Source organism: Gobius niger, assembly GCF_951799975.1.
Source record: "Gobius niger genome assembly, chromosome: 15".
Lineage (NCBI taxonomy): Eukaryota > Metazoa > Chordata > Actinopteri > Gobiiformes > Gobiidae > Gobius > Gobius niger.
This window is the reverse complement of record NC_136866.1, coordinates 29,128,012-29,269,935: the sequence shown is the minus strand read 5'-3', so window position 1 is coordinate 29,269,935 and position 141,924 is coordinate 29,128,012. Positions and strand designations below refer to the sequence as shown.

Genomic DNA, 141,924 nt, shown 5'->3' with positions numbered 1-141,924 from the left:
ATGTGTTTCTTTAACTTTGGGTGGAATCGGCCATTTGATATATTTAGAGAAGGACAAAATCCTGAACTACTGATGTGTTTTTGTCATAATTTTTCTCAAAATCATCTTGAGGGCCAGAATTTCTGTGCTGGAGGGCCGGATTTGGCCCCCGGGCCTGACGTTGCCTACCCCTGGCCTCGCCCCATGAGTTACTTAGTTCTGCTTTATGTACAAAAATAGGAATGTAGGAATTGTTACTTTTCTCAAAATTGTAACATTTTGCTACAAACCTGTATTTAGGTATAGATAACGCAATTAAAAGGTCTCTTTTTAATTTATGCTAGATATATTTTCAAAATGATCTGGCATGGCAGCTGTGTATTAGCGTCACAGGTTAGCTTAATTCTAGATAGGCATCCAGTGACATTACCTAAAATACTAGTAAAACTATAGAAACCAATACTTAAATCCTATATCAAACAATGAGTTAGAAAATGCAAATGCACCCTTGTCAGAATCTTCAGCTGTAGATCAAAGCTGCTGCTGCTGCTGCTGCTTTCAATGAAGAGTTTTCCAAGTTCCACATCCACATGTCTGGTCCAGTACCGCCCCCTGCTGGCATGGTGGCAGACAGACTTTGGGCAGGGGTGTACAAACATGTTCTCATCAAGTGAAGCATTCATATTGTGGAAGGCCACAGCTCAGTCGTAAATGAAGTAAAAAATGTAACTGGGTGACTTTTTCCGTTTCCTGTTCCCCAAAGTTAGGCTTGGAACAATAATGGCAGCTCTTTCTGACATTCTTTCAGGTCATTATCATGTAAAATGGTAAAACTCTTTATAGTATTGTGGTATGGGCGAATGCATGATGCTGTGTGTAATAATCGTGTCACTTTCGGGCTGTGTTCCAACTGCGATTTTAATGCCATATATGGATTTGTTTGGCTCTTTTTTTTTATTTTTTATCTTTGATTGTTGCTTCAAATGGCTCAAATCAATTCCATATCTAAATACTGTAATAACCTCTTGAGGGTTTGCACATTTGAAATCTCCCAAGAACAATATTAAAAAAAATAACATACCATTGTCTCTGTTTCTTTGTGTTTTAAATAAAGTATTTCAAACTTCAGCGCGCATTCTGCTGTCATGACGTCACTCCAGAAGCTGCTAGCCGGATTTGATTAGTAAAGTCATGCATACAAGCGCTCCAGTGCAAAGTGGGCAGGCGAGAATAAATACCAAATTATTTCGCTTTTAGCGCACAAACGTTTAACATTATTAGGAATTTATTTTTTATTCTGGCTTGCTTTCTTTACGGTGAAGCGTTTGTATCGTTGGCATGACAACACCATGGCACGCTAGCTAACCGTTAGCATTAGCCCGATGCTAACATGTAGCATCAAGTTAGCTTCAGGCTATAATCATGTAAAATGGCAAAACTCTTTATAGTATTGTGGTATGGGCGAATGCATGATGCTGTGTGTAATAATCGTGTCACTTTCGGGCTGTGTTCCAACTGCGATTTTAATGCCAATTTTTTTTTTTTTCTTTTTTTTTTTAATCTTTGATTGTTGCTTCAAATGGTTCAAATCAATTCCAGATCTAAATACTGTAATAACCTCTTGAGGGTTTGCACATTTGAAATCTCCCAAGAACAATATTTAAAGGGCTACTAACCCCTCCTTCCAGAGCCTCAGTATCAGAGCCTCAGATTTGAAAATCTCAACAGAAAGGGGGCGTTGCCTGGAGGACTAAGGGGCACGCGGGAGGGGTGAGGGGTGGGAGGGGCTTGAGGCTTCTGACTTCGACGCTGCACCTGCAGCGCTCCTCGTAAACAAAGTCCGAGCATGGGAGCATGGAGTTCCAGCGAGCTAACTTATTTAGCAACTTGTTCCACTGGGACAGCTCGACAGCTCTCTCTACACAGGGGGGGCATCGTGGCAGACAGCGACCTTGTACCTGAGGCGCTGGGTCATTTATTCCTCTGTCATTTACAAAGCTAGCAGCTTAGCATTGAGCTCGATCGACGTTAGCATCGCAGCTAAGGGACGTAACTGTCCTGGCTGCTTCAGAATTTACCGATCTATTTTAGATGTAGACTTTTGCTGTGGTCTACGTGAACATGGGAGATGTATCTCAGTGTCCTCAGCAGAGTGTGTGATATAGAGACGTGGCTATTTGTGTTACAAAGATTTTTATTATTTTTCTTACAGCAAAGTGCACAAAACATATCAAATAAATAAATGTAGGCCTGTATTATTGAGCAGGAACGCTGTCTTTTTGAAATTGATTTTTGGTTTGCCATTGAAGATGTGAGACAGAATCATTCAGGTCATGTTTCTCTAAAGGCTTGACTGTAACATTGTGAACCCAAAGAGCCAGTTAGCCCTAAGTAAATAGCCTGAAGTAATTTCTATTACTAAATTTAGTGAACTAAAAGGTTTAACCAACGTTAACACATACACTAAACTACCACTGAATGATGACACTGTAGAGTAAAGGCTATAATGAAGTATTTAGATGTATGCTGTTTTAGTTGAATATTGAAATATTAATGAAAATTATAGATCTTGTTTTGTACCAGTACTTGATTCTGCACTTCTGGCTCTTACAACAGTGCAATTTCCAAATTATAGCACAATTTCTTTGGTAAAACTTACTACAAACTTACAGCTCACATTTCACTTGAGGTTGAGCTGCATGTGCCACTCACTTGGCCTACATAGTGTGCAATAAACAAATTGAACAGACAAAGTTGACTGGTTATGTTATACAATACCAACTGTAATAAATATACATGCAGTAAGTTTTCAGCTTCTAGAAACATAAAGTGGTGCTGCATATACCTTCCTGTGACATATCTGACAGAACATATACAGGCTTCATTTTTTTTTTACTGCCCACAATTAAATCTTGCATGAAACATTGATTTTAATCTATTACGTTGTCCAATGGGCACAGAATGGTTCAGGCACAGGTCCTTTGTGTGCTCCTGATATGGGAGAGGATCCTCGACCACACTTTCAAACAGCAGGGCCATTAGTTGGTCAAAGTAGACTGTAAACAAAGCACAAAACATTTGTCCTTGTAAAAGCATTGGTTGTGTTGTTTTTAATGTGACATACCTGAGGTAGCTCTGGTCTTCATGGCTCTCACTGTGTAGTCTCCACGCTTGAATTTTGGATACACTATGACGATTTGCCTTTTTTAATCATAATTCAAGGCACCAACCTGCACCCTAAAATTTCACAAATAAACATTAATATGCAGTATCTATTTTCTAAACATTTCAAAGTGATAAAATAACTAGTGAATATTTGTTGAACCTTTAGGAATCATTACCTGGCCAGCATTCCTTTGAATAAGAGGCCCAGACTATTGTGAGAATCAGACTATGGATTCCTCAATATTTGAAGTGTGGTATTGTGGGCTTATTTTAGCTTAATCTTTCAAAAAACGTGGTGTTAACAAAAGAGTAAGAGTCTCTCGCATGCTGCTGTGCCTACAAAGAATTATAAAGAATTACAAAGAATAATAAATTGATATGTGAAGTGTAAATACATCAATATAAATTAGATATTGGGAGGAGTCATTGTAATTACACATAGTTGATTTTGGCCACTCTCTTGCATCATCCCCAACCAAAGGCCTGTGAAGACAGCGAGGGAACAGGGGGTTTTCCGTGGACATTCTGAATGTAGTTGCCCAGATGTCCACTCAGCCACAGCCTTTGATGGTGACCAGTAGAGATGATTCATATAGATGGTTCACAATGCTTTTCTTCCACCTCGTCATTTCCTCCGTTCACCTTTTCTGGCCCAGCGCATCATTTTTTTCCAATCTCTGGGACACAAAACACAAACCCCTCCTTCTCCATGCGCACGCTGTTTCCAACCTCATTGCTCTAATAAGACAAAAAAATAAGAATATGAGTTCTATCATAATGCACAGTTATCCAAAGTTACATATTTATGTTTGTATTGTAATGTTTTACCTGGACTAGCTGGATGTCAATGACTTTGTTACTCGTTAGATTCATCATGGTGTAACTGCCATACTTGGCTGAATGTCCTACATGAATGCAAGTTATACATTAGCTGACTTTTAATACTTCAAATAAATGTTTATTAAATGTATTTACCAGGTGAATCTGCCCGCATGTCCCCGCCCAGTGTAACAGAGCCGCTTTCAAGAGCCTCCCTGATGAGGTCCTCCTGCTCCAGCTTCCACTGCCAGTTGACCGTAGGGATGAGGAGCTTTGCCTGATGCCTATAGAAGCACTGCTCTGACAGTCCCTGAATATTGAAGGCCCCCAAGAACTATAAAATTAAAACATCTGTTATCATCGGATAATATATGGAAAAATAAAATGTTTTTGTAGTACCTTTGAAATCTGGCTAAAGGATGAGCCGGTGAACAGCACAGCAGCACAGAGCTGTAGGTTTCCAGCTGGGATGTTGTTCACCATGGGCTGACTGGACCACTGACTGGAGAACTCACAGCGAGGACACTGTTGAGTGACCCAGACAGGACATCGCCTAAACAGCTCCAGCAGTTGGTCCTCAAGAACAATATGTTCTTTGTCCTTGTGTGGAGGGACTTCAGCAGGAATGCTATATAAAATAAAGGATATTTCATCCCTCAAAAAACCAGGACGCTGTATATATTTTTTCAATTAAAACTCTAGATTTCCTTTGTACCTTGAACAGTTCACAGTGCTGGCACTGTCGTCGATGTGGAAGCTGAGGTCAGACGCTGACACCTCACACCTTCTCCTTTTTAAAGATGTAGAGGCTGCTCTGGGACTGTCAGGGAGAGGGATTTCCATCAGGTCCTCAGTCCCACAACCGACGCTTGTGTAAGCGGTCCGGGCTTGAGTAGCTGTACAAAACACAAACAAAAAAAACACGTTTAAAATGGCAGTAATTACACAACTTGTGTCTAACTACAGTATATAAAAAAACAAAAGTGTAGACTGTTTTATACATAAAATGACAGTGCTGTATAAAGGATAAATAGATTTCACCTTTGCGTCGCCTGCTCGGCTTCACATTGGCCTGGACACTTGCATGCCTTGTAATGACTGGATCAGTCTGGACATTTCTCTCTGCTCACTTTTGGCTGAAAACATAACAATAAATAATATTTATAAAGTGCACACACAAGTGACATGCAAACACATTGTTTGTATTGATGATTTATAGGAATACAACCTAGGATATACTTCAGAATATGCCACCCTATAGCAGATCAACCAAATATTTGTATCAGGTTAATTCTGGCTACAGTCGGCTACTAAAAACTTCCAAATGGTTTGGCATTTTGAAAAGCTGCGTCCAAATAGGTGTAAACTTTGGTTCACTTCAGAAAACTTGTCAACATGAACATAATTATCAGAATTTATCCTACTTTGTGAACCTGTTCAACAACAATGGCAATAACAACTATACTGATTCTGAAACCACGTAAGAACAGCTCACATCTGTGAGCGCCCAATGACCACACGGTCCACCTGGAGTGGTCAGCCCTCTCCTCACTGACCACACGGTCCACCTGGAGTGGTCAGCCCTCTCCTCACTGACCACACGGTCCACCTGGAGTGGTCAGCCCTCTCCTCACTGACCGCATTCGAGCATCAAACGGGAGCAGAGCGCGCACGGAGCCGGTCAGTTTAGCCTCAGACACACAGTACGTTCTAGCTATACGTTAGCTTTACAGGCTAGCTATACGTTAGCTTTACAGGCTAGCTTGTAGCTACTGTCAAAAGCTACAGTCATGTCAAACTTCGATTAGTTTGGTGCTCAGACTCGTGCACATTTGCGCACAGTGTTGGCGTAACTTTGCAGACGGATGCATTAGCAGGCTGCCCCGGGCAGCGAGTAGACGCGCTTATAACCGGTGGCTGCTGTTCCTCAGCCACAGTGAGCGAGTGCGGGACACGTCGCCTGGAGCTGAGGCTGCAGTGTCTATTTACACGCCATATTTTTTCAACAGATCTACACGACTCATGTGATTGGTGTTATCAGAGGCCAAAACGGCGAATTTGTTTGAGACACTACAATAACGATCTATTCTGACGTGCACATAAAAATTCTATATACTGTACATGACTCAATCTGTGAGCAAAGTAGCTACTACTGACAGAAATGACCGGGACAGAGTGAACCAAGTGCCTCTTTTTACAGCAGCTACAATCAATGCAATTACTACCAAATCCAAAATGGGTAAATCATTATTTTTCTCACTCACCTCACATTGTTGGCGGGGCAGGAGTGTCTGTGGGGACGGCCTCGCTCTTCAAACGGAGAAGACTAGCATAGCCCAGTTCAACCTCGGTGAAGTTGGCGAAGGAATCAGCACGTAAAATGGTCTTTGCAAACTCCAGCCCCACTACGCTACACTTCCTCCCCATCCTAACACAGTACAATTCACAACTAACAATTAAATTATACACGATAGACCACTAAAAGCAATACTAACAAACGCCCTAAGCTAAACTGAGCTAACTAATCTAACAATAAAAGCAACTAGTGACTAAAACTACAATATTCAACAACTAACACAACTAAAACTATACACTTATTTATAATAAAAAAGCTATCCTAATAAAATCTACCTAAATGCTATGACAACTAATCGCAAACCTGACAATCGATGAAAATATTCTCTCGTTATTCCAACTCCAACTCGCTACGGGGGCGTGAGCGAGACTGAGCCCTTTTATACCCCAGAGCGGCAGGGCCCGTGACATCATCTCTCGCCTCCTGACATCATCTCTCTCCCCTCCGCTAATTGGGTGCCGAATTCAAAAAATCAAATGCAGTACCGACAGTTCGCTGCAGATGGCGCCACACGGACGGTTTGGGACACAAAGACAGGATTTCAACAAATTTGCACTAAATTGTTAAAATAGTGACATATACACGTAGACAACACTATAAGATACCCATTTATACAACTTAGCTAGAAAAAAAAGTTGATTTGGGGGTTAGTTGTTCTTTAAAAAAATAACATACCATTGTCTCTGTTTCTTTGTGTTTTAAATAAAGTATTTCAAACTTCAGCGCGCATTCTGCTGTCATGACGTCACTCCAGAAGCTGCTAGCCGGATTTGATTAGTAAAGTCATGCATACAAGCGCTCCAGTGCAAAGTGGGCAGGCGAGAATAAATACCAAATTATTTCGCTTTTAGCGCACAAACGTTTAACATTATTAGGAATTTATTTTTTATTCTGGCTTGCTTTCTTTACGGTGAAGCGTTTGTATCGTTGGCATGACAACACCATGGCACGCTAGCTAACCGTTAGCATTAGCCCGATGCTAACATGTAGCATCAAGTTAGCTTCAGGCTATAATCATGTAAAATGGCAAAACTCTTTATAGTATTGTGGTATGGGCGAATGCATGATGCTGTGTGTAATAATCGTGTCACTTTCGGGCTGTGTTCCAACTGCGATTTTAATGCCAATTTTTTTTTTTTTTTTTTTTTTTAATCTTTGATTGTTGCTTCAAATGGTTCAAATCAATTCCAGATCTAAATACTGTAATAACCTCTTGAGGGTTTGCACATTTGAAATCTCCCAAGAACAATATTAAAAAAAATAACATACCATTGTCTCTGTTTCTTTGTGTTTTAAATAAAGTATTTCAAACTTCAGCGCGCATTCTGCTGTCATGACGTCACTCCAGAAGCTGCTAGCCGGATTTGATTAGTAAAGTCATGCATACAAGCGCTCCAGTGCAAAGTGGGCAGGCGAGAATAAATACCAAATTATTTCGCTGATAGCGCACAAACGTTTAACATTATTAGGAATTTATTTTTTATTCTCGCTTGCTTTCTTTACGGTGAAGCGTTTGTATCGTTGGCATGACAACACCATGGCACGCTAGCTAACCGTTAGCATTAGCCCGATGCTAACATGTAGCATCAAGTTAGCTTCAGGCTATAATCATGTAAAATGGCAAAACTCTTTATAGTGTGGTATGGGCGAATGCATGATGCTGTGTGTAATAATCGTGTCACTTTCGGGCTGTGTTCCAACTGCGATTTTAATGCCAATTTTTTTATTTTTTTATTTTTTTTTAATCTTTGATTGTTGCTTCAAATGGTTCAAATCAATTCCAGATCTAAATACTGTAATAACCTCTTGAGGGTTTGCACATTTGAAATCTCCCAAGAACAATATTAAAAAAAAGTAACATACCATTGTCTCTGTTTCTTTGTGTTTTAAATAAAGTATTTCAAACTTCAGCGCGCATTCTGCTGTCATGACGTCACTCCAGAAGCTGCTAGCCGGATTTGATTAGTAAAGTCATGCATACAAGCGCTCCAGTGCAAAGTGGGCAGGCGAGAATAAATACCAAATTATTTCGCTTTTAGCGCACAAACGTTTAACATTATTAGGAATTTATTTTTTATTCTCGCTTGCTTTCTTTACGGTGAAGCGTTTGTATCGTTGGCATGACAACACCATGGCACGCTAGCTAACCGTTAGCATTAGCCCGATGCTAACATGTAGCATCAAGTTAGCTTCAGGCTATAATCATGTAAAATGGCAAAACTCTTTATAGTATTGTGGTATGGGCGAATGCATGATGCTGTGTGTAATAATCGTGTCACTTTCGGGCTGTGTTCCAACTGCGATTTTAATGCCAATTTTTTTTTTTTTTTTTTTTTTTTTTTAATCTTTGATTGTTGCTTCAAATGGTTCAAATCAATTCCAGATCTAAATACTGTAATAACCTCTTGAGGGTTTGCACATTTGAAATCTCCCAAGAACAATATTAAAAAAAATAACATACCATTGTCTCTGTTTCTTTGTGTTTTAAATAAAGTATTTCAAACTTCAGCGCACATTCTGCTGTCATAACGTCACTCCAGAAGCTGCTAGCCGGATTTGATTAATAAAGTTGTTGGCACCTCTGCAGCGGGTCGCCTACCAGGAGCTGAACCCTGTTCTCCGGATTCAGTATCGGACATCCTTTCGGAAGATCCACCTCAGTCGCCAGGCAATCATGACACGGGAGACATGTTTCATATTTGGTAGTAGCCACACTGCCCCTGTGCTCGTTCTGAACTGAACCGCATGGGGAGGCTCCGCCTTTATTATTATGACGCTGCGCGTAACCCTGCGCTGCTGAACAAAGTAGTGCTCACAAAACAGTGGCAAAACATCGCACTCTAACACCCCCACTCGATGGTGCCACTCACATTGTTATAGCACTAGTTACCAAAAATATAACATTTAAACTTTTCTATTTTGGCTCTAGTGGCAGATTTTGTAAACACATCTGCGACCATGTTATCAGTTGGACAGTACACCAAAACAATTTTGCCCTGTAACACATTGGACCTGATGAAATGATACTTAATGTCCACATGTTTGCTCCTTTGACGGTTCACAGGGTTCTTTGCAAGGCATATTGTCCCCTGGTTATCCTCAAAAACTTTTGTTGGTTGCTCAAAACTGTGGTCCATGTCCTTTAATAGTTGAGTAAGATAGAGCGCTTCTTGAATAGTAGCTGCCAGCGCTACATATTCCGCTTCACATGTCGACAGTGCCACTGTTTGTTGTTTCTTTGTTTTCCATGAAACAATAGCACCATCCTGACTTAGGCTAAAGCAGTAGCCTGTAGTGCTCTTTCTGTCCTCGACGTCATTTGCCCAGTCCGCATCCGAGTATCCACTCAGCTCTAGTTTAGTGGTACCCTGGCTATAACACAGTTCATAGTGCTTAGTCCCTTGTAAGTACCTGTACACATGCTTTAAAGCTGTCATGTGTTTTTCTCTGGGATCTGACATGTACTGTGACAGTCTACTCACAATCCAACTGATATCAGGCCTAGTACAGGTCATGATGTAGATGAGGCTGCCCAACATTTCTCTGTACTTTCTTTGATCAGTTTTATCCCCTTCTGGTGACAAGTCACATTTGGTTTCACTGGGTGTGGCTCTGGCTTTACACTCGGCCATACCAAACCTTTCCAGTATTTTCTTAATGTACCTGGATTGGTTCATTTTGACAGTGCCCTCTTTTTGTGTGAAATCAATCCCAATGAAGTGTGTGAGATGTCCGAGGTCTTTCATTTTAAACTTGCTCTTTAGTTTCTCTTTGACCTCTCTTAAACACATCTCATTACTTGCAGCCACAACTATATCATCGACCCACACTAATAAAATCACTTTTTCTTTGTCCGACAGTTTAGTGTAGATACAGTGGTCAGCTTGGCTCTGCACAAATTCATTCTCAATCAAAAATTCATGGAGCATCATGTTCCAATTCCTGCCAGACTGTTTAAGTCCGTAGATAGATTTGTTTAACTTGCACACAAGTTGTACACCATTCTTTGATTTAACCTGGAAACCTTCGGGTTGTTCCATGTATATTTCGCAGTCAATAGGCGCATGCAAGTATGCGGCCTTAACGTCCATCTGGTTTAGTGTAAGGTCGTGCTGTGCAGCCAGCTGCATCAGTACACGTAGTGACGTTAGGTTTGCAGTCGGAGAGAATGTCTCATAGTAGTCAAGTCCTTCTACCTGACTGTATCCCTTTGCTACATACCTAGCTTTGTATGTTTCATTCCCTTTTTCATCTTCTTTGAGAGCATATACCCACCTTCCCCCCACTGTCTGTCTACCTTCTGGTAACGGCACAAGTGAGAAGGTGTTGTTCTCTTTAAGTGCAGACATTTCATCTCTCATCGCGTTTTTCCACTTTTCAAATGTTGATGATGCCATAGCTTCCTTAAAAGTCTGTGGCAGCCCGACAGTAGCCCGATAACAGTAGTCAATAGTTAACTCACTGCTCTGCACTGTACATTCATAGTCCTCCAAGTACCTAGGTTTATTTCTGACTCTACCAGTGGTACGTGGAGTCTGTGTGTCAATGTCAGTGGTCAGATTTGTGTCTCTGTCTGGGTCCGGCTCAGTGTCTAAGTCTGTCTGCTCTGTTTGGTCAGTCTGTGGCTGACTAGTTTGACTTGGTATAGTTACCCACTCTACTAAGTGGTCCTCCATTTGGTCCGTGTCAGTCTGCGTCTGACTCTCAGTCACGTTCTTGGTAATGAAATGGACCAGTCTGTGTTTCTGAACCTTGTTGGTCTCTGGAAAATAAACCAAATATGCAGGTGAATGACGATCAAAACCAACAAAAATTCCCTTTTTGCCTTTTGGATCTAGCTTTTTCCTGTTTTGCTCATACACCATACACTCTGAACCAAACTTTTTCATTTTAGATAAATCTGGTCTTTTTCCAGTGAAAAGGAAATAGGGCGTCTCCCCTGTTCTCTTACAGAAACACCTGTTCCTTATGACTGCAGCTGTCCTGGCTGCATAAGGCCACAACTCTTTGGGTAAACCTGACTCGATCAGCATGCATCGGACCATTTCGAACAATGTGCGCCAGTTCCTCTCCGCCGTCCCATTTTGATGGGGGGAGTAGGGCGCTGACCTCTCATGTTTTATAGCATTGTCTCTCAGCAATGACTGGTATTCTTCTGAAACAAATTCTGTTCCATTGTCTGATCTCAGACGCTTTACTTTACCATAAGGTGCTGTGTCTGCTAAAAACTGCTTAGTTGCCTCAACCGCCTTGTTTTTGCTTCTAAGGAAGTACACATAGAGAGCACCAGAAAAATCATCAGTGAACGTAATAGCATATTTGTATCCTTCAAATGACTCTGGGGTAATTGGCCCGCCCAGGTCTGTATGTACCAGCTCCAATGGCTCTTTGGCCCTCACATCACTTTGTCTATTTCTGCTTTGGGAAAATTTACCCTCTAGACAAATTTCACATTGGCTCGGTCTGCATGCTTTATCTTTGATTTTCATACCATTTACAACTGTTTCAAGTTTCAATATATCACCATAGTTGCAATGACCCATTATCTCATGCCAAGTTTTCAGATCACAAGATACATTACAGGAATCCTCACTGTTTACATCTTTCTCTGTGACAATGTCCAGATAGTACAGTCTGTCTTTTACCTTCATTCTACATGTTGTGCCATCAGGAAGAATCATTTTGTTGTTATTCTTCTCAAAGTTGAACCTTGCTCCTTTCGAAGCTGCAGCATCCACAGATAGGATGTTCTGTGGGTATCCTGGGATCAGGAGGGCGTCAGTGAGCTTGACACTCACCACTCTCCCGTTGCAGTCGGTCAGCTCGATCTGCGCATCTCCCTTCCTCTGTACGCTGCCGGTGATCCGGGTCCCATCTGCCAGCTGCATGATGTGGTTCTTGGGCCGGAATGTCTCGTCGAATCTGATGAAGGCTCCCTCTTCGGTCATGATGTGGGCAGAGGCTCCGCTGTCCACGAGTAGACCCTGCTGCTCCAGGCCGTGGGGTTTCCACTCACTCACCCGCAACACAAACGTCTCTTCGTCCACCGTGGACTTATGTCGGTCTTTAACGCGGGGAGTGACTTGTCCAGTGTCTGTAACAGTGACCACCTTGTTGCTGTTATGTGCACTGGTCACTTTCCGCTGGGGTTTCTTGTCTTTGTTTCTACAGTCTCTGGCTCTATGTCCCATCTTCTCGCAAATGAAGCACTGTCCATTGAAATATTTCTTCTCCTCTTTAAACTTCGGTTTGGACGCCCTGTAGTTTGCGGTCATTACTTCATCTGTTCGGGGCCTGCTACGGTAGCGGAGTGTGCACTCAAAACTTCTTAGCCTCGCCTTGAACTCGTTGAAGGTTAGCGCTTCCCTCGTCTGTGTAACATGCACAGAAAATGGGTTGTAGTCATCTGTGAGTCCTTTTAACACCATCGCCACCAAAAGTGCATCACTGAGGGTCTCCTTAGCTCTGTTTAATGCGGCCACTATCTTCTCCACACGTGCGAGATAGTCCGCTAGCTCTTCCCCGTTAGCCATTAGCACATTGGTTAGCTCTGTGTACAGCCCGACGATCCGCGGCTTTTCTTCTGACTCGAAATGGCGTCTCAATATTTCTAAGCTTTTCTTGCCATCATCCGGTGCCTCATAGAGGATTAGCGTTAGCGTTTTATCATCCAAACAACCACACAGTTCTGCATATGCCAGTTCATTTTTCCTACCAAGCTCCGCAGCTTCTTGTGCGCTAGCCCCCGCTGCTACATCACTTCCCAAGATAGCTTCCTTGAGGCCGATGGTTTTCAAGTACGCTAAAAACCTTGCCTCCCAGATGTGGTAGCGGGCTTCGTCTCCGTCGAAGCGCGGTGGCAGTCCCCTTCCGTGCATCGCTGTACCTGGGATTTGCCTGGGCCCATAACCTGTTGGCACCTCTGCAGCGGGTCGCCTACCAGGAGCTGAACCCTGTTCTCCGGATTCAGTATCGGACATCCTTTCGGAAGATCCACCTCAGTCGCCAGGCAATCATGACACGGGAGACATGTTTCATATTTGGTAGTAGCCACACTGCCCCTGTGCTCGTTCTGAACTGAACCGCATGGGGAGGCTCCGCCTTTATTATTATGACGCTGCGCGTAACCCTGCGCTGCTGAACAAAGTAGTGCTCACAAAACAGTGGCAAAACATCGCACTCTAACAAAAGTCATGCATACAAGCGCTCCAGTGCAAAGTGGGCAGGCGAGAATAAATACCAAATTATTTCGCTTATAGCGCACAAACGTTTAACATTATTAGGAATTTATTTTTTATTCTCGCTTGCTTTCTTTACGGTGAAGCGTTTGTATCGTTGGCATGACAACACCATGGCACGCTAGCTAACCGTTAGCTACATTAAATATTGATTTTCGGTTAGAATAAGTTTCTAAATCATCTAAAAAACCCTCAATGTTCGTAGGTCGTACCCTTCAAGTGGGAAGAATCCCAGTCTCCAGTCCCCCGAAGTGCAGCGTCAAGCGAAGGGGAGGAACGGCGCATGCGCACTGGCCAAACCGGAAGTGTCCCGCAGAAGCTAAAGCTAACAACAACAGTCGGGTGTCAACATGATGTCTTTGGGCCAAACGCGGCTCAGAGCGGGTGAGTCTCAGCTTTTACTGACGGGGTTGAAGGAACCGCAGTCTCTGAGTCACGGTTTATTCTGTTATTCAGGGTTTAGTTTATTCTGAGGTGTTTATAGTTCCGTCAGACAAACTCTTCTCTCCTCATGATGCTGCTTAGAAAGACGTCCAGTGACCAGGGGTTCACGCCACAGCTCATGTTGTCTTTTGTTCATTTTGTGAATTTAATAAATGACTAGTTTAAAAAAAAAACTTTATTTAAAACTGTTACGTCATTATTTATTGCTTAATAAACCAAATCCAAGCCCATTTCCAACCCTTAACCTCTTAACTCCCGCCTGAACCGAGAGGATCCTCTTCCTCACGTCATCAGATTTTTTTTCCATCATTTTTTTGTTGGGTATTCAACTCATTTTTGTAACTTTTTAGTCATTTTTTCGTCATTTTTTAATCACATTTTTGTCACATTTTGTAATTTTTTTTTGGTCACATTTTGGTCATTTTTTCGTCAATTTTTTTATACATTTTTGGTAATTTTTTCGTCCATTCTTTGTAATTTTTTCGTCAAATATTTATCACATTTTTGTAATTTTTTTAGTCATTTTTTGTCACATTTTTGTCATTTTTTTGCTACATTTTTGTCATTTTTTTGGTCAATTTTTTGTCATTTTTCGACAATTTCTTATGACATTTTTGCCACTTTTTTGTCACTGTTTTCTCACTTTTTTGTCACATTTCCATCTTTGTTTTCGTCTCAGTTTTGTTGCTTTTTTCACAGCTTTTTTCCAGAAGCTTTTGGACTGGGGTAAAGCCAAACTGGTTCAGGTGGGAGTTAAGGGGTTAACCTTAATCAACAAAAAGGTGACAAAAAAACGTCACAACAACGCAAGGAAATAGATCAGTTTTGTAGGTCTTAGCTTTCAAATGAGGCCTTACACTGGCCTAAAGGCTGTCAGCGCCGCTCTGGAAGCTTTTAAATTTGGGTTAAGCCGATCTGGAGATAATGTGCTCGGTTAAGGAAAGCTAACAACAACCATTGCTGGCAGTTATCAGCAAAATGGTTTGGCGAAGAGGCAATTTGAGCTCTGAAATGCGTCTGTTTCGCGCCCACGGTTCGAGCTCGCTGTGGGCTGTGTTTATAACGTCCTCTGATCCGCGCCGTATCCTGTGCCCCGATGAAGGGAGGGAACACCCGCCTCGAGAACGACAAATAAAGAGCTCACTTTGTCCCCCGCTGTCTCCTGCAGGTGTCCAGACGCCCTCGCTGAGTCCTGGTCCTGGACTGAAGCTGAAAGTCCCAAAGACTCCACAGATCAAAGAGGAGGAAGAGGAGCAGAGCGTCAAACAGGAGGAGGAGCAGCTGCCAGTGTGAGGCTCCAACACTTTCACATTTCACTGACACAAACTCACTGTACACTTTCAAATCTGCGTTTTTAATGCTGTTTCAGGTCCGTCCCAGAGTCGGGGTCTGTCTGTGAGAAGAGAAAAGAGTCCTCACTGCTTCAGCAAACCGACTCTCCACCTGAGACCCCCGTCATCGAGGAGGACGTGTCAGGAGCCGAAGGAGCCGAGAGGAAGAAACAGGAGTGTCCTTTTTGTCAGAAGAGATTCCCACATAAAGGGAATTTAGACATACACATCAGAGTCCACACAGGAGAAAGACCTTACAGCTGTTTGACCTGTGTGAAAACGTTCACCCAGAAGAGTAACCTCCAAAGACACATGAGAACCCACACAGGAGCGGAGGGGAAGCACCAGTGCTCCGTGTGTGAAAAGAAGTTTGACAGTAAATATAATTTGAAGATACACGAAAGAGTTCACACGGGAGAGAGGCCTTACAGCTGTTCGCTCTGCGCTAAAACATTTGCCCTGAAAGCTCATCTAGATTCACATCTGAAAACTCACCCGGGAGAAACAACCTTCAGCTGTTCCGTCTGTGAGAAGGAGTTTCCGGACGACTCTTCGCTGAAAGAACATTCCTCCAGCTCCTCGTGCTCCTCGTGCTCCTCGCAGTCTGAAAGAACGACGGCGGAGTCTGAGGAGGAAGTGAGTGGCTCCAGAGACGAGGACCAGAGGGAACCACGGCTCCTGGTCTCAGCCCTGAGCCCCACGGTCCGGCTGCACAGTGTGGGTGAGTGTCCGTCCCAGTGATGGCTCTGGAATGTTCCTCGAGGAAGAGTGAGGATCATATCGTCGAAACATATCAGAACTTTCCTCAACTTACTTTCTGCTTAGTGTTCTTCCTACTGAGCGGTGGGACATCAACGTTTAATATAATGATTTTGTTTTGTTCCACTGTGATTGTGTCGGATCATGTGAACATTACTGTACGAGGAGTGGGCGGGGCCTGTGTCTGACACAGAGCTGCTGCTGCGTTAACCCCTTAACTTCCACCTGAACCGAGCACATTTTCTCCAGTTTGGCTTTACCCCAGTCCAAAAGCTTCTGGAAAAAAGCTGTGAAAATAGCAACAAAACTGAGACGAAAACAATGACGGAAATGTGACAAAAAAGTGACGAAAAATTTATGAAAAAGTGGCAAAAATGTCACAAGAAATTGACGGAAAAATGACGAAAAAATGACAAAAATGTGACAAAAAAATGACAAAAATGTGTTAAAAAATTGACAAAAAATGACGAAAAAATGACAAAAATGTGATAAAAAATTGACAAAAAAATTAAAAAATAATTGACCAAAAAAAATGACGAAAAAATGACAAAAAAGTGAAAAAAAATGAGTTTAATACCCAACAAAAAAATTTTGGAAAAAAAAATCTGATGACGTGAGGAAAAAGATCCTCTCGGTTCAGGCGGGAGTTAAGAGGTTAAACAGAACAGACCTAAATTAAAGACTTTCAAAACATCACATTGTAACACACGGAAACAAACATGGGATGACAAACTAAAACTAAAGCTGGGCGGTTTTTCCTCCCAACAAAACTTTGATTTTCTTACTATTCTTTACATTTAAAACAAAATCACTGCCTGCTGTAAATGTATTGAAATATATGTATTCATTGTTTTTTTGTTAACCTCTTACCACCCGCCTAAACCAAATGCTTTCTGTCCTCTTTGGCTATTATATAGGCCTATGTAACACCTCATTTGAAAGCTAAGACCCACAAAACTGATCTTTTTCCTCGCGTTGTTGCTGTGTTGTGTCACCCTTTGTATGTTTGTTTTTTTCATTTTTGTTTTTGTTGAGTTTTTGTCACATTTTTGTTGAATTTTTGTTGAATTTTTGTCACATTTTTGTTGCGTTTACATCCTTGTTTTCTTCTCATTTTTTGTGGCTATTTTGGTGCTTTTTTCCCAAGAAGCTTTTTGATTAGGGTAAAGCCAAACTGGAGAAAATGGGATCCGTTCAGGTGGGAGTTAAGAGGTTAAAGTGCATCAACAAACCCAAAACCAGCAAAAGCAACCACTGAAAAAAAAAGCGATTGAAAGTCACTGTGCAGTCTTTAAACAAAGATTTTTAAAGGGACTATACGGAGTTTAAAAATGTTAAGATTCAGTATTTTCCTCAGACCTTCAGGTGTGTTCATTCCCATATAAATTCCTAAGGTTTTCAAGTAATCCAGGAATCCAAATGATCTCCCAGTTTCGTGTCTCCTGCAGGTGTCCAGACGCCCTCGCTGAGTCCTGGCCTCGATCTGAAGCAGGAAATCCCAGAGACTCCACAGATTAAAGAGGAGGAAGAGGAGGAAGAGGAGCAGTGCGTCAAACAGGAGGAAGAGCAGCTGCCAGTGTAGGATCCACTGCTTTAAACACGTCACACTCACTTCACACCAGGGGTAGGCAACGTCAGGCCCGGGGGCCAAATCCGGCCCTCCAGCATAGAACCTTTGGCCCAATATTATTATACAAATCAGAAGTACTTTAATCGTTTTAGATTTTAAACTTAACCACCCGCCTGAACCAAATGCATTCTGTCCTCTTTCGCTATTATATAGGCCTGTGTAACACTTCATTTGAAAGCTAAGACCCACAAAACTGATCTTTTTCCTCGCGTTGTTGTTGTTGTGTTTTCTTTTTCTTTCTTTTTTCTTTTTTGTCACTTTTTGTTGAGTTTTTGTCAATTTTTTGTCACTTTTTTGTTGAATTTTTGTCAATTTTTTGTCACTTTTTTGTTGAATTTTTGTCACTTTTTGTTGAATTTTTTTCAATTTTTTGTGGAATTTTTGTCACATTTTTGTCACTTTTTTGTTGAATTTTTGTCACTTTTTGTTGAATTTTTGTCAATTTTTTTGTGGAATTTTTGTCACATTTTTGTCACTTTTTTGTTGAATTTTTGTCACTTTTTGTTGAATTTTTGTCAATTTTTTGTGGAATTTTTGTCACATTTTTGTCACTTTTTTGTTGAATTTTTGTCACATTTTTGTTGCCTTTACATCCTTGTTTTCTTCTCATTTTTGTGGCTGTTTTGGTGCTATTTTCCCCAAGAAGCTTTTTGATTAGGGTAAAGCCAAACTGGAGAAAATGGGATCCGCTCAGGTGGGAGTTAAGAGGTTAAATGAGGCGTTACACCTATAGTGAGTAAGCTCCAGTTGAGAAGCTTTTAGATTTAGGTAAAGCTGAACTGGAGAAGATGTGCTTGTTTAAGGCAGGGGGTTAAGTACTGTAAAAATGTGAGAAACTCGGTCAATTACTTAAACTTCCCAAACAGGAAACACCAAATTAGGTCATAAATGATGCACAGCACTGGCAACTGGTGCTTTACTTTTGGCTAAAATTGTCAGGTTCGGCCCTTGGTCCTTTAAAAACTCAACAAAAATGTGACAAAAATGTGACAAAAATTCAACAAAAATTCAGCAAAAAATGTGACAAAAATTCAACAAAAATGTGACAAAAATTCAACAAAAATGTGACAAAAAATCATCAAAAATGTGACAAAAATTCAACAAAAATGTGACAAAAATTCAACAAAAATTCAACCAAAAAGTGTCACAAATTAAAAAATGTGACAAATGTGACAAAAATTCAACATAAATTCAACAAAAAAGTGTCACAAATTAAAAAAATCAACAAAAATTCAACAAAAGCTCAACAAAAATGTGACAAAAATTCAACAAAAATGTGACAAAAATTCAACAAAAATGTGACAAAAATTCAACAAAAATGTGACAAAAATTCAACAAAAATGTGACAAAAAATCAACAAAAATTTGACAAAAATTTGACAAAAAATAAAAAATGTGACAAAAATTCAACAAAAATGTGACAAAAATTCGACAAAAATGTGACAAAAATTTGACAAAAATGTGACAAAAATTTGACAAAAATTTGACAAAAATTTGACAAAAAATTTGACAAAAATGTGACAAAAATTCAACAAAAAAGTGACAAAAATGTGACAAAAATTCAACAAAAATGTGACAAAAATTCAACAAAAATGTGACAAAAATTTGACAAAAAAGTGACAAAATTCAACAAAAATGTGACAAAAATTCAAAAATGTGACAAAAATTCAACAAAAATGTGACAAAAATTCAACAAAAATCCAACAAAAAAGTGACAAAAAAGTGACAAAAATTCAACAAAAAAGTGACGAACACTCAACCAAAACCTGCCTACCCCGGCTTTACACTTTTAAATCTATGTTTGAATCGTTCCTCAGGTCTGTCCCGGAGTACATCACTGTTTGTGTGAAGAGCGAAGAGGGAGAGGACAGTTCGGAGACTGAGGGTCGCTCTGAGAACTCGTCTGACGCTGAAAATGACGACGACTGGGAGCCGTCCGAGTCCGCACCAGAGCCCAGCGCCTCTGTCGACGACGAGGACCTGTCAGGAGCCGAAGGAGCCGAGGATGAGGAGGAGAAGAAGCACCGCTGCTCCATTTGCCTGAGGAGATTCGTGACAAACCAGGTCCTGCAAAATCACATCCGAGTCCACACCGGAGAGAGGCTTTACAGCTGCCCGACCTGCAAGAAAACGTTCGTCCAGAAGGGAAACCTCCAGACACACATGAGGACCCACACGGGGGAGAAACCGTTCGGCTGCCCCACGTGTAAGAAGACGTTCAGCCAGAAGAGCAACCTCACGGCGCACATGACCAAACACACGGGGGACAGGTCTTACAGCTGCTCCATCTGCCAGAAGACCTTCTCCTGGAAGCGGAGCCTCAAAGAGCACATGAGGACGCACACGGGCGAGCGGCCCTTCAGCTGCTCCATCTGCCAGAGGACGTTCGCCCAGAAGTGCAACCTGAACACGCACATGTCGACGCACCGCGGGGGGGGCGAGGCCGACGGGGAGGCGCCGGGGGCGGACGACGACGGGGCCGAGGCCACGAGGCAGCAGCGGTGCTCGGTTTGTCAGAAGGTGTTCGGGAGCCGGCATTATTTGCAGATCCACCTCAGGCTCCACACGGGGGAGAAGCCGTACAGCTGCGGGGTCTGCGGGAAAACGTTCGCCCAGAAGAGCAACCTCAAAGCTCACATGACGACGCACTCGAGCGACAAGTCCTTCAGCTGCGGAGTCTGCGAGAAAACCTTCGCCTGGAAGAGGAGCCTCAAAGCGCACATGACCACGCACGGAAACGCGGCGTAGAGAAACCTTACAGCCGTTCAGCCTGTCGGGAACATTTAACCCAAAGACTCAGCGGACAGAGACGGTAAAGACGGAATCAGGACCTGGCAACGATTAAGCTTCTTCTTAACACATTGAGTGCCAACAATCCAGACCATTTTTCCTGATGTTTGTAGAATCACAGTGTATTCTGTGTTTCAGTTATGGACTCAGGCTGTGGCTCGTTTGAAGGTGAGACTCTAAGCTCTGTGGGTGAAAACAGTTTAATTCTAGTTTTGGCTAGTTTTGATCAAGTTTTATGAAACACTCTCCTTTCTGATTAGCTCCTCTCCTCTGTGGACAGACACTCACGTTATGTGAAGAGGCAAATGCCAAAATACATTAGTTTCAAGTCAATTTTCAACGACAACAATATCTTTTTATCACGTGTATTTTTAACCCTAGAACATCATCGCCGGGTGTTTTTCATCCGAGCAAATCCGTTTATGTGATTTTCATGATGCTGTGTTTATCCCGGGTCTCTGAGCTTCAGCTTTGTCTCTGACATCTCTGATGGCCTGGGTGTTTCTCCTACAGGCTCATGTTGCAGGAGTGATGAAGGTCTGGGAGGGTTAAGGCCGATTCATCCTCCACAAGACGCGAGAACTTTGTTCTCGCACCCAGAGCTGCGAGAACAAAATGACGTCATTTTGTTCTCGCAGCTCCTGTTCGGCAGCTCGTGCTGACGCATCAGCTCAGCAGAACTATTTCGGCTGCGAGAACTCTGGCTGTGATTGGCTGGATTTTTAGTGGGCGGGGTCACCGGTGCGGAAAACGGAGACAACATGGATAGTTTTGCGGCACCGCTCGCTGCAGTAAAATACTTTTTTACTTTTACAGTAAAAAATGTGGCTAAACATGAAGTCAATCTTCAAAATGTTTGCAATATCGTGACTGATACATTTTATAATAGTTTAAACTCAAATAACTCGTTTTATTGCGGAAAAAGGGGGCGTGGCCGTTCGGCAGAAACGCGTCTTGTGGAGAATGAAATGTCAGAGCTCAGACCAACTTTGTTCTCGTTCTTTTTGCCAAAGTTCTCGCGTCTTGTGGAGGATGAAGAGGCCTTAAGTGTGTTTAATCAGGCTCTTCCTCCTTTCAAGGTCGACATTCAGGACTGACACATTTATTTCTTTGCTCCTGTCTCAGAGTTCGTGTCTCTGGCCTCACAGTGAGTGAGGAACACACAGTTATTTATATTTAGTCTCTCTACTGAAGGACACGGAGCTTCACCAGAGACGTCTCACAGATCCAGGAACGGCTGGACCAAAAAACTACTTTACATCTTCTTTATGACATTTTTAAGGAATTTTTTTGTTCCCAAATTCCAAATTTTCCAGTAATTTTGGAGCATTTGTATCTGGTCCTCTCATGAAGCTTTTCTTTCTTTTTGTTAGACATGACACAGTTTCATATAAAAGAGATGTGTCGTGTATCGTCATGTTTTGTAAGTACTTTTTATCGGGTGTTTTATCTCGGGTAAAAATCACGGCGTTAGTGACGGGGTTTTGAATTTGAGCCATAGTGTTTCTAGGGTTAAACAGCTGGTTCTAGATTGAAGACTTTAACAGGATGTTTCTCAGTCGTCCTTGGACCGATTTTGACCATTTAAAAACTCAGAGAAATGTTAAAATCTCAACTGTTTCGATCTTTCCATGTGAAGCCGCTGCTTTGTCAAACGAAAGAGAAGTGTCGGCTTTACAGCTGTTTACACCACGCCCCCTCGGACTAAAAAACAAGAAGAAAAGAAACACAAATATATATAAAATGCCCAGATCGTGACTTTTCACAGAGCTCCCGAAATCACACATAAGGTGTATCAGAGAGTCTAGTTTCACAATAAAAAAAAATATTTAAAAAAGTTTTGTTTTTCAGGGTTTCAGCTTCTGTCGACTCGTGCGGCTCCGAGGATGGAAAGAAATCGCCGAGTGTTGAAGGATGTTTGTTTTTCTTCTGTTTGGAAGTTTATTAACGCGGACGTTTCCTGTACACGGGACTTCAAAGCATTATACTTTATCAAGTATCGCAATGCTTTGTTTTATTTTGTGTTACTGCACTTTTCAATCTTAACACTTCAATAAATGTCAAATGGTTTATAAACTTTGGACACATGACTGTTTTCTTTCTACACATTATAGTTTCTCACTGTGTCGGTATTTACTACATGGGCTCGAGTTTTTACAGATTGTTACAGATTATTAGTGTTGGGGAGAAATTGTATTTAGTTACTAAATACTGAATACTTGTCTTAACCTCTTAACTCCCGCCTGAACCGAGAGGATCTTTTTCCTCACGTCATCAGATTTTTTTTCCATAATTTTTTTGTTGGGTATCAACTCATTTTTGTTACTTGTTTGTAATTTTTTCGTCAAATTTTTGTAAAAAAAATAAAATAACATTTTTATCACATTTTTGTAATTTTTTTTTATCACATTTTTGTCTTTTTTTTTTTTTTTTTTAATTCTTCACATTTTTGTCTCTTTTTGTCCAATTTTAGTAAAAAAAAATTCAAATTTTTATCACATTTTTGTCATTTTTTTGGTCAATTTTATATCAATTTTTTGTCATTTTTTGTCACATTTTTGTAATTTTTTTGTCAAACTTTTGTCCATTTTTTATCAATTTTTTGTCATTTTTTGTCACATTTTTGTCATTTTTTTGTCAAACTTTTGTCCATTTTTTATCAATTTTTTGTAATTTTTTGTCCAATTTTTATAACATTTGTATCACATTTTTGTCATTTTTTGGTCAAATTTTAGTTAAAAAAAATTCAAATTTCTTTCACATTTTTGTCATTTTTTCGTCACTTTTTTGTCACATTTCCATCATTGTTTTCGTCTCAGTTTTGTTGCTTTTTCACAGCTTTTTTCCAGAAGCTTTTGGATTGGGGTAAAGCCAAACTGGAGAAAATGTGCTCGGTTCAGGTGGGAATTTGTCTAATCAGAGTACTGTATTCTGAATACTCTGAATACTTTTAAATACTTTCACATCATTATATTATAAACAAATATGGCGTATAATTACAAAAATGAAGACTACGATTGTTGGAACACCTGCTATAAAACTCTTTAACTCTTGGCCAATGGAGCAGCAGATACAGCGTCATGTGACATAAGGCTTTTCAAACTTTATCTTATTTTAGGAAGAAAAACAACATTAAAAGTTCTTTATTCATAATGTTGTTAAAGAAGTTAACCTCTTACCACCCGCCTAAACCAAATGCCTTCTGTCCTCTTTGGCTGTTATATAGGCCTGTGTAACACCTCATTTGAAAGCTAAGACCCACAAAACTGATCTTTTTCCTCGCGTTGTTGCTGTGTTGTGTCACCTTTTGCATGTTTTTTTTTTTCTTTTTTTTTTCTTTTTTGTTGAATTTTTGTCACATTTTTGTTGATTTTTTATCATTATTTTTGTTGAATTTTTGTTGAATTTTTGTTGATTTTTTATCATTTTTTTTGTTGAATTTTTGTCACATTTTTGTTGATTTTTTATCATTTTTTTGTTGAATTTTTGTCACATTTTTATTGAATTTTTGTAATTTTTCGGTTGAATTTTTGTCACTTTTTTGTTAAATTTTTGTCACTTTTTTGTTGAATTTTTGTCACTTTTTGGTTGAATTTTTGTCACTTTTTTGTTGAATTTTTGTCACTTTTTTGTTGAGTTTTTGTCATTTTTTTGTTGAATTTTTGTCACTTTTTGGTTGAGTTTTTGTCACTTTTTGGTTGAGTTTTTGTCACTTTTTGGTTGAGTTTTTGTCACTTTTTGGTTGAGTTTTTGTCATTTTTTGGTTGAATTTTTGTCACTTTTTGGTTAAGTTTTTGTCATTTTTTTGGTTGAGTTTTTGTCACTTTTTGTCACATTTTTGTCACTCTTTGGTTGCGTTTACATCCTTGTTTTCTTCTCATTTTTTGTGTCTGTTTTGGTGCTTTTTTCCCAAGAAGCTTTGTGATTAGGGTAAAGCCAAACTGGAGAAAATTGGATCCGTTCAGGTGGGAGTTAAGAGGTTAAGATGTAATAATGATACCGGGATGTGGCCCCTTGATATTTGGAAAACGTAACTTTACCAGAATACAATTAGTCAAAATGAGTAGCCTATTTGAAATACTTATTAGTTACTCCCCAAGATTACGTTGTACTAAATGTATTTCAGTACGATGTATTAACATAAAGTTTTACACTCAGTTACTCAGTTCTCACAGTACTCGAGTAGTTTTACTTGAGTATTTATTTGGGTCACTACTTTTTAACGTTACCCTTACCTGAGTAAATATTTTGCCTGCTCTGCCCACCTCTGATATTTATGTTTTTGTGTTTTGATTTTTACATCGCGTTACGCCGAGTAGACACGGCGCATGCGCAGACGCTAAACCGGAAGAGCGCTGTAGAAGCTTAGCTCGGAGCTAAAGCTAACAACAACAACAACAACAAGAGTTTGTCAGAATGTCTTTGGGCCGGACGCTGCTCAGAGCGGGTGAGTCTGAGCTTTTATCGTCTGTGTTAAAGTGAAAACCTTTAGGCAGAAAACGAGCCTCTGTTTCGCGGTTTATTCTCGATCAGAACATGCTAATAACACACAAGTCCGCAACATCACACACCCAACTCCCCACTTTCTGTCCGAACTCAGGTGAAATCGGTCACTCTTAGTCACGGATCACGTTTAAGTCACGTTTTTATCTTTTATTGCCATTTTGCGGTTGAAGGGCCGTGACCAGAGTCTTTATAAAGTGATGCTAACCTCTTAACCCCCGCCTGAACCGAGAGGATCTTTTTCCTCACGTCATCACATTTTTTTTTCCCATCATTTTTTTGTTGGGTATTCGACTCATTTTTGTAACTTTTTGGTCATTTTTTTGTCAATTTTTTGTCCATTTCTTGTGACATTTTTGCCACTTTTGCATCAATGTTTTCTCCCTTTTTTGTCACATTTCCATCATTGTTTTCGTCTCAGTTTTGTTGCTATTTTCACAGCTTTTTTCCAGAAGCTTTTGGATTAGGGTAAAGCCAAACTGGAGAAAATGTGCTCGGTTCAGGTGGGAGTTAAATACACATTAACCCGTCACAGATGCTCAAAAGGAGTTGCTGAAGCGAGAAGCTGATGAGCGCCTGCCCCACATTCAACATAATAAACATTTACCATTTACAGAAAGACGTGAGGACTGTCTCCACAACCAAGAAGAAGTTTGCACATGAAAAGGAAATGAGATTACATGAGTGGAACGCATGGACTCCATTGCTTACATGTCCTATTGGAAACTAAACAAGTAACAAGAAAATAAGAAAATTCATGTATTCGATTTTCCAAACCCAGGCACAAACAACTGTGTTTAAGATTTACATTTATGCATCTGCACACATCGAAATGAGAATTATGATCATACAAACAGATGCATTTGTTATTATTATTAATATTATGAATCTTATTACTAGGGCTGCAACTAACGATTATTTTTACGATTAATCGATTAATCGCTTGGCTGTGAATGGTGTAGGAAAAAAATATTTTTTCAATTTTTTAATCACATTTATCACATTATAAGTGGCGCTTAAGTGGTGTTGATGGAGTAAACTAAAGGGAAATGTTTTTTGGAGGCTCTATTCATGAAATTTACAATGAACAAAACACTACAGACCCTAAATATAAAATCAAAGTAGGCTTTCATCAAAAATATTACATTTTTTATGTCATTTTTGCTCCATTTTAGTCTGTGTGAACCAGAAAACTATTAATCGATCACTAAAATAGTTGTCGACTATTTCAATAATCGATTAGTCGTCGATTAATCGATTAGTCGTTTCAGCCCTAGTTATTACCGTCATTACTATTATTTGTTTTTTATTTTTGTTGACATCCTAGATATTGCGAATGTAATATTATAATATTATAATATTATATTATTATACTATTATACAGGCATATTTAATATTCAGAGATTAATGGAATCTTGTTTTCTAGACACAGAGATCCTGATAAAACATTTGTTGTCATTACTACGATATTTTTATGTAAAGTATCTGTATTTTTTCTCATTTAATAAAATCAAGTATTTTAACCACCAGCACTGACGGTGTTCGTGTTAAACAAAAGAGTCAGTAATTGTAATGATTTTATTTTGTCTCAGGTCGTGGATTTTGAGCATTTTCTTAATTTTCACTTAAATTTTGTGTTAAGTCCTCAGTTTTCAGCAGAATGAAACTGACTGACAAAAGTTTACAACTTCATGGACAAACACAGACGTTCATCACATTAAAAGAACAGACAAATCATTACAAATGGTTCATTTCACGAGAGAAATGTCCGACGTCAGGACCCAAACTCCAGTGTTACATGAGCTGCGTTTACTGAAGATTTGTAGGTTTAAGGACAAATAAAGAGCTTCACATTGTTTCCCACTGTGTCCTGCAGGTGTCCAGACGCCCTCGCTGAGTCCTGGTCCTGGTCAGAAGCAGAAAGTCCCAGAGACTCCACAGATTAAAGAGGAACCAGAGGAACCAGAGGAGCAGAGCGTCAAACAGGAGGAGGAGCAGCTGCCAGTGTGAGGCTCCAACACTTTAAACACGTCCCACATTTCACTGACAAATCCTCACTTTACACTTTTAAATCTATGTTGTTAATCATTTCCAGGTCTGTCCCAGAGTCCAGAGTCTGTGTGAAGAGAGAAGAGTCTTCACTGCTTCAGCAAAAACAAACTGAGCTCCGAGAGGAAACGCAGGGAGAGGACAGTTCAGAAAGTGAGGGAAACACTGAACACTCGTCTGACACTGACGACGAGTGGGAACCGTCCAGCCCTCCAGCTGCACAGGACTTATCTCTGTCCCACAAACACAAGCCTGCACCAGAGACCAGCGCCTCGGTCAACAATGAGGTCACGTTAGGAGCTGAAGGAGCCGACAAGAAGAAAGAGGAGTGCCCTTTCTGTAAGAAGAGATTCATGAATAAAGGGAATTTAGAAATACACACGAGAGTTCACACAGGAGAAAGACCTTACAGCTGCTCACTCTGTGAGAAAACATTTCCATTAAAGGGGAATCTCCAAAGACACATGAGAGTCCACTCTGGAGCAGAGAAGAAGAAAGAGGAGTGTCCTTTTTGTCAAAAGGGATTTCGGACAAAACAGATGCTTCAAAGACACATCAGAGTTCACACAGGAGAGAAACCTTACAGCTGTGCAGTTTGTGAGAAAACCTTCACCCAAAAGAGTACCCTCCAAACACATGTGAAGTCGCACACATGTGAGGGATCCACCGTCAACAACGGAGACGTGTCGGAAACTGAGCAAGAGGCTGAGGAGAAGAAGCACCAGTGCTCAATCTGTAGAAAGAGATTCATTAGTAAACAAACTTTACAAATTCATGTTCGAATTCACACTGGAGAGAGACCATACTGCTGTTTAATCTGTAATAAAACATTTACCCAAAAGGCTCACCACGAAATGCACAAGAGAACACACACCGGAGACAAACCTTTCAGCTGCTCGCTCTGTAACAGCACATTCGCCCAAAAGAGTAACCTTAAAACACACATGAGGAAAAAACACTCCGCGGAGACTCCTTTCAGCTGTTCGCTCTGCGCTCAGACGTTTGGCCTGAAAACTCATCTCGATTCACATTTGAAAACTCACACGGGAGAAATAACTTTCAACTGCTCGATCTGTCAGGTGGATTTCAAAGACTCGACTTCACTCCAAGAACATTTTAAAACACACACGACAGACAATCCTTCGATCTTTTCGTGCGCTTCACAGTTTGACCGGACGACAGAGGAGTCTGAGGAGGACGAGCTGACCCAGGAACTCACCGAGACTCCACAGATCAAAGAGGAGCCAGAGGAACAGAGCCTCAAACTGCCAGGATAAGCTCCGCCTCTTTGAACACTCACGCTCCACTACATATTACTCACTCACTGTTCAGTATTTATGCATCTACCTTCATTGTAGAGACATTGTAGAGGAACTCTGGCCTCCCCGACCTCCACAAACGTGCTGCTCAGAACCAACTCCTGATCGACGCAATGTTATTGTACAATGACAAATAAAGCACTTACTTACTTAAGTATTTTTCAGATTCTGTGTTGCCAGTGATGGAAAACATGCATTTAGTTTAGATCGAAATTACAGGTGAAACTAAAAAAGTTCATTTATTTCTGTAATTCAACTTAAAATATGAAACTAATATATGATATAGACTCAATACATGTTGTTATAACCTTGATGATTTTGGCTTATTCCATTTTCAAAATATTCTAATTTCCCGACAATTAATCTGGGTTTTTTATAAGATGTGAGCCATAATAATCAAAATTATAACAAATAAAGGCTATATATATATATATATATATATAGTCACTTTGCATGTAGTGAGTCTATCATATATTAGTTTCACAGTTTAAGTTGTATAACAGAAATGAATGCAGTTTTTAACGATATTCTACTTCACAGAGTTTCACCGGTATGTTTCTGTTTAAACGGGCTGGGCTGACATATAGACCGACCTCGAGGATCCGGCCAAAATATTTACAAAGTGATCGACTAAACTCTGATTCATTAACCTCTTAACTCCCGCCTGAACCGAGAGGATCTTTTTCCTCACATCAGATTTTTTTCCATCATTTTTTTGTTGGGTGTTCAACTCATTTTTGTAACTTTTTTTTTTTTTTTTCATTTTTTTGTCAAATTTCTGTAGTTTTTTTTGTCAAATTTTATCACATTTTTGTCATTTTTTTGTCACATTTTTGTCATTTTTTGTCATTTTTAGGTCATGTTTTTGTCACATTTTTGTATTTTTTTGTCACATTTTTGTCATTTTTTTGTCACATTTTTGTCATTTTTTCGTCCATTTTTTGTCACTTTTTTGTCATATTTCCATCATTGTTTTCGTCTCAGTTTTGTTGCTTTTTCACACCTTTTTTCCAGAAGCTTTTGGACTGGGGTAAAGCCAAACTGGAGTAAATGTGCTCGGTTCAGGTGGGAGTTAAGGGGTTAATGATTCGTAGAGTGATGTGTTCCAAATAAAGCGAAATTCCAGCTCACATAGTCGCAAATTCAAACCTTTTACCGAAAAGCATCTTTTAAAAAAAACATTGAAAAACTTCTCAATTTAACTTTTTTGTAAATGTGAAATGATTCCAAGTGCTCACAGTACCCCCTGGGGTCGCCGTTCCCCTGGTTGGGAAACACTGGTATAGACGGGTTTGGGGACCCCTGGTGGCCCTCAGAGACACTACAGGGGAGCGTCCAATGTCCGCACATCACTTACTCAGAAATTAACTGTATGTGAATCGTATTGGGTATTTACCAGATATTCACTATCGTTGTTAGCCTGGCTAACACCAGACTAAAATCACAAGTGATATTTAGTCTGGGGACACCAATTCATTTTCTCGTAGGAGAGGTGTGGTTTACGATCGTCCATACTCGTTTATTGGGCGATACGAAAAAGAAAAAAAAAGTCTCATGCGTCTGCACGTAGCCACAGCCAATCGTATCATCGTATGAGATGACGTATGACGTACCCGCTGTAAACTTTTGAGCTAAATTATTTAGAACAAGGTCTAAAGCTTGATCAAAAAATACCATCGTGTCTGCTGCTGTCATGTTGGATCCGTAAATAAACTTTTTTTTTATTATCCGTAAATAAACTACAAGCTTCCATATATCGAATAGCGCGTCATCGTCTTGCCGTCCCTCCTCGCTCTGTGATTGGTTCCCAAATCCACCGGAGATTTGGCCATGGTCCCCAGGCTGTTGTGCAGTTCGAAATAATTCGAGCGCACACAGCAGCCTGTTAGCCAGGTTATATCGTTGTAATAATTGTTTGTAAAATTATGAGAAATTGGTTGAGAACATTACATATTCATAGAAAAGAGTAAATTCATACTGATTTTTAGATCGATACGGGAAGGCCACAGTGTATGGAAGACCGTGGCTGCCAAAACAATAAATATATACAGAAATAAATAAATTTTAAAAAGATAACATTTGCAAAGAAATGCATGCAATTATGAGAATGAGTGCATTTATTTATGTATTTATTTATTTATTTATGTATTTTTTTAATTATATATTTATTTATTTTTGTATTTTTCATATATATTTATTTATTTATTTATATATTTATTTCTGCATTTATTTATTTATTTCTGTATTTATTGATTTATCTATTTATTTTTGTATTCATTTATTTATTTATCTATTTTTATTTATTTATTTTTCTATTTATTTATTGTTTTGGCAGCCACGGTCCTCCATAACAATGTGCTGGACTGGGGAAAAACTACTATATCATACAGTGCAGATTTTTACCCCTTATTTATTGTCTGCTGTAAGTCTTGGAAATTGACTGATAATGACTTATTATTTTATCTTCAACCACAGCTAGTTACAAATATAGTTGTAAGATGCTTTATACGTAAATGAAGCCCGTTTTTTTTTTGACGAATCTGTATTTTATTTTGTTTTATTGCAGAAATGTGTCATACATTTATCTCAGCTTAATCACAATTTCAACTTAATTTTTTTTGACGCGTTTTGTGCTGATGACGTCGTAGAAACTGTGAAACTGGCTTGCAAAGACAGTAAACAAAGAAATAAAAGTCAACGCGGGGAATGACATTGTGCACCGGTGAAATCCTGCGGTATATTCCGTGATTTATCTACGAATATCTCCCGTACATTGTCAGAGTATGAGCTGTTTCAAAGCCCTTTGTTTTCACGCTTTCGTAACGCTTTTGTGTGGATGTTTGGTAACACTTTTCTCAGCGGTTTGAGATTCGTATTTCCCGCGATATAAACCCGGAAGTGACGTCACTGCTCCGCGAGTTAAAACCCCAACAAACCACAATATTCTCTTTAAAACTCATTATTTTGGTCTAACATTTTGACTTAACGTGTTCGAAACCCTATATGTATGGAATAAGTCGATTTATTAATGATTTGATCAACTTTGAGGCGTTTTTCTGTCGCTTCCCTTTGACGAAAGCTCCTCCTCGCGCTCCGCTCTCATTGGTCGCGGTTCCAGCGCCAAGATTTCAATAAAAGCCGGTCGACAGACTTTCCTTCAGTCTTTCTCCTCTGCTCTGCCTGCTCCTCTTAGCCTAGGTTTAGCACTTTTAGTTCCCGCTTTTTTACACTTTAATTTATTATATTTATTCTGTATTTTCTTGCTTTGTCTTCTCACTAAACTGCAAAGATGCTGTCGGCTCGCTCTCCTCTGTCCGTGAAGAATGAAAACAAAATGAGCAGCAAAATGAGCGGGTTGAGCCTGGACAAAGAAAACACGGTAAGACCTGAGCCCAGATCGTTTAAAACAGCAGAAAGTCGTAATTTAGCTGCGTGTTTTATTCATTAGTTTATAATATTTATGATTTTTAACTTTGCTTCCGTGTCGAATGTGCAGCCTCCCAGCCTGAACGACACCAGGATCCTGGCTTCAAAAACGGCCCGAAAAATCTTCTCTGACGCCACGGTAAGAGCTCAAAAACCCACTTAAACCAGGACAGAAACACTTAAATCTGAGCATCGACACTGGTTTAGAGTTTTATTAGTTTAATTCAAGCCTAAAGGCGGAGTTTGTGAAGATGTGGCGCCCAAAGTGGAGCTTTTCTGGCGCCAACAGCTGATCACCAGAGGAAAAGTACTGACAGTTCCTGCAGAATAACCTCTCATTGACCTGCAGTGACGGATCAATACGAGTCATATATTCTCAATAAACCACGTTTTAACAGTATTTCTTAAAAGTTTCCATTCACTAGTTTTTATTGTTTAGCTGTGAACAATGTGACGACTTAAGTAAGACAGGCAGTTGCTAACTTTGACAAATGTTCACTGAGAAGGGAAGGGAATAATCATAGACAATATTGTTACTTTTTAGGGATTTCACTCTTTCAGACGGAGGAAGGAGCCAGTTCTCTGTCCATTATCTTTTTGTTTTCATACATTAGTAAAGGATAAAAGCACATATGTTTCCCTTATCATTTAAAGTCCATTATCTCTGTCTCTGTAAAATACTACAGGCCGATGTGACCTCAGTTCCTAATGTGTTTATTCTGTGTTTTCAGCCAAAGTCTGCGCAGAAGTCGGCGGCGTCTCAGGAGGAGCCTCTGCTGAAGGAGAACCCGCGGCGCTTCGTGATCTTCCCCATTCAATACCACGACATCTGGACCATGTACAAGAAGGCGGAGGCGTCTTTCTGGACGGCAGAGGAGGTACGAGGAACCGATGTTAGACCGACCAGTGCAGACGATAACTGAGGCCGAGAACTCCTTTTTTACTTAAACATGACCCAGTTTAAACAAAGACTCGAGGCTCTGACCCAGTGACCCACTTTAGAGTCAGTGCCTTTAACCAGAGCTGTCAAGTACTCGGCTACATTTACTCAAGTACAAGTATGTGAATAACCTTTTGATGGAACTACTATTGTAATAAAGTCATTTGTAATAAATCAGACTTTTTCAGATCAGTTACTCAGTACTCGAGTAACATTTTCTCCAAGCAGTGTTAATTTTGACAACACATTTTATTTTAGTTTTAGTTTTTTGACTAAAATGTAATTTAATTTTAGTCTAGATTTAGTAAAAAAAAAATGCAATTTTAGTCTATTTTTAGTCGACTAAAATTAAGACTAATTTAGTCGACTTTGCATTGATAATATTCATTATAATCATATTTAATGTTGTTCCTCTGCTTCATGGAGCTGCTCCTCATGAACAAAGCTCAGCTGATCCTTTGGCAGTGAATTTACATGATCTGAGGCTCTTTCAGACGCTCAATAGAAGTTTGGATGATTTTAGTCTCTCCTTTTCATTTTTATTTAGTCTTATTTTATTTATTTTATTTATTTATTTATTTGATAGGGACATGTGTGAACAATAAACATGTACCACACTACAACATTTATAGCCAAGGCTAATTTGCAATGTCCGTCCCTAGAAGGGCTTTTCAAATTCACACAGAAAGTACAAAAAATACATTTACAGTAACATTAATTAAATACTTCTGACATTACACAAAGGAAGTGCATTGAGTGCAGACTAAAAATGATTGCAGACTTGATCTCTTTTTAAAATATGTTTTAGTTCATTTTTAAAAGCCCCCAGGTCTAAGTCCTGTTTCAGCTCAGAAGGCAAAGAGTTCCAAAGTTTAGCACCCTGGACGGTAAAAGCTTTTAGTCGACTCAAATATCTGGACATTTTAGTCATAGTTTTAGTCTCATGAGAAAGTTTTAATTTAGTTTTAGTCGAATTTTAGTCGGAAAAAATATCACTTTGACTAAAATTAAGACTAAATATTTTAGTCGACGAAATTAATACGGTCTCAAGTACTTTTTTGATTCTTACTGCTGTGTTCCTGCCCTCTCGGTCTCCGCTCTGTGTGGGTCAGTGAGTGATGCCGTGTGTGTTTCAGGTGGACCTGTCCAAAGACCTGCTGCACTGGGAGTCTCTGAAGGACGATGAGAGATTCTTCATTTCTCACGTTTTGGCGTTCTTCGCCGCCAGCGACGGCATCGTCAACGAGAACCTGGTGAGTGTTTCCCGCCGTACCATCGATCTTCCGCTCCCGTTTCGCGCTCTGACCCTTCACCCCCCCCCCTCCTCCCGACGCCGCAGGTGGAGCGCTTCACTCAGGAGGTGCAGGTGACGGAGGCGCGCTGCTTCTACGGTTTCCAGATCGCCATGGAGAACATCCACTCAGAGATGTACAGCCTGCTCATCAACACCTACATCAAGGACCCGCAGGAGAGGTCAGTGACGGCCCCCGACACCGCCGCAAAGTCAGATACAAACACTGCTGACCTCTGACCCCCAACACAACCACTCACTCTGAAGCTACTGACCCACAGAGCTGTAAATAACACTCTGCTGACCTCTGACCCCCAACACAACCACTCACTCTGAAGCTACTGACCCACAGAGCTGTAAATAACACTCTGCTGACCTCTGACCCCCAACACAACCACTCACTCTGAAGCTACTGACCCACAGAGCTGTAAATAACACTATTTTTTTAGTTTTATGTCTCTTTTTAGAATTATAATTAACCTTATATCCAGAACAGCAAGAAATTAAAGTCATTTGCATTTTGTTTTTCAATAACACAAGATGCAGAGTTTGCGTAGATCATTTTTTACTTAGATTTTCTCCTCGTCGTCAGTCAAGTGGCAGAAGAACTCGAAACCAGAGCCACAGGTGAAAGGGGAAAATAGTTTGATCAATATTTAGTCACTTCAGACATATTACACAGTCTAAACAACCGTCCCTTTTGAAGTTCCAACACTTAATATTATAGAAATCTGTCCTGACAGAGATTCCTCGACCAGTAAATACAACAACAAAACATGAATGACTCAAATCCAGCCTTGTTTTTCATCAATGAAAGCCGTGTTCCTGACTGACCCGTCTGTGCAGAGAATACCTGTTCAACGCCGTGGAGACTCTGCCCTGCGTCAAGAAGAAGGCCGACTGGGCCATCAACTGGATCGGCAACAAGAGCGCCGCCTATGGTAGGTCTGAGCGCTGCGTCTCAGCTATTGCCCATTTTCTTCCTTTTCTTTGTCTTTCTTACTCGGAACAATCATGGTGACCCTCTGTGTGACGTCTGTTGTGCAGGGGAGCGTGTGGTGGCGTTCGCGGCTGTGGAGGGGATCTTCTTCTCCGGATCCTTCGCCGCCATTTTCTGGCTGAAGAAACGGGGCCTGATGCCGGGACTGACCTTCTCCAACGAGCTCATCAGCCGCGACGAGGTACGGCCGCTGAGCCGGCGCGTGTTCTGTCTTTAGGGGAACGTGCTCAGATCCAGGTTTGAAATGTTCCTCTTCCTCCTGTGGTGTCCAGGGGCTGCACTGTGACTTCGCCTGCCTCATGTTCAAACACCTGGTGAACAAACCCAGCGCTGAGACCGTGAGGAGCATCATCATGGACGCCGTGGCCATAGAGCAGGTTATTATTCATTCTGTCGCTTTAACCTGAACACAAACAGAAGCTTCATGTTCACAGTGTGAGCTCCACATCCACATGTCTGTTTGTTTCTGCTGTAAAGTCCACGCTCACCTCTCTCTGTCCCCGACGCAGGAGTTCCTGACGGACGCGCTGCCCGTGAAGCTGATCGGGATGAACTGTGACCTCATGAAGCAGTACATCGAGTTCGTGGCCGACCGTCTGCTGCTGGAGCTGGGCTTCGACAAGGTACCGACCCCAGACATGCAGACACGACGCCGGCTCTGAGCCCCAAACACAAACACGTGCTTCAGTATCGAATTAAAGGAGAAGTCAGGCCCTATAGTAAAGTATGAGGAGGTGTGACATGTCTGTTTCATGGCGTTTCATCATCACGAACATTATACAGGGTTTATGCAGGTCATTAAAACCCATTCAATTAAGTGAGGCCTTAAACCTCATTAAATTGGATTCACACTGGCATTAAATCAGATGTACAAGTTGGATAAATTGGCTGGAAATGTCCACAATATTTTTCTCAAGTTTCCTGTTGGATCCGATTTCCTTTTGAATATTAAAATGTGTCTCTTCTGTTTTAATCTTCAATAAAAGATACACAGATTTCTACCTTTGTGGAATTAAAACTGCACTAAATGTGTTGTTTCCCGTAGAAACTCTGTAATAAGGAACAGTGACACTTTAATATTTAAAATGATCTTAGAAGTAAAGTCCCAGAAGATCTGTCCATTCATTAATGATTTCTAACGAGTTAACATCTGAAAACATCTGGATCATTAATGTGTGACGTTTGAGGCTAAAGGCAAGTGGTTTTATGAAAATCCATTGAACAGGGTTAGAGATGGTGGTGCAGTGATGAGCTGCTGTAGTATATGTAGTATTTGTGGTTGTAGTATATGTAGTATTTGTGGTTGTAGTATTGGTAGTAAAGCGGTGCAGTGATGAGCTGCGCAGGGGTACGGACCTCAGCTGATGATGGGAGCTGAGTCTGTTCTGTTTCAGAGACTCAGGTCACTGGCGGAAACAGACGAGTTGACGCACGACTGAGCACCTGCTTTACCGACAACCACAGACGGACTGATGACGTTCACTCACGTGACAAAGGGAAACGTCTGAAGCTTAGGAGATGTTCAAACTTATGTGACTTAACGCTGTCACGAGCCAAAGGTCTAGGATCTATAAGCCCTAAAAATACCTTTTCAAAAGCCGCAGATCGAGACAGTTTTATACGTGATTTACTCCAGTTTGATCTTGGTTCAGATTGTAAATGTGTTTCTGACGACGTCCAAACGTTTCTCCCTCTCGCTGCAGATCTACCGCTCAGAGAACCCCTTCGACTTCATGGAGAACATCTCTCTGGAGGGAAAGACCAACTTCTTCGAGAAGAGAGTGGGAGAGTACCAGAGGATGGGCGTCATGTCGGGCCCCAGCGACAACACCTTCAGGCTGGACGCCGACTTCTGAGGAGGCTCTGAGGAAAAAAAAACTTTATATGTTTACGGACAAAACGCACACTTCCCAAAACCACCAATCAGCAATAAACTAATCAGAAACGAGCTCTAAGGTTTCACCAAACTGCACTGAAGCCGTGGACATGACCGGGCTGATTGAGGCGAGGCGGCGGCTCCGGGGCGGCTCCGGGGCGGTCACTGGGGCGGTCACCGGGGCGGTCACCGGGGCGGTCTCCAGGAGCCCGCTGGTCCTGGTCTCTGCTGTGACTTTGGGCGACACTTCCTCCTCTTTGTCCCGTGTTTGTGTGTGAGTGAATGAGTGAACGAGTGTCTGGACCTGCCTCTAGTTTTATTTTTGTAGATGTTTTATAAAATGGTTTTATGTTTCTTTGAAGCTGTACAGATTTTAGTTTGTAATAAAATTTAAAATGCACTTATCTCCGTCTACGCCTGTTTGTTTTATCATGTTGACGTCGACAGCAGTAAAATCAATTCTATTGTCGATAATATTCAGTTCACCTTTTATTTTCAGACTAAATGAGGTGATGTTGATTCAGAAAATAAATCCGCCTTATAGATGATCATCACACCCAAGAACATTTTCTTTGCATCATATCTTATACTTGTAGAACGCCTAGTTTTCCTAGTGGGTGTATTTGAGTTTGAATCTAAATAATTGTATGTAATGTTATAAATGAATGATACATAAACACATTTTAACTTGAAAACATCTGTCAGACATTTAAAAAAACTTTTCAGGCACAAACTACACAGTAGCAATGGAAGGTTTAAAAATGGTAAAAAAAAATAATGTATGTGAAGAGTCTGACCATTGTAATAAAAGCCAAAAGTAAGAAAACAAAAGTGAACATTGAGGGAGGGTTAACCTCTTAACTCCCGCCTGAACCGAGAGCATATTCTCCAGTTCAGCTTTACCCAAATCCTGTAAGCCAGTGTAACGCCTCATTTGAAAGCTAAGATCTACAAAACTCATCTAAATGGATCTTTTTCCTCAAGTCACTTTAGTAGTAGTAACTTTTTAAATCATTTTTTTGTCATTTTTTGGTCACATTTTTGTCACATTTATTGTCATTTTTTTAAATCATTTTTTTGTTATTTTTTGTCACATTTTTTGTCATTTTTTTAGTCAATTTTTTGTCATTTTTGTCACATTTATTGTCGTTTGTTGTCATTTTTTTAAATCATTTTTTGTCATTTAAAATAATTTTTTTGTCCTTTTTTGTCAATTTTTTGTCACATTTTTGTCATTTTTGAAATATTTTTTTTGTCATTTTTTTTGTCAATTTTTTGTCACTTTTTTGTCATTTTTTCGTCACTTTTTTGTCAATGTTTTCTCACTTTTTGTCACATCTTCATTGTTTTTGTCTCAGTTTTGTTGCTATTTTCACAGCTTTTTTCCAGAAGCTTTTGGATTGGGGTAAAGCCAAACTGGAGAAAATGTGCTCGGTTCAGGTGGGAGTTAAGGGGTTAAAGTGATGACAAACAGGACTGGAGCAAAGTGCAGTTCTTTTCGTCTAAGATATAATAAAGTATAAATATAAATCCAGAGGGTGTGTTTTTCAGGAGCTTCTTTCATAAATAAAGTTCATAAAGTTTGACCCAAACATTTTTTGCAAGTGGTTAAAAGTTTTACTCACATGTTCAGCCACCACTCGGTTAAAGGCCTTATATCTCATTTTTCTTTTTTATTGCAAACACTGAAAAGGAAGCCATTAAATGAAAATGTTATGTGTGATCCAACTCATTCCTAACTTTCCAAACATATTTGTAGCGTCTAAATTTAGCTTTATTATTATTTATTATTTCGTTTATCGGCATTTCACAACCTGCAAGGTCACTTTTCAGGGTCAGGTTCATAAAAATGCTAGAAAAACAGCCTGAAAGTTCATGAAATTGATGCAATTGTTTTATATTTAGTTATTACAAATGTAATAACTAAATAAACTACTGGAGGACAAAACACATTATGTTTCATTTCTAGAAATAAAATCAGGTATAGTGCCTTTAGTGATTATTGTATTATTATTATTATTATTATTATTATTAGTAGTAGTAGTAGCTTTATTATCAATAATACCAATATTGTTATTATTTATTGTATTATTTATATTATTTATATTATTTATGGTGCATATATAGTTAACATGAGTCCTCGAAGTCCACATGTAAATATGTTAGAGTTGCCACAATGTTTAATTTCCCTCTGTCGCCCCGGGGCAGGTTACTGTTTAGGAAAGGCCACAGTACAACAACCAGGAGCCAGAGTTTGATCTAGTGAAGATTCTCAGTGATGATGTTCCAGATGTTCCAGATGTGAACCGCCCTCACTGAAAAGAGGACCAGCACAGTCGCCTCTGCTTTGGGCTCGTGCGCCGACACTGTCTTTTAGCTGGATAAATGCCTGCAGAGAGGGTTAATAATATTGATATCATTTTTTTTTTTTTGCTTTACCGCAGTTTATTTCAGTTTGTTTATTTATTATTATTTGTAGATATATTATATATGATTTTTTGTTCTAATATTATGACATCATAATATTAATATATAAATATATATTTTTTACCCTTTATTTTTTTGTTTATTTACTTTAAATGTAAATTAATATCATAATATTAGAAAAATATCCTGTGACATCCATCATTCTCATTGGCTGGTGTCGCACGCATGCGCAGTCCAGCCCCACCTCCCGGAAGTAAACAGCTGAAGCGGTGCAGAGACGAGTTTTTTGTGTGTTTTTTTGTTTAAGCTTCAAAAATGTCCTTTTCAAACCCGAGACAGACCTTTGTGTCCCCGGTAAGACTTCTCTCCTTTGTTGGGGCTTCGGTCGCCTTTATCTGACCTGTTTTTAAACGACTTAAATGAGTTTGTTTGTGTTGCGTAATCATTTATAATCAACTCCGCGTTACTTCAATTCACGTTCATTCCAGACTCTGTAGAAACAATGCGCAGAAAGACCTATTTTTCTTATTTTTTTGTAATAGGATCCTATATTTGGATGCTTACTGTGTCTATTCATTCGTTTTCTCCACTTTATATTCACTGTTAAAAGTTTAAAAAAAAAGGAGAAAAAAAGAGTAAACAAACGTGATGAGCTACGTCACCGTTTTGATTAGAGTCGGTAAACAGGAGCTGCATCAGGAGGTTCATTTGATCAGACTCTGTTTTAGGCCCAGGTTAGTCTTTGGGCAGGTCCTGGCTGTGACCTGGTTAGACCTCGTTTGTGCTGGTGTTTTCCTGCTGGTCTTGGGTCTTGTCTTTATAGAAGTCATATGATTTTAGTCTGAGTCACTGTGTCTCTCTCCAGTTTTTGATTACTGTGTGTGCACTTTGTATTACGAGTATTTTTATTTGAATCCTAAAACTGGACTGATTTAATCTTCTCCTACCTCCTGAGTGTAAAGGAGAGTGAATGATTAGAGTGACCCTGAGCTTTAACCTCTTAACTCCCACCTGAACTGAGCACATTTTCTCCAGTTTGGCTTTACCCCAGTTCAAAAGCTTCTGGACAAAAGCTGTGAAAAGAGACGAAAACAATGATGGAAATGTGACAAAAAAGTGAGAAAACATTGACAAAAAAGTGATGAAAAATGGATGAAAAAGTAGCAAAAATGTCACAAGAAATTGACAAAAAATGGAAGAAAAAATGACAAAAATGTGACAAACAAATTACAAAAAAATTACAAAAATGTGACAAACAAATTACAAAAAAATGTTAAAAAAATGTGACAAAAATGTGATTAAAAAATTGACGATAAAATGATAAAAATGTGACAAAAAAATTTACAAAAATGTGATTAAAAAAATTACAAAAAATTGATAAAAATTTGAAAAAAACAAACAAAAAATGGCCGAAAAAATGACAAAAACATGACAAAAAAGTTACAAAAATGAGTTGAATACCCAACAAAAAAATGATGGAAAAAAAAATCTGATGACGTGAGGAAAAAGATCCTCTCAGTTCAATTGGGAGTTAAGAGGTTAAACTAGTTCTGTACATCCAGGTTAAGGACATTTACTCAGGTTGGGTGGTTTATAGTATGACTGGTATAACCTGGGGTTGCTGCAGTCGGTCAGGAAGTGTGTGAGACCGACGTGTTATTGTGAATCTTTGTGTTTCGATCCAGATGCTTCCGTTCTCGGGGACCCTCTTGGGGGGCCTGGCTGTGGGAGAAATGCTGCTGATCCAGGGAACTGTGCCCTCAAACGCCGACAGGTCCGTCCTCGCGGTTTAGCCTCGGCTCAGTCCAGGCCCGGTCTTAGTTTGACCCTTTCCCTGCAGGTTCCAGGTGGACCTGACGTGCGGCAGCAGCGTGAAGCCCCGCGCGGACGTGGCGTTTCACTTTAACCCTCGGGTGAAGAAGGGCTCTGTGGTGTGTAACTCTCTGCTGAAGGAGTCCTGGGGCCGAGAGGAGATCCACAAAGTCATGCCCTTCCGCCCCGGAGCCGCCTTCGAACTCGTCATCCTGGTCCAGAGCGACGTCTACAAGGTGACTGGGTCCAGCAGCTGGCAGTCAGAACATGTCCTCCCCTCTGGCTCAGACTAATACTTAACCCCTTAACTCCCGCCTGAACCGAGAGCATTTTCTCCAGTTCAGCTTTACCCAAATCCAGTAGGCCAGTGTAACGCCTCATTTGAAAGCTAAGATCTACAAAACTCATCTAAATGGATCTTTTTCCTCACGTCATCAGATTCTTTTCCATCTTTTTTGGGGGGGTATTCAACTAATTTTTGCAACTTTTTTGTCTTTTTTGTGTGTTTTTTTTGTCTTTTTTGTCACATTTTTTGTCATTTTTTTGTCTTTTTTTGTCATTTTTGTGTCATTTTTGTGTCATTTTTTTTGTGTCATTTTTTTGGTCATTTTTTGTCACATTTTTTGTCACATTTTTTTGTCACATTTTTTGTCATTTTTTATTATTTTTTGTAATTTCTTGTCAAATTTTTTGTCACTTTTTTGTCAAAGTTTTCTCACTTTTTTGCCACATCATCATTGTTTTCGTCTCAGTTCTGTCTCTATTTTCACACCTTTTTTCCAGAAGCTTTTGGATTGGGGTAAAGCCAAACTGGAGAAAATGTGCTCGGTTCAGGTGGGAGTTAAGGGGTTAAAGGGACTATATTTTCCTCCCCCGTAATGTTCCAGCCGGTGTCCTCATGTATAGAATGAGCTCCGAAGTGAATATTATCATGGAGCTGTTTTAAATTCTTATTCTTACAGTAGTTAAACATTTCATACAGATGGAGATATAGATATTTTGACCCGGTGGTGTTTTTGTCAGGTCGCGGTGAACGGGGCTCATCTGGTGGAATACAAGCACCGCGTGGAACTGCGGAGAGTCGACACGCTGCTGATGCAGGGGAAAGTCCAGATCCAAGCCATCGCTGTCATACCAGCAGCTGCGGAGTGTCCCACACAACAACAGGTCTGTCCCACACACGTCAGGTCTGTCCCACACAACAACAGGTCTGTCCCACACACGTCAGGTCTGTCCCACACAACAACAGGTCTGTCCCACACATCATCAGGTCTGTCCCACACAACAACAGGTCTGTCCCACACAACAACAGGTCTGTCCCACACAACAGGTATGTCCCACACACCATCAGGTCTGTCCCACACACCATCAGGTCTGTCCCACACAACATCAGGTCTGTCCCACACACGTCAGGTCTGTCCCACACAACAACAGGTCTGTCCCACACAACAGGTATGTCCCACACAACATCAGGTCTGTCCCACACAACATCAGGTCTGTCCCACACACGTCAGGTCTGTCCCACACACGTCAGGTCTGTCCCACACACGTCAGGTCTGTCCCACACAACAACAGGTCTGTCCCACACAACAGGTATGTCCCACACAACATCAGGTCTGTCCCACACAACATCAGGTCTGTCCCACACACGTCAGGTCTGTCCCACACACGTCAGGTCTGTCCCACACAACATCAGGTATGTCCCACACAACAACAGGTCTGTCCCACACAACAACAGGTCTGTCCCACACAACAACAGGTCTGTCCCACACAACATCAGGTCTGTCCCACACACGTCAGGTCTGTCCCACACACGTCAGGTCTGTCCCACACATCATCAGGTCTGTCCCACACAGCAACAGGTCTGTCCCACACAACAACAGGTCTGTCCCACACAACAACAGGTCCGTCCCACACAACATCAGGTCCGTCCCACACAACAACAGGTCTGTCCCACACAACAACAGGTCTGTCCCACACAACAACAGGTCTGTCCCACACAACAACAGGTCTGTCCCACACAACAACAGGTCTGTCCCACACAACAGGTCTGTCCCACACAACATCAGGTCCGTCCCACACAACAACAGGTCCGTCCCACACAACAACAGGTCTGTCCCACACAACATCAGGTCTGTCCCACACACGTCAGGTCTGTCCCACACACGTCAGGTCTGTCCCACACAACAGGTCTGTCCCACACATCATCAGGTCTGTCCCACACAACAACAGGTCTGTCCCACACATCATCAGGTCTGTCCCACACAACAACAGGTCTGTCCCACACAACAACAGGTCTGTCCCACACAACAACAGGTCTGTCCCACACAACAACAGGTCTGTCCCACACAACATCAGGTCTGTCCCACACACGTCAGGTCTGTCCCACACACGTCAGGTCTGTCCCACACATCATCAGGTCTGTCCCACACAGCAACAGGTCTGTCCCACACAACAACAGGTCTGTCCCACACAACAACAGGTCCGTCCCACACAACATCAGGTCCGTCCCACACAACAACAGGTCTGTCCCACACAACAACAGGTCTGTCCCACACACGTCAGGTCTGTCCCACACACGTCAGGTCTGTCCCACACATCATCAGGTCTGTCCCACACAGCAACAGGTCTGTCCCACACAACAACAGGTCTGTCCCACACAACAACAGGTCCGTCCCACACAACATCAGGTCCGTCCCACACAACAACAGGTCTGTCCCACACAACAACAGGTCTGTCCCACACAACAACAGGTCTGTCCCACACAACATCAGGTCTGTCCCACACACGTCAGGTCTGTCCCACACACGTCAGGTCTGTCCCACACAACAGGTCTGTCCCACACATCATCAGGTCTGTCCCACACAACAACAGGTCTGTCCCACACACGTCAGGTCTGTCCCACACAACAGGTCTGTCCCACACATCATCAGGTCTGTCCCACACACGTCAGGTCTGTCCCACACATCATCACGTCTGTCCCACACATCATCAGGTCTGTCCCACACATCATCAGGTCTGTCCCACACAACAACAGGTCTGTCCCACACACGTCAGGTCTGTCCCACACATCATCACGTCTGTCCCACACAACATCAGGTCTGTCCCACACATCATCAGGTCTGTCCCACACAACATCAGGTCTGTCCCACACAACAACAGGTCTGTCCCACACAACAACAGGTCTGTCCCACACAACATCAGGTCTGTCCCACACATCATCAGGTCTGTCCCACACATCATCAGGTCTGTCCCACACACGTCAGGTCTGTCCCACACAACAACAGGTCTGTCCCACACACGTCAGGTCTGTCCCACACAACAACAGGTCTGTCCCACACAACAACAGGTCTGTCCCACACAACAGGTCTGTCCCACACACGTCAGGTCTGTCCCACACAACAACAGGTCTGTCCCACACACGTCAGGTCTGTCCCACACAACAACAGGTCTGTCCCACACAACAACAGGTCTGTCCCACACATCATCAGGTCTGTCCCACACACGTCGGGTCTGTCCCACACACGTCAGGTCTGTCCCACACAACAACAGGTCTGTCCCACACACGTCAGGTCTGTCCCACACAACATCAGGTCTGTCCCACACATCATCAGGTCTGTCCCACACAACATCAGGTCAGTCCCACACACGTCAGGTCTGTCCCACACACGTCAGGTCTGTCCCACACAACAACAGGTCTGTCCCACACACGTCAGGTCTGTCCCACACAACAACAGGTCTGTCCCACACAACAACAGGTCTGTCCCACACAACATCAGGTCAGTCCCACACACGTCAGGTCTGTCCCACACACGTTAGGTCTGTCCCACACACGTCAGGTCTGTCCCACACACGTTAGGTCTGTCCCACACACGTCAGGTCTGTCCCACACACGTTAGGTCTGTCCCACACACGTCAGGTCTGTCTCACACATCATCAGGTCTGTCCCACACAACAACAGGTCTGTCCCACACACGTCAGGTCTGTCCCACACACTCCAGCTCCGTGTCTTCACCAGGGTTCCATCTGTTCAGAGCCTGGTTCTGTTTTTGACCTGGTTTCAACTTATAAAATGGTGTTTTGTTCTTTTACAGAGCGCAGTTTCTTTGTCTGAGTCTAAAGTGAAGAACTCGTCTGGATCTGAAGTAAGAGCTGCTCCTCCCGACTTCAGCACAGTAATGATTAAATATGTGTTGACCTAATAAATCACTCAAACATGACACATTATCAAAGATCAACATCAACCTCTTTTATAACACAATCTACAATCTATTACTACAATCTTAAAAATTAAAGAGTGAACCAAAAAAAATTAATTAAAATTAAAGAGTGAACCAAAAAAAATATGAATGAAACAAGAGTGAAAACATGTGATTTTAAAAACATGTTTACGTTTGTTTACAGTCATCTCTGTCGTCGAACGGAGACCTGGTCAGTCACTTTCTCATTTTATCCTGTCTTTATTATATTTCCACTGTTACTTTGAATGTTTTTGTTTGAATGAGTAAAAGTTGATGTTGTTCCAGAGCGTTCCATTCAAAGCTGAGATCCTCAAAGGCCTGAGTCCGGGACGAAGCATCACCGTCAAAGGAAGAACCATCCCACACGCCCACAGGTACTCGGTCCCCCTTTAACCCTCTTCAGTCCCTCTTCAGTCCCCGTTCAGTCCCCCTTCAGTCCCCCTACAGTCCCTCTTCAGTCCCTCTTCAGTTCCTCTTCAGTCCCCCTTCAGTCCCTCTTCAGTTCCTCTTCAGTCCCCCTTCAGTCCCTCTTCAGTCTCCGTTTAATCCTCTTCAGTCCCCCTTCAGTCCCCCTTCAGTTCCTCTTCAGTCCCCCTTCAGTTCCTCTTCAGTCCCCCTTCAGTCCCCCTTCAGTCCCCCTTCAGTCCCTCTTCAGTCCCCCTTCAGTCCCTCTTCAGTCCCTCTTCAGTCCCCCTTCAGTCCCCCTTCAGTCCCCCTTCAGTTCCTCTTCAGTCCCCCTTCAGTCCCCCTTCAGTCCCTCTTCAGTCCCCCTTCAGTCCCCCTTCAGTCCCCCTTCAGTCCCCCTTCAGTCCCTCTTCAGTCCCCCTTCAGTCCCCCTTCAGTCCCCCTTCAGTTCCCCTTCAGTCCCTCTTCAGTCCCCCTTCAGTCCCTCTTCAGTCTCCGTTTAATCCTCTTCAGTCCCCCTTCAGTTCCTCTTCAGTCCCCCTTCAGTCCCCCTTCAGTCCCTCTTCAGTCCCCCTTCAGTCCCTCTTCAGTCCCCCTTCAGTCCCCCTTCAGTCCCTCTTCAGTTCCTCTTCAGTCCGTCTTCAGTTCCTCTTCAGTCCCCCTTCAGTCCCTCTTCAGTCCCCCTTCAGTCCCCCTTCAGTCCCCCTTCAGTCGCTCTTGAGTCCCTCTTCAGTCCCTCTTCTGTCCCTCTTTAGTCCCTCTTCAGTTCCTCTTCAGTCCCCCTTCAGTCCCCCTTCAGCTCCTCTTCAGTTCCTCTTCAGTCCCCCTTCAGTCCCTCTTCAGTTCCTCTTCAGTCCCCCTTCAGCTCCTCTTCAGTTCCTCTTCAGTCCCCCTTTAGTTCCTCTTCAGTCCCCCTTCAGTCGCTCTTCAGTCCCTCTTCTGTCCCTCTTCTGTCCCTCTTTAGTCCCTCTTCAGTCCCCCTTCAGTCCCTCTTCAGTCCCCCTTCAGTCCCTCTTCAGTCTCCGTTTAATCCTCTTCAGTCCCCCTTCAGTCCCCCTTCAGTTCCTCTTCAGTCCCCCTTCAGTCCCCCTTCAGTTCCTCTTCAGTCCCCCTTCAGTCCCCCTTCAGTCCCTCTTCAGTCCCCCTTCAGTCCCCCTTCAGTCCCTCTTCAGTCCCTCTTCTGTCCCTCTTCTGTCCCTCTTTAGTCCCTCTTCAGTTCCTCTTCAGTCCCCCTTCAGTCCCTCTTCAGTCCCTCTTCAGTCCCCCTTCAGTCGCTCTTCAGTCCCTCTTCTGTCCCTCTTTAGTCCCTCTTCAGTTCCTCTTCAGTCCCCCTTCAGCTCCTCTTCAGTTCCTCTTCAGTCCCCCTTCAGTCCCTCTTCAGTTCCTCTTCAGTCCCCCTTCAGCTCCTCTTCAGTTCCTCTTCAGTCCCCCTTCAGTCCCCCTTCAGCTCCTCTTCAGTTCCTCTTCAGTCCCCCTTTAGTTCCTCTTCAGTCCCCCTTCAGTCCCTCTTCAGTTCCTCTTCAGTCCCCCTTCAGTCCCTCTTCAGTTCCTCTTCAGTCCCCCTTCAGTTCCTCTTCAGTCCCCCTTCAGTCCCTCTTCAGTTCCTCTTCAGTCCCCCTTCAGTCCCTCTTCAGTTCCTCTTCAGTCCCCCTTCAGCTCCTCTTCAGTTCCTCTTCAGTCCCCCTTTAGTCCCCCTTTAGTCCCTCTTCAGTCCCCCTTCAGTCCCCCTTCAGTTCCTCTTTAGTCCTCTTCAGTCCCCCTTCAGCTCCTCTTCAGTTCCTCTTCAGTCCCCCTTCAGTCCCTCTTCAGTCCCCCTTCAGTCCCTCTTCAGTCCCTCTTCAGTCCCTCTTCAGTCCCTCTTCAGTTCCTCTTCAGTTCCTCTTCAGTTCCTCTTTAGTTCCTCTGTGTCTGACTGTGCTTTCCCCTCAGGCTGTGTCTGAACCTCAGGGTCGGCGGCAGCAGCTCCATCGCGCTGCACCTGAACCCTCGCCTCAAGACCAAGGACTTTGTGAGGAACTCGTTTCTGTCCGACTGCTGGGGCCCAGAGGAGACCGGGTCCAAGCACTTCCCCTTCGCCCCGGACCAGTACTTCGAGGTGGGAACTTCACACCGAACATCTGCTTCTCATTTATCCAGAGGTTTATCTGTAATCTATCAGGCCCGGGACTGTTTCCGATTCATTCTGAATTCTCCCTCATATGATCGTCCCGTCTGTATATTTCTAACTCTCCCCCCTCTCCCCCCCCCCTCAGATGATCGTCCTGTGTGAAGCCTCTCAGTTCCGCGTGGCCGTGAACGGGACGCACCAGTTCGATTACAAACACCGCGTGCAGGACCTGAGCCTCGTGACGCTGCTGGAGCTGAGCGGAGACTTGAGGCTGGAGGAGGTGCAGCTGCTGTGACGAGGGGGGGCTGCTGTGACGAGGGGGAGCTGGAACAAACGACAAAGGCACTGGACGTAGCATCAGTTTGAGCTTCAATACCAAGTCATGTCTGTACTAAGATCTCAGTATCGGGCTGAGGTGTCAACTCCCGCCTGAACCGAGAGGATCTTTTTCCTCACGTCGTCAGATTTTTTTTTCATCATTTTTTTGTTGGGTGTTCAACCCTTTTTTATAACTTGTTTGTCATTTTTTTGTCAAATTTTTATGTCATTTTTTTGTCACATTTTTGTCATTTTTTTTTGTCACATTTTGTCACATTTTTGTCATTTTTGTTGTCATTTTTCTGTCACATTTTGTCACATTTTTGTCATTTTTTTATCAATTTTTTGTCATTTTTTTGTCGCATTTTTGTCATTTTTTCTTCAATTTTTTGTCAATTTCTTGTCACATTTCCATCATTCTTTTCGTCTCAGTTTTTTTGCTATTTTCTCACCTTTTTTCCAGAAGCTTTTGGACTGGGGTAAAGCCAAACTGGAGAACATGTGCTCGGTTCAGGTGGGAGTTAAGGGGTTAAAGTCTCTGGTGTTTGTCAGAGCGTGGGGGTTTCGTGGGGGTTTTGTGGAGGGCGGGGTCACAGCTGAGACGATTTGACCCACAGCCTTTTTTACGATGAGGCAAGAGCGCGCTAACCACTCTGCCACTGAGCACCTTATTCTTATCGAGCGTCTTTACTTTCATTACAAATGCAAACTAATGCAGGGCCATGTTGACAAAAATAAATATCTCGATTTTTTTCTGACTTTCTGGATAACGTTGATGAAGTGATGTATTTGCAAACCGTCAGGAATATGTAAAAATGTGCTGCAAATGTCGACATTTACACTCGCAGAACAGGCGACAAAAGGGCAGGGGGAAAAAACACATTCTTCCCTGATTTATATCAACATTTTTTCCCAATTTTTTCACTATTTCTTTTTAACCCCTTAACTCCCACCTGAACCAAGCACATTTTCTCCAGTTTGGCTTTACCCCAGTCCAAAAGCTTCTGGGGAAAAGCTGTGAAAAAGCAACAAAACTGAGACGAAAACAATGATGGAAATGTAACAAATATTTGATAAAAATTTGACCAAAAAATGACAAAAATTAGATGAAAAAATGACCCAAAAAATGACAACAATGTGATAGAAAATTGACAAAAAGTTGACGAAAAAATGACAAAAGTGTGATAAAAATGATGGAAAAAAAATCTGATGACGTGAGGAAGATCCTCTCGGTTCAGGCGGGAGTTATATATATATTTTTTCGTCATTTTTTTCTAAATTTACCCGATTTATTCACTATTTTTTCCCAACTTTTTCCTATTTTTCCCCCCAATTTATCTGATGACCCGACTGCACGCGGCGCTTTGTGATTTCTTACATTGATGTACTTTATGAAGTGTTTCCAGGTATTTATTATGAAGGACCAACTGTTTGTTTTGAGCATCATCCTGTGTCTGTGGATGATCATGTTTTAGAGGAAAAGTCTTGGCACATTTTCATTTAAAAAAACCTTTTGTGCATCGTTTATTGTTTATTGTTAATTGTTTACTGCCTGCTGTTAATCAAGCAATAAAAATCCAAATCCAAGATGAGCTCAAGTCTTTCGTAAACGTGTTGAACAACAAAGTTTATCTTTTCTTTTCTCTAATATCAAGTATATCGTTATCGTGATATTTCGTTTTTTATATCGTGATTTTCGGCTATATCTCCCTGATCCACAGGAGCCAGGTGACATCGCTGTGTCCTTGGGCAAGGCACTTCACACACTGTATGAATGTGACGAGTGGTCATTTAACATTTAAAGGAACAGGCCACGGTTTTCCCAAACTGAGATATTTACTGTGCGGACGTCGAAGTGCTCCAGGTGTTATTACGCCTTAAAATATAGTTCCCCTTTTAGTCCACTCTTCACGTATCTGTATTTAAATGTGGAAGAGCTCGGTCACTTCTAACTTCTCTCCTCTGGCGTCAAACAGGAGTGGGGAGGCTAAATGCTAACGACACCTGTGATCTTTTTGACTGAGGGCCAGTGTTAATTTTGACATATTTTACAGTGTAAAAGTGTTACCGGATGTCCCGTGAAGGCAGGCGAGGAGGCATCATGATAGTGCTTAAAAAAAATGATTTATTTACAAAAGAACATGAACGATAAAGCAAAACAAAAAGCCTAGGACTTAACTTAAAGAAACAAAGGAGACGAACAAAAAAAAACCTGGTGCAGCCTCACTGCAAACTGCCCTCCTAGACAATTCCACACCTCCAGGATTAGCAGGAGTGCCCCACCTCACCCACCTGGAAGCAACCACTTCACAGGGAAGGGAGGTGAGCAAAGTGGTCTTTAAAACAACCAAAACAAAGATAAGCAATCACAAATTATACAAACAATAATCAAATCATATTAAAGCAATATACTTGATTACATGAACCTAAAGAAACAACAAATGAAACATACCACCCCCCCCCCTAAATCAATCCCAGTGCTGCCGCCCAGCTCCCCCAGGTGTCACCACTAATCACCCAGCTGAGCTGACAGCACTTAAACAAACCAATCAAAACAATAATCCACTAAACTAGACCATTTAACCAAACAATACAAAAAGCAAAATAATTGACCACTCCCCCACACAGTGAAAGCCTCCCTTTCACATTTAGTCTTTTGACGAAAATTTAATTCGATTTTAGTCTAGTTTTAGTCGACTAAAATTGCAGCTAAATTTAGTCGACTAAATTTAAGAAGAATTTAGTCGACTTATATTTATAATATTCATTCTAATCATATTTAAACCTGTTCCTCTGCTTCATGGAGCTGCTCCACATGAACAAAGCTCAGCTGATCCTCTAGCAGAGGATTTACCTGATCTGAGGCTCTTTCAGACGCTCAAAAGAAGTTTGGATGATTTTAGTCTCTCCTTTTCATTTTTATTTAGTCTTATTTTAGTCGACTAAAATATCTGGACATTTCAGTCACAGTTTTAGTCTCATGAGAAAGTTTTAACTTCGTTTTAGTCCAATTTTAGTCGTCAAAAACATCACTTTGACTAATATTAAGACTAAATATTTTAAATGAACACTGCTGAGGGCACGTGTAAAGACCAGACTTGGTACTCATCAACTCGTCTAAGCTCAGGTAAGAACATATCTCAGTATGGAAAAATGGTGGCCTGTTCCTTTAAGAGAAACCACCACAAAAACCATGTTTAATGTGTTTCTGAAACTTAAGTCAGACTGATGTTAACGGTTTTCATCTTGTCAGGCCGAGAACATAAATGACATAATCAGCTGGTAAATCATGCCTTTGTTGATTCCCACACTCATAAGCTTTCTTTGCCTTTGGCTGACTCCTTTTAAAGGGACTAGATGGAGTTTTCCTCCCATGAAACGTTTCAGCCATGTCCTAATGTGTAGAATGAGTTCAGACCTGACGCTAAGATCCTGCGCAGTCACTCAAAAAGCAGTTAATTCAGCTCCAAAGTAGAGGCTGCAGTTACACGTAAGGCCTGAGGTGGCAGTAGAGAGTATAAAATGATTACATCTAGTCCCTTAAAGCAGTACTAAGTAACTTATTTACCATAATAAATCCTTTCCGTAGTCCCTGTGGGGGTAATACAAGTGTTTATGGGATGATTGGAGGGTCTTTCATCTCCCCCTGGTGTCTCTGGCCAGAAAACCATGTTTGCAACTTGACTGCCACCGGACCGGAGAAAGCAATACACACTAATGTAGTCACAAAGAAGAAGCTAACATGCTAACGGACAAAGCTAACTGCGGGCTAACGTCACTTTAAACAGTATTTACAGCCAAGTTTGAGTGAAAAAAAATATTTCTGTTGTATAATTGGATGCACAGTAACCCTCTGTCCCTTCACCTTTCCTGTCAGCGTAGTATTTACTCTCCAAGACAATTAATAAGTTAAAAAATCGTAACTTGCTACGACACCTGCAGTTGCGCTTATGGCCTCTAGGGGGAAGAGTTACTTAGTACTGCTTTAAAGCTTCCATAACTGTATAAAAACTTAAACTGCTCAGATAAACAGACGGAGTTAAGCGCATTTTATAATTTTATTACAAACTAAAGATCTGTACAGCTTTAAAAATACAAACATAAAATCATTATAAAACATCAAAATAAGACGAGGTCCAGACACTCGTTCACTCATTCACTCTCACACACAAACAAACAAACAAAACACGGGACAAAGAGGAGGAGGTGTCGCCCAAAGTCACAGCAGAGACCAGGACCAGCGGGCTCCTGGTGACCGCCCCGGTGACCGCCCCGGTGACCGCCCCAGTGACCGCCCCAGTGACCGCTACGGAGCCGCCGCCTCGCCTCCATCAGCCCGGTCATGTCCACGGCTTCAGTGCAGTTTGGTGAAACCTTAGAGCTCGTTTCTGGAGTGTTTATTGCTGATTGGTGGTTTTGGGAAGTGTGCGTTTTGTCCGTAAACATATATAAAGTTTTTTTTCTCCCCTCAGAGCCTCCTCAGAAGTCGGCGTCCAGCCTGAAGGTGTTGTCGCTGGGGCCCGACATGACGCCCATCCTCTGGTACTCTCCCACTCTCTTCTCGAAGAAGTTGGTCTTTCCCTCCAGAGAGATGTTCTCCATGAAGTCGAAGGGGTTCTCTGAGCGGTAGATCTGCCACGAGAGGGAGAAACGTTTGGACATCGTCAGAAACACATTTACAATCTGAACCATCTGAACCTGATCTGAACTGGAGTAAATAACGTGTAAAACTGTCTCGATCTGCGGCTTTTGAAAAGGTATTTTTAGGGCTTATAGATCCCAGACTTTTGGCCCCTGACAGTGTTAAGTCACATAAGTTTGAACATCTCCTAAGCTTCAGACGTTTCCCTTTGTCACAGGAGTGAACGTCATCAGTCCGTCTGTGGTTGTCGGTAAAGCAGGTGCTCAGTCGTGCGTCAACTCGTCTGTTTCCGCCAGTGACCTGAGTCTCTGAAACAGAACAGACTCAGCTCCCATCATCAGCTGAGGTCCGTACCCCTGCGCAGCTCATCACTGCACCGCTTTACTACCAATACTACAACCACAAATACTACATATACTACAACCACAAATACTACATATACTACAGCAGCTCATCACTGCACCACCATCACTAACCCTGTTCAATGGATTTTCCTATAACGACTCGCCTTTAGCCTCAAACATCACACATTAATGATCTAGATGTTTTCAGATGTTCGTTAGAAATCATTAATGAATGGACAGATCTTCTGGGACTTTACTTCTAATATCATTTTATATATAAAAGTGTCACTGTTCCTTTTGTGGGTCGAGTTAATCCACTAAACCTCATCTTATTACAGAGTTTCTACAGGAAACAACAACAAATTTAAGGCAGTTTTAATTCCAAAAAGGTAGAAATCTGTGTAACTTTTATTGAAGATTAAAACAGAAAAGACACATTTTAATATTCAAAAGGAAATTGGATCCAACAGGAAACTTGAGAAAAATATTGTGGACATTTCCAGCCAATTTATCCAACGTTAATGAGGTTTAAGGCCTTACTTAATTTAATGAGTTTAAATGACCTGCGGAAACCCTGTATATTGTTAGTGATGATGAAACAGACAGGTCACACCTCCTCATACTTTAATATAGGGCCTGACTTCTCCTTTAATTCGATACTGAAGCACGTGTTTGTGTTTGGGGCTCAGAGCCGGCGTCGTGTCTGCATGTCTGGGGTCGGTACCTTGTCGAAGCCCAGCTCCAGCAGCAGACGGTCGGCCACGAACTCGATGTACTGCTTCATGAGATCACAGTTCATCCCGATCAGCTTCACGGGCAGCGCGTCCGTCAGGAACTCCTGCGTCGGGGACAGAGAGAGGTGAGCGTGGACTTTACAGCAGAAACAAACAGACATGTGGATGTGGAGCTCACACTGTGAACATGAAGCTTCTGTTTGTGTTCAGGTTAAAGCGACAGAATGAATAATAACCTGCTCTATGGCCACGGCGTCCGTGATGATGCTCCTCACGGTCTCAGCGCTGGGTTTGTTCACCAGGTGTTTGAACATGAGGCAGGCGAAGTCACAGTGCAGCCCCTGGACACCACAGGAGGAAGAGGAACATTTCAAACCTGGATCTGAGCACGTTCCCCTAAAGACAGAACACGCGCCGGCTCAGCGGCCGTACCTCGTCGCGGCTGATGAGCTCGTTGGAGAAGGTCAGTCCCGGCATCAGGCCCCGTTTCTTCAGCCAGAAAATGGCGGCGAAGGATCCGGAGAAGAAGATCCCCTCCACAGCCGCGAACGCCACCACACGCTCCCCTGCACAACAGACGTCACACAGAGGGTCACCATGATTGTTCTGAGTAAGTAAGAAAGACGGAAAGAAAGGAAGAAAGAAAATGGGCGATAGCTGAGACGCAGCGCTCAGACCTACCATAGGCGGCGCTCTTGTTGCCGATCCAGTTGATGGCCCAGTCGGCCTTCTTCTTGACGCAGGGCAGAGTCTCCACGGCGTTGAACAGGTATTCTCTGCACAGACGGGTCAGAGTCAGGAACACGGCTTTCATTGGTGAAAAACAAGGCTGGATTTGAGTCATTCATGTTTTGTTGTTGTATTTACTGGTCGAGGAATCTCTGTCAGGACAGATTTCTATAATATTGAGTGTTGGAACTTCAAAAGGACGGTTGGTTAGACTTTGTAATGTGTCTGAAGTTACTAAATATTGATCAAACTATTTTCCTCTTTCACCTGTGGCTCTGGTTTCTAGTTTTTCTGCCACTCGACTGACGACGAGAGGAAAATCTAAGTAAAAAATGATCTACGCAAACTCTGCATCTTGTGTTAATGAAAAACAAAATGCAAATGACCTTAATTTCTTGCTGTTCTGGATAGAAGGTTAATTATAATTCTAAAAAAAAAGACATAAAACTAAAAAAATAGTGCTCTTTATAGCTCTGTGGGTCAGTAGCTTCAGAGTGAGTGGTTGTGTTGGGGGTCAGAGGTCAGCAGAGTGTTATTTACAGCCCTGTGTGTCAGTAGCTTCAGAGTGAGTGGTTGTGTTGGGGGTCAGAGGTCAGCAGAGTGTTATTTACAGCTCTGTGGGTCAGTAGCTTCAGAGTGAGTGGTTGTGTTGGGGGTCAGAGGTCAGCAGAGTGTTATTTACAGCTCTGTGGGTCAGTAGCTTCAGAGTGAGTGGTTGTGTCGGGGGTCAGAGGTCAGCAGAGTTTGTATCTGACTTTGCGGCGGTGTCGGGGGCCGTCACTGACCTCTCCTGCGGGTCCTTGATGTAGGTGTTGATGAGCAGGCTGTACATCTCTGAGTGGATGTTCTCCATGGCGATCTGGAAACCGTAGAAGCAGCGCGCCTCCGTCACCTGCACCTCCTGAGTGAAGCGCTCCACCTGCGGCGTCGGGAGGAGGGGGGGTGAAGGGTCAGAGCGCGAAACAGGAGCAGAAGATCGATCGTGCGGCGGGAAACACTCACCAGGTTCTCGTTGACGATGCCGTCGCTGGCGGCGAAGAACGCCAAAACGTGAGAAATGAAGAATCTCTCATCGTCCTTCAGAGACTCCCAGTGCAGCAGGTCTTTGGACAGGTCCACCTGAAACACACACGGCATCACTCACTGACCCACAGAGCGGACACCGAGAGGGCAGGAACACAGCAGTAGGAATCAAAAAAGTACTTGAGACAGTGTTAAATTCGTTGACTAAAATGTTTAGTCTTAATTTTAGTCAAAGTGATATTTTTCCGACTAAAATTGGACTAAAACTAAATTAAAAGTTTCTCTAAAACTATGACTAAAATGTCCAGATATTTTAGTCGACTAAAATAAGACTAAATAAAAATTAAAAGGAGAGACTAAAATCATCCAAACTTCTATTGATTGTCTGAAAGAGCCTCAGATCATGTAAATTCTCTGCCAAAGGATCAGCTGGGCTTTGTTCATGAGGAGCAGCTCCACGAAGCAGAGGAACAAGATTAAATATGATTAAAATGAATATTATAAATGCAAAGTCGACTAAATTAGTCTTAATTTTAGTCGACTAAAACTGCATTTTTTTTTACTAAATATCGACTAAAATTAAATTACATTTTAGTCAAAAGACTAAAACTAAAATAAAATATGTGGTCAAAATTAACAGTGCTTGGAGAAAATGTTACTCGAGTACTGAGTAACTGATCTGAAAAAGTCTGATTTTTTACAAATGACTTTATTACAATAGTAGCTCCATCAAAAAGTTATTCACATACTTGTACTTGAGTAAATGTAGCTGAGTACTTGACAGCTCTGGTTAAAGGCACTGACTCTAAAGTGGGTCACTGGGTCAGAGCCTCGAGTCTTTGTTTAAACTGGGTCATGTTTAAGTAAAAAAGGAGTTCTCGGCCTCAGTTATCGTCTGCACTGGTCGGTCTAACATCGGTTTCTCGTACCTCCTCTGCCGTCCAGAAAGACGCCTCCGCCTTCTTGTACATGGTCCAGATGTCGTGGTATTGAATGGGGAAGATCACGAAGCGCCGCGGGTTCTCCTTCAGCAGAGGCTCCTCCTGAGACGCCGCCGACTTCTGCTCAGACTTTGGCTGAAAACACGGAATAAACACATTAGGAACTGAGGTCACATCGTCCTGTAGTATTTTACAGAGACAGAGATAATGGACTTTAAATGATAAGGGAAAACACATGTGCTTTTATCCTTTACTAATGTATGAAAACAAAAAGATAATGGACACAGAGAACTGGCTCCTTCCTCGTCTGAAAGAGTGAAATCCCTAAAAAGTAACAATATTGTCTATGATTATTCCCTTCCCTTCTCAGTGAACATTTGTCAAAGTTAGCAACTGCCTGTCTTACTTAGGAAGTAGTCACATTGTCCACAGCTAAACAATAAAAAGTAGTTCATGCAAACTTTAAAGAAATACTGTTAAAACGTGGTTTATTGTGAATATATGACTCGTATTGATCCGTCACTGCAGGTAAATGAGAGGTTATTCTGCAGGAACTGTCAGTACTTTTCCTCTGGTGATCAGCTGTTGGCGCCAGAAAAGCTTCACTTTGGGCGCCACATCTTCACAAACTCCGCCTTTAGGCTTGAATTAAACTAATAAAACTCTAAACCCGTGTCGATGCTCAGATTTAAGTGCTTCTGTCCTGGTTTAAGTGGGTTTTTGAGCTCTTACCGTGGCGTCAGAGAAGATTTTTCGGGCCGTTTTTGAAGCCAGGATCCTGGTGTCGTTCAGGCTGGGAGGCTGCACATTCGACACGGAAGCAAAGTTAAAAATCATAAATATTATAAACTAATGAATAAAACACGCAGCTAATTAACAACTTTCTGCTGTTTTAAACGATCTGGGCTCAGGTCTTACCGTGTTTTCTTTGTCCAGGCTCAACCCGCTCATTTTGCTGCTCATTTTGTTTTCATTCTTCACGGACAGAGGAGAGCGAGCCGACAGCATCTTTGCAGTTTAGTGAGAAGACAAAGCAAGAAAATACAGAATAAATATAATAAATTAAAGTGTAAAAAAGCGGGAACTAAAATAGCTAAACCTAGGCTAAGAGGAGCAGGCAGAGCAGAGGAGAAAGACTGAAGGAAAGTCTGTCGACCGGCTTTTATTGAAATCTTGGCGCTGGAACCGCGACCAATGAGAGCGGAGCGCGAGGAGGAGCTTTCGTCAAAGGGAAGCGACAGAAAAACGCCTCAAAGTTGATAAAATCATTAATAAATCGACTTCTTCCATACATATAGGGTTTCGAACACGTTAAGTCAAAATGTTAGACCAAAATAATGAGTTTTAAAGAGAATATTGTGGTTTGTTGGGGTTTTAACTCGCGGAGCAGTGACGTCACTTCCGGGTTTGTATCGCGGGAAATACGAATCACAAACCGCTGAGAAAAGTGTTACCAAACATCCACACAAAAGCGTTACGAAAGCGTGAAAACAAAGGGCTTTGAAACAGCTCATACTCTGACAGTGCACGGGAGATATTCGTAGATAAATCATGGAATATACCGCAGGATTTCACTCCGTTGACTTTTATTCCTTTGTTTACTGTCTTTGCGAGCCAGTTTCACAGTTTCTACGACGTCATCAGCACAAAACGCGTTAAAATTAAGGTGCAATTGTGATTAAGCTGAGATAAATGTATAACACATTTCTGCCACACAAAAAAAACATAATAAAATACAGACTGTTTTTCTTGGGAACAGGAATGACTAGGCTAAATCGTTAAAAAAAACGGTTGTAATTTACATGAAAGGCTCTTTACAACAGCAGTTTTTGTTTTTGTTCATTAAGCTCTGGTTATTGTTGGATTAATGCAATACATATTTATAAGAAGGAACGCTATCTGAATGCAAATTTTTGGCAGCTGTCAAATAAAATCGCCAAAAAACGAGCTCCATATCGTCATCAGAGGCAATTATGTTAAGTTTTTACATTGATTCTCATGTCGTAGCTTTTATTTCCCCGTTTCATGGGTAAAAGTAAATTATTTTGTTCATTTTCCCTCCCAAAAATGACGCTTTTGTCATGTTTGTAGCATCAGCTCTACTACGCCCAACTGAACAGCTGTTTCCGTTGTTTTTAAAGGATGAACTCTACACGAAGAGCATCACACGAAATCAAGAAAAAGTCAATTAAACATCACTTTTTTTTAAGTATATGGGTTTTTATTCCACTTACTTTGATTTTTTATGGCACGACGCAAAGGCTTTTGTTAAAATAATTAAATAAATGTAAAGCGTTTAGCGTGTGGAGTTAGAGTGAGACCTCTGTCATTCGCTGCCTTCCTTTTATTACCGCAAACACGATCTATACAATAAAGTTACTGTTTCTTGCGAAAAAAACAACAACAACAAAACAATAAGGCATTTGTGCAAAGAAAATAACATTTATGTAACAATTATCTTTGCTGTAGACGCTATTTTCCTGTGAAAACTAAACAGGCCTTTTGTTCGTCGTCGTTGTTTCACCCGGAGAGTTTACGCGACGGACCGTGATGCAAACATGACAGGCAGCGGAGGAGAAAATCACGATGCAAACTCTGAAAATAAAACTAAAGGCATGACAACTGCGACTGAGAGGGAAGCCGATGACAAGCCGCAAATCATCAAAGGTATGGCAGCGTTCAAGCGAGACGAACGGGGATGATTTGACCCGATTTTAACAGCGTGTTTCTCCAAAAGGTCACAGTCCTGCAGCCACACTCATGTTAGCCTCGATATACAGTACAGTGGGAAGCAGGTGTTTACATACACTTGATAAAAACACACATTTCTTTCTGTGACATGAAACCAGAATTAACTTTTATTTATTTTTTTTATTTTTTTAGGTCTATTAGAATTTAAAACAATATTTATATTTGCTAAATGTCAGAAGAATTATATATTTTTTGGTTTACATATACTAAGATTATTATACCTTTAACCCCTTAACTCCCGTCTGAACCGAGAGGATCTTTTTCCTCACGTCATCAGATTTTTTTTCCATCATTTTTTTGTTGGGTATTCAACTCATTTTTGTAGCTTTATTTGTCATTTTTTGTCACATTTTTTGTCATTTTTTCGTCAATTTTTCATCAAATTTTTGTCATTTTTTTGTGACATTTTTTGTCAATTTCTTGTGACATTATTGCCTCTTTTTCATCAATTTTTCATCACTTTTTTGTCAATGTTTTCTCACTTTTTTGTCACATTTCCATCATTGTTTTCGTCTCAGTTTTGTTGCTATTTTCACAGCTATTTTCCAGAAGCTTTTGGACTGGGGTAAAGCCAAACTGGAGAAAAGGGTGCTCGGTTCAGGTGGGAGTTAAGGGGTTAAACAATTTGTATAAGCCCAGATGATGATGTCATGACCTTGGAAGCACAAATCTGGTTCATCCTATGGTGTAATTTCAAGACACTTGAAGGTTCCAAGTTCATTGGTTCAAACAATGACGTAAATGTGCAGTCATTACACAGATCAGAAAGAAGGCGGGTTCTGTGTCCCAGAGAGGAACGTGCTGTGTCTGAAATGTGAATATCAACCCAAGGACAAAAGACCTGGTGAAAATGCTGAACCTGGTCAGAGTTGGTCATTTTTGAGAGTGAAACAAGTCCTGTATCGACATGAGCTGAGAGGGAACTCTGCCAGGAAGAAGCTCTGACTCCAGAAGAAACATCCAAAACACAGATCTGAGTTGTGGTCTGACGGAAAATTAAGTTGAATTGTTTGGCCACAATGACCATCGTCACGTTTGGAGGAAAAAGGGGTGAATCTTGCAAGTAACACCATCCCAACTTTGAAATAAAGGAGTGGCAGCATCCTATCCCTCATTCTTCTGACATTTAGCAAATCGTTATTTTTTTGTTTTTATTTTAATTGACCTAAAATCGTCATGAAAGGACATGTAGCAGAATGCACTCGTGTTTGCATTTCCCCACAGGACTAAACTAGGATTAAACTCTATTTAATAAAAGTCTCTCCGTTTGTAGGAGCTGTGTTTCTGTCCACTGTGGCCTCGGTCGGAGTCATCGCAGGATTCGGTTCCTCTCTGGCTCTGGCCAAAAAGAAGAGTCCGGGCTGGTTCAACAAGGTACTGCCTCAGGCCTGGGCCAGATTGTTTTGGCCCGAGCACCATCAGGGCTGGTCAAGGGGCTTTTAAAATCGTGTAGCAAGCGCTCGCCTCCCCTCACACACACCTCATCGTGCACGTACACATGAATCGGGAAAATTAACTCAGTAATTGTGGCTCTGGGTCACTAACGGGCACTTTGTCAGGTACTGAGAGGGTGCGTGTGCCCCTTCTAAAAGAATAAATCAAAAACTCAATCACTGCAATCGCCATAAATATTTATTTCCAGTGACAAAAACACATAAGGGAAATAAAAAGTGACGACAATGGCAAAGAGGAGAGAATGCATTTGGTTTTGGCGGGTGGTAAGAGGTTAAAACTGACCTACATTTGGTTAAAATGGATATAAATAATGTCTACCTAAAAAACTTGAATACTTTACCGAAGCATCAAGTCATCATGTCTTAAAATAAAATGAATAAAGTCTAGAATTTGAACATGACTATTCAACTACTCTACAATTCTACAATTCTACAATTCTACTATACTACTATACTACTACACTACTACACTACTACACTACTACACTACTACACTACTATACTACTATACTACTACACTACTACACTACTACACTACTACACTACTACACTACTATACTACTACACTACTACACTACTACACTACTACACTACTACACTACTATACTACTATACTACTATACTACTACACTACTACACTACTACACTACTACACTACTACACTACTACACTACTACACTACTACACTACTACACTACTACACTACTACACTACTACACTACTACACTACTACACTACTACACTACTATACTACTATACTACTACACTACTACACTACTACACTACTATACTACTACACTACTACACTACTACACTACTACACTACTACACTACTATACTACTATACTACTACACTACTACACTACTACACTACTACACTACTACACTACTATACTACTACACTACTACACTACTACACTACTACACTACTACACTACTACACTACTACACTACTACACTACTATACTACTACTATACTACTATACTACTATACTACTATACTACTATACTACTACACTACTACACTACTACACTACTATACTACTATACTACTACACTACTACACTACTACACTACTACACTACTACACTACTACACTACTACACTACTACACTACTATACTACTATACTACTACACTACTACACTACTATACTACTACTATACTACTATACTACTATACTACTACTACACTACTACACTACTACACTACTACACTACTACACTACTACACTACTATACTACTATACTACTATGTTACTACATTACTGTTCTGTCTGTCTTCAGGGCGTGGCCCCCACTGCGGCGGTGCCCGAGTCCGGGGCCTCTCTCGCTCTCCGGGCCCTGGGCTGGGGCTCCCTCTGGGCCTGGTGTGGGGTGGGGCTCATCAGCGTCACCGTCTGGAAGCTGCTGGGCGTCCACAGCGTGAGTCCGGCTTTCGTGCGACGAAGTTCTTTTTGTAATATTCCTAATAATACTTTTTATCTTCGGCCCCACAGTTGTCCGAGTTCCGACAGAAGATGCAGACCTTCTTCCCCGTGATCCCAAAGCCAGAATCAGGTGGAGACTCTGTGGACTGGGACTCTCTGTTCGAATCCAAAACAAACTCTGCTGCTGAAGCTAGCGCTAATGCTAATGCTAATGCCACTGCAGAATAAGAACAAGGAAAATCTGAGTGTTTGTAAATATTTGTACATATGTTTGATATTAAATTATGATCTTTTTGACGTAACAAAAGAGGTTCTGTATTTTTGTTGGTTACATTATTTATTTGAACGTTACATTTATAAATAGAAAACTATAGAAACGAATGAAGTTCTACATCAGGATTGTCCAAACTTCATCAAGACTATAGAGTTCCACAGTCCCGCCCCTTGTGGTCCTGTTGCTCCGGAAGCAAAAAATCCGTGTCTACACGACCGTCGATTTTCCAAAAATTCAAATATTAAGAGTTTAACGTCACCGCAAAAGCTAATCAGCTCTGTAGCAATTCGTGACCATAACATGTTTCATTTCAATCCAAAAAGAAGACGACATGTTGAAGAAAAGGCAAAGGTACAAGGCTGTGACATCATTCACTTCCTGACTATAGAAACTCCGTATCCCAAGAACCATTGCGACATCGCGCCCGCTGGTCAAGGCAACCAGGTTTTCAGCAAACACGGCCAGTTTCTTTTACTTTGCAGACAAAAGTTCTATATTATTTCACTATTAAACAATCTGAATCATGTATCATGTCATGTATCATAGAGCTATAATTTAGTCTGTGTTTAGCCCCAGTTTAGCCTCAGTTTAGTCCTGGTTTATCCCCAGTTTAGGCCCTGGTTTATCCCCAGTTTAGTCCTGGTTTAGCCCCAGTTTAGGCCCTGGTTTATCCCCAGTTTAGTCCTGGTTTAGTCCTAGTTTAGTCCTGGTTTAGTCCCAGTTTAGGCCTGGTTTAGCCCCAGTTTAGTCCTGGTTTAGTCCCAGTTTAGTCCTGGTTTATCCCCAGTTTAGTCCTGGTTTAGCCCCAGTTTAGGCCCTGGTTTATCCCCAGTTTAGGCCTGGTTTAGCCCCAGTTTAGTCCTGGTTTAGCCCCAGTTTAGTCCTGGTTTAGTCCCAGTTTAGTCCTGGTTTAGTCCTGGTTTAGTCCCAGTTTAGTCCTGGTTTAGCCCCAGTTTAGTCCTGGTTTAGTCCCAGTTTAGTCCTGGTTTAGTCCTGGTTTAGTCCTGGTTTAGTCCCAGTTTAGTCCTGGTTTAGTCCCAGTTTAGTCCTGGTTTAGTCCCAGTTTAGTCCCAGTTTAGTCCTGGTTTAGCCCCAGTTTAGTCCTGGTTTAGTCCCAGTTTAGCCCCAGTTTAGTCCTGGTTTAGTCCCAGTTTAGTCCTGGTTTAGCCCCAGTTTAGTCCTGGTTTAGTCCCAGTTTTAGTCCGGTAAAGAGCGTAAATTCGAGGTCCCGCCCACAAGTCCTGCAGGATGGGGACGTTTGCACTGCAGGAGTCCTGACCAGGCCCATGTCTCCGCGCTCATGGGTCGCAGTCACAGTGGGTACATTTCTCGTAAACAAATAAACTTGTGGATGATATTGTGGATGATATTGTTTCCTTATACTGTATATGTGGGTTTGATTTGCTTTTTTTTCTGAAGGGGAAATGGGGACATCAGCTCTCGGCCGATTGCAAAAAAGGATCTTCTACAGAGTCAGAAACATGTTGTGAAAAGTCTTTGCTGCTACTTTTTTCACAATAAAGTTCCCTTATTTAGTGAGAACTCATCGTGGATCGTTGATATACCGTATTTAACAATCAAACATGTTCATATCTTTATAAGCAGCCGTGGAAATGCAAAGTTATTTCAGTTCAGTCATTGTTATTAGTCACATCTGAAATAAATGAAACGGTATAAAAATGAAGAGTTTTTGAGGAAGTGGTTTTGAAGGAGGAGCAGAGTTTCTCAAGACTAAACCGTTTAGTGAGAGTTGAGTGAGAGTACAGGCGAGATGCTCCGGGCCGTGGTTCCGCTGGGTTTCCTCCTGGTTCTGCAGCTGTGCGGTGAGTCTCAGTCGTCCAGCTCGTATGTTAATGATGGGTTTGTTGCTGCTTGTGTTCAGAGGATCAGGATTATTCCCATGATTGACTGTTACTGAGAGGAGGGTTTAATGCTTCATCAGAGCCTGTGTTTATGCACTGGGGCCCAGTACGGTGACGGGCCCGTGGCATCAGCGATTCTGTTCAAAAACCATGTTTAGTTTAGCTCCTTTTATCCTACGATTTCAGTGTCCAAACATTAATAATTAGAAGCCTATATACTGTACATGTCTTTAAAAAAGGCATAATGGACTCGGAGGGGTTACCTTAAGTCTCTGGACGTTGTAGGACTGTCTTGGCTGACACGTCTCTGCAGCATCGCGTATCGGTTGAGGAGAGTGCCCCTGGATGTGGTGGTCCCTCTTTTTAAGAAGGGGGATCGAAGGGTCGGGATCACACTCCTCAGCCTCCCCGGTAAGGTCTACTCCAGGGTGCTGGAGAGGAGGATCCGGCTGGTTCTTGGATCCAGGAGGTTTTTGTCCTGGTCGTGGCACACTGGACCAGCTCTATACCCTTCATCGGGTGCTTGACTGTGTCCCTCATGGGGGGGACACGCCTGTGGGGGGTGCTCCGGGAGTATGGGGTCCGGGGCCCTCTGTTAAGGGCTGTCCGTTCCCTGTATGAGCAGCAGGAGCTTGGTTCGCATTGCCGGCAGTAAGTCAGACCTGTTCCCGGTGCGTGTTGGTCTCCGCCAGGGCTGCCCTTTGTCACCGGTTCTGTTCATTACTTTTATGGACAGAATTTCTAGGCGCAGCCGGGGGCCGGAGGGTGTCCGGTTTTGGAGCCTCAGAGTCTCATCTCTGCTGTTTGCGGATGATGTTGTTCTGTTGGACCTTCAGCTGCTCTGGTTTGCAGCCGAGTGTGAAGCGGCCGGGATGAGAATCAGCACCTCCAAATCTGAGGCCATGGTTCTCCACCGGAAAAAGGTCCCTACCTCAAGTGGAGGAGTTCAAGTATCTCGGGGTCTTGTTCACGAGTGAGGGACGGATGGAGCGTGAGATCGATAGACGGATCGGTGCGGCGTCAGCAGTGATGCGGTCGCTGTATCGGTCTGTCGTGGTGAAGAGGGAGCTGAGTCGGGGCAAAGCTCTCGATTTACCGATCGATCTACGTTCCCGCCCTCACCTATGGTCATGAGATTTGGGTCATGACCGAAAGGACGAGATCGCGGATACAAGCGGCCGAAATGAGTTTCCTTCGCAGGGTGTCTGGGCGCACCCTCCATTGAAAATAAATCAGACTTTTTTCACTCAGTTGCTCACAGTTCTCAAGTAACATTTTCTCTGAGTAATTTTTTTACTTTTACTTGGGTAATTGTTTGGGTCATTACTTTTTACTTGTATTTTAATTTTATATTCTACGGAAGATAGTCTTAGCAATCAGTTAGAAGTATTTATTGCAATAGAAAAAAGAGAGTGAGGTCTCCTTCAGGTCAAGAGTTCCAGCTTTCATTTACTGCAGCTCTGACTCTTGTGGGAGTTTCTGCTGATGAGCAAATAGCCCAGTCTACCCTTGTTGAGTAAATATTTCGGCTGCTCTCCCCACCTCGGCTGATGTCTGACGAAAAAACCTTTTCCATTTCAGGCTCAGACGGACAGAATTTCTTTCAGACTGTGAGAGAAGGCGATGACATCACTTTATCGTGTGAGGATGTTCTTCCTGATCAAAACGAGTGTCAGTTCACAAACTGGAGTATTGGTGATTACCCACACTTTACAGCCTTGTTTATTCATGGAAAGAAAGCTACTGCAGTGAATTCATCCGCGAGTCTCCTCCAGAACTGCTCCATGGTTTTACACAGAGTCACAGTGGAACTGGCTGGAGAATATTTCACTTGTCAACAAAGTGAAGATGAAGAAGGAATATCTGAAATTTTGCTGTTTGTAGCGTCCTGTGAGTAGCAGAAGTTTATTTTCACATTTCAGTCACTTTTGAAAGATTAGAACTTATTCTCTGCCTCTGTTTTCTTGAATGACCAGTGTCTCAGGAACAGAAAGAAGACAGAGTGAATCTCACCTGCTCTGTGGCGCCTGAGCCGTGTTCGCACAAAGTGAAATGGTTGAACAACGGTGAAGAAGTGACCAAAGATCACCCAGAGCTGCAGATGTCTCGCTCTCGCTCTGGCTGTTCGGCCTCGCTCTCCTTTAAGGATCCGTCTCCTCCGTCTCCGTTTTATCACACTCTGAAGTGTGAAGTTAGAAAGAGATTCCCTGATGAGATCTTCACCCTGTTCCCTCGAGCTCCTCCAGGTGAGAAATGTTCAACCTTTTCTAACGCCCGACATAATGAGTCATTATTTGTTTGTTTATAGAGGATAAAACAACGACGGCAGCGACTGTCGGTTCTTCTGCAGCGACTGTCGGTTCTTCTGCAGCGACTGTCGGTTCTTCTGCTGCGACTGTCGGTTCTTCTGCAGCGACTGTCGGTTCTTCTGCAGCGACTGTCGGTTCTTCTGCAGCGACTGTCGGTTCTTCTGCTGCGACTGTCGGTTCTTCTGCAGCGACTGTCGGTTCTTCTGCAGCGACTGTAGGTTCTTCTGCAGCGACCGTCGGTTCTTCTGCAGCGACTGTCGGTTCTTCTGCAGCGACTGTCGGTTCTTCTGCTGCGACTGTCGGTTCTTCTGCTGCGACTGTCGGTTCTTCTGCTGTGACTGTCGGTTCTTCTGCTGCGACTGTCGGTTCTTCTGCAGCGACTGTCGGTTCTGCTGCAGTGACTGTCGGTTCTGCTGCAGCGACTGTCGGTTCTTCTGCAGCGACCGTCGGTTCTTCTGCAGCGACCGTCGGTTCTTCTGCAGCGACTGTCGGTTCTTCTGCAGCGACTGTCGGTTCTTCTGCAGCGACTGTCGGTTCTTCTGCAGCGACTGTCGGTTCTTCTGCAGCGACCGTCGGTTCTTCTGCAGCGACTGTCGGTTCTTCTGCAGCATCGCCCTCCACAGGCAGAGGTGGGTAGAGCAGCCACAATACACACAATAAAACTCCTATTTGTCAGCTACCACTTTTATACCAACCCGGTACTAAAACTGGCCCCAGAACCATCTTAGTGGACATGGAGTAAACCTCAGGTATACATTTGTCAGGGGGCCTGTCGCTGCCGGCGTCCACTGCGCCCAAATTGGACAAAATAATTTGACAAAAATAAATCCTACCGAAATTTTCATCAAAACATACAGTTGACAGTGACTTTATGGCATAAAACAGGCCTGCCCAAAGTGGGGCCCGCGGGCCAAATTTGGCCCACCGAAACAATTCTGTTGGCCCGCCAGAGAGTGACCTACTTTTGCGCTGCGTGTGGTTAATACTAACTCTCCTCCATTCATTCTCAATGGCAAATATGGATGCAGTACACTTTTTGACCGCCAGCGTCAAATTGGGGGCGCTGTTTCACTCCTTTCTCAAAGTTAAGGAAACACTGTTGTGGTGTCTTGGTGTTTATCAATCACAGAGCGTTGTAGCAGCAACTTTCACAGTTTTCCAACTTTTATTGCAAAGGTTGTTGACGTCAACAACAGTATATGTTAAAAAGTGACTTCTAAAATAATTGATGCTGAACTGACACTTTCAAAATAATCTAAATTTTCTTTGAGCGAACGAATGAGGTAAAGTTACTGTAGGTGCTGTAGATACAGGTGTTTTTTTTGCACTAAATGGCTACAATTGTTGGTTTTGTTTTACTAAAACTAGGCTTTTGCCATAGTTACCATTTGTTTTAATGTAGCATGTTATTTGCATAGATAGAATCCAATGAAAAATGTAGGTTATCGAAAAAATAAAACCGAAATAAAATAAAGTAACTTTATGATTTGCAGTTATTTGTGTTTTTCGTGCTTGACATCGCCGTGTTTGGCCGCGACTCACAGGCACTTTTTCATTTTTTTCAAAGTTTGGGCACCCCTGGCATAAAAGATCATGAACTGTCACTTTAACCTGTTCAGGACGGCCGTCCCTGATCAGGGACTGACTCCAGTTCCATTTACTTTCATACAGTATTTAGACAAATTATATTTCGACCAATATAGACGTGATGTGGCACAGATTTTTAAACAGGCCCTTCTCCCCAAAACATCTATTTCAGTCATGGAACACCATCACATAAATCAAACCATTCATTAAGGACAGAATAATAATAAAAATATGCAAATCGAGCATTAAAATTAAGCATTTCTTATCCATATTAAATTATTTGTGGTCCAATCATAGGCTGGATTTTTTTGGTCCAAAATAATCAAGTAAAATATAATTCAATTCAAAAATACAATTCAAAAATACTCTTTTGGCTCATTATAGCAATTTTCAGTCAGAAATGACCTAAAATTAACCGAGAAAAATCTTCTTATGAACAAACTTTAAGGCAATTCCACTTGTGTTCCCTTTTTCCTAATGACTATTCTCTTCAAAATGAGCCATTTCCCCAAAAAATCCATTGATGTTTGTGCTGGATGTGCTCGGTGCCAGAAGCACATGTTAGCCACATGTTAGCCATATGTTAGCCACATGTTAGCCATATGTTAGCCATATGTTAGCTATATGTTAGCCACATGTTAGCCATATGTTAGCCATATGTTAGCCATATGTTAGCCACATGCTAGCCATATGTTAGCCATATGTTAGCCACATGTTAGCCATATGTTAGCCATATGTTAGCCACATGCTAGCCACATGTTAGCCACATGTTAGCCACATTAGCATTTAGGCACAAACTTTTTGTTCACAGTTGACAGTGGGACATCTGAGCAGAGGTCCATTGTCTCTGTCCAACAATGTGCCATAGTCCATAGTCCAGATCAACAGTGAATGAAGACGTGTAAAGGCTCTTTTCTGAATAAACAAGGCGGCCATTTTGCTTCGGGGGAAGGTGTGACTGATGCACCTTTGTGCACTTAATTAAATATGGAAGAAAAATTGCCCACTCATTTTGCTTCCTCCGCTCCACAACAGGCTTTCACCATCTCCTCGTTTGAAATGCAGGACTTTGACCAGCTCTGACTGAGATGATGTTGTTTTGTTTGTTTCAGGCCTGGACGGAGGTGACGCCACATCAGGTACAGTCACTTTGATATTGGTCTAAAGCAGGAACTGTATTAACTCAGAGGTGTGTCGTAGGTCACCTGATCAGAGACGTGGTGATCGTGGGGCTGGTGATGCTGCTCCTCTCTGTGGCTGTGGGTTACCTCTATGTCAAGGTCAAAGGTCAGTCCCCACATCATCATCATCATCATCATCATCGGCCCATTTCTGTTGGAGCTAAACGTTTGTCTGTTTCAGGGGGAGGAGCGTTTGGGAGTAACTGCATCAACGTGAGTCTCACACGTTAGTCCCAGTTTAGGCCTGGTTTAGTCCCAGTTTAGCTCCAGTTTAGGCCTGGTTTAGCTCCAGTTTAGGCCTGGTTTAGTCCCAGTTTAGGCCTGGTTTAGCTCCAGTTTAGTCCTAGTTTAGTCCCACTTTAAGCCTGGTTTAGTCCCAGTTTAGTTCCAGTTTATGCCTGGATTAGTCCCACTTTAGGTCTGGTTTAGCCCCAGTTTAGCCCCAGTTTAGACCTGGTTTAGCCCCAGTTTATGCCTGGTTTAGCCCCAGTGTAGGCCTGGTTTAGTTTATTGGTTTATTTGGTCGGGACAGTGCATGTTAATGAACATACAGGGGTCTCATGCATGTAAACAAGCCACACCGGATTGTAGCCTAATTTTGGAGCTAATTTCCATCCGTCGCCCCCCATGCGCACTCACAAACACACTCTCATTCATCCTGGCCTATTGTACATGTTTTTAGTGGTAGGAGAAACCGGAGTACCCGGAGGAAACCTACGCAGACACGGGGAGAACATGCAAACTCCACACAGAAAGGCCTGTGTCCCTGGTGGGAATCGAACCCGGGACCTTCTAGCTGTGAAGCACGAACGCTAACCGCTGTGCTACCGTAGTCCCAGTTTAGTCCTGGTTTAGCCCCAGTTTAGGCCTGGTTTAGTCCCAGTTTAGTCCTGGTTTAGTCCCAGTTTAGTCCCAGTTTAGTCCTGGTTTAGTCCCAGTTTAGTCCTGGTTTAGTCCCAGTTTAGTCCTGGTTTAGTCCTGGTTTAGTCCCAGTTTAGTCCTGGTTTACTCCTGTCATTGATCTGATGGTCGTCTGTATAAAAAGCTTCTCTGTCATATTGTTTTGGCTCATTATTACATCAGTCCATTATTTCTAAAGGGCCGTGTGTTTCCGCAGGTGAACAGAGGGGGCGCTGTGGCCTATGAGAACATGGAAGAGCCTTCTGTCTCCATCATCTGAAAACTGAGTCCTGTCCGCCCGGCAGGGGACATGAGAGGAAAAAAAGGACTTATTATCTCAGGATGCTAATCATTTGTTTACTTTCGGCATTTCCGGGTCAGTTCAACATGGAGGGGTAATTTTCATTTTTAATTCGGGGTTTTTCCGAGCTGTGAGCCATAAAAATCAAAATGATAAGAAATAAAGGCTATACATATCTCACTTTGCATGTCATGAATCTATCATATATTAGTTTCACAGTTTAAGTTGAAAAACAGAAGTAAATGCACTTTCCCATGATACTGAGCACCTGTATGTTCCACTTCTGTCCTGTTTTTTGACCGTGGCCCTTTCGGGTTCCTCCTCGTCGAATAGCCAGACAGCACCGGCACTTTTCCGGTCAAATAAACAAACCACAAAATACTGAAAATGCATTTATTTCAAAACAAGATGGCCACTATAAAAACATTAAATAAAAATAAGCAAAATGAACAAACTTTCCACCTTTTCCACGAGAAACTTTTGTCACTTGCAGATGTTAAACCTCTTACCTCCCGCCTAAACCAAATGCATTCTGTCCTCTTTGGCTATTATATTGGCCTGTGTGACACCTCATTTGAAAGCTAAGACCCACAAAACTGATCTTTTTCCTCGCGTTGTTGCTGTGTTGTCTCACCCTTTGTATGTTTTTTCTTTCTTTTTTTCCATTTTTGTCACATTTTTGTTGAATTTTTGTCATTTTTTTGTTGAGTTTTTGTTGAATTTTAGTTGAATTTTAGTTGAGTTTTTGTTGAATTTTTGTTGAATTTTTGTTGAATTTTTGTTGAATTTTTGTTGAGTTTTTGTTGAGTTTTTGTCACATTTTTGTTGAATTTTTGTCATTTTTTTGTTGAATTTTTGTCATATTTTTGTTGATTTTTTGTCACATTTTTGTTGAATTTTTGTTGAATTTTTGTCACATTTTTGTTGAATTTTTGTTGAATTTTTATCACATTTTTGTCAAATTTTTGTCAAATTTTTGTCACATTTTTGTTGAATTTTCTCACATTTTTGTTGAGTTTTTGTCACATTTTTGTTGAATTTTTGTCACATTTTTGTTGAGTTTTTGTCACATTTTTGTTGAATTTTTGTCACATTTTTGTTGAATTTTTGTCACATTTTTGTTGATTTTTTGTCACATTTTTGTTGAATTTTTGTCACATTTTTGTCACATTTTTGTCATATTTTTGTTGATTTTTTGTCACATTTGTGTCACATTTTTGTTGAATTTTTGTCACATTTTTGTCACATTTTTGTCACATTTTTGTCACAATTTTGTTGCGATTTTGGTGCTTTTGTCCCAAGAAGCTTTTTGATTAGGGTAAAGCCAAACCGGAGAAAATGGGATCCGTTCAGGTGGGAGTTAAGAGGTTAACAGAACATGAAAAGGTGACCAAACATGTGGACTATTCATACTAATAAAATAAGTTGAATTAAACATTTCCTCACGTAAGAGTAAGGTTACTTTGGTTTGTGGACAGAGGAGTCGAGCCTGGAGTCCGATCCAGCTGCAGCAGCGACTTTCACACAGCTGTAGGTCACGTCCTCCTCCCCGGCTCTGCTCTTCTGGAAAACATTTATTCACATGATCATCAGAAGTCTCCATCCTCCAGACTGTCAGGGAGAATAACGCTCCTCATTCCTCTGCTGCCCCCTAGTGTCACAGCACGTCAGTAACACAACATCTGTACTGGCTTTACATGAGCTGAACTGATAATAAAGTAAATGTAAATATAGTAAATATAAGTGCTGTCGGCTTGGACTCACTCGGTTCTTGGTTTTCTTCTGGTTGATCTGAACGGAGGCGTAGGTGACTCCATCCTCAGGGTTCACCTGAAGGACAAGACCATATCTCAGTCCTTATGTTCGACATTCGCAGTGATTTGTCGAAGTGCTCCAGGTGTTATTACGCCTCACAATATAGTCCCCCTTTTAATCCAGTAAGAAAATCGACATGTTTAATTTTGTGTCACTAGACTTGGATCGTTTACCGCGGTGAAGTTAGTTTCACGTTGGACATTCGGCTCCAGCACCTACGGCGGGAGCTTCCCTTCACTACGTCCCACCCGCTCGGTCTGGGTTTGGGGAGGAACACGCTGAGGGCAGCGCTCTGAACTCTGGTCGTTCCAATTTAGGGACCGTCAGTAAATGACAGGGGCGGACTGGGACTGAAAAACAGCCCTGGACTCTGACCAGCCTGGCCCAAATAAGCGTAATTGTGCACTTCCACAAATACATATTTTAACCTCTGACCCAGTTCGGCTTTTTATTATTATTTTTTTGATCGGTATCATCAGCAAAAAGAGCGGGAAAGGTGGTCGTAGAAACAGAAGCAAAATCATTAATATAAATAATAAATAACACTGGTCCCAAAATTGAACCTTGTGGTGCACCATACTCCACGGAATTCCTTTTAGATTCATGTTTTTTGCAAATCTAAAAGCTTCTCGACTGGAGAGCAACAATGTAACGCCTCATTTGAAAGCTAAGGCCTTCAAAAGTGATGGAGACTTTTCGTCACGTCGCCACATTTTTGTCATATTTTTGTTGTTTTTTTAATCATTTTTTCTATCATTTTTTGTTGTGTTTTTCTCACGTTTTTGTAGTTTTTTTTGTCCGTGTTTTTGTTGACTTTTCATCCTCTTTTTGTCGCTATTTTGATGCTTTTCTTTTTAGCTTTTAGATTTGGGTAAAGCTGAGGCGGGACCGGTGACCCCAGAGCCAGTGGCCCTTCTGTGCTCTTCCAGAATGGACATGTGGCCAGTCCGCCCCTGGTAAAAGACTATCTTACATAATCGTATTGGTTTAAAAAAAATTATATCTTGTGAAAATTCAAAAAAATACTTTTAAAACTAATAAAAAATAATACGAATGTGGGAAAATGGACAAAATTGAATGTGTAGGCGTATATTATATCACTAATTCATTATTTTAGAATGTTTTATAACCATTGTTGAAGACTGTATGAATATACTTTTCAGTAGGTTTGGCATCATATGACCCAGAGACCCCATTCTAATTTATAATAGTAGTTCTAGTCCTGGGCCACAACATGCACTTTTTTGTTTCCCATTTTGGGGTTTTACATTTGACATTCGACCCAGTCACCCCAAACCACTTTACGAAATTAAATCTATTAAATCTCTGGGCAATGGGGCTCAGGCCATGAAATTCAGAAAAAAAAATCAGGAATTTTTCAAGGATTTTTGATGGAAAGTATGGGTTTTTCCTCAATAGCTTTTAGGGCATTTGTCCCAGTCACCCCAAACCACTTTACGAAGTTAATTCTAGCTCTGGGCTATGGGGCTCAGGCCATGAAATTGAGAAAAAAAAAGTTTGTTATGTTTTTTCATGGATTTTTGATGGAAAAGTGTGTTTTTTTCCCCAATAGCTTCTAGGGCATTTGACCCAGTGGCCCCAAATCACTTTACAAACATAGTACTACCTCTAAGCTATGGGGCTCAGGCCATGAAATTCAGAATAAAAGTTGTTCATGAATCTTTTCAAGGGTTTTTGATGGAAAAGTATGGGTTTTGTCACACCTCCCGAGTGTGCAGGGGCGGAGTTCTCTGGATAGCACCTGCAACAGATCTGCAATCAAGCTGATTCAAAGCCCACGCTCTCCAGCAGGACCAGATTGTTCCGTCCTGTGAGATGGTGATTTTTGATCGGCTACTTTAAGATTTTCTGAATACTTACCTGTTTGAGATACTTACCTTTGTTTCTTGTTTTTTTTAGTTTACTGCCTGCTCCGCTCCGAAGACTCCAGACAAGACTTTAATAAACCAGCTGCATTTTTTGATTTCTTGTGTCTATTTTTTGGGTTCTCCATTTTGAGCCATAACAGGTTTTTCCTCAATAGCTTTTAGGGCATTTGACCCATTGGCCCCAAACCACTTTACAAAAGTAGTGCTACCTCTAGGCTATGGGCCTCAGGGCATGAAATTCATAATAAAAGTTGCTCATGAATTTTTCAACGATTTTTGATAGAAAGTATGGGAAGTATGGGCCACTGGGTCAAATGCCCTAAAAGCTATTGAGGAAAAACCCATACTTTTCCATAAAAAATCCTTGATAAAATTCATGAACAGCATTTCTTCTGATTTTCATTGCCTGAGCCCCATAGCCTAGTAGTGGTAGTACTACTTTGGTAAAGTGATTTGGGGTCACTGGGTCAAATACCATAAAAGCTATTGAGGAAAAACCCATACTTCCTGTCAAAAATCCTTGAAAAATACATCTATTATTAAGCAGAATTACATGACCTGAGCCCCATAGCCCAGAGTGAGTACTATTTTTTTTTTATTTTCCCCAAAAATATTTGTTCAAAAGTTTACAAACCTGAAAATAGGAAATCAAAAACATGTGGCGGACCAGGCGTATTTTTATAAATATTATTGAGGTTTCTGCTTCACATGATTCCGAATATAGGCTTATTGAAAAAAAATTGAAAACATTCAACAGTCAGTATAAAATACAATAAAAGATTAAATTTGGTAGAAAATACACCTACAGATTACATTTAGACCAGGGGTGCCCAAAGTGGGGCCCACAATTCTGTTGGCCCGCCAGAGAGTGACCTACTTTTGCGCTGCTTGTGGTTAATACTAACTCTCTTCCATTCACTCTCAATGGTAAATATGGATGCAGTACACTTTTTGACCGCCAGCGTCAAATGGGGGGCGCTGTTTCTCTCCTTTCGCAAAATTAAGGAAACACTGTTGTGGTGTCTTGGTATTTTTCAATTACAGAGCGTTGTAGCAGCAACTTTCACAGTTTTCCAAATTTTATTGCAAAGGCTGTTACATTAACAACAGTATATGGTAAAAATTGACGAATTGATGCTGAACTGACACTTTCAAAATGATCTAATGTGGCATTTTCTTTGAGTTAACAAATGAGGTAAAGTTACTGTAGGTGCTGTAGATACAGGTGGGTTTTTTTTGCACTAAATTGCTACAGTTGTTGATTTTGTTTTACTAAAATTAGGCTTTTGCCATAGTTACCATTTGTTTTAATATAGCATGTTATTTGTGGTCACACCGCCTTTGCTCTGCCCTATCCCGTCAGACCTTGGAAGCTAAGCAGGGAAGGGCCTGGTCGGTACTTGGATGGGAGACCGTTTGGGAACACCAGGAAGCCTAGCGAATGTAGTGTGTGAGTGGTGGTGGTCAGAGGGGCCGATGGCACAGACTGGTTGCCTCGCTTCCGTCAGTCTACCCCAGGGCAGCTGTGGCTACAATAGTAGCTTACCACCACCAAGTATGGAGTGAATGAATAATGCAATGTAAAGCGTCTTTGAGTGTCCAGAAAAGCGCGATATAAAACCAATGCATCATTATTATTATTATTACTTGCATGGATAGAATCAAATGCAAATGTAGGCTATCGAAAAAATAAAAAGTAAATAAAACAAAGAAACTTTATAATTTTCAGTCATATGTGTTTTTCGTGCTTGACATCGCCGTGTTTGGCCCGCGACTCACAGGCACTTTTTCATTTTGGCCCTCGGAGACAAAAAGTTTGGGCACCCCTGATTTAGACGATCTCCATTCATTAATATATTTTTTTGTATCATATTGTTGATTCACAACTAAACATTTTTTTTTTTTAAACCAACGCCTTTTTCCAAAGAGAGAAATTCATAGCTCTACCACTTTGTTGTGAGAAATATATCATATAAGTGCCTGTACTTTACTTTGGGACGGCTAAAATAGCAGATACAGATCCTTTAAATCGGAGAAACCTGGAAGAGCTCGGTCGCTTCTAACTTCCCCCCCGTTTGGCCCCATAGAGGAGAGGAGGAGAGGCTAAATGCTAACAACGTCTCTGGTCTTTTTGTCTGTCTCTCATTCTTCTGGTCTTTGACAAATAGAAATAATAGTTAAAATTCTAACTGACCTAAAAAAGATAAAGTTAATTCTCATTTCAAGTCAGACAGTGAGAAAAAAATACAAATGTGTCTTTTTACAAACATGTACTTTACTCACAGTTTCTCCACTTGTGTCGCCACTTCCTGAAAACACAAAGTTTGGTTGAAGAAGTTTCCCGTGTGAATGTTCAGGTTTTATTCTGCTTCACTGTGGTTTCCTGCCCTTCCTCTTACTCAAGCACAAGTTACAAGAATCTAAGACACAAAACAGACTTAGTTACTTATTCAGCACTGCGTTGTTTGCAAGAACCATTTTAAATCTTTAGTCATCATTAAAAGATATGAGTTGTGAAAATGACTTGAGTTTTTTAACTGTTTCTAAATACTGTCAAATAAAAGTCCAGTTTGGCTTTACCCAAATCTGAAACTTCTAGAAAAAAAGTCTCAAAACAGCAACGAAAACAAAGATGAAAGTGAGAGCGACAAAAATGTGAGAGAAAAGCAACAGCAAAGCAATGAAGCAATCGTGACGACAACACAAGCAAAAAGATTTGTTTGGATCAGTTTTGTGGGTCATTACACTGGTCTATAGGCTGTAACCTTTTAGATTTGGGTAAAGCTGAAGTTGAGAAAATGCACTTGGTTATGGCGCGGGTTAAGAGGGTTTATACCATGGTCTGGGTGAATGCTGGATTCTGATTGGCTGGTGCATTATTTTGGTGTAACCGCACACGTAGTCCGGTAGTTAAATCACTGGGATATCACTCCGCTGTGGCGTCGCCATAGCAACACATGACACAGCTGAATCAGATAAAGGCGTAATTAGTGACTGACAGGAACGTATGAGATGGATTTCGTGTTAATTTCAACGTTTTTGGCCAAAACAAAACGTTTGCTAAATGTTTGTAGAGGAGAGTGAGCAGCTAGGTTAGCTACTGTTAATAACATATGAGCTTTACATTTCTATTGAAAACGGTTAAGGCTATTCATCATTTTCAGACGTACATAAAATGATCCTGCATTGAAGCATATTTGTCTGGATTAGTAAAGTCAAACATAAAAGTTTCAGTTGGGCCCAGGTGTGAGCGACTCCACCGCAGCTGTTTCCATAAACAGTTGAGCTGGTTGAGCTAGCTAGCTTTAGCTTCAGGTTAAACAGCGTAAAAGTGAAATAACTCCTGCCCACGAGTGCCGCATATCAGTGTTTACTTCCAGGGAAAAGTGTTTCCGGGTTAGTCCTGTTGTGTTGTGATTCTGTGCTGATGTTGTGTCGTTGAGCCTGACTGAGATCCTCGTAATAGCTGCGGAGAAAGACTCGCTCTGAGACCAGCCTTCAGTGACCGGCTAATAACCCACACAAGATAGTCCCGTAGTCTGGCAGATTTAGTGACTTTAGTAAATGAAAAAAACATTAGACGTTATAATGCAGGAAGAACAACACTGTGTCGGGCGTTAGAACCGTCTAATGCGGCTCCGAGTTGTTTAATCCTTACTAATATGTATTCTAATTACAAGTATTCTAAATACATGTATTGGGTTACTGCACTGGTTAAAAGCACCAACCCTAAGAAAGTTAAACCAGCCCCATGAAATATGGGGGAGTGCGGGTCTGATTATCCCATCAGACCCTGGGGCCCGATCTTGAGGGCCAAAGCAAACGTGGACTAGAGCAAAGGCGCACTCTGCACTCGTCCCGGCGGTGTCTGTGCAAACTCAGCGTGAAAATACTAGGGAGGCACCGATGCCACTTTTTCTAAAACCGATACGAGTACTTGGATTTAAGTACTCGCCGATACCGAATACCGACATGAGTACAAGGCATTTTCTTCAACGTTCTTACTTTTTTCACAGCAGATTGGTTTGTAATTAGTTATTTTACTCATGTACATTTCCTTAAGTAAAGTAGGCGACACATTTAAGAGCCGTTATATTAGAATTGTGCTGATGCCATTTATTTATTTATTTATTTTATTTTCATTTAATATAATTTTTAATTTTTATTGCTCTGTCCATCATAGACAGAAGAACCCATGTCCAAAAGCTCCCAATGCCTGAGCTTTATTCACTTATGTATTTGTATTTAACAATAGTATTGCGATGGTTACTTAAAGGTACACTGTGTAACATTTTGGACTATACTTTGGCGGCAAAACAAAACCTGCTCCTGATGACCAGCTCAACACAGAAAATACTATTTTTGCATTGGGTGATCAAAGAATGGATTTTGATGAGGACCTAACCTGTTTAAATCTCAAATTCTCCTGACTTTAGTCACCGCTGGAGACGTACCCTCTCCCGATAAAGTTTACAGTCATATCTTAGAGGTGATTCTCATAAAAGTTTGTTTGTACATTTATGAGGTATTTTTCAATGAAAATATCTGTCATAAAATAAATGCTTGTGTTTCAATTTAATTTGTTGGGTAAAATTCTACGCGTTGTGGCTTTAAATGGTCTCTTTTCGTCTTTACTTCAGCTCCGTGTAGATTTTCTCGTGTGTTTGTAGTAACTTACAAATGGTATTGGTTTCTGGTATCGGGACCTCATTAATGAGTACGAGTACAAGCATGTGGTATCGGCCCAATACCACATGGAGGACATTGAGGAGGTGGACAGTTTCAAGTACCTGGGTGTTCACCTCAACAATAAACTGGACTGGTCCCACAACACCAACGCCCTGTACAAGAAGGGCCAAAGTCGCCTCCACCTTCTGAGGAGACTGAGGTCCTTCAGAGTGAGCAGGCCTCTGTTCAGGACTTTTTATGACTCTGTGGTGGCCTCTGCTCTCCACTACGCTGCCGTGTGCTGGGCCCCGGGCCGCACAGAGCGGGACAAGAACAGACTGAACAAGCTGGTCAGGAGGGCCAGCTCCGTCCTGGGCTGCCCCCTGGACTCTGTGGAGGAGGTGAGGGACGGGAGGGTGTTAGCCAAGCTCACCTCCATCATGGACAACACCTCCCACCCACTGCACGGGACTGTAGAAGAGCTGAGCAGCTCTCTCAGTGGCAGACTGAGACACCCTCAGTGCAGGACGGAGCGCTACCGCAAAGCCTTCATCCCCACTGCTGTCAGACTGTGCAATAAGACTGTGAAGTAACATGTGCAATAATCTCTGCATCAGCTGCACTTTATTAACTCTGAGTGATCTTCTTGAACGCCGACTGTAACAAGTGAATGTCTCCTTTGTGAGATCAATAAAGGATCATCTTATCTTCTCTTACTGGTATTGGTGCATCCCTAGAAAATACTGTCAACATAGATGGCACGTAGGTCGACTACACTACCACAAATTAAGTAGAGTCATTTACTGACGGTCCCTAAATCTGACCGGCCATTAGTCTACGAGAGATGGGACCCCCCCCCTCCGAATATTGACGGGTATTTCACACACTGCTTATGCCTTTAAACTCGCTCTTAAGGTTGGAACTTCCTTGTTTAAATGTTGACATACACTGATCAAAGGCGTGAGAAAAGTTCCGTTCCTTCGTAATATTAACCATAAACCAGGTCCAAACATCTGTAGCATTAGTTAAAAGCTAATTCTCCATTAAACCTCTGGCCTCCACCTCAGTTTTACAACACAGGGCAGTGATCTCCAACCTTTTCACTCAGGGAGCCACTTTCTCTCATTCTTTATAGTGAAATGTAATGCTTTATGTTCATGTCCAAACCTCTGCATCTCCTCCAGAGCATCAGCGCCACAAACGCCAGGATCAGAGTCGCCGCTATAACCACGGGGACGGCCACTGTCAGCAGCTGATCTGCAGAAAGAGAAGGAAATGAAGACGAGTGTTTGACCTGATGGAAGAGGCCGTGGTGGATCATGTACAAGTCTCTGTGTCGAGGTTTCTCTCAGGAGTCGTTTTGGTGCTGAGTGATTGGACTGAGGCGCCGGTGCTCGGGGACGTCTCAGGAGGAGTTGCAGTTTTCTCGTCTAAGGAAATAGACAATGTTTTAGTCATAAACTCTAAGATTTTTAAGACAAAATGACCTGGTTTCTCACCTTGAGGAGCCCGAGGAAACAGAGGGAAGATCTCATTTGTAAATCTCTGTTTAGCTTCACACTTCAGAGTCTTGTAAAACGGAGACGGAGGAGACGGATCCTTAAAGGAGACCGAGGCCGAACAGCCGGGAGAGCGAGACATCTGCAGCTCTTCATTATCTCCGGTCACTTCTTCATTGTCGTTCAACCATTTCACTTCATGGACGCAGATCCAAGGCGAGGTCACGGAGCAGGTGAGAGTCACTCTGTCGTCTTCCTGTTCCTGAGACACTGGTGAGAATTATGCACAATAACAGAGAACCAGTTATTTTTATTTTAAATGTGACTTTTAAAAATAAAAAGAAGGATCAGGCATCAATCTACAAATCACTCACCTGACGCTACACGCAGATAAAATCGAGTCTCTTCATTCTCTCTTTTACTTTGTTGACACGTGTATATTTCTATTTTCTGTTTCTTTGTGACTCTGTGTAAAACCAGGGAGCAGTTCTGGAGGAGACTCACGGATGAACTCACTGCATCATCTTTCTTTCCATTACTAAAAAAGACTCTATAATCTGGGTAATTGCCAATTAACCAGTTTGTGAACTGGCACTCGGTTTGATCTGGAAGAACATTTTCACACGACAAAGTGACGTCATCTCCTTCTCTCACAGTCGGATAGAAAAACCCTCCGTCTGAGCCTGAAATACAAAACAAGAAGTGCAGCAATTACAAAACAATTTCAAAATGCTCTTGTCGAGACATTTGTAATTTCTCAGGAAAAAAGACACTTCCTTATTCCTTCAGTCTCTTCAACATCAGAGAGACTCATATGTATAATAAGACATTTGACAACATGAAGTCAATAGTGTTGAGGTAACGTATCACAAAAGTAACTGAGGAATATAAGTAATATATTAGTCATTACAGTTTAAGTAACTCGAGTTGCATTTAAAGGGTTTGTGTTGAAATGACAAACTCATGTTAAACCCTGGTTTAGAGAGAATGAAGGAAAAGTAAATCTGTGACTGCACTTTAGATCAGTGGCTTTATTACTATTTTATACTTTGCCAAAACTCACTCAAAGTGTGACTCAGTTAACAGTGATACTGTATGTAATACAAACATCACAGTTTAAAGTTTGTTATTTGCTCAGCACTGGTCTCCACAGCCCTGGTGCTCCAGGACCGAGCAGGGGGAACTCAGACCTACTTCTACCTTCCAACCCAGAGACGCCATGACCCCGCCCCCTACATTATTCTAACTCTAAACATTTGTAAAACTACAATATTAACCTGTTCAGGACGGCCGTCCCTAATCAGGGACTGATTCCAGTTCCATTTACTTTCATACAGTATTTAGACAAATTATATTTCGACCAATACAGACATGTGGCACAGATTTTTAAACAGGCAATTCTCCCCAAAACATCTATTCCAGTCATGGAACACCATCACATAAATCAAAACATTCATTAAAAAAACATGAAAATCGAGCATTAAAATTAAGCATTTCTTAACCATATTAAATTATTTGTGGTCCAATCATAGGTTGACTGGATTTTTTTGGTCCAAAATATTCAAGTAAAATATAATTCAACAAAAATTTCCACAAAATACTCTTTTTGGAAAATTTGGCTCATTATTTTCAATTTTCACGGTCAGAAATTACCTAAAATTACTCCACAAATGAGAAAATCTTCTAGTAAACAAACTTTTTGGCAATTCCAGTTCTGTTCCCTTAAAGGAATAGGCCACCGTTTTTACATACTTTGATATGCTCTTACCTCACTTTAGACGTGTTAATATATCCCCGTCTGGTCTTTGTCCGTGCGCTCTGTCAGGCAAACGGAGCACATACGCAGCCTCTCCCACATGTCACATAGCTCCAAAAAAGCTCACGATAGAAGCTACCAAGCTCTTCCACGTGTTCCCTATTTAAATAAAGTTACGTGAAGTGTTTTCATGCGAAGTATATTTACCCAGAAATGTAGCATGTCGATTTTATAAGCAAATAAAAAGGGGGACTATATTGTGAGGTGTAATGATACGAGGAGCAAAACGTCCGCGCAGTAACTCCTAAAGGTTATTGACGGAAGTGAGCGGGGGAAGTCTTTAGGAGTTACTGCGCGGACGCTGTGCTCCTCGTATCATTACGCCTCACAATATAGTCCCCCTTTTTATTTGCTTTTAAAATCGACACGTTACATTTCTGGGTAAATATACTTCGCATGAAAACACTTCACGTAACTTTATTTAAATAGGGAACACGTGGAAGAGCTTGGTAGCTTCTATCGTGAGCTTTTTTGGAGCTATGTGACATGTGGGAGAGGCTGCGTATGTGCTCCGTTTGCCTGGCAGAGCGCACGGACAAAGACCAGACGGGGATATATTAACACGTCTAAAGTGAGGTAAGAGCATATCTTAGTATGTAAAAACGGTGGCCTATTCCTTTAATCCTAATGACTATTCTCTTCAAAATGAGCCATTTCCCAAAATCCATTGATATTTGTGCTGGCAGTGCTCAGTGGGTGCCAGAAGCACATGTTAGCCACATGTTAGCCACATGTTAGCCACATTAGCATTTAGGCACAAACTTGTTGATTTCACAGTGGACAGTAGTACATCTGAGTAGACGTCCATTGTCTCTGTCCAACAATCTGCCACAGTCCAGATCAACATGATGAAGACGTGTAAAGTCTCTTTTCTGAGTAAACAAGGCGGCCATTTTGTTTCAGGGGAAGGTGTGACTGACACACCTTTGTGCACTGAGATAAATATGGAAAAGAAACTACCCACTTCATTTTGCTTTGATTTAGTCCATGTTTGGGGGTTTGTTGTTGCTGCTGCATTTTGTTTGACACATTTGTGAAAATATTTTTGCTTTCATAACATTTGGCACTTGTGCACAATGCTAATGAGATATAGCACCAAAAGAAGAAACTACTTGTCCTGATTCCTATGATGGTTCGCATAAGCCAGGGGTGTCCAAAGTGCGGCCCGTGGGCCAAATGTGGCCCTCAGACCAATTTCTGGTGGCCCTCGGGCTGCTTGCTGAATCGGTTCACATCATCAGAGATGATCCTTTTTATTTAATATGTAATAATTCTACACAATTCTAACCAAACAACGAACATTTTATTGTGAGACAGAGCTGGCATTAAGGTTTTAAGCATAAATAAAGGCATGAGGCACAATTTAAACCTCTGCAGCACGAAGGTTTTGTGGAACTAACCACCGACCCATGTCCCTTTACCCCGTGTACGCTTCAATATGTGGCCCCCATGAAAAAAGTTTGGACACCCCTGATATAAGCAATTTGGATTTGGTATGTTGTTTTTATAGTAATTTTAATATGGAGAGGTTACTGTTTAATTTAGCCAGGCGAGAGTACATCAAAATAGGTGGTCTTTAACAGGTTAACTTAATTGCAACCACTGGAAAAGCTGCATTTGGTGTGTCAGCCAAAGAGAGTCCACGGGGGCGGGGCTTATGACTTAACTTTGGGCACCTCGGCTCAACTGTGTCCAGTATATAGAATAATAGTGACTGTTTATTTAGTCTAAATGACCATATATAGTCGTTCACACCATCTCAAAGGCTTTCACTTAAAGAACTAAATTAACTAAAGCAAGACTTTGCAAAAACATCACAATCTTCAACAGCTGAGCCCGACAAGTATTTCAAATCCTCTATATAGATAATATTTCTCTATTTTAATCTTACTGTCACACAGTGACTAGAAACAACAGATTTTCCCTGAATTTAAGTCTGACCGGTCAGAGCCGGTGAAGTAAAACCAATGACCCATGACCTCAGCGTTAACCCTCTGTCCCCACAGTGACCTGGACGACTGAGACTCACCTGACAGCTGCAGAACCAGGAGCAAAGCCAGTGGAACCGCGGAGCGCAGCATCGCCCCACACTCAGCTGGAACTCAAATGTCACTTACACGTTTGTCTTTTTCACTCCTTCCTTCACTTCACCTCCTCAAAATCACAACGTCCAATAAAAACACTTTCAAACATCACAAAGAGGATTCACTTCAAACCCACGTCTCACTTTACATTCGTCATATTGACCCAAACATACGTTCATCGATCCATAAAAGAACATTTCTTTTGAGTTTGTCTCATTTATTTGAGGTCGTTTCCTTATATGGTCATGTCCTGTAGCGTTTCTAACAGATCTGTGGCTGTAACAGGAAGGAAGAGACTTGACTGATGAGATTTAAGCTTTAATGGCAGTAAATCCACAAATTCACAGTAAGAGCTGGAGACACACAAAGAAAACAGCTGTGAGTTCAGATCCAGACTTTTACAACCGTGACCTTGAACAAACCTCTGAACTGAGCACATCTTCCCCAGTTTGACTTTACCCAAATCTAAAAGCTTCTTGGAAAAAAAAGTGTCGAAAAAACAACAAAAAAGACGTGATCCTGAGCTTTGGCCATAGAATAGACAAATATACGAGACCGGAAGTGGCTCTTTCAAAATAAAATCCCTGTGTCTTAAACAGGAAGTGAACTGTGACTGATCTCAAATCCCAAAATAAAATAAAAGTAAAACAACAGGACGTGACTCGGACACGACTGAAAATGAGCAAAACAAACGTGATCGAATAAACACACGATAATCAGTTCCACAAACAGACTCAGTTTTCAGACGGCTGTGAGTGGAATCTGACGGAGACAGAAGGCTCTGCCACGTTCTCATAGACCACAGAAGGCTCTGCCACGTTCTCATAGACCACAGCGCCCCCTGTGTTCACCTGCGGAAACACACGGCCCTTTAGAAATAATGGACTGATGTAATAATGAGCCAAAACAATATGACAGAGAAGCTTTTTACACAGACGACCATCAGATCAATGACAGGAGTAAACCAGGACTAAACTGGGACTAAACCAGGACTAAACTGGGGCTAAACCAGGACTAAACCAGGACTAAACTGGGACTAAACCAGGACTAAACTGGGGCTAAACCAGGACTAAACCAGGACTAAACCAGGACTAAACCGGGACTAAACCAGGACTAAACCAGGACTAAACTGGGACTAAACCAGGACTAAACCGGGACTAAACCAGGACTAAACTGGGCCTAAACCAGGACTAAACTGGAACTAAACTGGGGCTAAACCAGGACTAAACTGGGACTAAACCAGGACTAAACTGGGCCTAAACCAGGACTAAACTGGGCCTAAACCAGGACTAAACTGGGGATAAACCAGGACTAAACTGGGGCTAAACCAGGACTAAACTGGGACTAAACCAGGACTAAACCGGGACTAAACCAGGACTAAACCGGGACTAAACCAGGACTAAACTGGGACTAAACCAGGACTAAACTGGGACTAAACCAGGACTAAACTGGGCCTAAACCAGGACTAAACTGGGGATAAACCAGGACTAAACTGGGGATAAACCAGGACTAAACTGGGGCTAAACCAGGACTAAACTGGGACTAAACCAGGACTAAACCGGGACTAAACCAGGACTAAACCGGGACTAAACCAGGACTAAACTGGGACTAAACCAGGACTAAACTGGGACTAAACCAGGACTAAACTGGGCCTAAACCAGGCCTAAACTGGGACTAAACCAGGCCTAAACTGGGACTAAACCAGGCCTAAACTGGGACTAAACCAGGCCTAAACTGGGACTAAACCAGGACTAAACTGGGCCTAAACCAGGCCTAAACTGGGACTAAACCAGGACTAAACTGGGGATAAACCAGGACTAAACTGGAGCTAAACCAGGCCTAAACTGGGACTAAACCAGGACTAAACTGGGGATAAACCAGGACTAAACTGGAGCTAAACCAGGCCTAAACTGGGACTAAACCAGGACTAAACTGGGACTAAACCAGGACTAAACTGGGCCTAAACCAGGCCTAAACTGGGACTAAACCAGGCCTAAAGTGGGGATAAACCAGGACTAAACTGGAGCTAAACCAGGCCTAAACTGGGACTAAACCAGGACTAAACTGGGACTAAACCAGGACTAAACTGGGCCTAAACCAGGCCTAAACTGGGACTAAACCAGGCCTAAACTGGGACTAAACCAGGCCTAAACTGGGACTAAACCAGGCCTAAGCTGGGACTAAACCAGGCCTAAACTGGGACTAAACCAGGACTAAACTGGGCCTAAACCAGGCCTAAACTGGGACTAAACCAGGCCTAAACTGGGACTAAACCAGGCCTAAACTGGGACTAAACCAGGCCTAAACTGGGACTAAACCAGGACTAAACTGGGACTAAACCAGGCCTAAACTGGGACGACACCATGTTCGATAGCGTTTCCTAATATCTCTGTTACAAAGACAAACCACATAAAACAAAAACAGTCACAAAGTTCAACATTTTCACTCTGAAATAATGCAAAGTGTCCCAAAGTGTTGACCATCTGTAAACACGATGTTGGACAATATAAAGGTCAGGTTTGTGGATCCCGTCACTTCCAAATAATGATCAGGGAAAAACATTTCTTTCTTTCTCGTATTGACCCTGTTACAATCTAACATTTTTTCTATCATTTTTTTGTTGAGTATTCAACTCATTTTTGTCACTTCTTTGTCATTTTATTGTCATTTTTTCTCAACTTTCTTTTTTTTTTTGTCACATTTTTGTCGTTTTTTGTCATTTTTTTGTCACGTTTTTGTCACATTTTGGTAATTTTTTTAGTTAAATTTTTGTCATTTTTTGTCACATTTTTTGTAATTTTTTTGTCAAATTTGAAACACATTTTGGTCATTTTTTTGTCACATTTTTGTTATTTTTTTGTCCATTTTTCGTCACCTTTTTTCAATGTTTTGTCACTTTTTTTTGTCACATTTCCATCATTGTTTTTGTCTCAGTTTTGTTGCTATTTTCACAGCTTTTTTCCAGAAGCTTGTGGATTGGGGTAAAACCAAACTGGAGAAAATGTGCTTGGTTCAGGTGGAAGTTAAGGGGTTAAATACATTAGGGTTTTTCTGTTTCTCACCTGTTGGTTTCTCTCTGAGTCTGAATGAATATCTCCTGTTTCTGTGGCTGATCTCACAGGAGAGCAGATCCCTCCTCCTGGTGCTGAAGAACTCGGGACGGAAAGAGACAGATGTGCCACAGGCGTAGGGTCTGCCTGGTCCAGATGTGTGACCTGTTGTCACCTGAGTTCCGTTGTACAGTAGTTTCACTTGAACAGTTTTGCAGGCGTGTGGGGAAAACACAGAGCAGTTCAGCCTCACTTCTTCACTGTCCACAAGTTCAGTCACTGTAGAGAAACAACCAAACACTTTAAAATGTTTGTCTCAACAACAGGTCAAACTCTGCTCAACGTTCTTCTACTTTGTGCCGTGTTACAAAGTCATTTAAGTAAAACTGCATATTCAGTCCGTCTCTGTGACGACCCGTAAGGAGCAGTGGGCACCGGAGATCCATCTCCAGATGTGGAGCCAGGCTGATGGTCAGAAACACCTGGCTGGAGACCTATTGTACATGTTTTTAGTGGCAGGGGAAACTACACAGACACGGGGAGAACATACAAACTCCACACAGAAAGGCCCCGTCCAGGTGGGAATCGAACCTGGGACCTTTTAGCTGTGAAGCGCGAACGCTAACCGCTGTGCAAACCATCCACCAGAGGGCGCTGCAGCTCCCTCAGCACCCTGGGTTCCCACAGCATTGTTCTTATCATTTTTGGGGTAAAAAAAAAAAAAAAAGCTGGTACTGCAAATAATGTTGTGTTTTTGAAAGGGTTCCCGCCAAAAAGGTTATAAATCACATATTATGTTTCTTTAAAGGGACTATAAGGAGTTTAAAAATGTTAAAATTAAGTATTTTCCTCCCCCTACATGTTCCTCCATGTCCTAATGTGTAGAATGAGCTCAGACCTGTTCACCACAACTGCCTCTAAAATCCTGTACGGTCACTCAGAAAGGTGTCACTTCGGCCCGAATTGCCGTCATGCACGAGCTTAATATAGAAGGTGCAGTTACACATATGGCCTGAGGTGGCAGTAGTGAGTATAAAATGGCCAACTTGCTTCCAGCCCCTTTAAAAACTGTGGGTCATTTACCAAGCGTTTGCTCATGTGCAAAGCCAGTAGCACGTGCAGATGTGGAGCAGCCATTAGTCATTGATGCATTTTGTGCTCACATCATTGTCTCGTTTCCACGTCAGATTTGGGGATAATTAATAATGTAATATAGGCAAACTGTAAATCAAAATGCCAACAAAATAGCACATTTTATTTTTCAGCTTGCACTCGCTATTCAGCCCCACCTTGATAAATGACCCCGTGTTATTTGTGTGCAATATATCGAATATAGCAGTATGCACGTATCTTAACACACTGAGGCTGCGCTGTTTTGGGGATTTAGCTGTAGAGCCAAATATCCAGAACATTTTTCATGATATTTGTAGCACCACAGTAGGGTTGAAACAACTAATCGATTAATCGACAACTAATCGATTACTAAAAAAGTTGTCAACTATTTCAGTAATCGATTAATCGTTTTCTAGCAAACACAGACTAAAATAGAGCAAAAAAGACATGACAATTATGTATTTTGGATGAAAACCTACTTTGTTTTTAAAGTTAGGGTCTGTAGTGTTTTGTGCATTATAAATTTCATTAATATCTGTCTTTGTCTCGTCCAATCAGAAAGCAGAATTAGAACAAAGAGCCTCCTACAAACGTCTAATTTTAGTCTACTCCATCAACATGTCCTCAAGCAGCGCCAAACTTAGGTTATGTGATTAAAAAAAATGAAGAAATACAATTTCCCTGCACCTTTCACAGCCAAGCAATTAATCGATTAATCGTAAAAATAATCGGTAGATTAATCGATTACCAAAATAATCGTTAGTTGCAGCCCTATACCACAGTGTATACTGTATATATGTTATCGCTATGGACACATGATGTGGCTCATTTGAAAGGTCAGACTCTAAGCTCTCTGTGGGTGGAAACAGTTTAATTGTGCCTTGGTTCCTGAGGCTAATTTGGATCAAAACCACAGATTTTTTTCTAGATTCTGAGATATTCAGTGTTTTATGAAACACTCTCCTTTCTGATTAACTTCTCGCTTCTCTGTTCTCCTCCTCTCTCCTCCTCTCTGGACAGACACTAACGTTATGGGAAGAGGCAAATGCCTAAATATATTTGTTTCAAGTCAATTTTCCAGGACACGTTTTGAAACACTGCGTGTGCATTTAAACATCCTGGTTCTGGACACCACGCCCCCTCAGACTAACCACGCCCCCTCAGACTAACACCACGCCCCCTCAGACTAACACCACGCCCCCTCAGGCTAACACCACGCCCCCTCAGACTAACACCACGCCCCCTCAGACTAACACCACGCCCCCTCAGACTAACACCACGCCCCCTCAGACTAACACACGCCCCCTCAGACTAACACCACGCCCCTCAGACTAACGCCACGCCCCCTCAGACAAAAAAAAAGAAAAGAAACGCAATAATATATGAAAAATGTCTAGATCGTGACTTTTTACAAGATTTGATTGTCATTTATTTCACTTCTGTTCATCACAGAGCTACAAAAATCACACATACGATCTATTAGAGTGTATTAGAATTTGTGTGATGTGAAAAGTGCAGAACAGAAACACTCACATGAAACCACAGATAACACGGTCGAGGCGTCAGACACTTTTCTCTGCATCTCGTCGTACTGTTGACACGTATAAAGCCCACTGTGCTGAATCTGCACCTTGTTGATGAGCAAAGAGCAGCTTTCGGTCAGAGCGGCCTGGTCTTTGTATCTGGAAACAGGACACAGCTTTCCCAGAGTGATGAACTCCTCCGCCGAGCTTGAGGTCTGTGGGTTAACGTGCAGCCATGTCGTCTTGTGGCAGCGTTTCTGTCCCACTTCAACTTCATCACACGGCAAAACGGCCTCGCGTTCCTCTTCCACAAACATGTCTGCCTCCGTCAGCGCTGTGAAAGACAGAGCTAATTACAAACTCTTCATGTCCACCAAAAAGTCGCTCCCCTTTATCTTTATCTTTCATTTAATATGTTTTAATTTTCTTGAAAACATGTAAACAAGCAGCATCTTCCCTCTCTCTCGGTACAGCTGTTTGTCTCTTTCTGCCAACTGCATTTGTGGTTTCTGTCTTCCAACTCATAAAAGATGAATCAAGTTTGAGTTTAATGACGCTGTAATGAAGCTGCATCGTTTTACTGTTGTACATGTTTTGCTTTCTGTAGTGAGCCCAGGTTTCAAAAGTAAATAAACAACTCATGAGCTAAAGACTAAAGAAATGTCTTCTCCTGAGTCACTGAAGAGGCAGCGAGAGCCCCCCCTGCAGCACAGAGGAGGCGTCACAGGAGCTGCAGGAAACAAGGAAGGGACAAACGAGGAGGTATCCGGGCAAGACGCACAGCTTTGGACACCACGTTCAGAAACAGGGACAAACCCAGGAGGCGCCTCGTAAAACACGCGGCTCAGGTCGGCCCACAGTGGCTCAGGACGGCCCGGAACAGCTCAGGTCGGCCCACAGCGGCTCAGGTCGGCCCGGAGCGGCTCAGGACTAACACCTGAACAACGTACGGTTTTATAATGACAAATAAAGCTCTTACTTCTCATCATTTAAGTCACAACTGAAACACGAATCAGACTCAGTTACTCACCCGGTACTTCAGTCACATTTACTCCAAGTACTTTTTTTAATTGAGTCAAAATATTTCAAAGTAAATATTTCGTCTACTCTACCCAACTCTGATTAGGCTTTGAAAACGAACTCTTTAATAGAAATGTGAGATTATCTTTGGAGTAAAAGTAATAGTTTCACAATAAAGACTGAAGTACAGTACTGTAGTAAGTTTACTTTGCATTACCTTGATCTGGTGGGACTAGGAAGTTTTTCGGCAGTACTTTACTACTTTACTGTTTTAGAGCAAGTCAGCTCTTTACCACACAGACCGATATCTTGATTATTTCAGAGTTAAAATGACTGAAATAAACAATATCGAGGTTAATTTTTTCAATCCTTTAACCCCTTAACTCCCACCTGAACCCAGCACATTTTCTCCAGTTTGGCTTTACCCCAATCCAAAAGCTTCTGGAAAAAAGGTGTGAAAATAGCAATAAAACTGAGACGAAAAAAATGACAAAAAATGTGAGAAAAAATTACAAAAATGTGACAAAAAAACGACAAAAAAATTTGATCAAAAATGACCAAAAAAATGACAAAAAAAATGACAAAAAATGTGACAAAAAAATGACAAAAAATGTGACGAAAAAATGACAAAAAATGTGACCAAAATGACAAAAAAATGACAAAAAAAATGACAAAAAATGTGACAAAAAAATGACAAAAAATGTGACAAAAAATGTGACAAAAAAATGACAAAAAATGTGACAAAAAAATGACAAAAAAATGACAAAAAATAAATAAAAAAATGACAAAAAAATGTCAAAAAAATGACAAAAATAACAAAAAAATGTGACAAAAAAAAACTTGAATACCCCCCAAAAAAAGGATGGAAAAAAATGACGGCAGGAAAAAGATCCATTTCGATGAGCTTTGTAGATCTTAGCTTGAGGTGTTACACTGGCCTACAGGATTTGGGTAAAGCTGAACTGGAGAAAATGCTCTCGGTTCAGGCGGGAGTTAAGAGGTTAAACCCAATAACTTCTTCATTAGATTTAATTCATGCACAAATACACTTAAAGCAGTTCCCAGTGGCAGCAGTCGTGTAGTTATAATATGTCAATGAAATAAAATGAATGAATAACCTGTAAAAGCCCAAAGCAGCTGCAGAACCAGGACGTGACCTGGACGAGCCATGGCCTCGGAGTCTGTTCACACACGTTTCTCTAACGACGCAGGTGATTTCCTCATCGAGTCCGCAGACGCAGTTCCTCTTACATCATCCACATGTTCACAGTACGTGGGAAATGTGACGAAAATACAACAGAAAAGCACCAAAAACACACACGTATGTTCTGTCCATGAAGGTAATGAACAGAACCGGTGACAAAGTGCAGCCCTGGGGGACACCAACACGCACTGGGAACAGGTCTGACTTACTGCCGGCTCGTACAGGGAACGCAGAGGGCCCCGGACCGCACACTCCCAGAGCGCCCCCCACAGGGCACCACGGGGGACACGGGACTTGTCCACACGTAGCAGGACATTTATAAATCTGCCCTCTGTCTAGACAAAGATGACAAGATGGTAAAAACAATCTTTGTGATAGTCTTAATGTGTGGAAAATATCTTCGTTCTGTGAGATTTCCTGCTACGCTTTGTCCAGATCCACAAAACACACGTGGACTGAACCCTCGAGCACCTGATAATAGAAGTCGGCTCCTGATAAAGAGCCGTGAATCCCATCACTCTGAGCTGGATCACGGAGAAACTCCAACCATTAAACCATTGAAACTCAAGGGTTTTGATTGATGACGAGTGTATTTAATGCCGGGTCTGAGGTGTTAAACTGCCTTCGCTCAGTGTGACGTTTCTCGGACACTCGCTCACTGTCAACACCAAAAAAGGACAAAACCTCGAGCGGCTGTGAATGATCTGTAGAAAGAGAAACTCTTATAAATAGACTCACAGTTTCCTCTTTTTTACAAACTTTTAAAACCATGAGCATCGTTCAAAATAAATAAAAAGCTACATCTGTTTTTCATTAATCCGAATGGAAAGTGAGGCGTGGGTGAAATCCTGAGGTTTGAAGTGAATCCTCTTTGTGATGTTTGAAAGTGTTTTTATTGGACGTTGTGATTTTGAGGAAGGAAGTGAAGGAAGGAGTGAAAAAGACAAACGTGTTAGTGACATTTGAGTTCCAGCTGAGTGTGGGGCGATGCTGCGCTCCGCGGTTCCACTGGCTTTGCTCCTGGTTCTGCAGCTGTCAGGTGAGTCTCAGTCGTCCAGGTCACTGTGGGGACAGAGGGTTAACGCTGAGGTCATGGGTCATTGGTTTTACTTCACCGGCTCTGACCGGTTAGGTTATAGGGTAATATTATCTATAATCAGTATTTGAAAGACTTGTCGGGCTCAACTGTTGATGATGTTTCTGCAAAGTCTTGCTTTAGTTCATTTTCTTTAAGTGAAGAACTTTGAGATGGTGTGAACAAAGCTCGTATAGTCGTCCACACTCAGGCAAAAAGAAAAGATGTCATTAAGGCTAAAGAAACAGTCGCTCTATTATTTTATGTGCACGACGTTACAAACTGCAGATCTGATAAACCAGTGTTAACTTGATTTTATTTGGGGGAGTTTGTCATATCAATAAAAACCCTTTAAATGCACTTGTAACTCGAGTTACTGAAACTGTGATGACGAATATATTACTGTGTTTTGTTTAAGTCATATGTTAAATTCCTCAGTTACTTTTGTGATACGTTACCTCAACACTATTGACTTCTCCTTATCAAATGTCTAATTATACATATAAGTCTCTCTGATGTTGAAGGAATAAGGAAGTGTCTTTTTTCTGAGAAATTACAAAATATCTCGACATTTTGAATTGTTTGTTTTGTAATTGCTGCACTTCTTGTTTTGTATTTCAGGCTCAGGGTCTTTCTATCAGACTGTGAGAGAAGGAGATGACGTCACTTTGTCATGTGAAAATGTTCTTCCAGATCAAAACCAGTGTGAGCTCACAGACTGGTTCATTGATAACCCAGATAATAGAGTCTTGTTTAATGAAGGAAAGAAAGTTGATGCAGTGAGTTCATCCGTGAGTCTCCTCCAGAACTGCTCCCTGGTTTTACACAAAGTCACAAAGAAACAGGCTGGAGAATACATTTGTCAACAAAGTAAAAGAGAGAATGAAGAGACTCTATTTTATCTGTTTGTAGCGTCATGTGAGTGATTTGTAGATTGATGCCTGATCCTTCTTTTTATATTTAAAAGTCACATTTAAAATAAAAATAACTGGTTCTCTGTTATTGTGCATAATTCTCACCAGTGTCTCAGGAAAAGAAAGACGACAGAGTGAATCTCACCTGCTCCGTGACCATGCCTGGGTCCTGCTTCCATGAAGTGAAATGGTTGAACGACAATGAAGAAGTGACCGGAGATAATGAAGAGCTGCAGATGTCTCGCTCTCACTCTCACTCCGACTGTTGGGCCTCGGTCTCCTTTAAGGATCCGTCTCCTCCGTCTCCGTTTTACAAGACTCTGAAGTGTGAAATTAAACAGCTATTGACAAATCAGACCGTCACTCTGTTCCCTCAAGCTCCAGGTGAGAAATATTCAACTTTTTCTGTTTCCTGAGAAAACAAGTAATTATTTGTTGGTTTATAGACGATAAAACGACGACGGCAGCGACTGTAGGTTCTTCTGTGGCGACTGTAGGTTCTTCTGTGGCGACTGTAGGTTCTTCTGTGGCGACTGTAGGTTCTTCTGTGGCGACTGTAGGTTCTTCTGTGGCGACTGTAGGTTCTTCTGTGTTCATTTCATCGACTGAAATATTTAGTCTTAATTTTAGTGTTATTTTTGACGACTAAAATTGGACTAAAACTAAATTAAAAGTTTCTCATGAGACTAAAACTATGACTAAAATGTCCAGATATTTTAGTCGACTAAAATAAGACTAAATAAAAATGAAAAGGAGAGACTAAAATCATCCAAACTTCTATTGAGCGTCTGAAAGAGCCTCAGATCATGTAAATCCTCTGCCAAAGGATCAGCTGAGCTTTGTTCATGAGGAGCAGCTCCATGAAGCAGAGGAACCAGATTTAACATGATTATAATGAATATTATTAATATAAGTCGACTAAATTAGTCTTAGTTTTAGTCGACTAAAACTAGACTAAAATTGAAAAGGTTTTTTTGACTAAATCTTGACTAAAATTAAATTATATTTTAGTCGAAAGACTAAAACTAAAATAAAATATGTTGTCAAAAGTAACACTGTTCTGTGGCGACTGTAGGTTCTTCTGTGGCGACGCCCCCCACAGACACAGGTGAGGAGAGCAGCCAAAATATACAGTTCATACAGTTTATATCTCACATCACAGTAACATATACGACTACATATAATATTTGTGTGTCGTATCAGGTCACCTGATCAGAAACGTGCTGCTGATCGTGGGGCTGGTGATGCTGCTCCTCTCTGTGGCTGCTCTTCACCTCTACGCCAGGGTCAAAGGTCAGTCCCCTCATCATCATCATCATCATCATCATCATCATCATCATCATCATCATCATCATTATCACCATCATCATCATCATCGGCCCATTTCTGTCGGAGCTAAACGTTTGTCTGTTTCAGGGAGAGGAGCGTCTGAGAGGAGCCGCACCAACGTGAGTCTGACACGTCTGTTAGTCCCAGTTTAGTCCTGGTTTAGTCCCAGTTTAGCCCCAGTTTAGTCCTGGTTTAGTCCCAGTTTAGTCCTGGTTTAGCCCCAGTTTAGTCCTGGTTTAGTCCCAGTTTAGTCCTGGTTTAGTCCCAGTTTAGTCCTGGTTTAGTCCCAGTTTAGTCCTGGTTTAGTCCCAGTTTAGTCCTGGTTTAGTCCCAGTTTAGTCCTGGTTTAGTCCCAGTTTAGTCCTGGTTTAGTCCCAGTTTAGTCCTGGTTTAGTCCTGTCATTGATCTGATGGTCGTCTGTGTAAAAAGCTTCTCTGTCATATTGTTTTGGCTCATTATTACATCAGTCCATTATTTCTAAAGGGCCGTGTGTTTCCGCAGGTGAACACAGGGGGCGCTGTGGTCTATGAGAACGTGGCAGAGCCTTCTGTCTCCGTCAGATTCCACTCACAGCCGTCTGAAAACTGAGTCTGTTTGTGTAACTGATTATCGTGTGTGTTTATTCGATCACGTTTGTTTTGCTCATTTTCAGTCGTGTCTGAGTCACGTCCTGTTGTTTTACTTTTATTTTGGGATTTGAGATCAGTCACGGTTCACTTCCTGTTTAAGACACAGGGATTTTATTTTGAAGGAGCCACTTCCGGTCTTGTATATTTGTCTATTCTAAGGCCAAAGCTCAGGATCACGTCTTTTTTGTTGTTTTTTGGACACTTTTTTTTCCAAGAAGCTTTTAGATTTGGGTAAAGTCAAACTGGGGAAGATGTGCTCAGTTCAGAGGTTTGTTTAAGGTCACGGTTGTAAAAGTCTGGATCTGAACTCACAGCTGTTTTCTTTGTGTGTCTCCAGCTCTTACTGTGAATTTGTGGATTTACTGCCATTAAAGCTTAAATCTCATCAGTCAAGTCTCTTCCTTCCTGTTACAGCCACAGATCTGTTAGAAACGCTACAGGACATGACCATATAAGGAAACGACCTCAAATAAAAGATACAAATCAAAAAGAAATGTTCTTTTATGGATCAATGAACGTATGTTTGGTTCAATATGACAAATGTAAATTGAGGCGTGGGTAAAATCCTGAGGTTTGAAGTGAATCCTCTTTGTGATGTTTGAAAGTGTTTTTATTGGACGTTGTGATTTTGAGGAAGTGAAGTGAAGGAAGGAGTGAAAAAGACAAACGTGTTAGTGACATTTGAGTTCCAGCTGAGTGTGGGGCGATGCTGCGCTCCGTGGTTCCACTGGCTTTGCTCCTGGTTCTGCAGCTGTCAGGTGAGTCTCAGTCGTCCAGGTCACTGTGGGGACAGAGGGTTAACGCTGAGGTCATGGGTCATTGGTTTTACTTCACCGGCTCCGACCGGTCAGACTTAAATTCAGGGGAAATCTGTTGATTCTAGTCATTGTGTAACAGTAAGACATTAAAACAGAGAAATATTATCTATATAGAGGATTTGAAAGACTTGTCGGGCTCAACTGTTGAAGATTGTGATGTTTTTGCAAAGTCTTGCTTTAGTTAATTTAGTTCTTTAAGTGAAAGGCCTTTGAGATGGTGTGAACGACTATATATGGTCATTTAGACTAAATAAACAGTCACTATTATTCTATGTACTGGACACAGTTGAGCCGAGGTGCCCAAAGTTAAGTCATAAGCCCCGCCCCCGTGGGTTCTCATTGGCTGACACTCCAAATGCAGCTTTTCCAGTGGGCGTAGTTAAGCTAATATTGTAGTTTTACAAATGTTTAGTGTTAGAATAATGTAGGGGGGGTCATGGCGTCTCTGGGTTGGAAGGTAGAAGTAGGTCTGAGTTCCCCCTGCTCGGTCCTGGAGCACCTCCGGTCCCCGTACCCCTGGTTGGGAAACACTGCACGAGACACTTGACCAGTGCTGAGCAAATAACAAACTTTAAACTGTGATGTTTGTATTACGTACAGTATCACTGTTAACTGAGTCACACTTTGAGTGAGTTTTGGCAAAGTATAAAATAGTAATAAAGCCACTGATCTAAAGTGCAGTCACAGATTTACTTTTCCTTCATTCTCTCTAAACCAGGGTTTAACATGAGTTTGTCATTTCAACACAAACCCTTTAAATGCAACTCGAGTTACTTAAACTGTAATGACTTATACTGCCTCACTGACTTGTACTTATATTCCTCAGTTACTTTTGTAATACGTTACCTCAACACTATTGACTTCATGTTGTCAAATGTCTAATTATACATATGAGTCTCTCTGATGTTGAAGAGACTGAAGGAATAAGGAAGTGTCTTTTTTCCTGAGAAATTACAAATGTCTCGACAAGAGCATTTTGAAATTGTTTTGTAATTACTGCACTTCTTGTTTTGTATTTCAGGCTCAGACGGAGGGTTTTTCAATCCGACTGTGAGAGAAGGAGATGACGTCACTTTGTCCTGTGAAAATGTTCTTCCAGATCAAAACCAGTGTGAGCTCACAGACTGGTTCATTGGCTATAACCCAGATAAAAGAGTCTTGTTTAATAAAGGAAAGAAAGATGATGCAGTGAGTTCATCCGTGAGTCTCCTCCAGAACTGCTCCCTGGTTTTACACAGAGTCACAAAGAAACAGGCTGAAAAATACACTTGTCAACAAAGCAAAAGAGAGGATGAAGAGACTCAATTTTTTCTGCTTGTAGCGTCATGTGAGTGATTTGTAGATTGATGCCTGATCCTTCTTTTTATTTTTAAAAGTCACATTTAAAACAAAAATAACTGGTTCTATTTCATCCCTTCTCACCGCCAGAGGCGGTGCTTCAAGCACTGAATGATCATCCTTGAGCATGCCCAGGTCGAGAAAATAATAACAACACAGTCACCTGTGACATCCGGTGACCTACGTGCGTCTATAAAGTCACGTGACACCGGAAACACAGTCCCTTTCATTCTTCTCGCACATGGTCGAGTGTTATCGGATTGACGGACTCCACTGCTGCGTTTCTTCTGACTCCACTGCTGTTTTCGGCCCCTTCACCGTGGTGGGAGCTGCGAGCGTGTCTCGCCCTCCTGGGCTGCGTGGACTGTTGTCGCCGCGTGGTGTGCGTCCCGGTGATTATCCCTGTTGCCGTTTACGGCTTGGGCTGTGTTTTCTGTGTCTGGTGCCGTTTTCGGCGGGACATTTCATTATATTGCGGCCAGTTTTGTGGCTTGTTTTTCTTTCGGAACAGCACTGCCGTGTTCGGCTGTCCTGTTTTCGTTTGTCTTCGTGATATCTTTATCGCTCGTGTGGTATTCAATTGTTTCGTTATTTGTTTATTTTTACGGGTCGTGAGTGCCGTTTACGGCCGCATTGGCCTGGAGACATGCTGGGCTCGCCTTGTTGCAAGGACTGTGTAGCCCCGCTGGCATTGGACGACGGGCACGATCTGTGCGCCTCGTGCCTCGGTGTTGGTCACCTTCGGGAGGGCCTCACCGAGGCCGCTTGCATGGACTGCCGGGTGATGCCGCGCTTGCGTCCATGCAGGAGGCGGCCAACTTTGGGCTGGACCCCATGCCGTCCGTCGAACCTGCGGTGGCCTCGCTGATAGTGTCTCCGGATGAGGCCCTGAGGTCTGATGCGAGGTGTCCACGTCCTCAGTGTCGCGCCACTGATGAGCTATTGTGCAAGGCATACGAGGCCGGTGCGCGCATGGGGCGCATCGGGAACTCCTTATCCCATTTGCTGCTGGGTCTGGCGTCGTCTTTGGAGGACGTCGGCCTGGAGTCCCCGACGCAAGGCCTGGTGGACACGTCCTGGCAGGCTTTTGCCTTCATGTCCAGGGAACTCGGCCGCCTGCTCTCCAGTCTAACGCAGGCTCTTAGGCAGGTCTGGTTAGCCCAGTCTCCTCTGACTGAGTCGTCGAGGTGGACTCTGCGCAGTCTCCCGGTCCGTCCGGGGGAACTCTTTGGTTCGGCTGCGCTGGAGGCTCTACAGCGGACTGCGCAGGCCATCCAGACGCGTCAGCAGTTGGCGGGGCTTCACCGGCGTGTTCCTCCGCGTACGTCTGCTCCTGGTCCGTCTCGGAGGGCGTTCCCTCCTTCGCAGGACCCCTTTGTGGTTCCTCAGAGGTCATTTCCGAGATCTAACCGGTTTCGCGACGATCGACCTAGGACGCAGGCTTCTTGTCCGCCCCGCACGGGGCAACAGTCTCGGCAACCCTCCCCGTCCGCTAGGGGCCGTGGGGGTCGACAGTGAGACCTGCAGGCCGGCGGTCGGTCGTTTCACCCCGGAACAACTCCGTCACTGGGCAGCTCACACCCGGGACTCCTGGGTGTTGTCCACATTATCCGGGGGTTACAGGCTACAGTTCCGCCGCCGGCCTCCGGCTTCTGGCCCGGTCCGGGTCACTCACATCCGCGACCCAGCCGAAGCCATGACACTACAACGGGAAATTGGGACCTTGCTGGAAAAGGGCGCAATTGTACCTGTGGATCCCCTGCGGGATCCAGGTTTTTTTTATTCACGCTACTTTCTGGTCCCGAAAAAGACCGGGGATCTGCGTCCCGTGTTGGACCTGAGAGGTCTCAACATGTTTTTAAAGGTCTTACCATTCCACATGTTGCGCACCGCGGAAGTGCTTCGCACTATTGCGAGGGGCGAATGGTTCACCAGCATCGATCTGAAGGATGCGTATTTTCACGTCCCGATCGCTCCTCCTCATTGCAGGTTTCTGCGCTTCGCGTTTCAAGGCCGCCATTATCAGTTCAGGGTTCTCCCGTTCGGTCTCTCGCTGTCCCCCCGTGTGTTCACGAGATTGGTGGCGGCAGCATTGGCACCATTACAGGCGCAGTGTTTGAAGATACTTCCCTACATAGACGATTGGTTGGTTTGTGCACCGTCCCGTGCACAGGCTATTCGGGACACGGAGACTGTACTTGCGCACGTACGCCAGTTGGGGCTCAGAGTGAATCTCCCCAAGAGCAACTTGGTTCTGACCCAGGCCACGTTTTTTCTGGGGATTGCTCTAGACACGGTCTCAATGACCGCTCGACCCTCCCCTTTGAGAGTCGACGGCCTCATGGAGGCCCTCTCTGCGTTTCAAGGGACCAGCAGGTTGCCTTCTATCAAATACCTGCGGCTCTTAGGCAAGCTGGTGTCGGTTTCCAGTGTGGTTCCATTGGGACTGCTCCGTCTGCGCCCCCTGCAAATATGGCTGAACGACCGCCATCTGGATCCGTCGCAGCTTTCACACCGGCGGCTCTGGCTCCATGGAGGGACAGGCTTTGGCTCGAACAGGGTGTCCGACTGGAGGATTGTCCGTCTCGGCGGGAAGTTGTGTGTACAGATGCGTCGTCCACAGGCTGGGGTGTGACGTGGCAGGGCCGGATAGCGCAGGGTGTGTGGTCCCCTCAGTTGAGGCGGGAACACATAAATGTCTTGGAGCTGCTTGCGGTACATTTTGCTCTTCGTCATTTCCTGCTGCATCTGCGGGGCCGACATGTTTTGATACGGCCGGACAACACGTCAGTGGTCTACCACATCAACCACATGGGGGGAACCAGATCGGTCAGGTTGACGCAGGTGACGGGTCAGCTGCTCACGTGGGCTTGGCCTCGATTGGCGGGGTTGCGTGCAACCCATATACCAGGACCACAAAATCAGGTGGCCGATTTCCTGTCCCGCCATTCGATGCCGGCCGGGGAGTGGATGCTCCATCCGGAGGTGGCGAGCGGGATATGGAGGTCCTTCGGCAGGGCGGAGGTGGATCTCTTCGCCTCGAGAGAGGCCAACCATTGCCCACTCCGGTTCTCTCTGGCGGATGCCTCCTGTCCGATGGGCCAGGACGCGCTGGCACACGACTGGCCGAGAGTGCTGCTGTACGCCTTCCCGCCGCTGCCGCTCATTTTCCCGACACTTCTCCGAGTCCTTCAGGAGGGACACCGGCTCCTCCTGGTGGCTCCATTCTGGCCGGGGAGGACATGGTTTCTGCTGCTGCGCAGGCTTTGTTGTGCCTTGCCAATGCGTCTCCCTTGCAGGGCGGACTTGTTGTCCCAAATGAGGGGCCGAGTGTTACACCCCGATCCCGCTCACCTCCAGCTCTGGGTCTGGCCGCTAGGCCCGGAATAGACTTCTCCATCTTCGAGGGTGCAGTCGGTCAAACTATATGCAACGCCCGGGCGCCGTCCACGCGCTTGTTGTACGCCAACAGGTGGAAACTGTTTGACGAATGGTGCTGTGACCGTAGGCTGTACCCTGTACGCTGTCCTGTCCCGGACATCCTTTTGTTCCTGCAGGACCTGCTCGATAAGGGGCGGTCTCCTTCTACCCTGAAGGTATATGTGGCGGCTATTTCATGTTGGCACGTTGACATAGACGGTGCGACTGTCGGCAGTCATAAGACGGTCTCCTTGTTTTTGAAGGGTGCCCGGAGACTGCATCCTCCCAGACGCCACATGGTGCCTTCGTGGGACCTGGACGTGGTACTCCAGGCCCTACGGTCTGCGCCGTTTGAACCGTTGTCAGAGGTGAGCCTTAAGTGGTTGTCCATGAAGACTGCGTTCCTCTTGGCGATGGTCTCGGCAAAGCGGGTGGGTGAATTGCAGGCCTTCTCTGTTGAGGACTCCTGCTGCCAATGGAACCCGGATGGTTCGGGGGTCACTCTTTGGCCTAATCCTTCTTTTGTTCCCAAGGTGCCCTCTGCAACTCCTGTCGGGCCCTTGAAACTCGCCCGTTTTGAGGCTGACTCCGAGCATCTGTGCCCTGTCCGCTCGCTGACTGCTTACGTGAGGGCGACCGCGGCGATACGTAAGTCTGATCAACTGTTTGTGTGCTTTGCGGGACCCAGAGTGGGTCATCCGCTGTCTAAACAACGTTTGTCGCAATGGGTCGTTGGTGTTATTGTGGAGGCTTATGCGAAGTGTGGTCGGCCACTGCCTGCAGGAGTGAGGTGTCATTCCACCAGGGTCGTCTCCACTTCCTGGGCTGCAATGACGGGCGTTCCACTGGAAACGGTGTGTGCTGCGGCTTCGTGGACATCTGCGAGCACCTTTGCCCGGTTCTACAGGGTAAATGTGGCTACTCCACATCCGTTGGAGGGCGTCCTCCGTCAACACCGCTCTTGAGGGAGGTGAGTGTTTTTTTGGGTCCGTGGATTCCTCGGGACCTTGTTGACATTAGTCATTCAGTGCTTGAAGCACCGCCTCTGGCGGTCAGAAGGGATGAAATAGAACGCAAGTTACGTCTGTAACTATGGTTCTATGAATCCTGAATGACCGCCCGAGCGTTCAGTCCCTCGGAATCCTCTCGTTGTGCGAGAAGACTGTGGGACTGTGTTTCCGGTGTCACGTGACTTTATAGACGCACGTAGGTCACCGGATGTCACAGGCGACTGTGTTGTTATTATTTTCTCGACCTGGGCACGCTCAAGGATGATCATTCAGTGATTGAAGCACCGCCTCTGGCGGCCATTCGGGATTCATAGAACCATAGTTACATACGTAACTTGCGTTCTCTGTTGTTGTGCATAATTCTCACCAGTGTCTCAGGAAAAGAAAGACGACAGAGTGACTCTCACCTGCTCCGTGATGCCTGGGGGCTGCGCCCATCAAGTGAAATGGTTGAACAACAATGAAGAAGTGACCGGAGATAATGAAGAGCTGCAGATGTCTCGCTCTTTCTTCGACTGTTCGGCCTCGGTCTCCTTTAAGGATCCGTCTCCTCCGTCTCCGTTTTACAAGACTCTGAAGTGTGAAGTTAAACAGATATTGACAAATCAGACCGTCACTCTGTTCCCTCGAGCTCCAGGTGAGAAATATTCAACTTCTTCTGTTTCCTGAGAAAACAAGTTGAAAAATAGGGACTGTATAAAAAAACTGGTTGGATATGGTTTCGAATCACTGAGGTTAGTCCGGTCAGAACTAAAAAAGGGGGTCTTGGATGAATTTGTTGTAGGCACTTTAATGGGAAATGACTTCAGTTCGTCCTTTACACCTTGATGACAGTGAGTGTGGTCTAAAACAGAAAATAACAATATTTTACCCTCTACACAAAACAACTCTGCACGTAGGGCCTCATTAATTGTTCATGTGAACAGAGCGTGGCACCAATTAACAACAAACACATCCATAAACTCGACTTATTAGACTCAACACTTACTTTATCATGTGCACGCACAAACACCATAGAGGTGGGTTGATTGACAAACAAATAAACACTTAAACTGCTGTAAACTTAAACATTTAAGAACAAACTCCGTGCCTCCTCTCGTCTCCTTTCTTCCTCTCAGCGCACACTGCGTGCTGCGCACATAGACTGTAGAAAATAATGGACGTCTTATGCTCACTCCTCCCCGTTTACCAGAATGACCACGGGCTTGGGGCAATTCATGGCGGATTTACAGGCTCCCCCTCCCCAGCTCTGACGAAGCATGTTCCTAAAAAGGACATACGGGCGGGATTTTCACCGTAGACTCGGCCCTTGCGTGACGTGTAGCTCGCGCTGCTCCAATGCTAACAGTCCGAGCCTCGTTAAATACGAGATTTCAAAAAATCATATTACGAAAACCAGCCTGGTTTCATATATTGTTATTAACCCAGCGTTATCTCAGGAGGAAGATCTAGAATCCGTGTACCTTTCGATCATTAGTTATTCCGTTTCAAAATAAAATCAGAAAAACTAATTATGTGGTTGTTTTATTGTATTTCCATTTTCTAAATTAAATTGGAAAGGCAAAAAATTCTAGATAAAATATCGACCCATTTCTTTGCTCTGCAGTGGAAACAAACACTGCTAAAACAACTTCCGTTATTTTGTTCACTTCTGCTTCGGTTTGATTTGCTACTGGAAATGATGAGTAACTTTTTCTCTGCCTCTCTCTCCCTCGCGCAAGAGGGAAACAAAAACAAACTTAATGTGTAAAACCCCCTGTGATTGTAGTAGTTGGACTGTTCCAAGTCCCCCTGTAGTTGCCGCTATAATGGTACATCCCACTTTGCCTGGGCTTGTTCGAGGTAGTTCTGCGCAGTAGCGTGTGTGGAGCGGTTGCTTCGGTCTTTGTCCTGAGAATGTGCCGTGCGTGTGCGTATATATGAACGTAAGTGTTGTTAACCTTATCGTCATTACCCATTATGAGTAACACGTTTGTTTATGTACATAGTGATGTCCGCATGCTAGTTCGTAGTTTGTCCAGCCACGAGGCATTAGTTATTCAAGATGGAGTCGCCACGTGCAGACTTGCCCACAGCTAAATGTAGCCCTGCCCTTGCAGTACCTTTTTCTGTCCATAAGATGGCGGCATTTAGGCACTTTTGAGCTGCCCAAGTCTCGTTTGTTTATGTCATTATTTATCCATACTATTTTCACTTGTACATCCTGTTCAAGATGTTTATCCTCTTAAGAATTATTATCGACATATTGCATGACATTCAACCTTGATTATTATTACATTGATTGTAATTATTTTCCTTTTTCTGTTTTTATAGAAACCACACCCACAGACACACAAATGTATCTACACACATCCTCTGATTATACCCATCAATGACTGTTCGACCCCGTAATAAAGTTTGGGAAATATAAAGCTGTGGATCCATCCTCATCATTTCAAGTCACCTTACCTTCTGACCGAGGCTAGGGATATCAAGCTGTAACTCACCAGTCAAGACGCACGCACATTGTTCAGTTCAAATGGTCCTTCGAGCCGGATCTGTTACAGCTTTCCCTAATGGCGACATCCCGATATGATGAAGAAGGCGCCCGTCCCAGGAGAACCCACCGGGTCCCAGGACATCTGGACGACTTCATTTTGACTTATCCATCACAACAGCTTAATCCAGCGTTTCCCGATACTGAAACAAATATTTCAGTGCCTCAAACATCTACCCCAGTGCACCCAGGAGTTGGCATCGAGAGGTCACCAGAGATGGAGAGTTTACGGAGGATGGAGCAGTTCGTAACCCAGGTCCAGGATCAAGTAAGGGAGATACAGAGCACACTGCAAGCGTCTCTAAACCTCGGCCGGAGAGCATTACCAATGCAGCAATTCCCCCAGGCACGGAGCCTCAGTTTGCCTCTGCTCACTATGGACAATAACCCTCCTACCGTAGATCCTGCTATGGGCAGTTTAGAGTACTTTCCTCCTTCATTCCCATTAACAACTGGTACTGAGTTGAGCACTGTACATCGGATCTCTCCTCCCACAGTACAGCCCGTCGATCTTCCCCCAACTCCACTGTCAACTGCGGCCACTTCCACTGTAGCGGGAGTTACTGCTCAGCAGCCTGTTTATGTTATTGCTTCTACTCCGTCTATTGCACAACCAGCCCCAGTGGTATCCATGTCTGCTTTTACAGCTACAAATCAGCCACATCCTCCCTGGCAGCAACCACAAAGAGACTTAAACTGGCCGGCATCACTCCCTACCTGGTCTGCACCATCCAATGTTGCCCAGTACAGATATCCTGGCATGATGCAGTATCCTCCCTCACTGCCACCTGCCATGTCCACTCCAGGTTTCCTACCCTGGACATCAGGCCCACCTCTGAGTCAGCCATATGTTGGTCCAGTACTGCCTCCTGTGGTGAGCACGCCGTACAGGTATCAGCAGCCTGTTCCAGCACAGCAACCTCAAGTCAGCTCACAGTCTGGTGTACCTCAGAGCATATCACAACAATACGCCTCACCCCAAGCTGCACCTGAGAGACCAAACCTGATGGAAATGGCTATATCTTCTTCATATGGCATCCCTAAACCTAGTCTAATCAGCTTCACCACAGGGAAGGAGAGTGACTTTCTCTTATTAAAGAAAGGACTTGATGGAGTTTTGGGACCACATCCACACCTATCTGAGGATTACAAATATCAAGTATTGTTGGATCATCTCAAATTCCCCGCTGCCTTTCAAATTGCAAAGAGGTATGTTCACGATCCTATGCCTTTCACCAAAGCAATGCAGGCTCTGCAGCAGCGGTACGGCCAGCCTCGACAACTAGTCCAAGGTGAAATAAGCAGCATTTTGAGGGCCCCTGCAGTGAGAGCTGGAGATGCACAGGGGTTTGAAGACTTTGCTCTGTCAGTTAGTAGCCTGGTGGGACTATTAAGTTCTATGGAAGGAGCAGCTAAGAGTGAGCTAGAGTGCGGCTCTCATGTGGACAGGCTCCTGAGTAAACTTCCTTTCTCCTATCAGGACAGTTTTTCTGAATATTGCCTCACAAAGGGCATCGTGCAGAGTGGCTCAGCCAACACTTATACACTCCCTGACTTTGCTCAATGGCTAGAGAGGAAGTCACAAGCCCTTCAGATATCACGAAGAGCTACTGAAAGCTACACCGCTGATAAATCTCGCTCAGACCGCAGAGATAAATCATCCAAGCAGCAGAAGCCTCCCTCATCGATCTACTATGGCACTGACAAGGCCACAACGCCTCCTGTCAATGGTACATCTGTCTCCAATGAGACCAAAAGTGCCTCTAAAGGCAAGAAAAGGGAGAAATTCAAGCCCTATTGTCCCTTTTGCAGCAGTACAGAACATTATTTGAGTTCCTGCCCTGACTTCAGTAAGTTCAGTACCTCACAGATTGTCACCTGGATCAATGACAATAAGAGATGCTGGAGGTGTGGTCGGGGGCATCAGCCTGACAGCTGTAATCTGAGGAAACCATGTGCCACCTGTGGAGAACAGCACCTGCAGATCCTCCATGAAGCAGCAGCCAGCTCTAACCGGAGCGTTTTAACACTGAGTACAGCATCCAGCATGGTGTATCTGGACCAGGCCACACACTCCGGTAGAGTCATGCTTAAAGTAGTCCCTGTTACACTCTACAGTAATGGCCGATCTCTGTCCACACACGCCATTTTGGACGATGGATCAGAGAGGACTATTATTCTATCTGCAGCAGTTCATTATCTGCAGTTAGACGCCACAGAGGAGTCCCTCACACTACGTACTATTAGACAGGAAGTTTCACAGTTACAAGGAGCAGCTGTTTCTTTTGACGTGAGTGCATCTGTATCTTCTTCAAACAAACATCACATCAGTAATGCTTTTACTGCCAAGGAGCTTAATTTGGCCAAACAATCCTGCCCTATGGACATACTCCGTCAGAAATACCCTCACCTGGCTGACATTCCCTTTAAAGCATTCAAAGATGTGCAGCCTATGCTCCTTATAGGCTCCGACAACGCACAGCTGATCACTCCCCTGGCGCCTGTCAAAGCAGGCCCATTAGGCAGTCCTGTGGCTGTAAACACCAAGCTTGGCTGGGCCATCCAGGGACCTGCCACCTTCCTGCACCAACCTACCGACACCTCATGTCTGTACACATCCCTGCTACCAACTTCCTCTCAAGTGTTAAGGCACAACGTTGAAAAGCTGTGGCAGCTGGATGTGCTCCCCTTTCGATCAGAGAAAGAAGTCACTCGGTCTAAGCAAGATAAAGAGGCACTGGAGCTACTGCAGACTAATACTGAACGTGTGCAGGTAGATGGAGTATCCCGCTATGCAACTCCCCTGCTGCGGCGTAAAAACGCCTCCAAACTACAAGCTGGCCCTGAATCAGTTATGGCTCTCCTTCGGTCCACAGAGAGGCGCCTGGCTAAAGACCCCGATTTAGCTGCTGTGTACAATGCAGAAGTACACAAACTGGAACAAGAAGGTTACGCAAGAAAACTCACTCCTGCAGAGGCAAGCAGCACAGATGAATCCTGGTTTATTCCCCATCATATTGTGCATCACAATAACAAGTCCAGGATAGTTTTCAACTGCTCATTTCATTATAAGGAGGAATGTCTCAACGACCAGCTGTTGCCAGGCCCAACACTCGGCCCCTCTCTAATAAGTGTCCTGTTGAGATTTCGAGAGTACCCTGTTGCTGTGAGTGGGGACATACGCGGCATGTTCCACCAGGTGCGGCTCCTCCCCCAGGACAGACCTCTGCTGAGATTTGTGTGGAGAGATATGGAGAGAGAGCGCAGCCCAGACATTTATGAGTGGTGCGTCCTGCCCTTTGGCACCACATGCAGCCCCTGTTGTGCCACGTATGCCCTGCAGCGCCATGTGCAGGACCACAAAGAGGGCAATGAGCGAGTGCTGGACTCCGTTCTGCACTCATTTTATGTTGATAACTGTCTGCAGTCTCTGTCTTCTCCTTCACAGGCGCGTCCACTGGTTGACGACATCAGAGAGTTGCTATCTACTGGCGGCTTTGAAATCAGACAGTGGGCCAGTAACTACCCAGAGGCCATAGCTCATCTCCCCACAGCAGCAAGATCACCTACCTGCGAGCTGTGGTTAACAGCTCACCAGCCAGACCCTCAAGAACCAACCCTCGGCCTGGCGTGGCACTGCTCTACAGACCAGCTCAGCTACAGATGTCGACCTGTCTCTTCTCATGACCCAACTATGAGAAACATCTACAGCATCCTGGCTTCACAATACGACCCATTGGGCTTCATTATTCCCTTCACTACCCGGGCCAAACTTATTGTGCAGCTCCTGTGGCAGAGGGACAGACAATGGGATGAGCCTATTGATGGTGAGCTGCTACAGCAGTGGCAAGAGTGGGTGAGTGAGCTACAGCATCTGCAAAATATCTGCCTACCCAGGTGCTACTCTACTCCAGACACACAAGATGGCGCCATCCAGTTGCACATATTCTGTGATGCATCAGAGCGTGCTTATGGAGCAGTGGCATATCTGAGGTTTGAAACAGCAGGACATGAGGTGCACACTGCCTTTGCTATGGCCAGATCACGTGTAGCCCCCCGAAAACAACTGTCAATCCCCCGTTTGGAGCTGTGTGCTGCACTGGCAGGGGCACAGTTGTCTAAACTTCTCCTGAGCGAGCTTACACTCCCCATCAGTGACACTACTTTGTGGACAGACTCTACCACTGTACTAAACTGGATCCAATCTGAGTCCTGCCACTACAAAGTTTTTGTAGGCACTCGCATTGCTGAACTACAGGAGCTCACTGAATCGGCCAAATGGAGATATGTCCCTTCTGCCTCTAATCCAGCAGATGACATCACCCGGGGAAAACCACTGCGTGAGTTATCTGCACCTAGCCAGTGGATGAATGGGTCTCCATTTCTGATACAACCACCCGATCAGTGGCCTGTTCTACCAGCTACATGTGCAGACACTGCAGACAACACTGAGCTGAAGAAATCTGTATTCTGTGCTCATGTCGTCACTAGTCCTGCACAGCCTGATCCTGCACAGTACAACACCTGGACTGATTTAGTGCAGGCCACTTACTTGTCCTCTCACGGGGCGGCTGCACCTCCCATGTCAGCAGCCCTGCGTCTCGATACAGAAATCCAGCTCCTAAAACAGGCGCAACTTGACAGCTTCCCGGTCGAGGTGCAGGCACTGAAGTCTGGGAAAGAGGTGCGCACAGACAGCCGACTGAAGAACTTGTCGCCAGAATATGATGCTCAGCTTGGCCTAATTCGAGTAGGTGGCCGCCTCCGGCGAGCAGAAAATGTGGACATTGATGCTCTGCATCCTATCGTGCTGTCACAGGACCACCCTACTACTCAGCTCATCATTAAAGACTATGACTCACGCCTCCTGCACCCTGGACCCGAGCGCGTCTTTGCTGAATTAAGGCGTATCTACTGGATCTTGAAAGGCCGCCAGGCTGTGAGGAAGCATCAACATCACTGCTTGGAGTGTAAGAAGTGGAGAGCCAATCCTGTACCACCTAAAATGTCCGACCTCCCTGCTGCCCGGCTCCGCCTACATCAGCCTCCATTCTGGTCCACCGGAATTGACTGTTTCGGGCCTTTCATCATAAAGATAGGCAGAAGACAGGAGAAACGCTGGGGCATTATTTTTAAATGTCTCACCACCCGCTGCATTCACCTCGACCTACTTAATGGTATGGACTCCGACTCTTTTCTTATGGCCCTGCGTCGATTCATAGCTCGCAGAGGGAAACCATTTGAAATATTGAGTGATCAGGGCACCAACTTCAGAGGAGGTGACAGGGAGCTGCAGGAGGCATTTAAAGCAATGGAGCCGCAGCTACAGGAGAAGCTCAGTGAGCAGAGCATCACTTTTCGCTTTAACCCCCCACATTCTCCACATTTTGGGGGAGCCTGGGAGCGGGAGATCCGCTCCGTTAAATCTGCACTTCAGGTAGTAATCAAAGGTCAAGCTGTTGCAGAAGATTTGTTGCTTACTGTTCTTATAGAAGTGGAAGGCATACTCAATTCCAAGCCGCTGGGATACGTGTCATCTGACCTTGCGGACATCGACCCTATCACCCCAAATATGTTGCTCATGGGGCGGCGAGATGCTTCTCTGCCTCAAGCAGTGTATGGCACAAGAGAACAACTCGGGAGGCGCAAGTGGCGCCACAGCCAGGTCATTGCTGACCATTTCTGGACTCAGTTTACTCAGCGCTACCTGCCTGGACTACAGCACCGCCAGAAATGGCAACAAACCACTCCAGCTCTGACAGTAGGACAAGCTGTCATGGTAGTGGACTCACAGCTCCCGCGGGCGTCCTGGCCTGTGGGCAAGGTAACACAGGTGTTCCCCAGCCCGGATGGACAGGTACGAGTGGCGGAAGTGACAATAGGAAAGCACGTTTACCAACGCCCAGTGGCTAAACTCATTGTCCTACCTGAAATGCCTGTTGACAGTACTTAATTTAACTATGTGGGTTTTAGTATTTACTAATGTGCTATGCACATTAGGGGGCGGCTGTGTAAAACCCCCTGTGATTGTAGTAGTTGGACTGTTCCAAGTCCCCCTGTAGTTGCCGCTATAATGGTACATCCCACTTTGCCTGGGCTTGTTCGAGGTAGTTCTGCGCAGTAGCGTGTGTGGAGCGGTTGCTTCGGTCTTTGTCCTGAGAATGTGCCGTGCGTGTGCGTATATATGAACGTAAGTGTTGTTAACCTTATCGTCATTACCCATTATGAGTAACACGTTTGTTTATGTACATAGTGATGTCCGCATGCTAGTTCGTAGTTTGTCCAGCCACGAGGCATTAGTTATTCAAGATGGAGTCGCCACGTGCAGACTTGCCCACAGCTAAATGTAGCCCTGCCCTTGCAGTACCTTTTTCTGTCCATAAGATGGCGGCATTTAGGCACTTTTGAGCTGCCCAAGTCTCGTTTGTTTATGTCATTATTTATCCATACTATTTTCACTTGTACATCCTGTTCAAGATGTTTATCCTCTTAAGAATTATTATCGACATATTGCATGACATTCAACCTTGATTATTATTACATTGATTGTAATTATTTTCCTTTTTCTGTTTTTATAGAAACCACACCCACAGACACACAAATGTATCTACACACATCCTCTGATTATACCCATCAATGACTGTTCGACCCCGTAATAAAGTTTGGGAAATATAAAGCTGTGGATCCATCCTCATCATTTCAAGTCACCTTACCTTCTGACCGAGGCTAGGGATATCAAGCTGTAACTCACCAGTCAAGACGCACGCACATTGTTCAGTTCACTTAAGCAAAAGAGGTCGAGCTTCAACGCATCTCCTCTGTAACCGTTGTTTATTATGTCAATAGGACTTTTATTTCTCAAACTCGTTGCTGCTCACTTTGAGCTCCTGCTGCAGCAGCAGCCGAGGTGACCGGGGCGGAGGAGGAGGAGGCAGTGCGCGGTGATGTCGCTTCGGAGGCGGCCAAGAGCGGAGCTGAGCGAACAGGTGCAGATGTGAGTGTCGGGGCTCGTGTAGCCGCCTCACTCACGGACTCCACGCGCCTTTTTCTCTCCCATGGCCCTGGAGAGCTGGTGCTGGGAGCGTTCGGGAGCTCTCTCTCTCTCTCTCTGTTTCCCCAGAGCCGCGCTCTAAAACCCTTTCCCGTCGTGCATTCCCAAACTGTCCCTCTGCCACTCCTCTCTCCGTCCACCCCACTTCAGCTGTGACTTTTGTTTTGCAAAGTAATCATGCACAACTAAAGTGACGAAGAGGAATAAAAAAATATATAATAACGCACATACCCGTCGCTATGGGCGGGCCATAGGGGGCCGTGCCCGTCCCCCAAGATGCTTGTGCCCCCCAGACACAGATGTGTTGCAGTCTACGTGATACGCAGGTATACGCCGTATAACCACGAGAAGCCACTACAAACTGGGCAAAGATAGGCTACGTATCACTGTTACTTTTGCGCTTTCTGCCTGATTAGAAACCAGCCCAAACTCCACAACAAGTAACTATTTCCTCCCCTGACACCGAGAGAGGGCAGTTCATCCCTCTCTCTCTATCTCTGGCACGGTTCCCTCTAAGCTGCGCTCGTGCGCAATTGCGCACGGCTCCCGTACTGTCTGGGCACAAAATAAAATATAGCTGATATGATAGAGGAGTATTAACGATCATCCTCCGCCCTGAGAGTTCACGATGTCGCGGGGGGGGGGGGGGGGGGGGGCGCATTATTCTGCACAGATGCGAGGCCCAGCTCATTCAGCTTTTGAAAAGGACCTCACTCTCATGAATTCAAGTTTGAGTAGAAGGATGTGTTGATGATGAGGTTCAACTCAGAGAAACGCCACCTGCAACTGTACTGACGTTTCCGCCAGGAGGACTGTTGCAGCTGTAGTTGGTCTGGTCATATTTGCTGTTGATTATGTTTAATGTAATGATCAGTGTGCGCCAGGGCTACGTGAATACCATGTGAAAAATATGTACTTAATAGTAAATGTGCCCCCCGTGGATTTCATATGCCCCCCTTAAGACTGACGTCTGGCGACGGGACTGATAACGCGTGTGTCCCATGGATCTATTATAATAAACGGTGTGTCCTCTCCTCCCGGCGCCTGCAGCTGCATTTCCCCGTGTTCGCGCTGCTTTCCACCGGCTTCAGTGTCGCTGCCACAGGGCCAGGACTGCACGACTCGCAAAAAATATCAACATGTTTGAAAACCTTGCGATCGTGCGATTTTCACTCGTACGTTCGTCGTGAGCAGCTCGTGGCTCGTAGCCCCCTGTACACTGCACGACAGAGACGCACAGTGTCTGCCCAGCTTTTTAAGGTTGTTTTCCAAGCAGAATCTCCTCACGGATATTTCTGAGCAACCATTCCCTCCGTGGTAATATAAAGCATCTCTGATCTCTGCATGTGTTGCCCAAGTTTTAAAAAGTATATGCATAAAACTTTCCAAACAAGTGTAGGGGCGGCTCTGAGCTGAGGTCTCTCCTCACTTCCGGTGTCGAAAACAATAATAAAACGAAATAATAGTAACGTCATAATTTTGGAGGGAATTAAAAACAACTAGAACCAAAACAAACACATTGACATTGACGTATTCAAGATTTCTTTTTCTAATTCAAGTTTAGAAAGGGAAAAAAACAAAAAAACAAATGGAAATGTTGTTTTTCTGATTTTATTTTGAAACGGAATAACTAATGATCGAAAGGTACACGGATTATCTAGCCTAGTCTAGTGTTGAAACAATTGAAACCAGGCTTTAAAGTAGTTTTTAACGTGTCTAAAGTCCAATGCTTTTCAATGGGGGCCTAGCGGCGATATGGAGGTACTGCAGCAACGGCGGAGCAATGGCGGCCCCCACGTTTGTGGTCAAAAAGCAGGGCAGCCAGCGGCCATTGGCTGCGCACCGGTGGGCTAAGCTCCGCCCCTTAAAGGGCCAGCATACCAGTCTTTAGACAGCCTTTTCTACACAAGTAATTATTTGTTGTTTATAGACGATAGAACGACGACGGCGGTGACTGTAGGTTCTTCTGTGGCGACGCCCCCCACAGACACAGGTGAGGAGAGCAGCCAAAATATACAGTTCATACAGTTTATATCTCACATCACAGTAACATATACGACTACATATAATATTTGTGTGTCGTATCAGGTCACCTGATCAGAAACGTGCTGCTGATCGTGGGGCTGGTGATGCTGCTCCTCTCTGTGGCTGCTCTTCACCTCTACGTCAGGGTCAAAGGTCAGTCCTCACATCATCATCATCATCATCATCATCATCATCATCGGCCCATTTCTGTCGGAGCTAAACGTTTGTCTGTTTCAGGGAGAGGAGCGTCTGAGAGGAGCCGCACCAACGTGAGTCTGACACGTCTGTTAGTCCCAGTTTAGTACTGGTTTAGTCCCAGTTTAGCCCCAGTTTAGTCCTGGTTTAGCCCTTCTTTTAGTCCTGGTTTAGCCCCAGTTTAGTCCTGGTTTAGTTCCAGTTTAGTCCCAGTTTAGTCCTGGTTTACTCCTGTCATTGATCTGATGGTCGTCTGTGTAAAAAGCTTCTCTGTCATATTGTTTTGGCTCATTATTACATCAGTCCATTATTTCTAAAGGGCCGTGTGTTTCCGCAGGTGAACACAGGGGGCGCTGTGGTCTACGAGAACGTGGCAGAGCCTTCTGTGGTCTATGAGAACGTGGCAGAGCCTTCTGTCTCCGTCAGATTCCACTCACAGCCGTCTGAAAACTGAGTCTGTTTGTGGAACTGATTATCGTGTGTGTTTATTCGATCACGTTTGTTTTGCTCATTTTCAGTCGTGTCCGAGTCACGTCCTGTTGTTTTACTTTTATTTTATTTTGGGATTTGAGATCGGTCACGCTTCACTTCCTGTTTAAGACACAGGGATTTTATTTTGAAAGAGCCACTTCCGGTCTTGTATATTTGTCTATTCTAAGGCCAAAGCTCAGGATCACGTCTTTTTTGTGGCTTTTTTAAACTCTTTTTTTTCCAAGAAGCTTTTAGATTTGGGTAAAGTCAAACTGGGAAGATGTGCTCAGTTCAGAGGTTTGTTTAAGGTCACGGTTGTAAAAGTCTGGATCTGAACTCACAGCGGTTTTCTTTGTGTGTCTCCAGCTCTTACTGTGAATTTGTGGATTTACTGCCATTAAAGCTTAAATCTCATCAGTCAAGTCTCTTCCTTCCTGTTACAGCCACAGATCTGTTAGAAACGCTACAGGACATGACCATATAAGGAAACGACCTCAAATAAATGAGACAAATTCTAAAGAAATGTTCTTTTATGGATCGATGAACGTATGTTTGGTTCAATATGACAAATGTAAAGTGAGACGTGGGTTTGAAGTGAATCCTCTTTGTGATGTTTGAAAGTGTTTTTATTGGACGTTGTGATTTTGAGGAAGTGAAGTGAAGGAAGGAGTGAAAAAGACAAACGTGTTAGTGACATTTGAGTTCCAGCTGAGTGTGGGGCGATGCTGCGCTCCGCGGTTCCACTGGCTTTGCTCCTGGTTCTGCAGCTGTCAGGTGAGTCTCAGTCGTCCAGGTCACTGTGGGGACAGAGGGTTAACGCTGAGGTCATGGGTCATTGGTTTTACTTCACCGGCTCTGACCGGTCAGACTTAAATTCAGGGAAATATTTTATTTATTTTTTGGTCAAATTTTAATCACATTTTTTGTCACATTTTTGTATTTTTTAGTCAATTTTTTGTGACATTTTTCGTCACTTTTTTGTCACATTTCCATCATTGTTTTCGTCTCAGTTTTGTTGCTTTTTTCCAGAAGCTTTTGGATTGGGGTAAAGCCAAACTGGAGAGAATGTGCTCGGTTCAGGTGGGAGTTAAGGGGTTGATCAAATGCCTGACTGCAGTTCAGAGGTGGATCAAGTTACAAATGTCTCGACTCATGTGTAAAAAGACATTGTGTGAATGAATGGATGTGATGACCTGGTGTCGTGTCTGAGTGTGAGCCATCGGGAAAGTTTTATCAGGATTTTGATCTTTGTTCTTTGTAGTGAACGTAGTGAACCACCAGGGGCAGGAGTCGAAATGAGCTGGTGTTCTGTCGAAACGTCAGCCTGGCTAGAAAATGACCTGCTTGATCCAAAGATGGAGTCGCTGCTGTCATGTTGGATCCGTAAAGAAACTTTTTCTTCATTGTTTTATCCGTAAACAAACTACAAGCTTCCGTGTGTGGAATAGCGTCTTCGTCGCTCCTCGTCCTGTGATTGGCCCAGCGCGGGTTTTCCCAGGCTGTCGAAACGTGCTCCTGTGTCGAGATTTGCTTCCTCTTAAAACGACAGCTTTGAGACAGAGCGAAGTGCTTATTTCAACAGCCTTTAGTCGTTCAAATGTAAATGGACTCAACTTATGTAGCACTTTTCTACCTTTATCAGGCCCAAAGCCAGTGGCGGCTGGTGATGTGAAAACCAGGGGGGGCTGTGGCCTCGACCTACCTTCAATTATATTGTAGAAGATACTTACAAACATTGTTTTTAACTTAAAAAAGAAAGTTATCTTTGAGGCATTTAATATTATTATAATATGTAGAATATATTCACAACTTATTGTTTTATTCAACATAAAAATAAATAATTTCTGACTAAAGTGTAACGATAGTCACTATACATATTTGTGTTTTGCACCAACAGAACCAGAACAAAGGCAGGAGGTGTTTCCTCTTTGATTTCATGAACAGTTTTAGTCCCAGATCTGCTGTGGTTTCATTATGAGCCTCAGAGCCACAGGTTTAAACCCGTATAAACCGTCAGACAAATGATCCGCTCAGAAACAATGTGCAGGTCACGTTTAGAAGAGAGTCCTCCTCCTGTAGCACCTGGAGCTCCTCCTCCTGTAGCACCTGGAGCTCCTCCTGTAGCACCTGGAGCTCCTCCTCCTGTAGCACCTGGAGCTCCTCCTGTAGCACCTGGAGCTCCTCCTGTAGCACCTGGAGCTCCTCCTGTAGCACCTGGAGCTCCACCTGTAGCACCTGGAGCTCCACCTGTAGCACCTGGACCTCCTCCTGTAGCACCTGGAGCTCCTCCTCCTGTAGCACCTGGAGCTCCTCCTGTAGCACCTGGAGCTCCTCCTCCTGTAGCACCTGGAGCTCCTCCTGTAGCACCTGGAGCTCCTCCACCTGTAGCACCTGGAGCTCCTCCTGTAGCACCTGGAGCTCCTCCACCTGTAGCACCTGGAGCTCCTCCTCCTGTAGCACCTGGAGCTCCTCCTGTAGCACCTGGAGCTCCTCCTCCTGTAGCACCTGGAGCTCCTCCTCCTGTAGCACCTGGAGCTCCTCCTCCTGTAGCACCTGGAGCTCCTCCTCCTGTAGCACCTGGAGCTCCTCCTCCTGTAGCACCTGGAGCTCCTCCTGTAGCACCTGGAGCTCCTCCTCCTGTAGCACCTGGAGCTCCTCCACCTGTAGCACCTGGAGCTCCTCCTCCTTTAGCACCTGGAGCTCCTCCTGTAGCATCTGGAGCTCCTCCTCCTGTAGCACCTGGAGCTCCTCCTCCTGTAGCACCTGGAGCTCCTCCTGTAGCATCTGGAGCTCCTCCTCCTGTAGCACCTGGAGCTCCTCCTCCTGTAGCATCTGGAGCTCCACCTGTAGCACCTGGAGCTCCTCCTCCTGTAGCACCTGGAGCTCCTCCTGTAGCACCTGGAGCTCCTCCTGTAGCACCTGGAGCTCCTCCTCCTGTAGCACCTGGAGCTCCTCCTCCTGTAGCACCTGGAGCTCCTCCTCCTGTAGCACCTGGAGCTCCTCCTCCTGTAGCACCTGGAGCTCCTCCTCCTGTAGCACCTGGAGCTCCTCCTGTAGCACCTGGAGCTCCTCCTGTAGCATCTGGAGCTCCTCCTGTAGCATCTGGAGCTCCTCCTCCTGTAGCACCTGGAGCTCCTCCTGTAGCATCTGGAGCTCCTCCTCCTGTAGCACCTGGAGCTCCTCCTCCTGTAGCATCTGGAGCTCCACCTGTAGCACCTGGAGCTCCTCCTCCTGTAGCACCTGGAGCTCCTCCTGTAGCACCTGGAGCTCCTCCTCCTGTAGCACCTGGAGCTCCTCCTGTAGCACCTGGAGCTCCTCCTCCTGTAGCATCTGGAGCTCCTCCTCCTGTAGCACCTGGAGCTCCTCCTCCTGTAGCACCTGGAGCTCCACCTGTAGCACCTGGAGCTCCTCCTCCTGTAGCACCTGGAGCTCCTCCTGTAGCACCTGGAGCTCCTCCTCCTGTAGCACCTGGAGCTCCTCCTCCTGTAGCACCTGGAGCTCCTCCTGTAGCACCTGGAGCTCCTCCTCCTGTAGCACCTGGAGCTCCTCCTCCTGTAGCACCTGGAGCTCCACCTGTAGCACCTGGAGCTCCTCCTCCTGTAGCACCTGGAGCTCCTCCTCCTGTAGCACCTGGAGCTCCTCCTCCTGTAGCACCTGGAGCTCCTCCTCCTGTAGCACCTGGAGCTCCACCTGTAGCACCTGGAGCTCCTCCTCCTGTAGCACCTGGAGCTCCTCCTCCTGTAGCACCTGGAGCTCCTCCTCCTGTAGCACCTGGAGCTCCTCCTCCTGTAGCACCTGGAGCTCCTCCTGTAGCACCTGGAGCTCCTCCTCCTGTAGCACCTGGAGCTCCTCCTCCTGTAGCACCTGGAGCTCCTCCTGTAGCACCTGGAGCTCCTCCTCCTGTAGCACCTGGAGCTCCTCCTGTAGCACCTGGAGCTCCTCCTGTAGCACCTGGAGCTCCTCCTCCTGTAGCACCTGGAGCTCCTCCTCCTGTAGCACCTGGAGCTCCTCCTCCTGTAGCACCTGGAGCTCCTCCTCCTGTAGCACCTGAAGCTCCTCCTGTAGCACCTGGAGCTCCTCCTGTAGCACCTGGAGCTCCTCCTGTAGCACCTGGAGCTCCTCCTCCTGTAGCCCCTGGAGCTCCTCCTGTAGCACCTGGAGCTCCTCCTGTAGCACCTGGAGCTCCTCCTCCTGTAGCACCTGGAGCTCCTCCTCCTGTAGCACCTGGAGCTCCTCCTCCTGTAGCCCCTGGAGCTCCTCCTGTAGCACCTGTAGCTCCTCCTGTAGCACCTGGAGCTCCTCCTGTAGCACCTGGAGCTCCTCCTGTAGCACCTGGAGCTCCTCCTCCTGTAGCCCCTGGAGCTCCTCCTGTAGCACCTGGAGCTCCTCCTGCAGCACCTGGAGCTCCTCCTCCTGTAGCACCTGGAGCTCCTCCTGTAGCACCTGGAGCTCCTCCTCCTGTAGCACCTGCTGCTCCTCCTCCTGTAGCACCTGGAGCTCCTCCTGTAGAACCTGGAGCTCCTCCTGTAGCACCTGGAGCTCCTCCTGTAGCACCTGGACCTCCTCCTGTAGCCCATGGAGCTCCTCCTCCTGTAGCACCTGGAGCTCCTCCTATAGCACCTGGAGCTCCTCCTCCTGTAGCACCTGGAGCTCCTCCTCCTGTAGCACCTGGAGCTCCTCCTGTAGCACCTGGAGCTCCTCCTGTAGCACCTGGAGCTCCTCCTCCTGTAGCACCTGGAGCTCCTCCTCCTGTAGCACCTGGAGCTCCTCCTGTAGCACCTGGAGCTCCTCCTGTAGCACCTGGAGCTCCTCCTCCTGTAGCCCCTGGAGCTCCTCCTGTAGCACCTGGAGCTCCTCCTGTAGCACCTGGAGCTCCTCCTGTAGCACCTGGAGCTCCTCCTGTAGCACCTGGAGCTCCTCCTGTAGCACCTGGAGCTCCTCCTCCTGTAGCCCCTGGAGCTCCTCCTGTAGCACCTGGAGCTCCTCCTGCAGCACCTGGAGCTCCTCCTCCTGTAGCACCTGGAGCTCCTCCTGTAGCACCTGGAGCTCCTCCTCCTGTAGCACCTGCTGCTCCTCCTCCTGTAGCACCTGGAGCTCCTCCTGTAGAACCTGGAGCTCCTCCTGTAGCACCTGGAGCTCCTCCTCCTGTAGCACCTGGACCTCCTCCTGTAGCCCATGGAGCTCCTCCTCCTGTAGCACCTGGAGCTCCTCCTATAGCACCTGGAGCTCCTCCTCCTGTAGCACCTGGAGCTCCTCCTCCTGTAGCACCTGGAGCTCCTCCTGTAGCACCTGGAGCTCCTCCTGTAGCACCTGGAGCTCCTCCTCCTGTAGCACCTGGAGCTCCTCCTCCTGTAGCACCTGGAGCTCCTCCTGTAGCACCTGGAGCTCCTCCTGTAGCACCTGGAGCTCCTCCTCCTGTAGCACCTGGAGCTCCTCCTGTAGCACCTGGAGCTCCTCCTCCTGTAGCACCTGGAGCTCCTCCTGTAGCACCTGGAGCTCCTCCTGTAGCACCTGGAGCTCCTCCTCCTGTAGCACCTGGAGCTCCTCCTGTAGCACCTGGAGCTCCTCCTCCTGTAGCACCTGGAGCTCCTCCTCCTGTAGCACCTGGAGCTCCTCCTCCTGTAGCACCTGGAGCTCCTCCTCCTGTAGCACCTGGAGCTCCTCCTGTAGCACCTGGAGCTCCTCCTCCTGTAGCACCTGGAGCTCCTCCTCCTGTAGCACCTGGAGCTCCTCCTCCTGTAGCACCTGGAGCTCCTCCTGTAGCACCTGGAGCTCCTCCTGTAGCACCTGGAGCTCCTCCTCCTGTAGCACCTGGAGCTCCTCCTCCTGTAGCACCTGGAGCTCCTCCTGTAGCACCTGGAGCTCCTCCTGTAGCACCTGGAGCTCCTCCTCTGTTTCCCTCAGTGAATGAATGACGTTCTCCTCTCCTCTCGTAGCTCCTCCTCACGGTCCTGAATCTTCTCTCCATCAAATGTCCACGTCCTGGGACAGAACTGTCCAAGTCAGAGAGTGTTGTCCCAAAGTGTGAGATAAACAAGCAGCAGCTAAAGCAGACGAGCTAGTTAGCATCGTCATGCTACCTCCAGGAAAGTCCGTTTAGACGTGACTTCTGACTGAAGAAAGTCGTCCCAAGTCCATTAGTTTGACTAAATCCTTTCGCCTCCTCTCAGGAAACAACAGAAGCTTCTCCGTCTCTCAAATGAGAAGTTTTTCCTCTGATCGTCCGTGAGCTCAGAGCTGCTCCTCGCGTTTGTTTACAGAGACGCTTCCTCGTCTTTCACCTGTTAATTCCCCGATGGCGCTGAGGCCACGCCCATCGGAGATTTATTATTGCGCGTCTCTGATTGGTTGAATTAATGATATACAGTGACGTTTTTATACCATAGTAGAGCGCCATTGGTTAGATCGCGTGGGCGCTGTTCCTGCCGCCCCGAGCACAAAACTACACATTTATGATGCTGTTACAGCACAAGATGAACCAGGCAGACTAAATGACACCTCCTTCACCTCCGCCCCCCTCACTCCAGTGTAAAAAACACCTGTACATAAGAAAGTTAGGATTTTGCTAAACCTAAAACTTTTCATGTTATTTGCAAAATTGATGAGGGGCTGCGCCCACCGCCCATAATGGACCAGCCGCCACTGCCCAAAGCTTCACAGTAAGAACCAGTCACTCATTCACTCACCAATGTCCGCAGTGGGTCATCTGATGTTTCTGACCATGTAAACGCAGCCGCTGACGACGAGGCTGCTGAGATAAGAAACAGTTTAGGGGTTTGTGACAGAAAAGGGAGCTTGTGTTTATGCAACAAACTGTAACTGTGTTGAATTTGCAGGTGTTTCAGGTCAGATCCACCATCAGACTGTGATCGAAGGAGACGACGCCACTTTGTCGTGTGAAAATGTTCTTCCTGATCAACACCAGTGTGAGTTCACAGACTGGTCCATCCTGAGGTTTCCACGATTCACAGCCTTGTTCATTCAGGGGAAGAGAGACGAGGCAGTGAGTTCTTCAGTGAGTCTCCTCCAGAGCTGCTCCCTGGTTTTACACAGAGTCACAAAGGAACAGGCTGAAATCTACACCTGTCAGCAAAGTCAAAATGGCACAAAGAAACCAGAGACCAAAATCCAGCTGTTCGTCGCCTCCTGTGAGTATGTCGGATCATAGACTCCTCACATTCAAAAGGAAAATGACTGTTTTTTGTCTCCAGTGTCTCAGGAAAAGAAAGGCGACCGAGCGACTCTCTCCTGCTCCGCGACGCCTCATCCGTGTCAGCATGAGGTGAAGTGGCAGAACTACAGTAATGAAGTGACTGGAGGGAATAAAGAGCTGAGGATCTCTCGCTCTCCCTCTGCCTTTGGCTGTGAGGTCTCCGTCTCCTTTAAGGATCCGTTTCCTCCGTCTCAGTTTGATCAGACTCTGAGGTGCAAAGTGAAACAGAGATTCCCTGATCGGCTCTTCACTCTGTTGCCTCGAGCTCCTCCAGGTCATGAAGGTCAGTTTGTCTTAAAAGAACAAGCATAAAGCTGGGTCAGGTTATAAAACTCATCCACAAAAAATAGGACTCATGGATGTGTCTGCTCTGTTGTGGTGTGTCCACTTAGATCCACTTTATCGTTTTTTTGTCGTTTCTGTCAGCGTAGGATTTACTCTCACGGACGATTAATGAGCAAAAAACACAACATGTACGACACCTGCAGTGACGCTTATGGCCTCTAGGGGCACGAGTTACTTAGTTCTGCTTTAACCCCTTAACTCCCACCTGAACCGAGCACATTTTCTCCAGTTTGTCTTTACCCCAATCCTAAAGCTTCTGGAAAAAAGCAACAAAACTGAGACGAAAACAATGATGGAAATGTGACAAAAAAGTGAGAAAACATTGACAAAAAAGTGACGAAAAATTGTTGAAAAAGTGGCAAAAATGTCACAAGAAATTGACAAATAATTGACAAAAAAAATGACAAAAATGTGACAAAAAATGAGAAAAATTTCATTAAAAATTTACGAAAAAATGTGACAAAAAATTACAACAAAATTAAGGAAAAAAAATGTGATGACGTGAGGAAAAAGATCCTCTCGGTTCAGGCGGGAGTTAAGAGGTTAAACCTTTTTAACTCAAATGTTATTATTGGTGACGACAGATTTCTGCAGTGAGTGTATTTGGTCTCAGAGACGTTTGTCACTTCAACACCAAAAATGGACAAAATCCTGAGCAGCTGTGAACGATCTGTAGAAAGAGAAGTTCTTATAAATAGACTCATCTTTTCTGCTGCATTTCTCACTCAGTTTCCTCTTTTTTTTTTTTTTTTTCCACAAACTTATACAACCATGAGCATCGTTCAAATTTGAGGAAGTGAAGTGAAGGAAGGAGTGAAAAAGACAAACGTGTTAGTGACATTTGAGTTCCAGCTGAGTGTGGGGCGATGCTGCGCTCCGCGGTTCCACTGGCTTTGCTCCTGGTTCTGCAGCTGTCAGGTGAGTCTCAGTCGTCCAGGTCACTGTGGGGACAGAGGGTTAACGCTCAACTAGATCAGGAATTAATCTGAGAAATAACTGTTGCTTAAAATTTGCTTCCTCTTTTGCAAAACAACATGAGACGTGCAAGAGCGAAGTGCTTATTTCAACAGCCTTTAGTAAAACTGTACAATATTTGCAGATTATTCATAACTTTCATATTTTTTAGAATTTCTACCATATCAAAACAGTTTTGTGATATTTCCAATTCAACCTTCAGTATATCATAGGCTCTTTATGCCGCATACATTTACATATAGAGTGTATGTTTGTCTTTCATAAAAAATCCCAAATATTGAAGTTTAATCTCTTAACTCCCGACTGAACATTTTTTGTCACATTTTTGTCATTTTTGTCGTCAATTCTTTGTAAATTCTTTGTCAATTTTTTGTCAATTTTTTGTCAATTTTTGTCAATTTTTTGTAATTATTTTGTCAAATTTTATCACATTTTTTTCCTTTTTTTTATCACATTATGTACTTTTTTGTCACATTTTTTGTCACATTTTTGTCATTTTTATGTCAATTTTTTCATCTCTTTTTTGTCAATTTCTCATGACATTTTTGCCACTTTTTCATCCATTTTTCGTCGCTTTTTTGTCAATGTTTTCTCACTTTTTTGTCACATTTCCGTCATTGTTTTCGTCTCAGTTTCGTCGCTATTTTCACAGCTTTTTTCCAGAAGCTTTTGGATTGGGGTAAAGCCAAACTGGAGAAAATGTGCTCGGTTCAGGTGGGAGTTAAGGGGTTAAACATGAGTAAATATAACAATGACACTGAGTAACAGCTCGAGGGGAAGCACTTCTCGATGCAGAGGGATGTGTGTGTTTACGTGATGCATCAACAACTAACTTACCTTGTTCTGTAACTGTGTTGAATCTGTAGGTATTTCAGGTCAGTTCGAGTATCAGACTGTGAGAGAAGGAGATGACGTCACTTTATTGTGTAAAAATGTTCTTCCTGATCAAAACCAGTGTGGCCTCACAGACTGGATCATTGGCAAAGATTCACGATATAAAGCCTTGTTTATTCAGGGGAAGAGAGACAAGGCAGTGAGTTCTTCAATGAGTCTCCTGCAGAACTGCTCCCTGGTTTTACACAGAGTCACAAAGGAACAGGCTGAACAGTACACCTGTCAACAAGATAAAAATGGAGAAACAGAAACCAAAACTCAGCTGTTCGTAGCATCCTGTGAGTATACGTTTGATTTGTAGGTTGATGTCCGATACTGCTTTTCATTCACTGCAAATCACAACAACAAAATAACTGGTTCTCTGTTATTGTGCATTATTCTCTCCAGTGTCTCAGGAAAAGAAAAACGACAGAGTGACTCTCACCTGCTCTGTGGCCACAACTGGGGGCTGTGTTAATACAGTGAAATGGTTGAACAACAATGAAGAAGTGACCGGAGATAATGAAGAGCTGCAGATGTCTCGCTCTTCCTGTCGGACCATCGTCTCCTTTAAGGATCCGTCTCCTCCGTCTCCGTTTTACCAGAATCTGAAGTGTGAAGTTAGACAGACGTATACAAATCAGATCTTCACTCTGTTCCCTCGAGCTCCTCAAGGTCAGAAAACAGGTCAGTTTGTCTTAACCCCTTAACTCCCACCTGAACCGAGCACATTTTCTCCCGTTGGCTTTACCCCAATCCAAAAGCTTCTGGGAAAAAGGTGTGAAAAAGCAACAAAACTGAGACGAAAACAATGATGGAAATGTGACAAAAAAGTGAGAAAACATTGACGAAAAAGTGACGAAAAATTGATGAAAAAGTGGCAAAAATGTCACAAGAAATTGAAAAAAAATGGACGAAAAAATTCCAAAAATGTGACAAAAAAAGACCAAAATATGATTAGAAAAAATGACAAAAAAAATGACAAAAAATGACAAAAAAAATGATAAAAAATGTGATGAAAAAATGACAAAAAAATTACAAAAATGTTGCAAAAATGAGTTGAATACCCAACAAAAAAATGATGGGAAAAAAAATCTGATGACGTGAGGAAAAAGATCCTCTCGCTTCAGGCGGGAGTTAAGAGGTTAAAAATCCTTAGACTTTATGACTGAAACGTTGTCTATTTCTTTAGACGACAAAACTACTCCTACAAACACTCCTGGCCCTGAGACGTCCCCGAGCGCCGGCGCCTCAGTCCCATCACTCAGCACCAAAACAACTGACAAGAGAAACCTCGTCACAGAGCAAACTAGTCCCTCCACAGAGATGACTCGTACATGATCCACCACGGCCTCTTCCATCAGGTCAAACACTCGTCTTCATTTCCTTCTCTTTCTGCAGATCAGCTGCTGACAGTGGCCGTCCCCGTGGTTATAGCGGCGACTCTGATCCTGGCGTTTGTGGCGCTGATGCTCTGGAGGAGATGCAGAGGTTTGGACATGAACATAAAGCATTACATTTCACTATAAAGAATGAGAGAAAGTGGCTCCCTGAGTGAAAAGGTTGGAGATCACTGCCCTGGGTTGTAAAACTGAGGTGGAGGCCAGAGGTTTAATGGAGAATTAGCTTTTCACTAATGCTACAGATGTTTGGACCTGGTTTATGGTTAATATTACGAAGGAACGGAACTTTTCTCACGCCTTTGATCAGTGTATGTCAACATTTAAACAGGGAAGTTCCAAATCTTAAGAGCGAGGCCACTCACATATGTGGAAATAACACTCTGGTGCAATAAGGCTTTAGAGTTAGAGTTAGAGAGACTTAATCACAAGTTTGTCTGAACGTCACGCAGGGGATTTTTTTTAACTTAACTTCATCTTTTGTGTTTCAGGAAGTGGCGACGCAAACGGAGAAACTGTGAGTAAAAAATAGAGTGGAAAGCAGAAACCCGAATTATCTTTTACTTATCTTTTACTAAGCCCGTTTCCGACATGTTAAAGAATAAACAGATGTAAACAGTCATGGAGGACGAGCTTCATCTGAACCGGAGCTACAGCAGCTCAGGGACTTTTACAGAGACACAGTGTGACAAAGTGTTTATTTCACCTCAACACTCAGGATCAAAAGAAAACAAGAAAACTGATCCAGTGGCTGAATCCACGATGGGAATGTGTTTAGGCCTTGATGATGAACGAGCATTTCCAAAGCTAATGCTACGAGCTAAAGTTCCCATGTGAAAATGAGCAATATGCACGAATAAAGTCAATAAAACCACATCTACATAAAGCATCCCTTTAACCTCTTAACTCCCGCCTGAACCGAGGGGATCGTTTTCCTCACGTCATCAGATTATTTTTCCATCATTTTTTTGTTGGGTATTCAACTCATTTTTGTAACTTTTTTGTCATTTTGTCGTAAAATTTTTGGGTTTTTTTTTCAAATTTTTTGTCACATTTTTGTCATTTTTTTGTCACATTTTTGTTATTTTTTTGTCGTTTTTTTGTCATTTTTTTGTCACATTTTTGTCATTTTTTTGTCATTTTTTTGTCACATTTTTGTCTTTTTTTTTGTCACATTTTTGTCTTTTTTTTGTCACATTTTTGTCATTTTTTGTTGTTTTTTTGTTACATTTTGTCATTTTTTTTGTCACATTTTTGTCATTTTTTGTCATTTTTTTGTCACATTTTGTCACATTTTTGTCACATTTTGTCATTTTTTTTGTCACATTTTGTCACATTTTTGCCTTTTTCTTGTCACATTTTTGTCACATTTTGTCATTTTTTGTCATTTTTTTTATCACATTTTGTCACATTTTTGTCACAATTTTTTCACATTTTTTTGTCACATTTTTGTCATTTTTTGTAAATTTTTTATCACATTTTGTCAAACTGTAGAAAATGTGTTGGTTCAGGTGGGAGTTAAGGGGTTAACAATGATCACACACTGAGCCGGGCTGGTTTATTACTTACTTATTATTACTCACATTACAATTGGCCGTAGCTGATTGTTTAGCACCCGGAGCTAGCTAGCGTCTTAGCAGCTAGCTAGCGTCTTAGCAGCTAGCTCCAATTATGGATCGTATTACGCACTAACAACGTCAATAAAGCCGTAACCACATAACGCAGCCTTACAGATGGTCACACACTGAGTCGGGATCGCATTTGTGGTTAATTGCAGACTTTTTATCAACAATGAAGCCGACTGCACATGCTAACCGGGCTAACCTAGACTAGCCATTGTCCACGGCCTCGCCCTTTTATCAAGCGCGTGGGCTTAAACACTGGGGAGACCATGGGGGGGACAGTTAAAGATCCATAGGACATGGCGGAGGCAAAGAGGAGACGAGTTTACCCCAAAACAGCAGATGTTTTTCAGCTCAGCGCAGCCGGATCAAGCTCCACAGTTCAGACGCATCAGACAGGAAAGAGAACGGCAACAACATCCGGATTTTCAAAGTAAAATAAGGCTGACGTCCATGATCACGGATCGTAAAAACTCGTAATTTCGAGATTTAAACTCGACGTTTTGTGTTTTAGACACAGAATTATGATTTTAACCTCTTAACTCCGGCCTGAACCGAGAGGATCTTTTTTATTTGTGGGGTATTCAACTCATTTTTGTAACTTTTTTGTCTTTTTGTCGTCAAATTTTTGTTTTTTGTTTTTTCAAATTTTTTGTCACATTTTTGTCATTTTTTTGTCACATTTTTGTCGTTTTTTGTCACATTTTTGTCATTTTTTGTCATTTTTTTTGTCACATTTTGTCACATTTTTGTCACATTTTGTCACATTTTTGTCACATTTTGTCACATTTTTGCCTTTTTCTTGTCACATTTTTGTCATTTTTTTGTCACATTTTTGTCATTTTTTTATCACATTTTGTCATTTTTTTGTCATTTTTGGGTCATTTTTAAATCACATTTTTGTCATATTTAAAAAAAAAACATTGTAATTTTTTGTCACATTTTTGTCATTTTTTCATCCATTTTTCTTCACTTTTTTGTCAATGTTTTCTCACTTTTTTGTCACATTTCCATCATTTTTTTCGTCTCAGTTTTGTTGCAATTTTCACAGCTTTTTTCCAGAAGCTTTTGGATTGGGGTAAAGCCAAACTGGAGAAAATGTGCTCGGTTCAGGTGGGAGTTAAAGGGTTAAAGCTCGTCATTTCGACTTCCTGTTGGGCTTGTATGTTTTAACATGGCGGAAACAGGCTTCCATTAATACCAGGACAATGTATGAGAGACAGAAGTTTCCACACGGTTTTATATGACGTTTACAAAACCAAAAGTTTACATACATGTCATTCATACTTGGGAGTGTAAGCTGTGACCGAATAAAACCAAGTTGGGACGACGCCAAAACGTGAGCGGTGGTGAAAAAGGGTTTGATATAAAGCAGTTTAAACCTGAGCTGTAAACCTAAAGGCTCAGGTAAGTCATATTTACAGAGGCAGGTTCTAAACTATACATAACAAGTTGTTCCATTAACAGGTTGAATCAAATGTTTTAAATGGCGTGTGAAGGACTGAGATATGGTCTTGTCCTTCAGGTGAACCCTGAGGATGGAGTCACCTACGCCTCCGTTCAGATCAACCAGAAGAAAACCAAGAACCGAGTGAGTCCAAGCCGACAGCACTTATATTTACTATATTTACATTCACTTTATTATCAGTTCAGCTCATGTAAAGCCAGTACAGATGTTGTGTTACTGACGTGCTGTAACACTAGGGGGCAGCAGAGGAATGAGGAGCGTTATTCTCCCTGACAGTCTGGAGGATGGAGACTTCTGATGATCATGTGAATAAATGTTTTCCAGAAGAGCAGAGCCGGGGAGGAGGACGTGACCTACAGCTGTGTGAAGGCCCCCGGTCAGCTGCCCTCGCCTGAGCAGAGGAAAACAGTTCAGTGCAACAACATTTCTCCACTTTGAGCTCAGATATGAACCTCTTAAGCCCCGCCTTAAGCGAGTGCATTTTCTCCAGTTCAGCTCTACCCAAATCCATAAGGTCACAGCCTCCAGGCCAGTGCAACGCCACCAGCTAAGACCTACAACGCTCGTCTTCATGGATCTTTGTCCTTGCGTTGTTGTTGTTTTTTGCCACATTTTCATCACTTTTTTTGACACACATTTGTCACTTTTTGACACCCTTTCAGTGCTTTTTGTCACTTTTTTGTTGCGTTTTCGTCACTTTTTCATCTTTTTTTTTGTTGCATATTTGTCACTTTTCTTCGCTGGATTTTTGTCACTTTTTTGCTGGATTTTTGTCACTTTTCTTCGCTGGATTTTTGTCGCTTTTTCGCTGGATTTTTGTCACTTTTTCGCTGGATTTTTGTCACTTTTTTGCTGGATTTTTGTCACTTTTTTGCTGGATTTTTGTCACTTTTTTGCTGGATTTTTGTCACTTTTTTGCTGGATTTTTGTCACTTTTTTGCTGGATTTTTGTCACTTTTTTGCTGGATTTTTGTCACTTTTTTGCTGGATTTTTGTCACTTTTTTGCTGGATTTTTGTCACTTTTTTTGCTGGATTTTTGTCACTTTTTTGCTGGATTTTTGTCATTTTTTTGATGGATTTTTGTCGCTTTTTTGCTGGATTTTTGTCACTTTTTTGCTGGATTTTTGTCACTTTTTCGCTGGATTTTTGTCGCTTTTTCGCTGGATTTTTGTCACTTTTTTGCTGTATTTTTGTCACTTTTTTGCTGGATTTTTGTCACTTTTTTGCTGGATTTTTGTCACTTTTTTGCTGGATTTTTGTCACTTTTTTGCTGGATTTTTGTCACTTTGTCGCTGGATTTTTGTTTTTTTTTGCTGGATTTTTGTCACTTTGTCGCTGGATTTTTGTCACTTTTTTGCTGGATTTTTTTTTTAATTTTTTGCTGGATTTTTGTCACTTTTTCGCTGAATTTTTGTCGCTTTTTCGCTGGATTTTTGTCACTTTTTTGCTGGATTTTTGTCACTTTGTCGCTGGATTTTTGTCACTTTTTTGCTGGATTTTTGTCACTTTTTTGCTGGATTTTTGTCACTTTTTTGCTGGATTTTTGTCACTTTTTTGCTGGATTTTTGTCACTTTTTGCTGGATTTTTGTCACTTTTTTGCTGGATTTTTGTCATTTTTTTGCTGGATTTTTGTCACTTTGTCGCTTGATTTTAGTCACTTTTTGCTGGATTTTTGTCATTTTTTTGCTGGATTTTTGTCACTTTTTTGCTGGATTTTTGTCACTTTTTGCTGGATTTTTGTCATTTTTTTGCTGGATTTTTGTCATTTTTTTGCTGGATTTTTGTCACTTTTTTTCTGGATTTTTGTCACTTTTTTGCTGGATTTTTGTCACTTTTTTGCTGGATTTTTGTCACTTTTTTGCTGGATTTTTGTCACTTTGTCGCTGGATTTTTGTCACTTTGTCGCTGGATTTTTGTCACTTTTTGCTGGATTTTTGTCACTTTTTTGCTGGATTTTTGTCATTTTTTTGCTGGATTTTTGTCACTTTGTCGCTTGATTTTTGTCATTTTTCGCTGGATTTTTGTCACTTTTTTGTTGAGATTTTGTCATTTTGTCACTTTTTTTGGTCACTTTTGGTGCTTTTTTGTTTTTGTCCTCATTTTCTTCTGGTTTTTTATCGCTGTTTTGAAGAAGCTTTTAGATTTGGAGAAGTTGAAGAACAGGAGAATGTTCCGGTGGGAGCTAAGGGGTTAAATAAGTGTGTTTTGTTCCTCACAGGGAGATCCCGGAGACCTCACCTACGCCGCGGTTCATTTCAACAACACAAAGAAGAAGAAAAAGAGCGATGAGGTGAGAGAGCCCGTCTGCCGCTGAAACAAAGGCCCGTGAGGAACGTGGTGTTTGTTTTTCAGAGCGGGAGCAGAGCTGAGGACGAGGACGTGACCTACAGCTCCGTGAACGTACCGGACTCCAGGCTCGACTCCTCTGTCCACAAACCAAAGTAACGATACTCTTACTCGAGTAATTGCTCAGGCGACTCCACCTCTGGTCAGGGATGTGCAAAGTCTCCATTGGAATCCAGTCTACAAAGGGTCTTGGTATCATCACACCGTGCTTTGAATTCTGCTTATTTCATTAGTATGAAGAGTCCACATGTTGTTTGGCCACTTGTTCATGTTCTGTTAAACATTCATTTTGCTGATTTTTATTTATTGTTTTTTATAGCGGCCATCTTGTTCTGAAATAAATGCATTTTCAGTGTTTTGTGGTTTGTTTATTTGACCGGAAAAGGAAAGTCTGACGGGAACAAGGGGTGAAGCAAACCCCGCATTAACCCCTTAACTCCCACCTGTACCGAGCACATGTTCTCAAGTTTGGCTTTACCCCAATCCAAAAGCTTCTGGAAAAAAGCTGTGAAAAAGCAACAACACTGAGACGAAAACAATGATGGAAATGTGACAGAAAAGTGACGAAAAATGTATGAAAAAGTGGCAAAAATGCCACAAGAAATTGACAAAAAATGGACAAAAAAAAAAAAAACATGTGACAAAATGTGACAAAAAAATGACAAAAATGTGACAAAAAAATTACAAAAATTTGACAGAAAAATATATTTTTTTTTTTAAAATGACAAAAAATGACAAAAAGTAACAAAATGAGTTGAAAACCCAACAAAAAAAATGATGGAAAAAGATCCTCTCGGCTCAGGCGGGAGTTAAGAGGTTAAGGAAACTTTAATGGCAATAAATCCACAAAATCAGACTCTTACACCGTTACGGTTCTGCCCTTTGTAAAAGTGTTTCTTTAAAAATGCTTCTTAATAATTTAGGAATAAATATGTTTTAATTCATCTGTTGTAATTCATGTTAAAAATAGTAATTTAGTTCAAAGATCATTTCTACACACACAGTCAGCGTTGGTTTCGCTGAACTGTATTTTGAAGTTGCAATGCATTATGGGTAGCAGAAGCAAAACCTGTCTGTCCGGCCCAAACTTGATCCTGTGTTCTACATCTTTATTCACACCTTCCAAAGCAACGTCTGTAAGTTTGATGTGTTTAGTGAACTTTAGAAATGTCTGAGCTGAGAGGACTGTGCTAACGATCTAATTAGCATATGAAAAGATCGAGAAAAATGCTAATTAGCATCAGCTATGCTAACTTTCTAGTTTGCTAGTTTCTGGCATTAGCCATTTTGTGGTGTATTTATTTTGTTGTGGTTTTGCATTGAAGTTAATGCTTATTTTATTTCTGTTTATTTCAGTTTCACTTGAGTTTTCAACGAGTTCAACAAACACTTGTAAAGCTGTATTAACCTCTTAACTCCCGCCTAAACCGAGAGCATTTTCTCCAGTTCAGCTTTACCCAAATCCTGTAGGCCAGTGTAACGCCTCATTTGAAAGCTAAGACCTACAAAACTCATCTAAATGGATCTTTTTCCTCACGTCATCAGATATTTTTCCATCTTTTTTGGGAGGGTATTCAACTTTTTTGTCTTTTTTTAAATCAATTTTTTGTCAATTTTCTGTCTTTTTTTGTCAAACTTTTCTCACTTTTTTGTCACATCTTCATCATTGTTTTCGTCTCAGTTCTGTCGCTATTTTCACACCTTTTTTCCAGAAGCTTTTGGATTGGGGTAAAGCCAAGCTGGAGAAAATAGGTGTGTTTAAGATGAGCGAGGCGCTGCAGGCGGCTGCAGGCGAGCGGTGCAGGCCGGTCAGATTCGTGTCCAAGATGGCCCCGCCTCGCTCTGACGCCACCTGTGCAACGGTGCCCGTGTTCTCGTGAGGCCGAGGCGGCTGGAGCGCCTTGGGGAGGCGAGCGAAGTTGCTTTTCTCCGCCTCGCTCGGCTGCCTGAACTACAAAAGCCAACGGGATTGTGGGAAATGAAGTGCTGTAAACATGTGCGCTGACAGAGGACTGACAGATGATTGGATATGAGTTGTGTTTAGATCGGAAACGTGTTGCCCTGACGCTCCGCAGCTCCTGCATCCTTTTATTTTTATATCACAAAGATCTACTTTGATCTGTAGAAGTTTTTCACAGGGTTCATATTTGACAGAAAGTGCCAGTGTGTTCAACATATGACCTAAGCACAAGTTCCATCCATCCATTTTCTTCCGCTTTATCCGGGGCCGGGTCGCGGGGGCAGCGTCTCAGCAGAGATGCCCAAACTTCCCGATCCACACACACCTCCCCCAGCTGTTCTGACCCCGAGGCGACATAGTCCCACCAGTGTGTCCTGGGTCTTCCACGAGGCCTTGTCCCACTAGGACATGCCTGGAACACCTCCCGCGGGAGGCGACCAGGAGGTATCCGGAACAGATGCCCGAGCCACCTCAGCTGCTCCTTTCGACATGAAGGAGCAGCGACTCTACTCCGAGCTCCTCCCGGGTAACTGAGCTCCTCACCCGATCTCGAAGGGTGCGCCCAGACCCTGCGAAGGAAACTCATTTCGGCCGCTTGTATTCGCGATCTTGTCCTTTCGGTCATTACCCAAATCTCATGACCATAGGTGAGGGTGGGAACGTAGATCGATCGGTAAATCGAGAGCTTTGCCCCGACTCAGCTCCCTCTTCACCACGACAGACCGATACAGCGACCGCATCACTGCTGACGCCGCACCGATCCGTCTGTCGATCTCACGCTCCATCCGTCCCTCACTCGTGAACAAGACCCCGAGATACTTGAACTCCTCCACTTGAGGTAAGGACTCCCCACCGACCTGTAGAGGGGAAGGAGAACCATGGCCTCGGATTTGGAGGTGCTGATCCCCATCCCGGCCGCTACACACTCGGCTGCAAACCAGAGCAGCTGAAGGTCCTGGTTTGTTGAAGCCATCAGAACCACATCATCCGCAAACAGCAGAGATGAGACTCTGAGGCTCCCAAACCGGACACCCTCCGGCCCCTGGCTGCGCCTACATTCTGTCCATAAAGGTAATGAACAGAACCGATGACAAAGGGCAGCCCTGGCGGAGACCAACACGCACCGGGAACAGGTCTGACTTACTGCCGGCAATGAGAACCAAGCTCCTGCTGCTCATACAGGGAACGGACAGCCCTTAACAGAGGGCCCCGGACCCCATACTCCCGGAGCACCCCCCACAGGCGTGTCCCCCCACGAGGGACACGGTCGAACGCTTTCTCCAGATCCACAAAACACATGTGGACTGGTTGGGCGAACTCCCACGAACCCTCAAGCACCCGACGGAGGGTATATAGTTGTAGCCTGGCATCCAGACTAATCTCCGATGTTTATTAATTAATAAATAGAAGACTAGTCTGGCGACCCTGTCGTAGAAAAGCTACTGTTTGAGGCGGGACTAATGTGGGACAACCGGAGCGCAGCAGCCAATGAGAACATAGCGGACGTGACGACAGAAACAGCGACAAGAAAGTTTTAGTCATTGGGACATTAACAATGGCGCTCCTGCCACACGGAGTTCAGTGAATGACTTCTGTCTTTTATGTCAGAAAAACTTAAGAATACAAGCAAACCGGAGCATTACGTGAAGTGGTTGCTTGTGTTGAAAAACTACAAAACAAAGGCGCAACAACGTGACGTTCAGGAAGCTGCTCTGATTGGTCGGTCGGCTCCATATCGCTGCGTCACTTCCTTTGAAAGTGCGCAATGGAGTTTTGCCAGACCCTCTTCTGTAAAGAAGCGGAGTCTGGTTGGCGAGACTAATTGAGCTGGTCCAGTGTGCCACAACCAGGATGAAAACCGCATTGTTCCTCCTGGATCCGAGGTTCAACTATCGGCCGGATCCTCCTCTCCAGCACCCCGGAGTAGACCTTACCGGGGAGGCTAAGGAGGGTGATTCCTCTGTGATTGGAACACACCCTCCGATCCCCCTTCTTAAAGAGAGGGCCCACCACCCCGGTCTGCCAATCCAGGGGCACTGTCCCCGACCGCCACGCGATGTTGCAGAGACGTGTCAGCCAAGACAGTCCTACAACATCCAGAGACTTAAGGTACTCAGGGCGAATCTCATCCACCCCCGGAGCCAACGAGGAGCTTTCTCACCACCTCGGTGACTTCAGCCCCGGTGATGGGCGAGCCCACACGCGAGTCCCCAGCCTCTGCTTCCTCATTGGAAGACGTGACGACGGGATTGAGGAGGTCCTCGAAGTACTCCTTCCACCGCCCGACGACATCCCCAGTCGAGGTCAGCAGCCCCCCACCCGCACTGTAAACAGTGCTGGTGAAGCACTGCTTCCCCCTCCTGAGGCTCCGGATGGGTTGCCAGAATCTCTTCGAGGCCGACCGATAGTCTTCCTCCATGGCCTCCCCGAACTCCTCCCAGACACGAGTTTTTGCCTCCGCGACCGCACAAACTGCAGCACGCTTAGCCTGCCGGTACCTCTCAGCTGCCTCAGGAGTCCCACAAGCCAACAAGGCAAGGTAGGACTCCTTCTTCAGCTTGACGGCATCCCTTACTTCCGGGCGCCACCACCGGGTTCGGGGATTGCCGCCGCGACAGGCACCAGAGACCTTACGGCCACAACTATGAGCAGCCGCATCAACAATGGAGGAGGAGAACATGGTCCACTCTGACTCCATGTCCCCAGCCTCCCCCGGAATCTGGGTGAAGCTCTTCCGGAGGTGGGAGTTGAAGACCCCACTGACAGAGGGATCCGCCAGACGTTCCCAGCAGACCCTCACAACACGCTTGGGCCTGCCAGGTCTGACCGGCTTCCTCCCCTGCCAGCGGATCCAGCTCACCACCAGGTGGTGATCGGTTGACAGCTCCGCCCCTCTCTTCACCCGAGTGTCCGAGACACGCGGCCGGAGGTCAGACGACACAACTACAAAGTCGATCATCGACCTCCTGCCTAGGGTGTCCTGGTGCCACGTGCACTTGTGGACACCCTTGTGCTCGAACATGGTGTTCGTTATGGACAAACTGCGACTAGCACAGAAGTCCAATAACAGAACACCACTCGGGTTCAGATCGGGAGGCCGTTCTTCCCAATCACCCCCTCCCAGGTCTCACTGTTGTTCCCCACGTGGGCGTTGAAGTCCCCCAGTAGAACAATGGAGTCCCCAGTCGGAGTACCATGAGCACAAGTTTATTATTCTAATCCTAAACTGTGAGAGGAGAGTCTGTTATTTTGGCTGTAGTGATGGGGCGTCTGTCTGGTGTGTGGGAGAAGCAGAACTGTGTTCACAAACTTTTAAAATAGTTTTATTCCCAAACTCTTTCTAACAAAGGCGAGGCGCTGCGTGATCTGAGGCTCCTCTCTCTTTCTCGGGGCTGAGATGTGTCTGTCTTGATTAGAGGCGCCTTTCTCCGCCCTCGGACGCCACCGCCAGGTCTCGTCTGGAATCGAGGTGAGGCCACTTCATCTTAAACACTCCTAGTGTGCTCGGTTCAGGTGGGAGTTAAGGGGTTAAAGGAGCAGGACGCTCAGTTCCTCCTGGCTCCTGGAAAAACCAGTTTGGCTTAGACCTGCGTTCACATACACACTGTATCAACACGCAGCGATAACAGTACAGTTACAGTTACCTTAAAATACTTTGGAAAATAATTTCCATTTTATTTGAGTGAAGCAGTAATTTTAATGAATGTTGGGCATAAAAGTTATTTTCTTAGTAGTTTGACTCATTTCTCATCGACATAACATGGTCGGCATCACAAAAAAATGTCAAAATAAAGAAATCTCAGTAAAATCTTAAATATAATTGTGTTGTATGTTTTGGCAAAAATTGTGTCTAATGTGTCATATGCCCTTTAAGCTTAACACCGGAAGTAGGTCCTTCAAAATAAATCCCTGAATCTTAAACAGGAAGTGAACCGTGACTGATCTCAAATCCCAAAATAAAATAAAAGTAAAACAACAGGACGTGACTCGGACACGACTGAAAATGAGCAAAACAAACGTGATCGAATAAACACACACGATAATCAGTTCCACAAACAGACTCAGTTTTCAGACGGCTGTGAGTGGAATCTGACGGAGACAGAAGGCTCTGCCACGTTCTCATAGACCACAGCGCCCCCTGTGTTCACCTGCGGAAACACACGGCCCTTTAGAAATAATGGACTGATGTAATAATGAGCCAAAACAATATGACAGAGAAGCTTTTTACACAGACGACCATCAGATCAATGACAGGAGTAAACCAGGACTAAACCAGGACTAAACTGGGACTAAACCAGGACTAAACTGAGACTAAACCAGGACTAAACTGGGACTAAACTGTGACTAAACCAGGACTAAACCAGGACTAAACTGGGACTAAACTGTGACTAAACCAGGACTAAACTGTGACTAAACCAGGACTAAACCAGGACTAAACCAGGACTAAACCAGGACTAAACTGGGACTAAACCAGGACTAAACTGGGGATAAACCAGGACTAAACCAGGACTAAACCAGGACTAAACTGGGGCTAAACCAGGACTAAACTGGGGCTAAACCAGGACTAACAGACGTGTCAGACTCACGTTGGTGCGGCTCCTCTCAGACGCTCCTCTCCCTGAAACAGACAAACGTTTAGCTCCGACAGAAATGGGCCGATGATGATGATGATGATGATGATGATGATGATGATGATGATGATGATGATGATGTGAGGACTGACCTTTGACCCTGGCGTAGAGGTGAAGAGCAGCCACAGAGAGGAGCAGCATCACCAGCCCCACGATCAGCAGCACGTTTCTGATCAGGTGACCTGATACGACACACAAATATTATATGTAGTCGTATATGTTACTGTGATGTGAGATATAAACTGTATGAACTGTATATTTTGGCTGCTCTCCTCACCTGTGTCTGTGGGGGGCGTCGCCACAGAAGAACCTACAGTCGCCACAGAAGAACCTACAGTCGCCACAGAAGAACCTACAGTCGCCACAGAAGAACCTACAGTCGCTGCCGTCGTCGTTTTATCGTCTATAAACCAACAAATAATTACTTGTTTTCTCATGAAACAGAAAAAAGTTGAATATTTCTCACCTGGAGCTCGAGGGAACAGAGTGAAGGTCTGATTTGTAAATCTCTGTTTAATTTCACACTTCAGAGTCTTGTAAAACGGAGACGGAGGAGACGGATCCTTAAAGGAGACCGAGGCCGAACAGCCAAAGAAAGAGAGAGAGCGAGACATCTGCAGCTCTTCATTATCTCTGGTCACTTCTTCATTGTCGTTCAACCATATCACGTCATGGAAGCAGAACCAAGGCATCACGGAGCAGGTGAGATTCACTCTGTCGTCTTTCTTTTCCTGAGACACTGTTGAGAATTATGCACAATAACAGAGAACCAGTTATTTTTATTTTAAACGTGACTTTTAAAAATAAAAAGAAGGATCAGGCATCAATCTACAAATCACTCACATGACGCTACAAACAGTATATATAGAGTCTTTGTTTGTTTGTTTGTTTGTTGACACAAGTATCCTCCAGCCTGTTCCTTTGTGACTCTGTGTAAAACCAGGGAGCAGTTCTGGAGGAGACTCACGGATGAACTCACTGCATCATCTTTCTTTCCTTTATTAAACACAACTCTTTTATCTGGGTTATAGCCAATGAACCAGTCTGTGAGCTCACACTGGTTTTGATCTGGAAGAACATTTTCACACGACAAAGTGACGTCATCTCCTTCTCTCACAGTCGGAAACAAAAACCCTCCATCTGAGCCTGAAATACAAAACAAGAAGTGCAGCAATTACAAAACAAACAATTCAAAATGTCGATATTTCTTGTAATTTCTCAGAAAAAAAGACACTTCAACATCAGAGAGACTTATATGTATAATTAGACATTTGATAAGGAGAAGTCAATAGTGTTGAGGTGACGTATCACAAAAATAACAGAGGAATTTAACATATGACTTAAAGGGGGGGTATTATGCAAAATCGACTTTTTCAAGCTTTACATCATGTTATTAAGTCATTCCCTCATTAAAACCATGCCTGAAGTGTTGCCTTAGCACATTCACGTATTTTCGAGTAATCTGTAAAAACTCTGATGGCGGCCATTTTAGGGATAAAACGCCTGATTCCTTCAGGAAACGCCCTCGACCTCCAGGATACGCCTCCGACCTTTCGTCACCAGCCGAGTAACCAACCACTGCCCCTCAGCAGAACCCCCTCCCCGCAGTGTCTAGCCCTAAGATGTAAACAGAGTCATAATGGAGGATTAGCTTCATATGTTGTGAACCGGAGCCACAGCAGACTTTTACAAAGACACACATCAGTGTTTCTGTTACCTAAACACCCAGGATTAAAACCGGTGACAAGAACGCTTATTTCAGTGTCTGGTTCTGCCCTGGGCCTTGATGATGCACAGAGCCTCCGGAGAAAGCTAATGCTAAGCTAAACCTCGAGTCATCACGTGAAAACGAGAAATATGCACAATTAAAGTCAATAAAACCACCACACACATAAAGAACCGTTTAACAATGATCACACACTGAGCCGGGCTTGTTGATTTCGTAGTTTATTGGTCACATTTCATCTACAGTGAGTCGTAGCCGAGTGGTTTTCTCCCGGAGCTAAGGCACTATTAGCCGCGACAAGCTAACAACCTTCACCTTCACAACATTCATTGAAAACAGGCAGCATATTATGCACAAATAACGTCAATAAAGCAGCAACTACTCGAAGCAGCCTTTACGATGATCACACAATGAGCCTGGCTTTACACATTTGTGGTTTATTGCAGACTTTTCATCAACAATGAGCTGCAGTCGATTATAACAAGCTAACGGGTAACCTCGAAAAACCATTGTCCACCTGCACAGATAATGTCCGTCTTTTGAATCGTATGGGCTCCTGCAGATCCTGGTGTCGTCCATGGGGGTATAGTTAGAGATCCATAGGGCATGGCAGATGCAAAGAGAAGCCTCCAAACAGCAGTTATTTTTCAGGCAAGAGCCCCTTCCAAGCGTCCGGTGTGGAAGGTTCGTCTCCAAATAATATCCTGTGTGGCCATTGTTCACAAAGTGATAAACAGTAGCTCCTTTCCAACAATAAAAATTAAAATGCACCGATCGTAGTTTCAATACTGTTGAGACAACGAGCGCAGTGGAGGGGACGTGTCGGAAAGGGTCAGAGGTTCTTAAAGAGACAGGGGCCTATTTCAAGTCATTTGCTACCGCCATTTTGAAAGAGCAATTTTATACAAGGCAGTTATTCTAATTTACTGCATTGACAGACCAACAGAAGGTTTGTCATCATTGTAGTGTGATATAGACTGGTGCTATGTGGCTGAAAAAAGCATAATACCCCCTCTTTAAACAAAACACAGTAATATATTAGTCATCACAGTTTCAGTAACTCGAGTTACAAAAAGGGTTTTTATTGAAATGACAAACTCCCCCAAATAAAATCAAGTTAACACTGGTTTATCAGATCTGCAGTTTGTAACGTCGTGCACATAAAATAATAGAGCGACTGTTTCTTTAGCCTTAATGACAGCTTTTCTTTTTGCCTGAGTGTGGACGACTATACGAGCTTTGTTCACACCATCTCAAAGTTCTTCACTTAAAGAAAATGAACTAAAGCAAGACTTTGCAGAAACATCATCAACAGTTGAGCCCGACAAGTCTTTCAAATACTGATTATAGATAATATTACCCTATAACCTAACCGGTCAGAGCCGGTGAAGTAAAACCAATGACCCATGACCTCAGCGTTAACCCTCTGTCCCCACAGTGACCTGGACGACTGAGACTCACCTGACAGCTGCAGAACCAGGAGCAAAGCCAGTGGAACCGCGGAGCGCAGCATCGCCCCACACTCAGCTGGAACTCAAATGTCACTAACACGTTTGTCTTTTTCACTGCTTCCTTCACTTCCTTCCTCAAAATCACAACGTCCAATAAAAACAAACACCACATTCCCCACGTTCCTCACAGGCCTTTGTTTCAGCGGCAGACGGGCTCTCTCACCTCATCGCTCTTTTTCTTCTTCTTTGTGTTGTTGAAATGAACCGCGACGTAGGTGACGTCTCCGGGATCTCCCTGTGAGGAACAAAACACACTTATTTAACCCCTTAGCTCCCACCGGAACATTCTCCTGTTCTTCAACTTCTCCAAATCTAAAAGCTTCTTCAAAACAGCGATAAAAAACCTGAAGAAAATGAGGACAAAAACAAAAAAGCACCAAAAGTGACCAAAAAAAGCGACAAAATGACAAAATCTCAACAAAAAAGTGACAAAAATCCAGCAAAAAAAGACAAAAATCCAGCAAAAAAGTGACAAAAATCCAGCAAAAAAAGACAAAAATCCAGCAAAAAAGTGACAAAAATCCAGCAAAAAAAGACAAAAATCCAGCAAAAAAGTGACAAAAATCCAGCAAAAAAAGACAAAAATCCAGCAAAAAAGTGACAAAAATCCAGCAAAAAAGTGACAAAAACCCAGCAAAAAAAAAGCCAAAAAAATAGCGACAGAAAATTGACAAA

General features: G+C 43.5%; 6 protein-coding genes and 5 long non-coding RNA genes across 12 annotated transcripts; 9 read left to right on the top strand and 2 right to left on the bottom strand.

The window, feature by feature from the left end:
* Positions 1 to 13,886: 13,886 nt before the first annotated feature.
* Positions 13,887 to 20,513, top strand: LOC306974452 (uncharacterized protein). 2 transcript variants are annotated; one of them, XM_079571702.1, is made up of 3 exons: positions 13,887 to 13,941; positions 17,540 to 17,669; positions 19,538 to 20,513. In XM_079571702.1, the coding sequence occupies exons 1-3, from the start codon at positions 13,908 to 13,910 to the stop codon at positions 20,466 to 20,468; spliced, it is 1,095 nt and encodes a 364-aa protein (XP_079427828.1). In that variant the 5' UTR covers positions 13,887 to 13,907; the 3' UTR covers positions 20,469 to 20,513. The 2 variants fall into 2 exon arrangements, with proteins under 2 accessions (XP_079427828.1, XP_079427827.1); XM_079571701.1 differs by lacking the exon at positions 13,887 to 13,941 and adding an exon at positions 15,495 to 16,053.
* A 4,339-nt stretch (positions 20,514 to 24,852) lies between these two features.
* On the top strand, positions 24,853 to 27,126 carry LOC306974469. Its single transcript, XR_013793634.1, has 3 exons — positions 24,853 to 24,957; positions 26,890 to 27,019; positions 27,109 to 27,126. It is a non-coding gene; the product is annotated as an uncharacterized lncRNA (long non-coding RNA).
* A 4,297-nt stretch (positions 27,127 to 31,423) lies between these two features.
* Positions 31,424 to 37,014, top strand: LOC306974457 (ribonucleoside-diphosphate reductase subunit M2). The gene is made up of 10 exons (XM_079571708.1): positions 31,424 to 31,760; positions 31,878 to 31,946; positions 32,539 to 32,685; positions 33,884 to 34,000; positions 34,087 to 34,220; positions 34,885 to 34,979; positions 35,086 to 35,219; positions 35,311 to 35,415; positions 35,548 to 35,661; positions 36,742 to 37,014. The coding sequence occupies exons 1-10, from the start codon at positions 31,671 to 31,673 to the stop codon at positions 36,892 to 36,894; spliced, it is 1,158 nt and encodes a 385-aa protein (XP_079427834.1). The 5' UTR covers positions 31,424 to 31,670; the 3' UTR covers positions 36,895 to 37,014.
* Positions 37,015 to 39,576: 2,562 nt separating this feature from the next.
* Positions 39,577 to 48,227, top strand: lgals8a (galectin 8a). The gene is made up of 9 exons (XM_079572896.1): positions 39,577 to 39,695; positions 41,027 to 41,115; positions 41,182 to 41,389; positions 42,177 to 42,320; positions 45,248 to 45,298; positions 45,558 to 45,584; positions 45,665 to 45,768; positions 47,729 to 47,894; positions 48,052 to 48,227. Exons 1-9 carry the CDS (start codon positions 39,657 to 39,659, stop codon positions 48,199 to 48,201), a joined length of 978 nt encoding a protein of 325 aa, XP_079429022.1. The 5' UTR covers positions 39,577 to 39,656; the 3' UTR covers positions 48,202 to 48,227.
* A 4,332-nt stretch (positions 48,228 to 52,559) lies between these two features.
* On the bottom strand, positions 52,560 to 57,882 carry LOC306974456 (ribonucleoside-diphosphate reductase subunit M2-like). Its single transcript, XM_079571707.1, has 10 exons — positions 57,556 to 57,882; positions 57,370 to 57,438; positions 56,626 to 56,772; positions 55,676 to 55,792; positions 55,459 to 55,592; positions 54,626 to 54,720; positions 54,377 to 54,510; positions 54,181 to 54,285; positions 53,935 to 54,048; positions 52,560 to 52,856 (listed from the first exon to the last, which is right to left on the bottom strand). Exons 1-10 carry the CDS (start codon positions 57,643 to 57,645, stop codon positions 52,704 to 52,706), a joined length of 1,158 nt encoding a protein of 385 aa, XP_079427833.1. The 5' UTR covers positions 57,646 to 57,882; the 3' UTR covers positions 52,560 to 52,703.
* Positions 57,883 to 59,168: 1,286 nt separating this feature from the next.
* Positions 59,169 to 62,528, top strand: tmem242 (transmembrane protein 242). Its single transcript, XM_079572109.1, has 4 exons — positions 59,169 to 59,304; positions 60,662 to 60,762; positions 62,128 to 62,265; positions 62,340 to 62,528. Exons 1-4 carry the CDS (start codon positions 59,196 to 59,198, stop codon positions 62,496 to 62,498), a joined length of 507 nt encoding a protein of 168 aa, XP_079428235.1. The 5' UTR covers positions 59,169 to 59,195; the 3' UTR covers positions 62,499 to 62,528.
* Positions 62,529 to 64,318: 1,790 nt separating this feature from the next.
* On the top strand, positions 64,319 to 94,846 carry LOC306974471. The gene is made up of 4 exons (XR_013793636.1): positions 64,319 to 64,367; positions 65,988 to 66,296; positions 66,383 to 66,652; positions 94,801 to 94,846. It is a non-coding gene; the product is annotated as an uncharacterized lncRNA (long non-coding RNA).
* LOC306974470 lies at positions 69,501 to 70,708 on the top strand. Its single transcript, XR_013793635.1, has 3 exons — positions 69,501 to 69,589; positions 69,665 to 69,696; positions 70,601 to 70,708. It is a non-coding gene; the product is annotated as an uncharacterized lncRNA (long non-coding RNA).
* Positions 94,847 to 95,552: 706 nt separating the features above from the next.
* Positions 95,553 to 96,356, top strand: LOC306974788. The gene is made up of 3 exons (XR_013793661.1): positions 95,553 to 95,647; positions 95,771 to 95,802; positions 96,186 to 96,356. It is a non-coding gene; the product is annotated as an uncharacterized lncRNA (long non-coding RNA).
* A 28,763-nt stretch (positions 96,357 to 125,119) lies between these two features.
* Positions 125,120 to 131,520, top strand: LOC306975096 (uncharacterized protein; the record flags this gene model as incomplete). Its single annotated transcript, XM_079572516.1, has 7 exons — positions 125,120 to 125,270; positions 125,985 to 126,074; positions 126,475 to 126,500; positions 129,131 to 129,280; positions 129,398 to 129,481; positions 131,294 to 131,365; positions 131,428 to 131,520. 7 exons carry the CDS (start codon positions 125,120 to 125,122, stop codon positions 131,518 to 131,520), a joined length of 666 nt encoding a protein of 221 aa, XP_079428642.1.
* Positions 131,521 to 137,358: 5,838 nt separating this feature from the next.
* LOC306974988 lies at positions 137,359 to 138,199 on the bottom strand. Its single transcript, XR_013793683.1, has 3 exons — positions 138,105 to 138,199; positions 137,968 to 137,999; positions 137,359 to 137,529 (listed from the first exon to the last, which is right to left on the bottom strand). It is a non-coding gene; the product is annotated as an uncharacterized lncRNA (long non-coding RNA).
* Positions 138,200 to 141,924: the final 3,725 nt, after the last annotated feature.

What these genes read in the sequence shown, in the direction of transcription:
- lgals8a (XM_079572896.1), top strand. Translation starts at nt 39,657, where the DNA reads ATGTCCTTTTCAAACCCGAGACAGACCTTTGTGTCCCCG. An exon ending in GACAGACCTTTGTGTCCCCG is followed by an intron (nt 39,696 to 41,026) that starts GTAAGACTTCTC and finishes GTTTCGATCCAG; the next exon opens with ATGCTTCCGTTCTCGGGGAC. An exon ending in AGTGTCCCACACAACAACAG is followed by an intron (nt 42,321 to 45,247) that starts GTCTGTCCCACA and finishes GTTCTTTTACAG; the next exon opens with AGCGCAGTTTCTTTGTCTGA.
- LOC306974452 (XM_079571701.1), top strand. Translation starts at nt 15,645, where the DNA reads ATGAGAACCCACACAGGAGCGGAGGGGAAGCACCAGTGCTCCGTGTGT. An exon ending in GGTCCGGCTGCACAGTGTGG is followed by an intron (nt 16,054 to 17,539) that starts GTGAGTGTCCGT and finishes TGTCTCCTGCAG; the next exon opens with GTGTCCAGACGCCCTCGCTG. An exon ending in GAGGAAGAGCAGCTGCCAGT is followed by an intron (nt 17,670 to 19,537) that starts GTAGGATCCACT and finishes ATCGTTCCTCAG; the next exon opens with GTCTGTCCCGGAGTACATCA.
- tmem242 (XM_079572109.1), top strand. Translation starts at nt 59,196, where the DNA reads ATGACAGGCAGCGGAGGAGAAAATCACGATGCAAACTCTGAAAATAAA. An exon ending in GTCCGGGCTGGTTCAACAAG is followed by an intron (nt 60,763 to 62,127) that starts GTACTGCCTCAG and finishes GTCTGTCTTCAG; the next exon opens with GGCGTGGCCCCCACTGCGGC. An exon ending in AGCTGCTGGGCGTCCACAGC is followed by an intron (nt 62,266 to 62,339) that starts GTGAGTCCGGCT and finishes TCGGCCCCACAG; the next exon opens with TTGTCCGAGTTCCGACAGAA.
- LOC306974457 (XM_079571708.1), top strand. Translation starts at nt 31,671, where the DNA reads ATGCTGTCGGCTCGCTCTCCTCTGTCCGTGAAGAATGAAAACAAAATG. An exon ending in GCCTGGACAAAGAAAACACG is followed by an intron (nt 31,761 to 31,877) that starts GTAAGACCTGAG and finishes TCGAATGTGCAG; the next exon opens with CCTCCCAGCCTGAACGACAC. An exon ending in ACGCCGTGGCCATAGAGCAG is followed by an intron (nt 35,416 to 35,547) that starts GTTATTATTCAT and finishes TCCCCGACGCAG; the next exon opens with GAGTTCCTGACGGACGCGCT.
- LOC306974456 (XM_079571707.1), bottom strand. Translation starts at nt 57,645, where the DNA reads ATGCTGTCGGCTCGCTCTCCTCTGTCCGTGAAGAATGAAAACAAAATG. An exon ending in ATCAAGGACCCGCAGGAGAG is followed by an intron (nt 54,721 to 55,458) that starts GTCAGTGACGGC and finishes CCGTCTGTGCAG; the next exon opens with AGAATACCTGTTCAACGCCG. An exon ending in AGCTCATCAGCCGCGACGAG is followed by an intron (nt 54,286 to 54,376) that starts GTACGGCCGCTG and finishes TGTGGTGTCCAG; the next exon opens with GGGCTGCACTGTGACTTCGC.